The sequence below is a fragment of the Ipomoea nil genome, unplaced genomic scaffold, assembly GCF_001879475.1.
Source record: "Ipomoea nil cultivar Tokyo-kokei standard unplaced genomic scaffold, Asagao_1.1 scaffold1317, whole genome shotgun sequence".
NCBI lineage: Eukaryota > Viridiplantae > Streptophyta > Magnoliopsida > Solanales > Convolvulaceae > Ipomoea > Ipomoea nil.
The window spans coordinates 1,287,027-1,395,792 of NW_017617745.1; the positions used below are offsets into that span (position 1 = coordinate 1,287,027).

Sequence of the window (108,766 nt, forward strand, 5' to 3'; positions counted from 1 at the left end):
TCTACAGACTTTTTCCTCTATCTAAACCAGACAATTTTATTTTTATCAATTTCTATCAAATTTTACGGTATGTTTCAAACTTTTCATAATACTATAATTTATAATTATTTTTTATTATTATATTTTATGCAATAGCAAATTTGCTTGCTGCTGTGAACAGCAAGCTTGCCAAGCTTGTTATTCCAAGCAACAAACATGCTGCGAACAGCAGCAACTTGCTTCTGTTTGTTGTGAAGCTTCAATAAAGGTAGAAGAAGAAGGAATAAAGGGAAATGAAGGAAATTCTCATTAAACCATCAAAGAAGCATTCACCCGTTTATATGTATAGCAGAAGAGAAAAGCTCAGAAGAAAAGAGTGGGAAAAGCAGTTATAACAACAATATCAACTTCTAACTGCCAAGGGCCTAGGATGGTGACAAGTGTCAAGCCAAGATCTTTTCTGTTGATCTCCTGAAAGCCCCCCTCAAGCTGGATTGAAAAAGTTTAGCAAGCCAAGCTTGGAAACATAACTCTGAAAAGAAGCTGGACAATGAGTCTTTGTGAATGGATCAGCCAACTGATTTTCAGAGGAGATATGAAATAGTTTGATGAGCCCTTTGTGTAGCTTTTCTCTCACAAGATGGCAATCAAGTTCTATGTGCTTAGTCCTCTCATGAAATACAGGATTTTATGCAATTGCAATAGCAGATTTGCTATCACAATATATGGCCACCTCCTCATTATTCTGTATTCCAAATTCTGCCAGTAGAAACCTCAACCATTGAATCTCACATGTTGTAGTTGCTAGTTCCCTATATTCTGCTTCTAATGAGGACTTGGAGACTGTGGGCTGTTTCTTAGACTTCTAAGAGATCAAAGCACTCCCAAGGAAAATGCAGAAGCCAGTCACAGATTTTTTAGTGTCAACACATGCTCCCCAGTCTGAGTCAGAAAAGGCTTTTAGGTGTAGGTTAGAAGAAGATGGGAAGAACAATCCTTGACCAGGAGCTGCCTTTAAATATCTCAGCACTCTGTATGCAGCTTGCAGATGTAGACTTGTAGGTTTGTCAAGGAATTGAGAAAGTTGTTGTGTTGCAAAGCTAATGCCAGGCCTGGTGACAGTTAGATAGAGTAACTTGCCAATGATCCTCCTGTAGTGACTGTTATCCTCTAGAAGCTCACCTTCATCTTTGCTCAACTTGTGTGAAGGTTCTGTAGGACTATAAACAGGCTTTGCATTTGTAAAACTTGTATCTTCAAGGAGCTCAATGGTATATTTTCTTTGGCACACTGCAACGCCTTTACTATGCCTTGCCACTTCTAGGCCAAGGAAATATTTCAAAGGACCTAGATCCTTTATTTGAAAGTTTGTGCTGAGTTGTTGTTTGACTTCCTGTATAACCTTCAAATCTGCACTTGCAATCACAATATCATCAACATAGACTAATAGAGCCACAAAGGACTCATCTTTACCTCTAGTAAACAGGGAGTTGTCAGGGACTGCCTGCTTAAATCCCATACTTTGTAAGGCAAGTGTAAGTTTGGTGTTCCACTGTCTACTGGTCTGTTTTAGGACATACAAGGACATGATTAGCTTGCACACTTGGTTATCACTGTCTTTAGAATATCCAAGAGGCATTTGCATGTAGACCTCCTCCTCTAAATCCCCATTTAAGAAGGCATTATTCACATCCATTTGATGAAGCTCCCAGTTCTTTGCTGTTGCCACTGCTAACAAAGTTCTAATGGTAGTCATTTTGGCAACTGGGCTGAATGTGTCTAAGTAATCAATGCCAAGAGTCTGATTGTATCCCTTTGCCACAAGCCTAGCCTTGTATCTTTCAACACTGCCATCAGCTTTATATTTCACCTTATACACACTTTTGCACCCAATGGCCTTTTTAAAGGGAGGTAAATCCACCAGCTGCCAAGTGTTGCTTTTCTGCAATGCATCAATCTCATCTTGCATAGCCTTTCTCCAGCATTCATGTTTTACTGCTTCATAGTAGTTTCTAGGTTCAGATTGGTGGGATATATTTATCACAAATGACTGAAAAGATGGTGTCAAGCCACTGTAACCTACCACCTTGCTCATTGTATGAGGGGAAGTTTTTAGCTTGGTACTTTGACAGACATAATCCTGCAAGTAATTTGGTGTCTGCCTGTTCTTGGTGGATCTCCTAGTGTCTTGTTGTTGAGGATTATGGGTATTATTAGATGGCAGTTCAGGAGGCAACACAATATGTTCATCACAACTGCCTGCTGGACTTTGCAACTCATTTCATAATTGTTCTGGATGAGATTGTTTGTGATCACTTTCCCTAGCTGGTGACTGTTGAGGAGTGAGATCATGATGAGGCCAAGCTTGTTCACTTTCTCTACTAGCTTGACCTTGAGTCTGAGGCACCTCATGGTCTTCAAGAGATGCAGGAATCATGGTAGGAAGTATGATTTCAGATCCTACTTCTGGAGTTATAGAGTGTTGAAAGGTGAATACCAGCTCATGGAAGACAACATCCCTAGATATGAATAACTCTTTGGAGACAAAGTCATATACCTTGTATCCTTTTGTTCCACCTGCATAGCCAAGGAAAATGCATTTCTTAGCTCTGGATCCCATCTTTGTCATTGGCCCAACATTAGTGGCATATGCTAAGCATCCAAAGACCCTCAAGTGTTGATAGGATGGGGTTCTTTTAATCAGAACCTGGTATGGAACTTGGTTATTGATGAAAGCAGATGGAAGTCTATTGATTATATAAGCTGCATGTAGGACACATTCTCCCCAAAACTTATCTGGCAAGTTGGCCTGAAATTTTAGGGCTCTAGCAGTAGATAGCAAGTGACCATGTTTCCTCTCCACTCTACTATTTTGTTGAGGTGTGTAAGTGCAGTTGGTCTGATGTATGATCCCCTTCTGCTTGAAGAATTCCACCATCTTAAATTCCAATCCATTATCTGATATGATACACTTTATGTTTGCCCCAAACTGATTCTCAATAAGATTGCAGAACTCAATGATCAGTCCTCTAACTTCTGCCTTGGACTTCATCAGATATATCCACACAGCTCTACTGTGATCATCCAAAATTGTGAGAAAGTAATGATGGCCATGAGTAGTGGGCACTTTATAAGGGCCCCATATGTCCATATGTAGTAAATCAAAACAAGTAGTTGACAAAGAACTACTAGACTGAAAAGGAAGCCTTTTCTGTTTTGCAAAATGGCAACTATCACATATCATATCCTTGTTAAACTGAATCATTGGTTCTATTTCTCTCAAAGATTGTAACTTTGAATGTGAGGCATGCTCAAATCTGGCATGCCATAGAATACATCTATTTGCCACTGAAATAGAACTACATACAGAATGTGCAGAAATGGGAAAAACTAAGTAATATAGTCCATTTCTCAGCTCAGCTCTTCCAATCATCTTGCCATGGGGAGCACCCTGTATAATGCATTGATCAAAGTACATCTTCACATTGTGGTTAGAGTGTTTAATGAAAGAGCTCACAGAAATCAAGATGTAATAGAACTCATGGATATAGAGGACATTGTGCAGGACCAAATCATTAGATAGGTAAACTGATCTTGTAAAATCAATGGCAGCCTGTTGCCCATTAGGCATGCTAACAAACATATTTTGTGCCCTTTTTTGATTGTTTAGCAGCTCTAAATCACACACAATATGGTGTGTAGCACCACTATCAAAAATCCAATCTTTTCTACCATGTTTAACAGAACTTACTGAAGGAGGCATACCTTCATTATGAAATCCCACTGCCACAGTGTTAGCAAGGGCCTGTGAGGGCTGCTTGAAATCCAGAGGTGAGTTGAGACTCTCTCCAACTGATTTCTTGGCCTGTATGAACTCCATGAACGTTTTTACATCATCTTGAGTGAATCCCATATTCCCATCAGAATTCTAATGTTGTGTTGCTGGTTCACAGATTGGTTTCTTGGCCTTAGTTTCCATCCGGGAGGATATCCATGTTGTTTATAAAATTTGTCCTGAGTATGACCTGTGTACCCACAATATGTACACACAGGTTTCTTGTTGAATCCTGATGCTTTCTTGAACCCTTGCTGGGGATGATTAGTGTCTGTTCTGGCCAATAGGGCACTGGCAGCAGTACTACTCTCCCCTGCCTGGTACAACTGACTCCCAAAACCATTGTAGGCCATGTGGAACTGTCTCTCTTGTTGAGCAATCATAGAATAGGCTTCGTTAACATCTGGAAATGGCCTCATCAACATGATCTGATTCCTAGCACCTGTAAACTTCTCATGCAATCCAATGAGAAAGATAGACAGTCTATCCTTCTCTGCTTGTCCATTTAACTCATCAATTTTCTTTCCACATTCACCTTTGTGTTACAAATACAACTCATTTGAGGCCTAAGAATGCTTAGCTCATCCCACTAAAGCTTTTGTCTAGTAAAATACTCATTCAAAGAGTTGTCCCCCTGTTTGGTTTGGTATATTTCACACTTGATTTCAACAATCCAAAACAGGTCTTGCTGACTAAATCTCCTTTTCAAGTCATTCCAAATGCCATAGGCAGTGTCAATCCACAACACGCTACGAGCAATGGTGGGGGAAAGTGTACGCACAATCCAAGTAGACACAATATTATTGCATCTTTCCCAGGCTAGGAATCTGTCTAGGTTATCTACACTACGCTTCATAATGCTTCCATTGATGAATGGAACCTTATTTTTACATGAGAGGGCCATTGTCATTGCCCTAGCCCACGAGTGATAGTTCGGACCCTCGAGAGAGGTAGAAACCAGTTCTAAAGCCGGGTTTTCATTGATATGAAGGAAATAGGGATTGGATTGTGACTGAGGATCAAAGGTTACCTCATTTCCATTCAATCCGCTTGCCGGAGTAGCAGCAGGAGGTGTTGAATTCATCGTATTGGTGTTGACGGTTGGACTCCCTGCTGTGTTATCCATCGCTGGTGTTCGATTGCTCAGAGAAGGCCAAGTTGTTGTCGCCATTGTAGGGTGGATGGAAGCTCCTAATGAATCCGCTCTGATACCATGTTGCGAAGCTTCAATAAAGGTGGAAGAAGAAGGAATAAAGGGAAAGGAAGGAAATTCTCATTAAACCATCAAGGAAGCATTCATCCGTTTATATGTACAGCAGAAGAGAAAAGCTCAGAAGAAAAGAGTGGAAAAAGCAGTTATAACAGCAATATCAACTTCTAACTGCCAAGGGCCTAGGATGGTGACAAGTGTCAAGCCAAGATCTTTTCTGTTGATCTCCTGAAACTGTTCGCAGCAGATTTTAACTCTACTTAAATCTGCTGCGAACAGTAGCATCTTACTGTTGTTCGCAGCAGAAATCTTCTATAATTTTTTTATAACAAGTAGAATAAATTACTTAAATTTTTTTTTTATATAATTAACATAATTTTATGTTATTATATGTTCATTAATTATTAATATATGTATTTGTGTTAAGTTGAATTTTTTGAGAGATTCTTATTTATGTATAGTATACTCTATTTTTTTGACAATCAATATTTATTTTTTTATTTTTTTATTTTTTTGCAATACATTATTTTATTTATGCTTTATAAAAATATATTATTATAAGAAAATTATAAATAATGTATTAATAAAAGTTATTGAATGTTTTGTAAGGGTGTATTCAATTTAGAGTTTTAATGACTTTTGTAGACTTGTTAATATGAAAAAGTTTTTAAAAGTCTATAAATGTTTGTCCTATGGATTTTTAAAGACTCTTACAAAGTTAATAAAAATTTAAAAGATTCTAGGAAAATCTACAAAAGTCATTTAAAATTCATCACTTTAAAAGTCTTTGAAACTCTTTAAAAGTCTTGATTGAATATACCCTTCTTCTTCCAAAAGGCTAAACCCTAACCCTAAGGGCCCCCCCACACCCCGGCCCGACAGAGCATTTGGGAGGATGTAAATCATGGTGACTCAACTGAACATGAACCACAGAGCCTAGACCGGTGTTCACTGCGCACAAGGAACCCCCCTCACTTTGAGAGATTGAATACACCCCCTTAGTTAGCCATCTAACGATATCAGGTGGTTTGTTTTAGTTTCTTTCACAATCATAGGCTAGTCGTCATTGTTTTGCCATATTTTCAGTTCCCAAGCAAATTTTTTTTTTTTTTTTTTTTGAAACACACATAATAAAACTTCACAAATTTAAATTGTTCATATCAATTTGTTTTAAGAATCCTCTCACGAATTAAAACAACAGTTAATTATCAAAATCATCCCTCCTTGATTATAGTAAAATTCTCAATGTGGTCCTTGGCTATTTTTTAGCCTAATTAAGTCAACTTTAAAAATCTTAATCAATTTGGTACTCCGTTTGTTTAGCAGTTAGACGTCTGTTTAATTCGAGGATATTGCTGGAATTTCACGATGCTTCGTTCCCGAGCTGATCGAGACCAAATTAGTAATTTCGCTATAGTTAAGAAACCATTTTGACAATTAACTCTTCGATTTAATAAGAGAGGAAATGGTGCTTGTCATGTAAAATTCCAGCAACACCCTCGAATTAAATAGATTTATGAAGTTGACCAAACGGAGAATCAAATTGGCTAAAAGTTTCAAAGTTGAAGATTTTAATGACCAAATTGATAATTTTGCTATAGTTAAGGGACCATTTCGATAATGGTCTCAAAGGCCTACTCTTTCTTTTTAACCAATATTCATAAACAGAAATTTAAAAAGTTGTGTTAAAAAAGTTGGAAGTAGCAAAAGGCAATTACAGGAAGACAATTGCTATAGCGCTGTATTTTATTTTATTTTATTGAACTTCTAATGTTTATTTACGGCATTTGTTTTTTTTTTTTTCACCACACAAGGTAGACACTAAAGACTTTTAATTTGAATTAAAATTAATCAAATTAAACTAAAATTAATTAGAATTTTTTTTCTAAAACTATTACGATTTTTCACTTTTACTTTTCAAGTTCAAATCAACTAATTATGATTCATGATTATTAAAATGTGCCACATTTAAGCTTAACTTGTGTCACATTTAATGATAAGTTGTCACCAAAACTATTAATTTTGGTCATTAATAAAAGTAGGGACCAATTTTTGAAGTCATCATATGTTGTCAATATATTTTCCGTTACTATATTGTAATAGTGACGACTTTTGAAAAGTTGTCACAAGTACTCAAGACTTTTGTGACAACAAATATGAGGTCACAATAAATTTACATTTTATGACCAAATATGTTATTGTAAAAAAAAATGATCTAGTAACAACTAAAATCGTTGCAATTTTATTGTAACAACACTTTCGTTACAATCATTGTAATTATTTGTGAGAATTGTTGTTGACTCAAAAATGGTTATTGATGACTTAAAAAGTGGTAACAGATAATTACTTTGTTGAGACAACAATCATGCTAACAAATGTTGTATTATGGGAAAATGGCACTTTTTCCCCCTGTGTTATATACTTATAGCACTTTTTCCCCCTATATTATTTAAGTGGCAATTTTCCCCCCTGATATATTAAATGGACATATTTACCCTTAAAATAAATATTTCATTTATTTTACTTCTCCAACAAATTATAACCACAATTTGAAAAAATAAAATACATTAATTGTTGAATTTAGAATACTTTAAAAATAAAAAAATAAAATTTTAAAATAATGTTTGAACCAACAGTTCAAATTGGATCCGAAATTGTGAAACAATGATTCAAAATAAAAATCAAATCGCGATTATATATACTTATATGTGAGAGTCAATATAAATGCGAAAAAAACATACACTATTTGCAAATATTATAATTCTAATTTTAAGCTATTGCTAGTAGTTGTTCCGATTTGAACCTCTGGTTCACGGTTCAGAATCTATTTTTTTCCACTTCACAATTTTAATAAACGGAAACCCAAATATTGGGTTATGTTATGAATCATAACCGAATTTTTTTTTTATTTGATTGCTATAGTGTTCGGTTCAGTTCGAACCGAACCGTGGCCATCCCTACGTATAAACAATAATTTGTTGAACAAGAGAAATAAATAAAATATGTATTTTAAGGGTAAAAATGTCTATTTAATATTATCAGGGGGAAAAACCGCCACTTTTATAATAATTGAGGGGGCAAATGTGGATGCATGAATAACTCAGGGGGAAAAAGTGCTATAAGCATATAACATAGGGGGAAAAAGTGTCATTTTCCCTTGTATTTATTTGTGACAAAAGAAGTTAACCCTGAAAATTTTTAGTGTTAAATAAAGTCGTAACAACAATTCAATTTCTTGTAGCTATCATCTTTGTCACTAATATCTTTAAAAATAGTGACAACATATTTGTCACTAAAATACTAAAAATATTTCACGTCTGTTGGAAGCTTCTATTTTTGCTTGAAGAAGAATCTTCTCTTCGATATTTAATTTGAAGTTATTTCTTTAAGACCTAAACCACGTGCATAACTTGACTTTCTTTTTAATTTAATGGCAAATCAAAATGTTCAACAATTGGTAGAGGTAAATTAAAATTGAAATCTTTTCATTATTCTTCTCTCCCTCTTCTTGAAGTTTATTATGCAAATAAGATATAGATATTTATAATTGAGTAAATTAATTAATTTAAGAAATGCCACAACATTTATATGAACATAAAGAATATACCAAGTTCCATTAGACTTTTTCCTTGATGTCTTCAAACTTCAACAACATTTGATCATTCATTAGAATCTCTATGTTTCTGTAAAATATAAAAAATAAAGAATACAAAAGAAATAACTTATTAAAATTTTTGTTGATAAAGTAACTTGTAATTCAATTTTGAGTTACTTTACCATTTAATTTATGTAGAAAAAAAAAAAAAAAGTTGTACACACCTAATACTATTCATTGGAAAATACGGAGTAACTTATAAAGATAAAGTGAGAAAATGATTTTAAAAAGGTACTTTGCTTCGAAGTGGATAACCTAGTGGCTAAATAGTCTATTGTTATACTGTGGACCATGATCATGGTTCAAAAACAACTTCATTTTTTTTTTATATAAAAAAAGGGGTTCTGTTACACTTTAATGGATTTTGTATTTTTTTGTGTGTTCATAATAAAATGAAATTACCATGTGTCTAAAATGAAACTGTCTCACATATTGTGTTTATATTATCAAATGAAACTGTAATTGAATTGAAATGATATTTTTGTTGAGTTGAAATGAAACTGCAATATGTATAAAATAAAATTGAACAATATGTTTCACATATTGAGTGTATATTGTCAAATAGAACTGTAATTGAATAGAAATGATATTGTAGTTGTGTTGTAATGAAATTACATTATATATAAAATGAAACTGAACAATTTCACATATTTGAGTGTATATTATCCAATAAAACTGTAGTTATATTGAAATGATATTGTAGTTGTGTTGTAATGAAACTATAGTGTATATAAAATAAAACTGAATAACAGTTTCACATATTTGAGTGTATATTGTCCAATGAAAATGTAGTTATATCGAAATGATATTGTAGTTGTGTTGTAATGAAACTACAGTTTATACAAAATGAAACTGAATAACAATTTCACATATTTGGGTGTATATTGTCGAATGAATTAGAATTATAATTTAATGGTGTTGTAATAAGAATACAGTGTGTATAAAATGAAATTCAATAACATATTTCACTGCAATAAGACTATTGTATGTATAATGTCGAATGAAACTGTAGTTGGAACAAAATGAAATTAAAGTTGTACTGAAATGAAACTACAATGTATATAAAATAAAAGTGATTATGTTATACATACAAGCACCGCTACTTACGCGGAACGGCACATAAACTAGTGTCGTTTCTTTTCATTAAAAGAAACGGTATCGCTTTGGACCATGGTCCGCAGTATAATTTACCCTAAATAGTTATTAAGGTTTATTCTGTACACACTTTTGTATAGTGAAGGTAGGTTTCTCCTCTCAAAATTTATAAATTACAAGAAAGGGGGGGAGGGTGGGGGGCGGGAGCGGGTTATGTATCATACATTATTGGGTAAAACACTTACGTGTTTCCAAATTCTCATATAGTTTCGTGAGGGTTTAAGTGGGCAATTTATATCGTGCACCAGGCTGCACATTGCATTGTGTGCCTTGATGCAAAACGACGTTGTTTTAGATTATTATTATTTTTTTAAATTTCGCTATCCTATGTTGGCGGTTAATTTTCTTTAAAAAAAAATTATGTTCAAAAATGTACATAATTTTATACTAGAATACACATATATGTATACATGAATGTACATAATTGTATAACAAAATACACATATTTTTTTTAAAAGATAATACATATAATCTAACATAATACATAATATACATAAACTTTTAAAATAATACACATCAACTCTTAACATAATAAACATAAATTTTCTGTTTCGGATGTACATAATTGTATAAAAAAAGATATACATGATTGTATAAAAAATGTAAATAATTGTATAAACAAATACACATAATTGTATAAACAAATACACATAATCACTTTCAAAAAAAAAAATAAAAAAAAAATACACATAATCACCTTAACTCCCTACATAACTTACCAAAACGACGTCATTTTAAGAAGTGCGGGGCGCATAATGCTATGTGCGCCGTGGTGCAGGGTATAACGATTGGTTTAAGTGTGCATTTATTGGCAATCAAGTCGAGGCTTTTACTGCTTCTGAAGCTATCCAATATGATTTGATGAAGAGAAAATGAGGCAATATTAATGAGGTTAGCTGGTTAGAGGTGGGACTGTGGGATCGGAGTAGCTTTCAATTTGGATACAGATCAGATATATGGAGTGGATAATGAATGCTTTGCTCCTGTTGCATCCATTACGGACAATAATGACCGGCCGACCCCATTTACCAGATTTATATAAAATTATTATGAGAACTACTGTATAATTGTATTAAGTGAGATAATTTCAAAGATACAAATTATATGCATGTATACAAAGAGAGAATCACAGGGAGACTAGGATTGAGAGTCCTAATCTAATTAATTCAAATATATAGAGTTCTAATACTCCCCTCAAGCACAGGGTACACGAAAAGAAAATCCAAGACCAAGCAAAGCCTTAGTAAAAATATCAGCAAGTAATGGCGGGGCGAGCTCAACAACTGGCGACTGGTCGAAGAGTTGAAATAAAATTGCACTTGAATATCTACATTAGCAACTCTGTCTCTAACAAAGTAATAATCAATCTCTACATATTTAATACGGGCATGAAATATTGGATTTGCACACATGTATGTAGCACCAAGATTATCACACCACAACTTGAGAATAGAAATATGAACATTAATCTCACGCAGCAGTGATAAAATCCAGATTACTTCAGCACAGACATCTGCTAGAGCTTTATACTCAACCTCAATAGAAGATCTAGCAATAGTTCTTTGTTTCTTACACACCCAAGATACAAGGTTGGATCCAAGATACACTGCATAACCACTAGTTGACTTACGGTCCCCATGACAGCCAACCCAATCAGAATCAGAAAACGCATGCAACTCTCTAGACACTGACTTCCTTATACGCAAACCATAAGTGATAGTTCCCTCAACATACCTCAGTACACGTTTCATTTGTTCCCAATGTGAGACTGTAGGAGCATGCATATGTTGACAGAGCTGATTGATTACAAAAGATAGATCTGGACGTGTGACTGTGAGATACTGTAAAGCTCCAGCTAAACTCCTATACTGTGTAGCATCATCATATTAATCTGCATTGAAAGAAGTGGATTTCGAAACAGATATAGGAATGGCTAAAGGTTTACAGTCTGTCATACCAGCACGTTTCAAAATATATATCTGTCATGTATCTTTGTTGAGAAAGTAAATTTCCATCATCACACTTAATAGTTTCAATTCCAAGAAAAAAAAAAAAAAAAAAAAAAAAAAAAAAAAAAAGAGGATCACCAACATCCCTAATCTTGAATGCAGTGGATAGTTTTGTCAGTAGTTCATTCACTAGATTGTGGTCACTTCCCATCACAAGTATATAATCAACATAGACTAAACCAAGCTCTAGGAGCATGTTTTAATCGATATAAAGAACGTTTCAGAAGACAGACATGATCAGGAAACTGACTATCAATATAACCAGGAGGCTATCTCATATAAATAGTTTCAAATAATTTCTCATTCAAAAAGGCATTATGAACATCAAGTTGTCTAATAATCCAACCAGAAGATATAGCTAAAGATAGAAGTAACCTGATAGTAATGGGTTTTACCACTGGCTGAATGTGTCAAACAAATCATGTCCAGGTACTTGATTGAATCGTTTAGCTACTAACCTTGCTTTGTGCCTTTCAATCGAACCATCTGCTTTCCTTTTCGTGCGAAAGGCCCACTTACACCCAATGACATTCATATTTGATTGAGACGGAACAAGGACCACGTCTCATTCTGAAGAAAAGCATTGAACTCTGGATCCATTGCTTAACACCATTCAGGATATTTAACTGCCTGTGTATAACATGTGGGTTCAGTGGGGCAAACCTGAGCAGTTAGAACCGTAGGTGGAGCCTGAGGCTGACTCCGAGTGGCCATAGCATGGGAATGAGTGGTAGGCCTCGTAGATCGCCCATGTGGCTGGCCTCGGGGCCGAGTAGTGGTTGCCGCCGGTGGAGTTGGTTCGGACTAATCTACCTGGACCGGCTGGTCTGTCTAGACCAGCTCGGGCTGGTCAGTCTGAATTGGTACGGTGGCCATGGCTTGAAGCGGGTGAAGGATGGATTTAGCCCACGGCTGGTTCTGTGGAGCTAACGGTACCTGCAAAATATTTTTAGTTGCAAAAGGAAAGAGCCCCTCATCAAACCATACATGCATGCATACATATATCTTGTTAGTCTGTAAATCCATGCACCTATACCCCGAAAAGGCTCAAGATAACCTAGGAAAACACAAGGAGAGGATCTGTAAGACATTTTGTGACGGTTGTTTGGTCATAAGTATGGATAACACAGACAACTGAAGACACGAAGAAAATAATATGACGGAGAGGATTTATGCAGCATAAATGAGGATTGGAGTTATTTAACACAGTAGATGGAATTTTGTTAATTAAATAAACAGCAGTCTCGAATGCAAAATCTCAAAACTTAGACGTAATAGAAGCACGACTCAAGAGAGTTAAACCTGTTTCAACAATATGTCTATGCTTACTTTCAACATGACCATTTTGCTCATGAGTGTATGCACAAAATTGTCTGTGAATGATGCCTAATTGAACAAAAGAAGAATGTACGGAGTAACTTTTTATATATTCAGCTCCTAGATCAGATTCATGGATTTAATCTTTCGATTAAAGGATCGTTCAACCATAGTACGAAACTTATCAAAGATAACATAAAGATCGGACTTTAATTTCGTGAAAAAATACCAAGTGTATCGAGAATAGTCATCCACGAAAACAACAAAGTAACGATAACCATCATTAGACAACATAGGAGTTGGTCCCCAAATATCTGTATAGACTAAATCAAGAATGTTCAAACTAGAAGACTTAACACGTGGCAAGGGAAAACGTGCACATTTTCCTAATTGACACGCATTACATAGACTCGAATTACAACGAATAGTTTATTATTATATATATGTTATAGCTCCTTTGTAAGATGGTGATGATGAAAGTAATAATAAAAATTCTAACTCTTCTCCCTATTACCTTGTCTCTACTTTCTATCTCTACTATCAACTGTTTGCAATTCACCGGTTAGGAGCTAACAGGTCAACGGGCACAACAAACCAATTACAACATGAAACATTCATTCGATAATATTAATTATACGGATTTGATTCTTGATTTCTAATTAATTTTTATCAATAATGTACTTGCCTATCCAATATTTACTTCGCTTTCTAGGCTTCTAGCACATTAAGCCATATAATCAAGTTAATACCTTATTTAGTCATAATTTTTTTAATTTCGTCGTAAACGATTTTTGTGTTTAATTAGGTCATTAACTCCGATGATTTTACCTAATTGAGTCCTCTATAACTGTAATTTGGTATTCTCTAATTATACCCAATTTAGTGTTTAACCCAATTTAGTGTTTGACTATAGTAATTTTATACAAATTAATTCTCAACAATAGTGATTAATACATAATTTTGTTCTCAACTATAATGAGTTTTCTCGATTTGTCCATTGATTTTAACAACCAAGGAATGAATTCGGTAAAGAAATCAAAATCAATGATCCAATTAAGCACAAAACTACGTTTTGAACTAAATTGAGAAAAACTACTATAATCGAGAACTAGATTGAGTATTAACTCTCATCTAATCAGCGATGGAAATGAGGACAGTAAGGTAGTTTCCAAGCATTCACACCCACTCTTCTTCAATGAATGATCATCTCTCAATCCCTTTCTTATCTTTGCTACTAACCCTAAGGATTAGTCCAATCTCTTGCATTTCAACATTACAAACAATTCGACACTTTTGGATAATCCCACAACTTTCCATGCATTTATACATTTCTATGCTATTTGAAATGTGAAAGGTGGAATAGGTGTTATATGTTATTTATGTGGATGGAGACCATTTGCCTAACTCTTGTCTCATATGAATTTATTATTGTGTGTGTGGTCGAAACAAGGACCATTTTCCTCTCCTTAAAAGTTGAATTCACAACCTCAAGAACCCCTTACACTCCAATCCCACAGAGCATTTGAGAGAATCAAAATCACGGTGACTCAATGATTCATACATGGACCATTTTATTCAGTTTAGCGTTGCTTTTATGCATTATATGTGTCGGTTTTTGGTGTCTTGTTTGTATCTAAAATGGGGATCTATGTCCTTGGCTCCTTGCTTTCACAAAAAAGGTAATGCTACATTACTTGTCTTTGTTGTCATGCCCTGTTGTTAGTAAATGTATATGTACTTTAGGGTAGTACGTAACGTTGTATTTTAAAGTACGAATTTAAACTAAATTTATAAAAATGTAAAAAGTTAATGTGTATATCGTGTATGTTCAATCATATGGGCACCACTTTAAGAAAAGCTTTGAGTGTTATTTGTTGACTTTGATAACTGATTATTCTATCTTCCTTTATGAACACTAGTAATTCATTTGCGTAATGGACAAAATATATTATATATTTATAAATATTAAAAAATAACGTTCTTAAAAATAAAACATCAAAATTAAAATTTAAACTCTATACAAGCATTGAAGGAAAACAATGATTATATATATATATATATATATATATATATATATATATATATATATATGTGTGTGTGTGTGTGTGTGTGTGTGTGTGTGTGTGTGTGTGTGTGTGTGTATAGAATTAGGTCCTGGTGCGGTTAGAGTGCTCATGTGCGGTTGTGCGGTTTAATCTGGGCCATTCATCTCGCTTAAATCAACGTCCAGGATTACAAAAATTTAAAAAAAAAAATGCGGTGGTAATTTTGTAATTTTTAAATCTAGGTCAAAATTAATGTGAGCGGTTCTATGATTAATGTGCGTGAGTTTTGTATATAAGATGCGTGGGTCTTGTGTATAAGGTGCGTGAGTTTTGTGCTTAATGTGCGTGGGGTTGTGCTTAATGTGAGTAGTTGGTAAAACTTAAAGTGTGGGCTTTTCTGTTTAAGGTGCGTGAGATTTGTTCTTAATGTGAGTGGAGTTTGTGCTTAATATGCGTAGGATTTGTGCTTAATGTGTGTGAGATTAGTGAATAATGTCAGTAATTGTTGAAACTTAAAGTCTGTGAGTTAATACTTAAGTGCGTGGGTTAATTTTGTGCTTAATGTGCGTGAGATTGTGCTTAATGTGCGTGGGTTTTGTACTTAATGTGCGTGGGTTTTGTACTTAATGTGCGTGGGTTTGTGTTTAATGTCAGTAGTTGTTGAAACTTAAGGTCTGTAAGTTAATACTTAAATGCGTGGGTTTTGTGCTTAATGTGCGTGAGATTGTGCTTAATGTGTGTGGGTTTTGTACTTAATGTGCGTGGGTTTGTGCTTAAGATCTAACACTTAAAGGTGCGTGGCTTTCTTCCAGACACGCGGCTTTTTTTTTTTTTTTAATTTTCATTGATTTGAGCCGTTGATCTAGATTTGATCAACGACTCAAATCTAACCGCACAACTGCACGGGAAGCTATACCCGCACATGAACGCTTCCCTATATATATATATATATATATATATATATATATATATATATATATATATATATATATATATATATATATATATATATATATATATATATATATATATATATATATTGATGTTTGGTTATATATGATCCTACAATGGGAATAAAGGTTTTAAAAATACAAACAAAAAAATAAGGCAATTATTCCTAATATAATGACATCCAAAGCACCAATATGAACAAAAAAATCAAAAGAAAAATCCAAAAATACTAATCCAAACTTAAAAATCATATTACAAATAAGATGGAATGATACCTTTTTTTAATTAGGGAATGGGGTGTTTAATTGAAGGGGTAATCAAATTACATATTCACATCATCATCATAATAATAATAATAATAATAATAATAATAATAATAATAATAATCATAATAACAATAACAATAACAACAATAACAATAACAATAACAATAACAATAACAATAACAATAACTCTTCTGAGAAGTCTCTCTCGCTTCCCTTCGCGAGTCTTTCTTCTTCTCATTTTTTAGAGTGGTTTTCTTCTTCTCTTTGCCTTTCCATGGATGCTGAAGGTGCTTCAAAGTAAATGGCGACCCTTACCCTTGCGAATCTGGACGATGAGGATGTGGTTCAACAGGTTGGGAATATCTCTTTGAGTTTGGTGGATGGGAAAGAGGAGTTTTATGCGGTTGGTCAGCTTGTCACTGATAAACCCACGAAGTTCATGTTCTTCACGGATACTATGGCTTTAGTATGACAACCGGCGTTGGGTATGAATATCAAAGAGCTCCAGTCTAGGCGATACTTGTTTCGTTTCTATCACGTGAAGAACATCTCTCGTATCATTGAGGATGGTCCTTGGGCTTACGAGTAAAGCCTTCTGGTCCTTAAACAAATATCATTGGATGAAGACCCGGATTTCGTCTCTCTGGATACTACTAAGTTTTGGATTCAGGCACATGGGCTACCTGCTGGTTTTCGTTCGGAGGCAGTGTTGAATGCGATCGGGGGCTTTATTGGCCGTGTCACCAAAATGAACGATCGTAACTTTGACGGTGCTATGTGTGTTTTTTTCCGGATACATATTGAGATCGACGTCTCAAAGCCGTTAAAGAAGGGGATGAAATTGAAAAGGTATAATGGTGAATGGACTCGTGTGGAATTCCGATACGAACGCTTACATACATTTTGTTTTATCTGTCGTGTGATTGGGCATGGTGAAAAATTATGTCACAAAGTGGTGCAAGGATGGAATAGAAAATGGAGAACACGTTTGGCCCTGAGCTACGAGCAGGTGGTCGTAGGAACACTCCTACGGCTAGACAGAGATGGATCACGCCAGAAACCTCAGCAAAATGGTGTCAATGGGTTGCTCCGGGGATGATAACTGACAGGGATATGAAAGGAAAGGATCTCCAGAATATTGCTACTGATCCTCTTGACATTCGGGTTCACGAGACTTTCTTGGAGACATTGCATGGTAAGATTCCAAGTAATAAGAAAATGATTGAGTCTACCGGTTTCATGGTGTGACAACCCAAAATTTTAATTTTATAAATTCGGTTTTAAGAAATTCCAAAATGGTCATTTTCACTCTATAAAAATTTTTGCGATAAAATCGGTGTTTGAATAAATTATTTTGAGCCACTTTTAAATAAATTCAACACCGGGACTTATTTTAAATCTAAAATCCTACATTTTTTGGAAAATTGTGTACCAAGATTTTGATCCAAAAGTCAATCTGAGTGAAACCGGGAGAAATTTGAGGAACCTAAAATAAGTGGTTGTCTAGAAAGTATTTTTTGGAAAAATGTATTTTGACCCCCAAAACTATTTTAAACTATGATTCTAGACCATGGTCCATGAAGTTTGGTGAACCACTAGACTCCATCTCTTTGCCTGATATTTTTGGAAGCTAAGCCAAATGACCACTTTGCCCTCCACCAATCATTGTTGATTCTCCTAGGGTTTAGTGCCACTATAAAATGAAACGTTCTCAGCCTTTGCCTCTTGATTCCCAACCTTGTCTTCCCCATCTCAAAGCTCTGCAAGAGAAACCAAAGAAATCACAGTAAGTTTAAACATCTCCATCATTCATCCATTCCTCTTCTAGCTTCCTTGAATTCTAGCTTCCATCTTTGAGTGTTTAGCTCTTAAGGCTTGTTGTATGGTTTGTTTGAGGAATATAGGTGGTGAAGAGGGGTTGTAGCTAACTTGGGAAGAATGAGGAATCCCAACAAGGAGAGGAAACAACAAAGGTATAACCCATGGACTCCCACCTCTTTTTATAGACTCTATGAAGTCAAAATAGATGTTGAAATGAGTAGAAATGCTAGATTATTGATGTGGTTGAGTTATTAAGTGATCTATTGTTGATCTATGATGTGTTGTTGAGGATTTGGATGTGTTGGATTGCTTGAATTTGCATTACAGATGAAGAAGGATCTCACTAGTGCATAGACAGTGTGCACCAGATGAGTCACGGAGCTAGCCAACGGTCCTAGGCAAGGACTGATAGGAATATTTTTGTAATAAAGTTTTGATGAGCCAAATGTACTTTAGATCCCCTTAGAATTTAGGTCTTTAGTACAAGCATCATAATCCAGAATATCGAGTCAAAGGAAAATCTACCACATGAAGAACAAAATTAATTTGAAAAATTAATTTTGGTCCCACAAGTATTCATCCGGGAAAGAAGCATTAAGGAATGGCGTTGCAACAAATGACCGGATGAGCCTAACGACGAAATGGTAGAAGTCCTTACTCATAATGATCACACCCGAGATTGATTCCCCCCCCCCCGCCCCCCCCCCCCCCAATGACTTATTTTTTACAAGTCAAGAATTCGGACAAGCACGATGTCTACGAGCAAGATGTGCCCAAGGAGCACAATGTTATCTCAGAAAAGCACGATGTATCAAGTCTAACAAGCAAGAAGTGACGAAGTCAAACAAGCACAATGTATCCTTCAAGGAGCAAAATGTGACAAAGAAGCAAGAGCACAATGTTCGTACAAGCACAATGTTATCTCAGAAAAGCACGATGTGCCTTAAGGAGCACAATGTAGCCTAATCAGAAAAGCAAATCAGAAAAGCACGATGTATCAAGTCAAACAAGCAAGAAGTGCCGAAGTCAAACAAGCACAATGTATCCTTCAAGGAGCAAAATGTGACAAAGAAGCAAGATGATCAGAAAATAGATAAATTCGAAAGAATCTATGTTGGTTCATCTCACATGTCACAAGAATCCAAATTGCCTGAAGATATGATCAGAATGGTGAAAATTTATGAAGGCATGGATAAAAGATCTTATCCTAGAAATAAATTCTATCAGAAGGACTTATTGCAAAGAGACGTTGGAACTTCAAAATAGACAAGAAAAATAATATTTTAGAAACAACTTGAAAATCAAGTTGAAATAAAATATTATCTTGTCAGGCAAGTTGACAATCAAATCAAATCAAATTGAAGACCTACCATTGTCAACAATATCAGGCAATAAAATTCAAAATTCAAATATCAAATTATCCTACTCAAACGGATATATTTGATTTCCTATAAAAGACCATGAAGACTTGAAGACAAAGAAGACACGGATGAACAAGTGCGAATTCTAGAAATACAAGTGCTCAAATATTCATTAAAATATCTAGAAGAGAGACTTAATCTGAATAGTCTCAAAATTAGTTGGAGAGAGATACAATTACCTTTGTATTTGTAATTGTAAAAAGAGTATAGTTGTGTGCAAAATACTCTAGTGAGTGTAGCTGTGTGCAAAACACTCGTAGTTGCTAAGTGTAGCTGTGTGCAAGACACTTAGTTGGCGTTGAGTATAGCTGTGTGCGAAATACTCGTAGTTGAGTGTAGCTGTGTGCGAAACAAGCAAGACATCCGGAAGAAGTGCTTGTGTAGCGCTTATTCACTATTGTAACTGTGTGTGGAAAATAGTGAATTACTCCTAGAAGTGAATGGAGTAAAGTGGACTAGGAAGATTACGCCACTTCCGAACCACTATAAATTGCCTCTCTCATTTACATACTGCACTTACATAATTCGCTTTATTTATTTATCATCCGACTAACCCGTTTACTATTCACAGTCTATCTTAATCTTTCGGGTTTAATGTGTTTTCACGTATGCATGTAACTCAAACTTTCTATGCTTGACATTTGAATTATTCTAAGCAAGTTTGACGTATTGCATATGCCATTCATTATACGGTTGACGTGACACGAAATCTTATTTATAATCTTGAATATTATTTTTAAATATTGAGTGAACCATCTCCTTTAAATATTTAAGATATTCATGTCATCCTTACACATCATCTGAGCTTATCTTACATGTGCATGTGATTCAATTTATTGATTGGGCATAACTCTTTACACATATTTATTCCGCTATGCAGTTCAAGTTAAACTCTTCTCTATTTACTTGTTACTTAGAGTTGAAGCTACCAAAGAGTTATTTAATTGTGAAAAAGTTTAGAAAGTCTATTCAACCCCCCCCCCCCCCCTCTAGACTTTCTACCACCCTATCGAGACCAACAAGGACCATTGACCAACCCCGTGTAGGCACGGCCCTAGGGCACGGCTCATGGTATGAGCCGTGACCCTAGGCTGCTGCTTGGCGGAAGCCAAGTGGCGGGGCTTCTCAAGCCCCACCGCAAGCTTCGCTAGGCTATAGCATTGTAGTGGCCGGGCCCTTGTGGCTCAGTTACGTGTCGTTTCGGACCGAGACTCACGGGCCCTTGAGGCTCGGCCACTCGGGATCGTTACGACGCACGAATAGAATTTGATTTCATTGAATTTGGAGTAGAAATGAGTAATTTACAATAGAATTTGTGATGTTTCATGCTATAGAAGTGGTCTGGGAAAATTTGCAGAGAATGAAAATGTGAAGTATTTGGTCTTGGCTATTTGTTTGAGAAGCATGACAATTATTTGATGTTAGATTAAGAAGTATGATCATTATTTGCCAAAGTTTGCTTGATTAGCATGCCTAAGTATTCATTGTGAGTATTTGAAAATTTTGCCAAGAATATTAGATGTTTGGTTGTACAGAGCATGAATCTTATTGCACAGTAAAGTGAAGTATTAAAGCATGTTGTCCATTTTGAGTTTAAGAGCATGATCAATAATTGCTAAGTGTATGCTAAGTATTAAAGTGATGAGCATGAAGTAGCATAATATTGCTTGACTTATAATAAAAAGGAATTTGAAATATTTCTTATAGTAAAGAGCATGTTAGCATATCATAGACCAAAGTGCATAAGTGGCTCTAAGTAAGCCTAAGTATTCTTTCAAAAACATATATTTATTTTGGAAAAACATTATCTACTTGCATTGAGAAGTTGCATGATATTTGATTTCCAATTTGTGAGAAAAGAGAAGTTGTTGAGAAGTTATGTGTAACACCCCAGATTTTTGAAGCTTTTAAAACTTATATAATAAAGGTAATACTATTATTAATACCAAAATAGAGCATTACTCAACATAAGAGTTTGGAGTGTTATGCCACATCTGCGCTGAAGAACTCAGATGCACAGGCTAAACTAACTAAATATCCTCAAAGCAATGTCAATACATCATCATGGCACGCAGGCCAAAGGAAAACTAACAATCTAAGCCTTGGTCCTCTAGCGCGCTCTGGAGCTACTCATCTGTTCCTGAAAACCAAATATATATGTTCAGCGAATAATGCTGGTAACCCACTCCAACGCGTTAAAATATAGTATATATATATATATATATATATATATATATATATATATATATATATATATATATATATATATATATATATATATGTAGGAAAACAATTTTGAAGCAGGAAGATATATACTTAGGAGACTCTAGCTTTAAAATCAGGAATAGACTCGACAAGTAGGGACAAGCACATTCAACAGTTACAATCAAGCATGTAAAGATACTAGCATATATCCTAAGGTCACAAGTTTATTTCACATTATCCATAATCGTCATTCAATCATTATCTTATCACATAAGCACACTTTGGTGGCGCCACAGGACCAATCGCATGCCCATACATGAGGGTCAGCGCATATAGCGCTAACACGGCCCGCAGCACCCTGCCTCGTACCACAACACGAAGGGGTTGACTGCAGCCAACCGATGAACCGCAGCTTATCATAACGTTTGACCGCAGCCAAACGGTGGACCGCAGCCCAAAAGTGTATTTCTGATCGCAACCAGATTATGAACCGCAGCTCATGTAAAACGTTTGATCGCAACCAAACGGTGGACCGCCGCCCAAAAGTATATTTTTGATCGCAACCAGATTATGAACCACACCTCATGTATAGCCAATTTGATCGCAACCAAATTGGGGTATCATGCACACATAACACATAGCAAGCACATGCAACCCACATTAACACATTGGGAAAGGGGAGAAAACGTATAATGAAACCTATGCATGTTCAACATACTAGGAATAATCCTAAGGGGTTCATACATCTTTCACCTAGGCCAATGGGGTACCAATTCAACTAGCATGCAATATATAAGACCCTTTTTATCCTAAGAACGGCACCCGAAACATCAAACTAGACTTAGGCACGATAAACGGAGTCCGTTGGGACACCACGAGGGTCGGGGAAACCACCATCCCAAATTGAGAAATTCCAGCGGATGGAGGACCACCCGTCGGCGGCGACATGCCGGGCAGCGGGTGCCCGGCGGGCAGTCGCCTGCCCGCTGGCTGCCTGCTGCCGGCAACGCCCTTAGGGGCAGCGGGTAGGTGGCGGGTTCCCCTACCCCCCCCCCACTGACTCTTTTTCAATATAATGGTCTCGGGATCTTTCGTGGAACCCGAAACCATGTTTAGACACTTTTAAACATAAACGACGACACCACGTAGTCAAATAATGGATCAAAACCAAGATTCATATTGAACATATCCTAGAATGACTTCTAAACGTAATTAACACCCGAACATGCTAATTCCCACCCAAATATACCAAGAATATCACAATACGAATTACACGATTCAATCTAGGGCTCTAATCATATTTAAATTACAAGATCATACCTTATCTTTAAAATCAAGAACATCAAGATTTATCAAGAATCAACACACAATTATCAAGATCATCTTATAATCATCAAGATTATCAAGATCAACACATAAGATCTTCTCATCAACATCAAGATCATATCATAATCATCATAAAAGATTTATCATGACACGAGCATAGAATAGGGAGCCAAAGAAGAAGATTATAGCAAGGAATATAGGTTTTGTTAAGACATGGGTTACCTCTTAGCCTTAATTAGATTCCTTGGCTATTAAGGTTCTTTCTCTAAGATCTCCTCTTCTTGATTCCTCCTACGTTGGTGATAGGGCAATTCTTGGGAATTCTTGTGCGGTGATATCTATTGTGGTGTGACTTCTAGGTGCCTCCTATGTCCCTATTTATAAATCTAAGAGTCGTAATTAGGGTCTGAATGGTATGGGTTTGCTAATTCTATTTCTTATAGGACTAAGGGATTGGTTTAGGGATAAGGGTCCATGGTCTATGGTGGACCCTTCCTAATTAATTAATAAACTTTAATTCTCTTTTTAGGGTAAGTAATTAAATAATTAGTTTGGGTTAGAGGCCGTAACACGGGGTGTTACACCCCCCCCCCCCTTACAAGAGGCTTCGTCCCCGAAGCCGGTGCGTGGATCCATTCTTTCACCCCTGGACGTCACGTATTTTGGCCTCCTGATTAGGAATTGCGGCTCCACGTGTCGCTTTTGTTGGGGGTAGAGTGGAACCTTGGTGAGTGGTGTTTGTAAAGTTTGGGTCTACCTTGGTTTTCTGCTCCCGAGCTAGATGCCCCGCGTGTGCCCAACATGGCCTCGATTGTTGCCACCCTCTGGTCTAATGCGCGTCGCGTGGATTAGGGATGAGAACCCTTCATCCATGATTTGGTTTTGCCAAGTAAGTTGCGCGAGGATGCGCTCATTGACGGACTCTTCATTTTGGCATTCTGGATTTCCTCTCTTACGCGGGTGCAGGTGGGTTAGGTTCGCGATCCTCCTCTTGTTCCTCATGTTCCTCTTGTCTTCCACATTCTTGCATTGCCCGCCTTAGCTTCTTGTTGGAGATATCCAGTTGATCAACCAACTCTCTTTGTTCTCCCGCGGATTTTAGGCAAACCTCCTCGAGGGTGATGTATTGTCCCTCTCCGATATAGTAGATGTCATTGCGGCGAAGGTTCTGGGCATTGAAAACCATCCTGCTTATGGGTTTGATCTCTGTGTGGCTTAGGTCCACCCTTTTTTTCTCCATGATCCAACTTAGGATCATCCCGTAAGGTAGACTGAGCCGGTTGCTAGTCTTGCAAAACTACATGTGTTTTAGCATAAGGGCTGGTAGATTGAACTTGACTTTGTGTTTTAGAAAGTAGGCAAAGGTGCACTCTAGACTCCCCACATCTTTACTCTTGTTGTTCGTGGGCAACAAGCTATCAGTGACAATCATGACTATTGAACTGTTAGAGTCTATAGGGCTGTTAGACTATCTCCAAGTTAGTTTCCACCTTTCGTGTTATTGTCTCTGTATAAATAGTTGCTCAGCTCTTTGAGAATAAACGTACAAAACCTTTTTATATAAATCATCTGGTATCAGCCAAATCCTACGATCCCATAGCCAGTGAACAAAACCCACCCGTTCCAACCGCGGACTCTGCCTCCGCCGGCGGCTCTGCTGCCATCGCAGCCATCCCGGAACCTCGCCAAACGAATAATCTCCACCAAGCTCACCATTTCGTCTCCATAAAGCTTTCCTTAGTCAATTACCTCTTCTGGAAAGCTCAACTCGTCCCTTTTCTCTAAGGCCAAAGCCTTTTTGGCTATGTCGATGGAACCAGTGTATGCCCGCCGGAATACGTCACCACCGCGACAAAAGCAGCCGTTCGGACGGTGAACCCTCTTCACGTCGTTTGGGTGCAACAAGATCAATCAATCCTTAGCATGCTTATTTCATCAATGGCGGATGACGTTCTATACTTGGCGATTGGTCATCTCACGTCTCGTTCTCTGTGGATGGCCATCGAAACGGCATTAGGTTCCACCTCCCGTGCGCGCTCCCTCAGCTTACTTACACAGCTGCAGAGCTTGCGCCAAGGAGACGCATCGCCGGCGGTGTATCTCGGCAAAGCCCAAGTCTTGGTCGAGCAGCTTGCACAGGCAGGGCGCCTTATCGGACTAGACGAACAAAATCTCCACGTCTTTCGTGGTCTTCATCCAAAATATCGGAGCTTGGTTGCATCCCTCACGACAAAGAGTTCTCCTCTGACGATCCCGGAAGTTGCAGACTTATTGAATACACACCAGTATTTGTTCCCAGAAGAGTCTTCCATGGCGTTGCCTCCGTCGCTGGCGGCTATGATGGCTCACCAGCTACCACCTTCGACGTACAACCGAGGTCGTGGTCGTGGTAATAGAGGTAACCGGGGAAGAGGCCATCGTGGCGGTCGTGGCGGCGTCAGGTGTCAACTCTACGACATAGCCGGCCATACGACGCTAACTTGCTACCGCCGATTTGCTGATCCATCCGGCACGCAGGTTCATTCCACTCAGACCAATGTTCGTGCCGCACCGCCGCCGCAAGCCCATATGGCCTCCCAACATCCGCAGGAAGACTTCAATTCTGCTCCTTTTTCCAACACTTGGTTCCCCGACACTGGAGCTAGTGCTCATGCAACACCGGATGCAGCTGTCTTAAACCATGTCGAGCCTTACACGGGTGATGAGACTTTCCGCGTAGGGGATGGTACAGGTCTAGCGATTCAAAACACAGGTTCCTTTTCTCTCCCTTCTATGTCACGGTCACTATTTCTACATAATGTTCTGCACGGACATAAATTGCGTGCTTCACTTCTTTCTGTTCAACAATTTACTCGTGAAAATGGTGTTTATTTTGAATTTCACCCGAGTTATTTTGTTGTGAAGGACCGTACCACCCAGCAGGTTCTTCTTAGTGGTCCTAGCCAAGGAGGTATGTACTCACTCTGTGCCTCCCCGGTTGCGTTCGTCTCAGCTAAAACATCCCCACAAACCTAGCACAACCGCCTCGGGCATCCGCATAATCAAGTGTTGCGTCAGGTCCTGTCAAATTGTCCAGTTTCAGGTTCTTTTCATTCTGTTAATAACCTCTGTACTGCGTGCCAGATGGGAAAATCTGCACGATTTCCCCTACCCCGCGTTACAAGTTCTAGTAAGTCTGTATTGGATTTAGTTTTTACAGACATCTGGGGGCCTTCTCCGGTTCCCTCAGTAGATGGTCATAGGTACTTTGTCTTGTTCATTGATGATTACTCGCATTATGTCTGGTATTACCTAATGAAACTAAAAACAGATATATATATATATATATATATATATATATATATATATATATATATATATATATATATATATATATATGCAATATTCAATGTATTCCGTGCTTCTATTGAAAAATACTTTTCCAAGTCAATAAAATCTATTCAATCGGACATGGGGGGTGAATACCGTAAGTTGCACTCGGTTTTCACCGCCGCAGGCATTTCCCATAGATTATCATCACCGCACACTCACGAACAAAACGTGCGCGTGGAACGAAAACATCGCCACGTGGTTGAAATCGGACTAGCCCTACTGGCTCAAAGTCATGTTCCGAAAAAGTATTGGGTCTATGCATTCGAGTCAGCAGTTTATCTAATTAATCGTTTACCATCCACAGTCACACAAAGAGTCAGTTCGTATTATCTCTTATACAACAAGTCTCCTAATTATTCCTATTTAAGAGTCTTTGGGTGTGAATGTTTTCCATGCTTACGTCTTTATAACAGACACAAAATGGACTATAGGTCCACTCCGTGTGTGTTTTTGGGATATCCGGATTCTCTACTTGGATACAGGTGTTTGGACAGAAGTACAGGCCGAGTTTACATGGCGAGGCACGTGCGCTTCAATGAAAATACCTTCCCTTTTGCCACAGTACGAGAAGAAAATGTGTGTGCCACTGGTGATGTCACAACCGCCATGCCCTGGGTGTCTGCACACTTACACCAGACTCCACCGCCAGCACAGCCGGCCCCGTCGGCCTTGACTAATGCCCAGCCACCACCCACGGTAGTGCAACCAACCGCCAACATCAACCCAACCTCGTCGTCCACGGCCCCAGCCACGACATCCTATCATTCGTCGACGTCCTCAACCACCACCACCCGGCGTCGGCGTACGGTGCGTCCCACAGACCGTACGCACCTGATGCAAATGCGGCAAACCACTAATGCCCGACGAAGGTTGGCAGCTTTGGTGGCCTCTGTTGATGGCGTGGAACCGACGTGCCATTCGCAGGCTGTGAAAAGTTCACATTGGCGTGCTGCAATGGACTCAGAATTCAACGCTCTTTTACAGAACAAAACTTGACGTTTAGTTCCACCCCGAAGTGATATGAACATAATCGGTTGTAAATGGGTGTTTCGCGTCAAGCGAAAGTCCAACGGGTCTATTGAGCAATACAAGGCTCGCTTAGTCGCCAAAGGGTTCAATCAAATTCCCGGCGAAGATTACCGCGAGACATATAGTCTCGTGGTCAAACCGACCACGATCAGACTTCTACTAGCTTTTGCAGTGTCAAATAAATGGGTTATGCGTCAGTTGGACATTCATAACTCCTTTCTAAATGGACATATAACCGAAGATATATACATGCGTCAACCACCAGGGTACTCAAATCCCGCGGTGACTGATTATGTCTGTAAATTGCAACGCTCGTTATATGGGCTCAAACAAGCCCCACGGGCATGGTTCAAGCGGCTACACGATTATCTGTTGCAAATTGGGTTATATGCCTCTAAAACCGATGTATCCCTGTTTATTTTCAAGTCTGGGTCAGCACGAGCATACGTCCTTGTCTACGTGGATGATATACTCCTGCTTGGCAATGATTCTAACATAATTGACAGGTTTATGAAACAACTCTCTTCTGCGTTCAAGTTTCGGGATCTTGGAGTCCCCAGTTTTTTCCTTGGCGTCGAAGCAACGTATCATGCGGACACTGTTATGTTGTCCCAACAGCGCTACATAAGTGAGCTACTACGAAAAGCTGGCATGGAATCTTGTAAACCTCTCTCAACGCCAATGTCACCTGCAACTACTTTTTCAGATAACGCCACTCCCCTGGATGACCCGACACCGTACGCCAATGTCACCAACTCGGGGTACGTATCCCCTTTGATCGTGAGATAGGTATCCAAGAGCCCTTAGAAATTAAGCATATCGACCAACTCCGGAGAGAATTGGTCGGGTTCGAGAGCTTTACCTCCAATTACCGTGTAGTCAGCGTTGTTCCACTCTAGGGTTCGGATACCAACGGGCTTTTTCGGCATTGTGCGGTTTTCCAATGTGGCGTCTTTCCCGGTGCTGTTTTTCCGGCGGGACTCCGGCGAAGCTCCGGCGAGGATTTTCCAGCGACGAGGCGGCGACCTGCTTGGTTTCGGACGGCGAGGATGCGGCTAACCTGGGCGGTGTAGGCGACTGCGTCGTCGGTGGGGATCTTGGCCGGTGTGAGCTACAGTGTTGCGTGGCAGTGGGTGGTTGACGGGCGACCTCCGGGCGGTGGTGGCAACGGGTCCGTCGCAGGCAGCTTCCGAGCGGTGGCGGCAGGTTGTGCGGGTGGTCGCCGATGGTGTTGCCGGGCGGTGGCTGTTGGCGGGACGGTTGGGGTGTGTTTGGGTGGTGCCAGCGGCGTGTTCTGGAGGTGAGGAGAGAGAGAGAGTTTGTGTGTTTGGGGGAAGAAGAAGGGTTTTTGATTTGGGGGTTTTGTGGGTTTTAGGGTTTTGGAGGGGTTTAAGAAGGGAGTGTTCCCTTGAGGTTTCAAGAGACACTCATAGCTTAGGAACTTAGTCTTATAAGTGGGAGGACTAGGGTTCAATATTGATTAATAACATTAGCACTCCTTGTTGAGCATCCCTTGAAACCTTCCTTTCTCTTCTTTTGACCCAAGTGGCAAGAGGTCTGACTAGTTTTCCTTGTTGAACTTTTGTCTTTATTGGGTGTTGCTTTTGGTACTCATGGCTCTTGGGGGATGTTTTAGTCCCTCCTTTTTATGCTAATTTATTTGACTTCATCTTTTATTTATAATAATTTCCAAGTAACTAAACTCAACAAGTGGTTTCACTACGAGGTTGGTTTACAGGGGTTTACTGATTATCCTAAGCAGAATTCTTCTTCCTGGTTTTCTTCCGATTGATTTGCGGGGTCCTCTTCTTCTGGGGCCGTGTTTTCTTCGTTGAGGTTGCCCTTGTTTTCAAGATCGACCTGTGTGCGGCTCATGACGAATACTTTTCCAGGAGCACCGTAATTCCATTGACTGCTTGTGCCCTCGTGTTAGCCCATGATGGTAGGGCGCGAGTTCGGGGGTTGAGTGCATTGGAAGGACCTGTGTCCTTCTCCCCCGCAGTTGAAGCATCACCAGGGGTTTCCCATGTAGTCCTTGCCACTATGGTCTTTGTTGCATCTTCGGCAAAGGGAGGGTCTCGCATTAGTTTTGTTGTTTCTCAGGGGTGGCCCTTGGCCAGTTGGGTTGCTTGGCATTGCGTTAGTGTCGTTTCTTGTTCTTTTCACGAGTGGTGTCCCACCTCCCGTGTTCCTCTTACGAATCTGTTCCTGGACCCCACATTGTAGTAGCTGAATTCGATAGAGGTTGGCGGCACTAGATTAAGCCTCGTTGAGGGTCTGGGGTCCGCTCACGATTAGTGCCTTTTGGGCATCGAAGTTGAGGCCCGACACAAACTTTTCTATCTTGGTCGTCTCTGTAGGGACCAACTCGGGTGCGAAATGGGCCAGTTCGAGGAACCGTTTGTGGTACTCCATGACGGTGGCCATCCCTTGTTTCAAGTGGAGGAATTCTTTGTACAAGGATGCTCTCACGTGCGCAGGATAGAATCGTTCTCGTATTCATGTCTTTAGGTTTTCCCAGTTGAATCCCGGTTCCTGTCTGTAAGTGGGTCCTTCGTGGATCCACCAAAGGTCCGCCTCGTGTCCGAAGTAGAACGAGGCTATCTCTACACGGCGTTCTTCTGGGCACTCTACCAACCCGAGGATTTTGTCGAAGGTTCGAATCCATTCTTCAAGGATTGCGGGGTCCTCTTCCCCTGAGAAGATGGGCGGCCGATGATTTGAGACTTGTTGGGTGATTTCTGAGTTTGCGTTTGGCGGTGGTGGTGGTCGGTTGTTGTTACGGAGAGCTACGTCGCTTAGTGTCTCGGCGACCTGAGTCAGTTGTTGTAGAGTCTGAGCCAGAGGATCGTGAGTGGTGGGTTCGGGGGTCCTTGATTGTCTTCTGTTTGGTGCCATGCTAATGGTTTACAGGGCCGATATTATTTTTAAGTTGCATCCTTACCTTGATGCTATAAGTGTAGGGGGGAGTTCTTTAAATTAAGTGCAGAATAGAGTGAGGGGAAGGTTAGGTAGGCTCACAATCTCACCGCGCGTCCCAAGATTCCTGAATCCTATGTTCCTAAATACTTAGAGTCCAAGCCTAATGTCCTAAAGTCCGGTCTTAAGAGTCTTATCCTAGGGTCAAACTTAGGCTCTGATACGAACTGTAACACCCCAGATTTTTGAAGCTTTTAAAACATATATAATAAAGGTAATACTATTATTAATACCAAAATAGAGCATTACTAAACATAAGAGTTTGAAGTGTTATGCCACATCTGAGCTGGAGAACTCAGATGCACAGGCTAAACTAACTAAATATCCTCAAAGCAATGTCAATACATCATCATGGCACGCAGGCCGAAAGGAAAACTAACTATCTAAGCCTTGGTCCTCTAGCGCGCTCCGGAGCTACTCATCTGTTCCTGAAAGCCAAATATATATGTTCAGCGAATAATGCTGGTAACCCACTCCAACGCGTTAAAATACAGTATAGGTATATATATATATATATATATATATATACTTGCGTTCAAATGAGGACAAGTATATTATAGAGGATTGTGAGGACAGATGTAGTGTGTGCCATTAGCATGTATGTTGTGTGCATGACCGAATGTAGTCGTGTGCCACAGTTTGTATGTCGCGTGTATACATTTGTTAATTAATAGAGCCAGGGTTCGAAACCTGATGCTTACATGTATTCTTGTGTGCCATTATGTATTAAATTGTGAGCCTGATAGTAATTTGTTGTGTGCCCATTATTTGTCCTCACAGTCCTCTATATATTGTTGTCCTCAATTGAACTCAACCCTATATATATATATATATATATATATATATATATATATATATATATATATATATATATATATATATATATATATGAAAACCATTTTGAAGTAGAAAGATATATACTTAGGAGACTCTAGTTTTAAAACCAGGAATAGACTCGACAAGTAGGGACAAGCACATTCAACAGTTATAATCAATCATGTAAAGATACTAGCATATATCCTAAGGTCACAAGTTTATTTCACATTATCCATATCGTCATTCAATCATTATCTTATCACAAAAACACAATTTAGTGGCGCCACAGGACCAATCGCATGCCCATACATGAGGGCCACCCTGCCTCGTACCGCAGCATGAAGGGGTTGACCGCAGCCAACCGATGAACCGCAGCTCATCATAACGTTTGACCACAGCCAAACGGTGGACCGCAGCCCAAAAGTGTATTTCTGATCGCAACCAGATTATGAACCACAGCTCATGTAAAACGTTTGATCGCAACCAAACGGTGGACCGCAGCCCAAAAGTATATTTTTTATCGCAACCAGATTATGAACCGCAGCTCATGTATAGCCAATTTGATCGCAACCAAATTGGGGTATCATGCACACATAACACATAGCAAGCACATGCAACCCACATTAACACATTGGGAAAGGGGAGAAAACGTATAATGAAACCTATGCGTGCTCATCCACATACTAGGAATAATCCTAAGGGGTTCATACTTCTTTCACCTAGGCCAATGGGGTACCAATTCAACTAGCATGCAATATACAAGACCCTTTTTATCCTAAGAACGACACCCGAAACATCAAACTAGACTTAGGCACGATAAACGGAGTCCGTTGGGACACCACGAGGGTCGGGGAAACATCAAACGGGGAAACCACCATCCCAAATTGGGAAATTCCAACGGGTGGCCGGCGGGTGGAGGACCACCCGTCGGCGGCGACATGCCGGGCAGTGGGTGCCCGCCGGGCAGTCGCCTGCCCGCCGGCTGCCCGCTGCCGGCAACGCCCTTAGGGGCAGCGGGTAGGTGGCGGGTTATATTTAGCATGAGATTGCTTGTTAAGTTATATGATGATATGATATGGTTGTTAAGATATAGGGTGTGTTTGGTTGGTGGGTTTTGCTTATAGGAATGGGTATGAAAGTGATTATTGTTGTTTAGTTGATAGGTTTTTAGAACACTACTATGGATTTTGAATACCCCATCAATTGAAAAACCCATACCCAAATAAAATAAGGGTTTCATTCCCATATTCATTCTCAAGCACTACTATTAGTAACCATTTTCATTCCACCCTACTACCAAACATGTTAAATACTTTCACCAAAACCCATTACCATTACCAAGTATTTGATACCCATTCCGATTCCGATTCCTATGTGCGAACCAAACACACCCATATTTTAGCATGAGATTGCTTGTTAAAGATTACTCATATTATTAACCATCAGTTTGAGCATGATTAGTGTATAATGTCATGATAAGTTATGCATGTGAAAGCATGAGATCGTTGATAAACTAAATAATTGAGAAAGTATGCTTATTTGATAATTAGGTTGCAAACATATAGAAATCATGTTGAGCATGTTTAATTGTTGTTTAAGTGATCGAGAATACTTGATCTAAGTGTGTGAAACAAATATTTTCCAAAAGTATATACGGTAGTATTTACAGGGTTGAGTGGCGTTATACTTAGCTTCGTGCTAACAAGTTGCTTTCTACTTGTTTGTTTGTTGACCCCATTCAGGTGGACCCAGTTCATGAGAGCGTTCGAGTTAGACTAGATTAGCTTAGTGTGCTAGTTGTAGTCTAAACTCTTACTTCAGTTATGTTATTTTGAGACTTTGGTTGTAGACTTACCTAGTTGTTTTGATGGTGCTGGACACCGGGGTTTCATTCCCCAAGTTTGTTTTAAGTAGTAAACTTGTTGATGCTTAGATTCCTTCTATGCCTGTGCAATCACCGCGTTTGGTGATTGTGGCGGTGACACATCTTAATGATGTTTAGTAGACTTATTATGATTGTTAGTATTCCTTTTTAAGGTTAAATATTTGTTATTAAGGTTTGAGAAAAGTGGGGTGTTATAGCAAAAGAGTAAATTGGCTTGCTTCTATAAAGATCAGGCAAAGTTTGTAGAAAGCTCATGGTTCACCTTGCATCATGGACCAAAGTCTAAAAAGTGATTTTGAATAACTTGGGGTCAAAAATAGATTTCTAAAAATAATTTTCAGTTAAAACACTTGGTTCAGGTTTCACATGCTCCTTTCCGATTTCACTCAGATTGACTTTTTGAGTCAAAACTTAGTACATAAATGTATCTGAAACTTAGGAATTTTCGAAATAGAATATTCTCGGTGTTGAAATCATTTAAAAACTCGGTTTAAAATATTCAATTCAAACACCGTTTTTTAAATAAAATTTTTGAAAAAGTAAAAATAGCTATTTTAAAATTTATAAAATAAAATTTAGGAAAATTATTTTTGAATTGTCACATCCTATCACCTCAAGCTGGAATATCGAAACAGTTCGACAAAGGTTTATTCCCAAGGATGCAGATTTAATCCTTTCTCTCCCGATAGGATATCGAGGCTACAGATATGTGGTGTCGGAGAGGAGACATTCGATGTATATATTCTGTCCGATAGGGCTATCGCTTGCTAAATGAAAACAACCAACACAGTGGCGCCAACTTCTCAGCCTGGAAAGAATTGTGGCGGCTGAAAATTCCTCCAAAATTCACCAACTTAGTTGGTTTTTTATAATTCCATCTTGTATTGAACATTTAATCGAATGATTTAATAAAGTTGTTTACCTTTCAAAAAAATGAGACAAAATAAAATAATACAATACATATATAATAGGTGTAACATTTATAATATATCACAAAATTTATGGAACAAAATACAGGCAACATTTGCTGATTGAGTGATCTATCACAAAACCATTAAGCCTTGTGTCTACCACAAACTCTGTCTTCACCATCAACTTCATTGCAGACCTAGGAATGAACATAGACTATATGTATATATCTATATATACATTACAAAAGACCGACCAGAAAACTAACCAAAAGAGTCTGTAGATGACCAAAATTCTCCGACCACATTTCAGTCTGATGATGTTTAGAGAAACTTCTTGTTCTTCGGGCTAGAACTGCTTTGCCATGGTGAACAGCACCAAATCCCGATATCTCTATCTTTCTTCACGTAAAAGTGGTTGAGATGCAGAACCTGCACACATGAAGATTTTCGAGATGATGGGATTGACCAATGAATACACTCAATTACATAACAAACGATGAATGCCTTCAATTACAATAAGTAACTATGACCTTAAATAGGGCGGGACAAAACTACCCACCAATAATAGAACAAGAACACCAAACATTGAGCCGCTTTTGATGTGGTTTGAGCCCTTGGCCTAAAGTAAGGGTGCCTCCCCACTCTTAAAGAGGCCAAGAATCCATTGACAATATATACTATGCAGATTAGAATGTTAGGAAATATTGATTGTGTACATAACACAATTTCTGTGTGGTCTTCCCCCAAAGTAGGATAACAGCCCAATTTTTATCTACTAAAATTCAGCAAACAATGTAAAGGCATTGTCTGAAATGCAATTGTTATACCATGGACCAGGGTTCATATTATATTGTGAACCCTGATACAAAAATTTTGTACTTTCAGTTAACACATTATGATGTACCTACCGTTAACAGTTTCTATACACAGGGACGGAGCCAGAAATTCAGTTGAGGGGGGGCGAAGCAGTAGGGACGGATTCAGAAAATTTTTCCAGTAAAAGCGAAACATTAAAACAAAAGAGATAATTTTTAAAAAAAAAAAATTACCTAAGAAATATAGTTGTAAATATTGTTGGATATGGGCGAAAAATAGAACACATCGAAACTTTATAAAAATATTCATAACGAAATATGAAACATAATTAATTTGATAAAATAATTTGAATAGAAAACACATTATAAATTACACATCTCACTATTAATATAAAAGAATGATATGTGTGTGTGTGTGTGAAAACGTAACTGTTTTGAAGCCTAGGGGGAAGGAGTAATATTAAAAAAACCTAGGGGGAAGGAGTAATATTAAAAAAGCTATTAAAAACGTGACTGTCTTGAAGCCTAAGGGGGAGGAGTCAAAAAAACTATAAAACTATGTTGATGCCGAAGGATTCGAACCCTTAACCTTTATTATTACCAAACATGTGTTCTACCAACTAATCTAACTCATTCCTTGTTGATATTTAATAATTTTTTTTATACTAATACTAAAACATGTACTATATATACATATATACATACAAATATTATATATGGGGTGGGGTGGGGTGGGGGGGCAGCTGGCCCCCCTGCCCCCTTTGGCTCCGTCTCTGTTTATACATGTAAACAAATAACTTGATAATTGCTGAAACATAATATGATAGCTACAGGTACAGAAACTATCAAGGTACAGAATGTGTAACTATAGATACAGAATCTAACTTGAAAATTGCTTACATATAATACGATAGTTACAGGTACAGAAATGATCAACTGTAGGTAGAGAATGTGTCAACTATAAATACAGAATCTGAAGGTTTTTTTTTAACCAGGGTCTACAATGCAAGGTAGACCCTGGTCCATGGTATAATTTGCCATCTGAAATGCTATGAAATGCTATCTACGACAGTTAGGATCACAGCACATGCCAGCCTTAGCTGCATAATTTTTACTCTTGAATTAAGCACTTACCACTATGCCAAAAGTTATAGCTCGTAGCAAAGACGTAACTTTATTTCCTTATATACCGCTACATTTTCGAGAGGCAAGGTGCTGGACTTGGCCCTTCACCAGCCTCCGCCCAACAAGTCAACAACAGTTTCCATATTTCAGGAGATGGATGGTGTATCATGTTTCACTATTGCCAATCTTAAATTTAATTTTAAAAAAAAAAAAGGTGTTCTTTTGATGAAATTGGAAGCACTCTAATGGGAACTGAATTCAAGTAGAAAAGAATCCTAATCTCACAAAAGTTCTCATACAGGCATCTAAATGGACCTATATCTCAGTTTGCTCTATTGTTCATAGTTTATAAAAACGCAAAAAATGAAAATTGCAAAACCGAGCAGAAAGATAATCACAAGTGAACAGCACAATACCTCCAGAATTGTGTTCCACGTTAGGCCGGTGTTTGGAATTGTTCCCTCGGAGTTCGGTAACAACCAAATTGGATAACAAAAGCACAGCACACAGAGCCCCGATTGAAAGCATTATAAAAACGGCATCCCATCCTTTTGTGGAGAGGAAACCCGTCAAAAGCGGACCAAGTGCTGCACCAAGCGATCCAGTTCCGTCAATGATTGCAGTCACCGTAGCTAGTGCTCGGGAATCTCCCCTCAGAGATTTGTGAGTACCGAGATCTGCGGAGACCGCAGTAGTAATAAGCGCGTACGGTCCGTTCACACACAATCCCGACAAAAACATGAGGCAAATGTTAAAGGTCTCGGATACACCTCCAAATTTGCGATATAAAAACATCACGGGGATTGCTGCAGACATAAAGCTGGCCGCTGTAGTAGCACGAGCATCAAACCAATCGGACAATAAGCCAGCTAGAATTCCTCCCGCTATTCCCCCAACATCAAAAAGAGTAGAAAGATTCCCAGCAGACTTCACGGACACATATTCTCCCCCGATAGCTGCGAAGAGATTCATCAGGAGAACTGGGTAAGAGGAGTAAGAAAAAAGACTATCCAAATGATCAAACCAGACTGCAAACCGAATTGTATTTTTGATCACTATTGCATTTAAAACATCTATAAATGCAAACCAAATTGTATCACTTCAGATGCATATTAAAAACAATTTAGAAAAATAGCTCAACCTTATCTAAAACTCCATGGATCCACACCATTATAACCTGAACAATCTTTCACAATTAATCGAATTCACCATATACCCAAAAAAATATATATAATTTCAACTTTAACTTTCACGAGTATTGCCAAAAGGCTCAGGATTGAGGTAGTTAGTATATTTGTGATTTTCCTTCAGCAATACAACTATATAAGCTCCATGTAGCATATACACACAATCTGTAGATTCTTGTACTTCAAAGTTATAAGAGCAACTCTGAGGTGGAAAGCATTAAAGATTTCACTGATGCTAAATTTTGCGGGAACATATAAAGCAAAATCTTATAAGCAATTAAAGTAAGAAAGAAATCTGCAAACGCTCTTCATAAATGCTTGGATAGTTGGACTGCACATTTATGTTTATATATTCTATGCTCAACACGCCCTCACCTGTGCGTGTGCGAGCCAATTACTTAGGACGGGCTTCAAGCAACACATGTGTGATACGCCTCAACTAAAAGGCTAAACTGATAATTGAAATGCACATTTATATTTATATATCATATGCTCAACATGATCCCTCACATGTCCGAGCCAATTACTTTGGACGGGTTCCAACATATTTATATATCATATGCTCAACATGATCCCTCACATGTCCGAGCCAATTACTTTGGACGGGTTCCAGCAACACATGTGTGCTCTGCTTCAACTAAATGTCTAAATTGATACTTGGAATGCCCATTTATATATATTACATGCTCAACATGCCCCTCACAAGTGCGAGCCAATTACTTTAGACGGGCTCCAAGCAACACATGTGTCCTCAATAAAAGCCTAAAATGATAGTTGGAATGCACATTTATGCTATATATTACATGCTCAACATACCCCCTCATGTGTGCGAGCCAATTACTTTGGACGGGCTTAAGCAACACATGTGTGATACGCATTAACTAAAAGGCAAGGCTAAACTGATAGTTGAAATGCACATTTATGTTTATATATATATGCTCAACATGATCCCTCACATGTCCGAGCCAATTACTTTGGACGGGCTCCAGCAACACATGTGTGCTCTACTTCAACTAAAAGCCTAAACTGATAGTTAGAATGCATATATATTTATGTTTATAAGCCAATTACTTTGGACGGGCTCCAAGCAACACATGTGTGTTCCGCCTAAACTGATAATTAGAATGCACATTTATGTTTTTATATATTATATATATGCCCAACATGTAAAAGGAAGGGAATGTGCATTATACAAAAGAATGAATAGGGGGATACCAGTTTGGCTGAGATAAAATGGCAACCAGTACAAAAATGTGTATGCCACCAACTTGGAGAAGAAAAGGCACAAGGCAAATGGGATTACTCCTGGTATTAGACAAGCCCCACGGAAGTTAATACCTTTCCTAGTTACAGAACTATGGCTAACCAAACAGGCACCTTCATTTTCCACCACACTGGACTGAGTTTCTTCATCACTATGCTCTGCCAAACCACCATTTCCACAAGCAAATCCAACATCCTCGGGATAAGCGGGCAAGAACAAGAACACAATTAGCCCTGCCACAAATATAAAAGCACCAGGGAGAATAAAGGACCAACCCCATCCATAATCTAGAACAGCAGCCGCAAGAAGGGATCCACTGATATTCCCAACAGAGGTATGGGCATTCCAAACACCCATGATCAATCCCCTTTTGCTCTTGTCAAACCAATTCCCAATCACAGCCACAACTGAAGGCCATCCTGTGGCCTGAAACAGCCCAGCAACCATTTGCATAGCCAAATAAAACCAGAATTCATGGATATTCCAGAAATATCCCATCCCGGAAAGGGCAACAAAAATACCACTCCCAATCATCCCAGTGGTGAGGAATAGCCGGAGGTCCAAGGAATCACCTAAATGCCCTGCCACGTACATTCCTATTGAATAACACGCAAGAAAAGCAACATCGATTTCCCCCAATTTCTTCGTCCCATCCTTCCCATTAAAGGGCTCCCACCCTTTCCCATTTGATCTGCCTGAATCCAATTCTCTCTTCACGAAAACATCACCAACTGGCCAAAAGTTGGAACTCAAGGTGGCATTATCGATAGACGAATTTGGATCCAAAACACTCTTGACTATGCTACTTGGCTTCCTGGAAGCATGGTAAGATGTATATGCTATAAATGTTACAAACAAAACCACGTATCTATATGTCTTAAAGCTCCAATCTTTACCTCTGATGGTTCTTATCAGAGAAATCCCAGGTGGGTTTCCCCTCGTAATCCCCTCAGCCTCCCGAGACATCTTGAAACGAAACTCAAACGAAACCAAACGAATCTGGCATCCTTGAAATTGAAAAACTCAAGCGCGTTTGCCGCGATGCCCAAGATTGAAGTGCTGACACTGCATTGAATCGAAGGGATTTTTCTTCTGGTTTCGCGAGAGAGTAAGAAAAGAGAAGGCGGTGGGCGAGAGAGAGAGAGAGAGAGAGAGAGCATGGACGTTCGAAACGAACGATTGGAATTTGGAAATGGAGAGAGAGACAGAGAAGGAAGTGTTGCGACTACCGAGGATGGCGGGAGAGAGTGAATACGTAATTACGTAAGGGACGAGGAAGACACGTGGAACTCTCGAGTCTCTCAGCGACATCGCCACGCAAAGCTTGGCCCAACTGTAAAGGACCAAGAATGGCAGAATATTGGGCAGGAAATGAACTTTTTTCTTTCGACCAAACGTGAATCAACCCAAAAAGTTGTGGCATTATAATTAGGCAATTTATATTCTATACCACGACGCGCGTTGCACTGTACGCCCAGGTACAAAACTACGTCGTTTTATTTTTATTTTTATTTTTTTGAAATTTCTCGCCCCAGTGAATGGCAATGATTTTTTCTTTAAAAAAAACCCGCTGTTCAAAAATGTACATAATGTTATACTAGAATACACATAATTGTATACATGAATGTACATAATTATATAACAAAATATACATACTCTTTTTAAAAGATAATACACATAATCTAACATAATACATAATAAACATAAACTTTTAACATAATACATATCAACTCTTAACATAATACACACAAATTTTCTGATTCGGATGTACATAATTGTATAAAAAGAATGTACATAATTGTATAAACAATGTACATAACTATATGAATAAATACACATAATTGTATGAACAAATACACATAATTATGTAAACAAATACACATAATTTCAGCAACTTCCTACCGCACCTCCCAAAACGACCCCAAAACGACGTCGTTTTGGGAGGCACGCGGCGCACAGTGCTATATGCGCCGTGGTGTAGGGTATAACGATTGTTATAATTAAAGACTAATTTTTGACTCGCATTTTGCGAATGGTGTAATATGTTTATTTTTAATTATAAAATTGATCATTTTTTTATTAAAATCCTTGACCACTAATTAACTTTGATATGTGATTAATATCAGACCATGCTTTTTATAGGAAGACACAATTTTCATTTGAACCCACTATATATATATATATGTATGTATATGTATGTATAGGGGTGCACTCTCATACGAACGGTTGTCCAGGAGAGAACTGAAAATCATCCAGTGCGCGTTGTGTGTATGTCATTTGGTTCATATAATTGTGTTATATGTGCAAGTAGTTGGTGCACCTTTGCAAGTAAAAAGTGCAGGTAAAATCACTTACAAATGCACCTACTTTCACCTACAATTACATGTAATTTTGCCTTTGTTAACATTCATTGATCTGAGTCGTTCTGTTTGGCATCGTTTTTGTTCTTGCGGAGGAGTTCAGCAGGTAGTTAGTATCCATGAAAACCACCCGCAAACATTCATGCACCTAGGTGCACCTAGGTATAACTATATGTACACATAAATCTGGACACATGAGGCGCGCACTGGATGGTTCTCAATTCTCTCCTATACGGACAGTTCGCACCTGAACGCGATCATATATATATATATATATATATATATATATATATATATATATATATATATATATATATATATATGATCAAATACAAATGCTTCTACAGGTAATAAAAAAAATACGCACAAATACTAACCATAGATGTATTCCAAAATCAACAGCCAAGATTCAATATTATTTAAAAAAACGTGCGTGTGGCATATTTGTAATTTTGAGTAAGTATGTCAGATTGTCTTTTATATTCGAGTGCACATTTTTCCTTCTTCAAGTGCATGTTTTTCTTTCTCTGTAGTGGCAACACTTCCTTCTCTGTACAAACATTTGGCCTTCAAGTGCACATTTTTTGTAGCCTTCAAGTGCATGTTTTCCTTTCTAAAAGTGTACAAATAATTTTCTTCTAATTTTTCCTTTTAGTATTTGTTTTCATTGCCTTCTAGTGATCCTCCATATGCTTTCAAGTGCTCAATTTCATGCCTACAAGTGCATATGTGTCTTACTATTGTGTTAAAAAAATAAAATAATACTTAGGATTCCATTGAACCATTTTTTTTACTTATAGTGCTTGTCTTTAGCCTTCAAGTGCACGTATTGTAGTCTTCAAGTGCACGTTTTTATTTCTAAGAGTGCACAATTAATTTTCTTCAAATTTTTCCTTTTAGTGTCCTTTTGTTTTTTTTTTAATCTCCCTTGCCTTCTAATGATCCTCTTTATGCCTTCAAGTATTCAGTTTAAATGTTTAATGCTTACAAATGTATGTGTCTTACTATTGTGTAAAAATAAAAAAAGAAATACTTAACATTCAAGTGAACTTTTTTTTTTCCTTCGGTGCAGATTTTTTACCTTTAAGTGCACATTTTTATGCCTTCAAGTGCATGTTTCTTAGTCTTCAAGTGCACAATTTTGTGCAGTATTTGTTATATCTTGTGCATTCTTTTCAATGACATATAACTAAATTTCTAATGAAATTTGTGATATTTACAAACAATTTGTATGGGTAATTGATTTAATAACACTTAAGTTGAATAACCTCCATTTTTTGCACCATAAATTGCACATCTATTTGTCTTCGAGTGTAAAATTTGTGTCTTCAAGTGCACATTTTTATACCTTCAAGTGCATGGTTTTGACTTTTGAGCTTTCAAGTGCACATCCCGTATATATAGGGAAGGGTGCGGGGATGGCTTCCTGAACGGTTGTGCAGTTGACGCACCTTAAGAACACAAACAAAGAACCTTAATTAAAAATACAAACCACGCGCACCTAAAGCTTTAGGCCGACACACCTTAAGTACACAACTCATGCACATTAAGTACACAAACCACGCACCTTAAGAACACAAACCACGTACCTACGGTTTTAAAATGACACACCTTAAGTTTAACAACTCACGCACCTTAAGCATACAAATCATGCACCTTAAACAGAAAAACAACACACCTTAAGAAGAAAAAACCATGCACCTTAAGCTTCAGATTGCACTATTAGACATGCATAAATGCACCACACAATGTTCGAAATGCACAAATGAACCACAAAAAAAAAAATATAATAAAAATAAAAAATGCATCTCCGAACACTTTTTGGTACATATATGCATACCTAATGGTGAGTGACCGCATGGGAAGCTCTGTCTGCACGAGAACCTTATATATATATATATATATATATATATATATATATATATATATATATATATATATATATATATATATATATATATATATATATATATATATATATATATATATATATATATATATATATATATATATATATATATGTTGGAGATAATGAACGACAATCAATTTAATATCCCAAAAATAATATTTATATATACACACACTAGTATATAAAATATTATTGGATATTTATCCGAAATATATATATACACACAAATATATATAAAACGGATCCAAAGGTTATATATACATGTATATCTACGAAAAAGATATACCAATATATATCAACCAAAATTGAAACTAATAATCCTCAGATTATGAGTCCAATCCAAATAATATATCAAAAGAGAGAGAACGGATTTTTGCTTAAAAGCATAATCCAAACAAGAAAGAAGGAGAAGGAAGAAAGAAATGTACGAGTTAGGCGAGTGTCTTTCTTTCCTTAAAACCTTATTTGCCACCTCCCAAAAATGATAGGAGCGTTGTGGCCTAGGTCTCCCAGGATAAAACGTACAACGGTTCGACGTTTGAGCACCCAAACGAACGAACCCGGTGAACAAGAGCACGGGCAAAAGCACAGCTTCAAGAATGGAGTAGAAGCAGAAGTATTTTGAGGCTTGGAAAAATTATTTTTCTTGTGTGTTACTCTTACTTTTTTCCCTTAGAAAAATTCTGCTGCACTCTACCCCTTCTTATATAGAGAGTGAGGAGTGAATAACCTTTATTATGGCATTTAGGGACATCCCTACAACTTCTTGTAACATCCACCATTAACATGGGTGTTAATTCAAAAAATTAAAAAAAATGTCATTAATCCCATAACAGCTGGAATTAAATCCCAACAGTCACAAATTAAAAGCTGTAGGAAAACTGTGCTGGCCAGCACAGTTTCGGCTTTCGGCCAAATGGCCGAAAGCTTTGCAATTGCAAAGTTTGGGCCATTTCCATTTGGCCGAAACTTTGCAATTGCAAAGTTTGGGCCATCCATTTGGCCCAAACATAGTTTCGGCCACTTGGCCATTTACAAGTTTCGGCCAAGTGGTCAAAACTTGCACACTAACCCCAACAAAATCATCACAAAGTTTCGTATTTTTCAGTGGCTGTGTCGAAAAATGAATACCGAAGTTTTGGGATTTGATTTGCACCCCCCTGCTACGCGTAAGAGCGAACCTCTATGCTATATAATTCAATAATTTTAAAAAGAGCTCTTGTATAAATAGTGGGGCAAATCCTCTTCCCAAACCAATGCGGGACAAAAGCTTACTTTTTCCCTTCATTTTCCAACTCACATGGGTCTACTTTGAGAATCAATATCTCATTCACCCATTATCCGTTTTGAGCGTACAATATATCAATCTCTTCGTCTCACTACGAAGAACCCGAATCCACTTTGACTCGACCCAAATCAGAAGTGGACCCCACTGATAATTGTACCACAAAATAGCCACTTAATATGCCATTTTATGCCATTTTAAGCTATTTTTTCCAACAATCCCCCACATGAATGAAAAATTGATTTTCAGGGTTTTTTTTTTTTTTTTTTAATCGGAAACAAACTGTGTTCAACGGTCGATCCCTGCATAGGATAGGTTGGGATCACTATACCCTTTGAACCTTCCCTTGTAAAGATATGTTTACTCTACTGGCTGTACGGTAGAACGCGATGTCTTTGAACCGACTGCCGTTTGTGTAGACGATGACATATCTCACACAGGAACCTCCCAAACATGCTCTGTTCTCATGAGTGTGCCCATTTTGGTCGTGGGTCACCGTCCTGGTTTGCAAGAGTTTGTGAAGAATTGTGCCCATCAATTCTCCTTTGAAGCGACCCTCACTTCTCTCTCACATAGGTGATTCTTTTCCGAGTATCCCGCATACTCACACGTGTCAACCGACATTCGAATCATTAAAGCACCAACGTCCTAGCCTTGTGCGGGAGTCACTGTTTTTAACGAGGAGTGGTAGGAAGTCCGAGACCCCCATAGTGACACGCTCCATTCCATAATTTAGTTGTCCCATTGAACCTAGGTGCTAGCTAGGTTGGGTATCCACTATAGAACTTTTAGTCCACGGGCTTTAGACCCAAACCTCGTTCCAACTTCTCCACAACCATTTGCTTACCCTCGGGTTAGCGAGTTAGCGGCCGCTGCGTTATCTTTTGACATCACGTAGTCAATAGAGATAACCCCTGTTGTGAGAAATTGTTTAATGGTATTACGTCTTCGACTTATAAGTCTAGACTTACCATTCCACATCTAACTCTGTACTTAACCAATTTTGGCTTGACTATCGCAATGCACACAAATTGGAGGTACGAGTTCACCTCTAGGAACATTCCCGAAAAATTGGCATAGCAATTCGGCCTACTCGCTCGCGACACGAGTGTAAGGCTCTCAGCTTTGATCCCGTCGGATCTTAGTTATCACAAATTCATTTCGAGAATTTCCGTCCAACCAACTGCACTGGCCTACGTAAAGACGTAGCCTTTAATGGACTTAGCGTCCTTTGATATCCGTGCTATACTTTCTAAGTACAGTTAGATATCCCACGTAGTGCCGTCTAGAGTTACGAGCATACCTTAAGTATCTCACAACTCTCACTATTGCCTTCTAGTGCGCATCACTAGGGTTACTCGGATGTCTACCAAGTTCGTTAACCGCTAAGGCAATATCCAGCCTAGTACAACCCATTAGATACAATTAAACTACCAATAATCTGAATGTATTCTCCACGAGAATTACAATCTCCATGATTATTGGCTAGTTGTACGTTAGAATCTAACGGTGTCCAAGCCACTTGATTATCATCCTTGAAAGGATTCAATCAACTCGCTGAGATTGGCCTAACACGAGACCATACGGTCTTCTCACGATTTTTATCTCGAAGATTAAATCTGCCAAACTCACACCTCTCATGTCAAATCTCGAATTTAACATGTTCCTGGTAGAATTGATCATTTGATCGTTACTGCCCACGTTGAGTTTATCGTGTATAAACAAACAGTGATGTCACCGTCTATCGTACGCAATACGTAGACCCACTAGTCACTTTTATTTATACTTAACTCGTTGGTCATCATTGCATGATCAAAACCTCACATGCTAAACACTAAGGCAATTGTTCCGAATCATACCATGACCTTACCAATTACACACTTTCTTTTCACATCGTAGAACCACAAACCCTCAGGTCGTTCCATGTATACTAAACACATCCATTTTGATGAACTTCCAAGTCTCGCTAAACGGCTTTGGCAAGTATCATTCTAATGGATTCAATTCTCATCGCAAGAGAATATATATCGAAGTAACTGTGGCACTCGCGTTGCATGTAATATACAATTACATGCCTGGCCATTTTACTTCAATGCAACCAACCGGTTTTGTCTTCCAACTAGTGATCCACTTAGGATCCCGAGGTTTTACAACCTGGAGGAAGAACAACCAGTTCCAAGTATGATTCTTTAAGATAGAATTTACTTCACTCTCGATAGCCTCTCTCGGGTTGGTCCATCTGTAGAAGTCACCACTTCTACATAAGTTCGAGGCTCGTTTTCTAACAACCATTTCAGAAAATCGAATTTCTTTTCTAGTAAATGAGTTAGATTGTGCGCATCACACTCTAACATGTACGTCAGAAAATCTGGACCAAATGATTTTTCAATCCTAGCTCTCTTGCTACGTCTAGCTTTGAGCTCGGGTTCTCTTTCATACCCTTCAATCATAGCTACGCCGAAAGTTCCTTTCAACGTGCTAGGTCCTTTATTGATCCTTCACAAAAATACATCTTTCAAGAACGATGAATTTCTTGAATCAATCTTTCGTGTTCTTATGTACATCCAAACTCTTGGACTCGTGTACTAAGAACCAATACACACCTTTGGCAAGACACCCCTACATTTCAGGCATTAGTAGGAAACTTCCTACGTACCCACAATTCGTAAGAATTTCATGTGGGTAACCTTATTTAAAAGGTATTTACTTGTCCAAAGTGTTGTCTCACCCCTCATACTTTGAGGTAGGCCCGAACTTATCAACGTCTTGATGTTTTATGTTCGTCAACAACATTTGATTGAGGTGAATACCGTACCGTACGCTCGAGTACGACACTAACGCTTGCGCTGAAATCACCAATAGGTGTTTTTTTTTTCACCACATCGATTGTTCGTAACCGCATTAATCCACGATTAATTTGGTTTTTCTCTTTTTATTCTTTAAAGAATAAACATGTGTTACATGCTAACACATCTCGTAGGTGCTAACAGATTAGCCCTCACGAATCCATTCGGTTTTGACCAAAATGCCACAAACTCGAATCAGTGCTTCCGAAATTGAAGCACGAATCAGTGCTTAGTAGTGAAGCACGAAACATGCTATACCAAGCCCGAATCATTGCTTCTAAACTAACGCATTGATTCCAAAGCAATCTTTATTGCTTTAAATTATAAACTCACAACAACCTTTTGTTGCTTAATTTATAATTACAGTGCTACCTAGCACTAGGATTATTAGTTAATTACACAATTAACCAAACTTCCTTTCGTGCTAATCACATAACACTTTTACAACGCTAAATTTAATTAGCCACATACTATACGAAAGGTTTAAGCTAAGTAGATTAGCATTAGGACCAATCATAGTCTAGCACCTTTATTGCTATTACTAAAGCACCAAATGCTTAAGTTTTCAACACCTAAAGGTGCAGCCACCAAGTGGCCGAAAGTGCCTAATTAAGCACTCTACCTAGTGCTTGATAGCACTGTTACAGTGTTTTAATTTGCACTTCCAAGTGCCAAATTAAATTGCACTTTCCATTAGTGCTACAAAAGCACTATTCACCAAAACACAATTTGTCTCAAATTAAATATACTAGTATAATTTGGAATTTTTGATCAAGTTAATTATAACACAATTAACGAGAACAAATCAACCAAATTTTCCAACTAGTTGAATCAAACTCATATAATCGTTCTTAGAATATTATTTAAAATATTCAACACTTGAGCTGTGACGCTCTCGATTATATAGTTATTCCAATTTTTGACAAATTGATCCTTGAAATCCGTATCGTTCTACATGAACCTGAACCGAAGTTCGTTACGGGATTTCAACATGTAACACGCTTGTTACATTTCATTTTGGCCGTTAAGCCATTTTAGCATTTTCCACATAACGCCCCGTGATGCACTACGCACCCATATTGAATCATTTCATACATTTGACATTATTCTAGTTAATAATTCGTATGTACCAAGATTCAACTCAATGGAACAATTATATTTTTATTGAAATAAAAATATTCCAAGGATACTAGAGCATTTATTCAAAATAAATAAATAGGAAAATACATTGGAAACACATTTCCTTATTCCTATCTCGTAGTGATCCTTCAAACCCGTGTGCCTTGTTCCATTCTCAACCGTCCACTCCACAGAGGGTGGTCCGTAGCGCACATCGGGGGTACCTATGGTTGTGACCTCACTCGTCCAACCATCCACATGTTTTAAACATAGCGAAGTTGTCCTCAACCTTCTCACCAGGATGACGGTTCACTTCATAGTGGCATTTTTCCTTCTTTCTCGTAATCTTCTTGAAAGCTAAGCTTCCGCTTAAGTTTCCTTTGATTACGGTTGAAGTCATTGGTCACACTACAATAGTCCTCAGACCATGTAGTGATGACAGCATCATAGGATCCTTCGTGGCTTTTAGCCGATCCACTAGGCAACACAATAGGTACCAATTGTGTGCCACGAGCCACAGGTCTACCGGTTCGTGAACCAACGTTCTCTGGAGCACCGTCGTGTGCTTTTGCAACTCCCATGGAAATATTATTTCCAACGTTGCTGCCATCAACTGGCATCTCGAAATGTGCAACATCGTTGCCGTTCCTACCATTAGAATGTGAACCTCCGGCAACATTCACGGATCCAACACTTTTGGAATCCATCGACTTGTTCATTATCAAAGAAAATAAGGTTTTAAGATTGTTGGAGATAATGAACGACAATCGATTTAATATCCCAAAAATAATATTTATATATACACACACTAGTATATAAAATATTATTGGATATTTATCTGAAATATATATATATACACACAAATATATATAAAACGGATCCAAAGGTTATATATACATGTATATCTACGAAAAAGATATACCAATATATATCAACCAAAATTGAAACTAATAATCCTCGGATTCTGAGTCCAATCCAAATAATATATCAAAAGAGAGAGAACGGATTTTTGCTTAAAAGCATAATCCAAACAAGAGGAGAAGGAAGAAAGAAATGTACGAGTTAGGCGAGTGCCTTTCTTTCCTTAAAACCTTATTTGCCACCTCCCAAAAGTGCTAGGAGCGTTGTGGCCTAGGTCTCCCAGGATAAAACGTACAACGGTTCGACGTTTGAGCACCCAAACGAACGAACCCGGCAAACAAGAGCACGGGCAAAAGCACAGCTTCAAGAATGGAGTAGAAGCAGAAGTATTTTGAGGCTTGGAAAATTTATTTTTCTTGTGTGTTACTCTTACTTTTTTCCCTTAGAAAAATTCTGCTGCACTCTACCCCTTCTTATATAGGGAGTGAGGAGTGAATAGCCTTTATTATGGCATTTAGGGGCATCCCTACAACTTCTTGTAACATCCACCATTAACATGGGTATTAATTCAAAAAATTTAAAAAAAATGCCATTAATTCCATAACAGCTGGAATTAAATCGCAACAGTCACAAATTAAAAGCTGTAGGAAAACTGTGCTGGCCAGTACAGTTTCGGCCAAAGCCGAAACTGGCTTTTGGCCGAAACTTTGCAAATTACAAAGTTTCGACCAAATGGCCGAAAGCTTTGCAATTGCAAAGTTTGGGCCATTTCCATTTGGCCGAAACTTTGCAATTTCAAAGTTTGGGCCATCCATTTGGCCCAAACAAAGTTTCGGCCACTTGGCCATTTACAAGTTTCGGCCAAGTGGTCGAAACTTGGCAAATTATGCTCTGGACCCGTGTCCACATTGAATTGTGGACACGGGCCCAAAACGACGTCGTTTTTTTAAAAAAACGCGTCATTTAGTTTTAAAAAAAAAATTCGCGCGTGTTTTGCCGTTAACGGCGTTATTTTTTTTTTTTGATTATGAATGTACAGTTATGCCGTTATGAATGTACAGTTATGCCGTTATGAATGTACAGTTATGCAATTATGAAATTATGAACACAGAGCTCTAACATTATGAACTTACAATTATGAACATATATAGTGATAAAATTATGACCATGGAGCATTAAAATTGTGAATATAGAGCTTCGAAGATTATGAATGTACAGTTATAGAGTTATGAATCTACAGTTATGGAGTTATGAATCTACAGTTATGAGATTATGAATCTACAGTTATGGAATTATGAATGTACAGTTATTGATCGAATTATAAACAAAGAGCTCTAACATTATGAACTTACAATTATAAACATATAGTGATAAAATTATGAACATAGAGCTCTAAAATTGTGAACATAGAGCTTCGAAAATTATGAATGTACAATTATGGAGTTATGAATGTACAGTTATGAAGTTATGAATGTACAGTTATAGAGTTATGAATGTACAGTTATAGAGTTATGAACGTACAGTTATGGAGTTATGAATGTATAGTTATTAACATATAGTAATAAAATTATGAACATATACTTCTATAACAAAGTGATCTGAAATTTAAAAAAAAAAAAAGAAAAAAAAAAAAAAAAAAAAAAAAAAAGAAAAGAGATAACAGTGCCTAACGGCACTGTTACCCGTGTCCAGCAAGCATGCTGGACACGGGTCCAAGGCATAACGATTGTCGAAACTTGCACACTGACCCCCACGAAATCATCACAAAGTTTCGTATTTTTCAGTGGCTATGTCGAAAAATGAATACCGAAGTTTTGGGATTTGATTTGCACCCCCCTGCGCGTAAGAGCGAACCTCTATGCTATACAATTCAATAAGCTTAAAAAGAGCTCTTGTATAAATAGTGGGGCAAATCCTCTTCCCAAACCAATGCGGGACAAAAGCTCACTTTTTCCCTTCATTTTCCAACTCACATGGGTCTACTTTGAGAATCAATATCTCATTCACCCATTATCTGTTTTGAGCGTACAATATATCAATCTCTTCGTCTCACTACGAAGAACCCGAATCCACTTTGACCCGACCCAAATCAGAAGTGGACCCCGCTGATAATTGTACCACAAAATAGCCACTTAATATGTCATTTTATGCCATTTTAAGCTATTTTTTTCAACAATATATACACCATTGTTCAGGTGAGTCTACCCATTCCCATATATATATACACACACACACACACACACACACACCATTGTTCAGGTGAGTCTACCCATTCCCATAAATCCGTGTGTACAGCCCACATCCATTGATCTTGACTTGACTAATGGATATGATTTGACAACATTATTTTTGAATTTCCTTTTTAGTTGTATTTGCAATGTTAGTACCGTAATTCATCTGTCCATCTAATATTTGTAATATATTTGTTAATGTTATTTTGCATGATTTTAGGGAGATTTTATGAGTTCACCGTAAAGTTGTTGGAGGTTTGAATCGCTGACGTTACACAAAAGTGTCGGTCTCCGTGGAAATGGAGTCCCCAGTGTGTGGTACCGTATATGCATGTACACAGTTGAATATACTACAGAGCACAATTGGTTTCACAACATATTTTCACCCACTGCTATTAACAGCCAAATTGCATATGCACAGATGGGTAAGACACATTGCTAAATGGTAGCAACATTAAGAAAGAGGTATGTGTGTGATTGAGCAAGTGTCACACATTTTGAATAAGATTGTAGTAAGGGTTAGTTTAAAACAACAATCAAGAAAGCAAAATGAACTAGACAAATGAAATGAAATAGGATTGAATTGCTAGTCTTTCTCATGATGCAATTAGGATCATTGGTCTTAGGTAGAATAATGCAAATGCTAGAACCTATGGAGATTGCGTGTGTCATTTCATTCTTCAATTACTAGGACTTGTCTTCTAGAAACTAGAATTCCCCTTTGGGCTCTTAGAGTCTATATGACATTTCCTCAAACACCTTGCCTACACTACCTTATTAGCTTAGTCCTCTCGGATCTTTAAGCTAGGAAATGTCATGGATAGAAGCTTCAGGTGATATAGCAATCTCTTGTCTAGATCATTTGCTTAGCACAACCCTAGGAGGTGGCCTAGCTCCATAGGATGCATACAAACCAATCCAAGACAACAAGATTCATAAGCATAGCAATATTAATAAACCTAATTTAGAATTGAGACTCACATGGCATCATGATCAAGACACACAATTCAAATCCTAGAAAACCTAGCTCATAGCCATAGCATTCAACATTGCAGACATAGATCTAACAAAGCAATTGAAAATAAAAGAGTAATAGAAAATATCAAAGTGAATTACAAATGCTGAAGCTCTACAATAATCCTTGATTGGAAGAGTGTCAATCTCCTTCTTCAAAGATTCTTCACAAAGAGAGAGGCTAAAGAGAGAATGTAAAACTCTATGAATGGAATTGTATCGAATGTCTAACTTCCGATCTCTAATTGTCTTCCCTTAATCTAATCTATTCTAGCCTATTAAATAGTTTCCCCCCAATTTGTGTCTTCAAAAATCCGCCTAGGCAAAAACTTCAACGCGCGTCCAATGCACCGGCCAACGTGCGTTGGCTGGTCACTTATCATTCCAACGCACGTTGGCCAGTTCGTGAGACTTTCTGTTTCTCTTCCACGCACGTCCAACGTGCATTGGACCTTCTTGCCTTGGTTCCAGTCCGTTCCTTTTCCTTGCGATGCTCCAGTATGTGCCACCATGCCTCTTTTAGGCTAAAACCTTCCTAATCTCACAAAAGCACAAAGTGTGGTGATATTTTATAGCACAATGCATATTATAGCTTAAATGGTCAAGAATTGTACACAAAGGATCACAATTAGACTCGAAATACACACTTAGAAGACCTTAAAACTAAGTGCCTTTGACACTTATCAAATACTAAACTTAATATTATGAAAAATTGGATTATAAATAACTTCAATCAAACCTCGTTATACCCTTCATTTATGTCCATTTTTCTGTTATGTTTTTTTTTTTAATACATTATGCTATAAGAGTTGTACTATACAATATTTTGGACAAACATATATACCCCTACCGTTATAACTTTCGTTATCTTTTCCACTATTGTCACCATGCACATGCATCTGTTGGAGATAATGAACCAAAATCGATTTAATATCGTAAAATAATATTTATATATACACACACAAGTATATAAAATATTATTTGATATTTATCCGAAATATATATATACACACAAATATATATATATATATATATATATATATATATATATATATATATATATATATATATATATAACGGATCAAACAGTTATGTATATATATGTATATCTACGAAAAAGAATACCAATATATATCAACCAAAAGGAATTTATAATACACAGATTATAATTCCAACCAAACTATAACATAAAAGGATGATTTTTGCTTAGAAGCATAATCCAAAACCGAAAGAAGGAAATATTAAATTTATAAAAATGTTTTACATTATTATTATTATTATTATTATTATTATTATTATTATTATTATTTACAATAATATAAATATCTAAAATCTAAATAAATTTAATATTTTAATATAAAGTACTAATATTGGGCACCTATTTTTTGCGCATTGTGCATAGAAAATACAAGGAACATATAGAACAAGTCTTCATGAGAAATTAAGAACCAATCTCAATCTTACATCTGGAAAAATTGAATGGACTAGATTTGATTTTTTTTTAATATAGTGGCATTTTCGTAATTATCACCAATTTTACTATGCAAATTTGAACACTAAAATTTACAATTTTCAGAATTTTTTAGGGTTGAATATTTAATATTAACATTTTGCACATTTACTATTAACATTTTACAAATTTAGTATTAAAAGATTGCACAAAGTACGAAAGTACATTGCACTTAGGGTTCCGATTTTAGAGTTTATGACTTCGTTTTTTGTTTTATTTGGTTTAGTAGTTCACTCTTTATTACTTAACATCTACCATTTACGGTTTAGATTTAAATTTTACCTTTTTCATTGGTTTTATAAAATTTACCAGATTTGCATATTTAGTTGTTAAAGATTGCATATTTAAGTGTTCAAGTTTGCATAGTGAAGTTGATAATAATTACGAAAATGTCACCGCATTTTTGTTTTTAAAATATAATCAAAACAATCAAATTTTTACAGATATAAGACTGAGATTTGTTCTTAGTTTTCTTTTGAGGGTGTGCTTTCATGGGATCCAAAAGATATATATATATATATATATATATATATATATATATATATATATATATATATATATATATATATATGCGGTCATCATTTGTCATGCGAGATCGTGTGGCCTAATCTGCATCGTCTGATCATTTGCATTCAAAGGCGTGGGACAATCTCAATGCACCATGTATCACTTGAAAATGCATCACACAACACTCAAATATGCACCACATAACACTCAAAAATGCACAACACGCTAGCACGTAATACACCTCGTTGAAAGGTCTATTGAACCCGTCCACGGGTTTGACACCCTAGTTGAGTGGTGTAATACAAATCAATGCGTCATTAATCACTCAAAATGCACCACATAGCACTCAAAATGAACCATACGGCACTAAAATATGCACCACACAGCACTCAAATATGCACCACACACTAGCAGCCGGATAATGGGTCTATTGAACCCGTTGAGTGGTGTAATACAAATCAATGCACAATTAATCACTTAAAAATACACCACAGAGTACTTAAAAATGCACCACACACTAGCACGTAATGCACCATCGAAATATACATAGTACAAAAAATTACGAAATTGCCACCGCATAATTTCTCTTCTTCATTGATTTCCAGCCATTTGATCTCAGTTCATCCTACGGTTCTAATATATCCGCATGACCGTACGGGAGACTAAGACCGCACCTGAACTCTACTACTATATATATGTGTGTGTGTGTGTGTGTGTGTATATATATATATATATATATATATATATATAATGTCATTTAAACATGTTTATTGATGGATAACAAAAAATGGTCATGCGACAATAATGTTAAGATCAACATTGATGTTTTGTAAAATAAAAAGACTAAAAATGAAATAACACATATAAATCTATGACCAAAAAAGAAAAAGAACTTAATACATAGAACTGGATACACCAAAATGTCCTTGTATTTAATGTCATATAAATAATTTTTTTAACGAATGAAAAAATGATAATACCACAATAATATTATGATCAAACATGAACGTTGTGAAAAAAAAAAAAAAAAAACACTGTAAGTCAACTCACACATATAAATTTAGGATAAAAATAGAATTATCTCTTTTATACAAATTTAATTGACGGCAAATTTTAAAGAGAAAATAACATTTTTATTTCGGGTAAAACCAAAACCCAATATATTCAAGTATACATCCAATAGATAAGGTTTTCCTCTCGTTCGTCTTCACCCTTCACCGGAACTGCAGCACTGCAGCAGAAGAAACTCTTCCATTCAATCCATGACTTCATCCTCCTTCATATCTTAACATTCCAAAATCATCTTCTCTACCTGTCTTTCACTCGTCACCTGCAAATGGGTTCCAATGTTCTCCCTCAGGTCGCCTCCACTGCAACAATCTATTCATCTGTTTTCACTCACCAAGAAGTATTTATAATTATTGCCTCTTTGATTAATTTCAGGCGTTGTTTATGCTTCCAAGGAACCCTACTCAATGGGCTCCCAAGAAGTTAGCGTCTTCTGCCTTTCTTCGAGCTGGGCAGTTCAATTCACCTGCAATTCGCCTGTCCAGGAATTCATCCAGTTCTTTCCGCACTGCCAATTTGAAGCGTTTTGTTGTCAGAGCTGAAGCGGAGGAGGGAGTGGCCGAGGAAACTGCTCCCGAACCGGAAGCCGGAGTTGAAACCGAGTCGGAGGCTGAAGCGGAAGTTGCAACTGAGGAAAAGCCTCCTAGGAAGCCTCGGATTAAGCTCGGAGATATAATGGGGGTATTTATATTCTATATATTTCTGTGTTTCTTTACCCTAATTGAATTGTGTTGATTGAGTTTCTGTTTGATTGCTGAGAAAGCCTAGGAGAAGAAGATAAGAAATATCTGTACTTAAAAAAAAAAAAATCCATTTAAAACATGAAAATGTGAAATTTAATGTCATTGCCACAATATTTAAGTCTAAATTTGATAAAAAGCATGCTATTCCATTCACAAGTGAATATCGGGCTATGATAAGTTCACATTGGATGAAGGATAACTGATGGGATATTCTTGAATTTGTTGATAAACATTTTGGTATTCTTGAATTTGTTGATAAACATTTTTCTGCTGCCTGACTTGGTATTGATTTCCACTTGAGTATTTGGTCATGAGAACCGATGTAATGGAGAGCAAAGATGTAAATATACTGATCAGGTCAAATGAGACTGAACTAGCTAATGTTGAGCATATAACCATTAATGTGCAATCTAACTACTATCAGCTTAGGCTTTTAGTTGAGATGGAGCACATGCTTCAATTGCTAACTCATAAATCGGTGGAGAATACAGTAATTTGATGAGAGATTCCTACTTTGTCTGCATAGATACTGAACAAGAGAGCGATTGAAGCATCTGATGAGAAAAGGCCTACACCAGATCTTAGGACCGGCGATGTTGTAGAGATCAAGCTGGTAGTTTTATGTTTCTTCTTTAAGTAACATTTGTTATTTGTGTTTGTGAGTATAAATGCTTAGGAGAGGTTTGCTATTGATTTGTAGGAAGTCCCGGAAAATAGGAGGAGATTGTCTGTGTATAAAGGTATAATTATCTCGAAGCAGAATGCTGGTATTCACACCACTATTCGGATTCGGAGGATTATTGCTGGCATTGGAGTTGAAATCGTGTTCCCTGTGTAAGTGAATTCATCATTTATTTTCACTCCTTTGTGGTGTACTTACAATCTTTTGTTTGATATACTGATGCCGAAAAACTATGGTTTTTTCTCAAGAAAAATTGCACTAATAAAGTTAAATCTAATTGAGAAGTTGACAAGAATATGATGGTATCCACCAATATATGCAGATACCAATAATACCATTATACCAAGTTCTCTATGTGGACACCTTAGGAAGATACTCCCTCTGTCCCATTTTACCAGTCCTGTTTACTATTCATTAGTCAAAATGACTCTTTCTTCTTTACTTATTTTCTTTAGTATTTTTTAATAATTTTTAAATTTGATTTTTGTGTTTAATAGTACGTTTAATGTAGTTTCTAAATATATAAATTTTATGTACTAATGCTAAATTTAACATTATGAAAAATTGAATTAAAATGGGACAGGGGGAGTATATGCTCCTGTTGATGGTATTCATAGATTACTGCATCACATTTTCTTGTTGAAAGTACTAAAAGCATATATTTTTGTTGGGGCTAATTACAGATTAAGGAAACTATTGCAAAGGGTTATTATTTTAACACATCTTACTTCAACTTTCATGGTATTCAAATTTACCATAGGAAAAGAGCTATGAAAATTACAGTAAATTGACAACCACGTTAATGATCTGCATCCTGTACTGATTCAACTTTCTTGTTTTGTTTCTTGTTAACAGATATTCACCAAATGTCAAAGAGATCAGAGTAGTGAGCCACCGGAAAGTGAGGAGGGCAAAATTGTACTATTTGCGGGATAAACTTCCCAGGCTTTCTACTTTCAAATGAAGTCTTCAGTTCATTCATGCTGTTTTGGAATTCAGTGTGTGCTCTTTTAACACTCTTCTCATTTTCCCATTTGCATGTGTCTCTAAATCTGTAAATTTTTGTACTCTGTTGTTAGGTGGTAATAACATGATCATTGATTCTTGATTACCAACTTCATGTGCTGGTTTGCTACATGGCTTTGCTATGAGTATTTTAAGTTATCTAGAGTTCATGACTTACAACTTTTCAAATTCGAATTTTATATTTAATAAAACTTCTAATGTAATTTTTAAGTATTTTTATTATTATTTTTCTACTTTACCCTCTATTATATCATTTACTTTTCTTATAGACCCGCATCCGTTAATGTAAACTTTAGTAACAGAATATTCCGTTAATTATTTAATATTCTTAACTTATTCATTGATTTCCATAAGGAAGGTCTTAGGTTCGAATCACATCTCAATTATTGTTGACATAATTATTGAACATATTACATATATTATTAATATGTTAGCGTGTATTAAAAAAATACAATATAAAGTTTAACATGAACTTTGGTTCATTAATTAGTCAGATTATGTACATAGCATTCAAAGTTGAGCATAAAAAATTACAAAGAAGAAACCTTGAAAATAATTTTCTTGCATCTTTTTAAAAACAAATCTATGTTAAGTTTATTTGTTTGTTTGTTTGTTTTTTTTTTTTTTCTCGTTTAATTAATCCTCTATTGATTATTTAGAACAAGACTCAATATTGTTAATTATGCTTTTGCATTATTGAAAATGATTTAGGTCATTATGATATTAATATTTGTTGTATATATTTCTATAATGGTACAATTATACACTACTCTACAAATATTGTACTATTATTTTTTTTATCGAGCAAAATTGTTCTTACATCATTAAAGTTTCACACACACACACACAGACTAAGGATCCTATGAAAACAGTACCATAGGAGATAAATAAGAACTAATTCCAGTCTTACATTTTTTAAAATTTAACAGATTTGATTAGATTTAAAAAAAAAAAATAGTGACATTTTCGTAATTATCATTAACTTCACTATGCAGACTTGGCCCACACACAACTATGTTGACCATGGTCCAAAAACATATAAAGTATATATTATTCTAACTCATAAAATACATTACTTTACCCTATAAATTTTATTATTCTAACTCACAAAACACATTACTTTACCCCTTAAATTTCATTATTCTAACACATAAAATACATTATTCTAACTCATAAAATGCATTATCTAACTCTAGAATGTTCATTATTACTAACACACACACGGAATAATTTTTTTTTTTAACATCAAAATTACATTGTTTTGGACCGTGGTCCATATAATAATTTGCCCTATGAAAATAACTTGGTTTTGAGGGATATTGGGCCTTATGCAAGTGTATAACGGGCCCATCCAAATATTGTTTGCTATATGGGCTACCCAATTTGATTCTAACCGGGCAACCTGCTAAAGCAGTCCAATACACATTAGTTTCGGGCAAATGAATTGGCGGGAACTCCGCACGTGCCAAAATCTCAAACCCTACAAAACACAATTTTCCCGCTCCTCTCGACCCCACTCTCTAGAATCCTTCCTGCAAATTTTCGCGACCTTTTTCTCATTTTTCAATCGCTTCTCTTCATGCACATGCGTTTCTACAGTTTCAGATCTAGGCAGTAATGGAGGCTCCGCAGGCCTGCTCAGAATTCACCCGCCCGCTCGCCGGCGCCGGCGCAACTCTCACCGATTTACAGAAGGCATGGCACGTTTTCGCCCTGCTGATGTCAATTCGACGGCCGGCCCTGCCGCCAGAGCTCGCATCTCGGTGTACGCTTTTCCATACGACGCCGGATTTCATCGAATTCCTTTGCACGCTCCCTTATTCTCCACTCCATTTGACTCGAGAATGCCTCGTCACATTCTCTCCGGTTGTGTACATTACATTCGCTAAATTTGTTGCGTGTGTGAACGAAATTGCCGCTGTTTTTCCTGGATTAAAGTTCGAAGGGCTCACGTCTGGGAGAGCGGTTGACGGTGGTGAGTTGCGGACGTATTACAGGAAGAAGAAAAGGACGAGATGGACAGTGGAGGGATTGCCTGTGTTAAAAAAGAGAAGAACTTTAGATAGTTTGTATGGTGAGAAGAGTAGACATTATTATTTGTACTCCGTAATTTTCTAATTTTCTTTGGTTTGGTTTGAAATTCTGCTTTACAAGTTTAATTAAAATTTTAAATTGGTAATTTGCAGCCGATAAAGGAAATCATGTGGGGATGGAATTGCCTGGAGAGACGCAGGATGTATATGCTAAGGTAATTTGGTATGAATATTACAAAATAGTTATATATCTCACCTGAGTGTTTACAAAATAAGTTATGTTTTAGCTCGTGAACTAGAAAATTAGAATAGGTATAGCCAGATAGTATGTGTGAATTTTCCTTACCAGGATAATACCCAAGGCTAACTAGAAGTAGGGCTGAGATTTGGCAAGTGGTTCAGTATATCAGAATTTCTCCAAAGCCGCAGACTAATACTTAATCACTGGTTGGTTTAATATTTTGACAATGGTTTCGGTAAGGTGGGTCTTTATTCCCAATAAGTTTAGATGAGAGTTTAGCCAGGTTTGCTGTGGATGATTCAATGTGGGACCAACTTACAATTTGTTGAGATTTGTGCTTGAAAATGCTGCATATTGTTCACTTTGCTTCTTAGAAAAATAAAAATAGAAATATATCCTTGATTACATAAAAGAGAAAATTGGTCTACCAAGCACAGTGCTTGGAAAAAGGGTGAGGGAAATGAAAGTGCCTAGAAAGAACTGATCTAATGAAAGTGGTGATGGGAGTAAAGAGTGAGAGGGTGGTGGCATTAGGAGAATGAGGGTTGGTCTACTGAAAGTAATATACCATTTAATTAAAATGCATATATACCATACCCAACAGGTGGTTGCTGGGTTTGCTCACTTGCTCTTGCCTCTTATTATCTAGTTACAGCTGATTGGTATTTTTGTTTCTTTTAAAACTTTCTTCCATGTTCCAACGCACAAAATGATAATATTTATGCTTCTGGGATACAATACTTTCACAGGAATGGTTTCAGGATGACAATTATATGAGTATGAACATAGATACTTGGGAACCATTGTGCTTGGCCTCTGACAATGGACTGGGGAAAATATTTACTACCTGCAGTATTGATGTCTGCAATGAGGCTTTTAGACATGGATCTGATAGCATACAATGTAATGATGAACCAATGTTAGATAAAATAGGAAGCAAAACTGAAGCAGGTTCTGTACATTCAATTGTGTCTAAAGCTGAGTTCCTGTATGATGAGACTTTTTTGAACTTCCCTGAACCAGTAGAGAAAATGAACACATATTCCACCCCTCAATTAAAGCCACTTCAGCTGACTGGTCTAGTGGAAAATCACGTAGCAAGTACAGAAAAGGAGGTGTATGATATTACTACAATTAAGTTGTCTCTCGATGGGAAGCAACTTGCAACATGTGCTCCTAGTTCAAAATACGTTCTTAAGGATGCCTTGATTACTGCACAGCCAACTGTCTACAAGACACTTGACAATGGTGTGCCGGTCAGTTCTCTTCTAGAGAAGGAGACGATTAATAGAAATGTGAAGCCAATCTCTGCAAAGAAGAAGCTAAATTATAATCATGAAGTCTACAAGCCACTTGATAATGGTGTGCCGGTCAGTCCTTGTCCAGAGAAGGAGCCAATTAATAGAGATGTGAAGCCAATCTCTGCAAAGAAGCTAAATTATAATCATGAAATGTTTTTGGATACTAAAACAAGGAATGGAAATTTTAAAGAAAAAAGACAAGACTTAAATCCCCACTCTGCAAAAGTAAGCTGCAAATATTGCATTTTCCTTTTTATGATATCTAATAAAGTCTTCCTATAATGTGCGGTGAGCTAAAGCTGGTATGTAATTTTCTTCTTTAAAATATTTTTGGTAGGAACAAATAGAGCAAAAAGAGCTGCCCAACTTTGAGTCTTTTGCCGTTGAGGAAGAAGAGGGTTCAGGTATGATACCTTTGACTGAGTTTCATCCAGTGTTGCTGTTTTTCAAGGTTATCAAATGGTTTCTTCAAAAAATGTGTTGCAGGTGGTTATGGAACAGTGTATAGGGCAAGGAGGAAAAGTGATGGGAGAAAATTTGCAATCAAATGTAAGAAAGTGTATTATGCTTTATATTTTTATGTTCAGTCTTTAAAAATAAGTTTGTACTTTGCAAATATAGTGTTCTTTGTGATTGTTTCTGGTTTATCAGTCCGCTTAATTTAACTGTTAAAGGAATTGATTTTTCATTCTTATCTTCAATTTGGATGTGAACTTATCTTCAATTTGGATGTGAAAGGAATGTAGTTTAGAAACATATGCTCATGTTAAAGAGATGTAATTTGGAAACATATGCTCCAAATTTGTACACATGTATGTGTCTTGGTGAAAGGAAAAGAAAAAAGAAAGGAATATATTGAACTGTTTATTGAAGGAACACTTATAGGAATACAATGTCATGCCAGCAAAAGCTGAGATACAAATGTTCATGTGTAATTGTACCCATCGATATTGCCTTGTTAAGGGACTGTGGAATGCTGTGCTTGAACAAATGTTCCCGCATATAAGCTTATAATATTCATGATTCTGCAGGTCCTCATTCTAATGCCAACAGACAACATGTCCTTAATGAGGTCAAGATGCTGGAACGATTTGGGTAAAAATGTGGATTCAATATGACGATCATTAAATATTTGTTTCTCTAATTCTATTTTCTAATAATAAATTTATCTTAATCAGTGAATTATACTTTGTTCTAGGGGAAAGAATTTTGTGATTAAATATGAAGGATCGCTCAAGAATGGAAGTTCTGATTGCCTAGTTTTAGAGCATGTGGAGCATGACAGACCTGATGTAATATTTTCATGTCTTCTTTTCTTAAGTGCCCCAAACTAATTGACATTTTAAATATTAGTCTTCTCAAACTCAACTTTAAATTAACCACTAGGTTTTGAAGAAAGAAATAGATGTTTTCCAGATCCAGTGGTATGGCTACTGTATGTTCAAGGCCCTTGCTTCTATTCATAAGCAGGTGAGATTCAACTAGCTGATGACATATTGGAACATTAAGTGAAAGGTACTTTTAGAGTGCATTTAACCTATCATTCTTTGCTTCCAGGGTATTGTTCATAGGGATGTCAAACCGGGAAACTTCCTTTATTCTCGTAAACTAAATAAAGGTTACCTCATTGATTTTAACCTAGCCTTGGTGAGTAGTATTCCAAGTTTATAGAACACTTCATTCCAATTTCCTTTTGTTTTTTTTTTCCTATTGAATATGGTGTAAACTGATATATTGTCATTCTTTAAACAGGATATGAACCAAAAATATGGAATTGCAGGTAATTCTCATGCATTCTTGATAAAGTATTGTCTTATCTTCTATATTTTAGACAAGATCTGTTAGTGATCTTAAAAGGAGGATTTGGCAGCTGTTCAAAAGCCAGATAATAATAGCATCTTTTTTGTTGAGGTTATCCTGTTACATATTTAACTTCACTGATCAATCTGCTCGTAATCTACAGATAAGACAAAATTGGAACAGGCTACAGGCTTTGATGAAACCCCTCTTAGCCTTAATAAATCTCTTCCTCCAATTAAAAGTAGAAGATTTCCAAACATGAAGCTTTTAGAAACCGTCAATCAGGAAGCAGCAGCGAAAGGCATCAAGAGGACTCTACAGCCTAAGAATACAAAAGTGAAGGGTGGCTTAGAAAAGGTTCACCCTGATATTGGGAGTAGGAATATAATAAAAAGCCAAGGTGCTGATGGCTCGGGGTTAACTTCTACAAAGGAACCAACAAGCACCAGAACCCCATCAGCAGAAAGGTTGAGACAGCCTCTCCCATGCCATGGTAGAAAGGAGCTGATCAGCCTGGCGCAGGAAGCACTGCAAGGTGCAAACCATAGGGAAGTGAAAGGTCCCACTTCTAAGAGAAAGAGGATTGCAGCACCTCCTGGAAAAGAAGACAGGCAATTTGTTTATGTAACTCCCATGCCACTGCATTCCTCTGGAATTGGCATTCGTGGTGCTGGGTTACTCAAGAGTAAAGGTAATTCTAATTTGCATGTGTATGATCTGAAATGATAGACCTCAAATCTGCATTAGGATTAATTATATATTATACTTGCTGCTACTTCTAGGTGATGGAAAGCAAAAGCGGGAAGGTTCATGTGTTGGGACGAAGGGTTTCAGGGCTCCAGAGGTTAGTAATTTAACCTTCCACTGTGGTTACACACACACACACACACACACACACACACACACACACACACATATATATATATATATATATTTATTTATTTATTTATTTATATATTTCCTGTAATTACTGTAAATTCAATTTCAAGTGGTGTTTCCACGAGTAAATCGGCATTCTTGGACTAGTGCAGTTAAAGCTGTATTGGTTAACTGTTATCTGAAACAACTACTCATTTGACCATCTTCGGAGTCCATGTTTGTCTCTTCGGATTATAAGCCTTACATTTGTCCCTTGTTCAGGTATTATTCAGGTCTCTACATCAAGGTGCCAAGCTTGATGTTTGGTCAGCTGGTGTCAGCTTACTGTATCTTATGATAGGGCGAACCCCCTTTGCTGGAGACCCTGATCAGTGAGAAAACATTCTGTGTCCACACAATTTTCTGGAACTGTATTCATTGATCTGAAAACTGAACAAAATTTTGCTTTTTTGCATCATTCACACAGGAACATAAAAGAGGTTGCCAAGTTGAAGGGCAGTGAGGACTTATGGGAAGTGGCCAAACTGCACAACCGCGAGTCATCATTCCCAGCGGTATCAATCACTCACTCACCTTTCTCTCAAACATTATTCTCTATTGTTCTTGCTCTGACGAAATGCCATTGTGAATCAGGAGCTCTTTGATGTAAAATCCTTGCCTTCGGTTAAACTACGAGAGTGGTGTACCAGGAACACACGGCGACCAGATTTGCTTGATGCCATTCCTGCATCGCTTTTTGATCTGGTGGACAAGTGTTTGACAGTAAACCCGAGATTGAGGATCAGTGCAGAGGAAGCCCTCCGGCATGAGTTCTTTGCTCCATGTCACGAGTCTCTCAGAAAACACAGGCTGTCAAGACAAGGAGCCAGTAACGGCTCAGGGAGTATCCTTCCTTTAACAGGACAAGCCCAGGCAAGTGGAGTAGGTCTATGAACATCTCAAGCTTTCTACATATTCTTTTTTGTACTGTAAAATAGCTTACTAGGTACAAGATCTTGGTAGATAAGGATGTAAAAGTAGCTGCGTTAATATCTGTGACTAATCTAACTTTTTCTTTATTGTGTCATACATGTGATTGGAATACCATGTTAACATTCTTTTCAACATTTAACTAAACCATGGGAAACCATGAGAGTAGAGATGATGGAAACATGTCTTGAAGTAAACATAATTGCCTAATTGGTGAAAGAAAGCTCTTATTTATACAGGGAATCTCTAACTGGAACTGTGAACCCAGCGGAGGAGAATGATGAGGCACCAACAGATAACGAGGATGAGACAGGTGGGATTCCTTGAGCATGGAAAACTGGGTGTCCATTAACGTTAGAGGAAAAGAAAGTGAAAGCTAAAATCATCTGTGACTAGAGCTCCACATTTGCCATTATTTGTTGGTGGATGAATGAGCTCTCTTTTAAATGCTGACAATGATGTTAGCTGAAAGCTTGAATGGGTTAAAAGGAAAATTAGGGAGGTTTTTGATGCTTTCGCAAAGGCCATGCACCCTGAAGGTGGTGGAAGTTGCGGGTTTGAATGGATGGAAAGTTCCCCATGCAAGTGTTGCTTTGGATGTTGATGGGACCCCAATCGGTGCTCTAGGGAATGGAAGCGTGCGATTTAGGAAAATGGCAGCCAGGCTTCACTGGCATAATCCAAGCGAACAATGCTCTTGAAGCGGAGTGCTGAGCCATTATAAAAGGTGTGAGGTGGGCGTAGAGCAGAGGATATAGATTGATTGAGGTCCAGAGTGACTCTAGCGAGGCAGTGGAGCTATTTACTGGACAAAGAAAACATTCAAGATTGATCACTTCTATGGATAACACTAAAAATTGGATATGCACGGTAGGGGGCATCTCAATGCTACACATCTTTCGTGACCAAAATCATGTGGCCAATATGCTTTTCAACTTAGCTTTCTAAGGAGAAATGAATGGAATGAGCTTGCTAGCCTCCCAATTAAGGGTTATGAGGACGTTTAATGAGGATTGCCTTGGTGCTATCAGGATCAGACGAGTTAGATCACAAAAAACTGCTGGAGTCCCCATCCTATTGAACAATAAAACTAAACTATGGAATGCTTATAAGATTTTTGACTTCTATCAAAGTGTTTTGTTTTATAATTCAAAGGCTGTTTTTATCGTTGGGTTTCTACCTTTCCTATACGAGAAGTATGAGACAATCACTTGTATTTAAAACAACGTAATTCCAAAGCTTCTAGCTTCATCTCGTTGTCATTCTCCTGTGACCAAAAAAGAAAAGTTGACAAGTACGATCAAAGATAAAAATAAATAAAGTAAATTATTAAAATGATCCCTTGATTATATTGATTTGACTGATTTGGTCCTCACGTTTAAAAATTATTTAATTTAGTCCTTTGATTATCATTTCGATTATCATTTCTTTAGCCAATTTTGTCTTCCGACGCATGGTCACATCACTATTGAACCATTAGACTATCATTTTTAACTAATTTGGTCCTCATATTTGATAATATGAAGACCAAATTGGTTAAACAAATGATAATCAAAGGACTAAATCAGTCAAATTGATATAGTCAATGGATCATTTTTGTAATTCACACAGATGTAAAGTATGAGTAAATGACCATATTAACCTTATGTTCACCGGAGATTTGACGGGTTGAGTACTAAAAAACCAAATTGGTTAAAAAAATAAAGTCAAAGGACTTAATTATAGAGTTTTGGAACGGACGCAATCATTATTGTGTGCTGTGTGGACCATACTATCAAATAATGTACTTTTAATATAGAGTTAATACTCAAAATTGTCTTTGATTATAGTGCTTTTTCTCAATTTTGTCCTAAACGACTTTGGTATCATAAAGTAGTTTAAGTACAGGGATAATATAGTCATTTCATATTTAGGTCTTCTCTCAGCTTAAGGTCAATTTCCATGTCTTAAGTACAGCTCCGGTCAACAGAAGTGTATTGGGTGATTTTCCATGTCTTAAGTATAGCTCTGGTCAACAGAAGTGTATTGGGTGATTTTCAAAGCCGTGTTCTGAAGCACAATCTCAACTGTTGCGTTGAACTTCACTTTCTTCACTTTCGTGGATTTCGTGGTGGTTAACAAAGCCGGATTGAGGCTGTTGTTCGCGTTTGTGTAGTCGAATATCACCGGCGGCTGGTCGGGGAAGTCGGTGGTGTAGATTCCGTTCACGTTGCCGAAGAACGCCTCCAGCATTGACATCTTGGTCGGGAATTGGAAGGAAGCGTTGTTCATGCTGGCCACCAACCGCTGCCCATTTATTCTGTTGCTGCAGGTGGCGTTCTTGCCTTAGAAAGATCTCTCGCGGCGGTGCAGCGGTGGGCATGCGGTTCTAGAAACGACGATTAAAGCCAACATTATATAGTTAAATGCGTGTCAATCTATGTATGATCTGTGTAGTTCCCTCAAAATGAGCTTTCAAGTTCCTGATCATTCAATTGCGCTGCAAGAATCTAAAGATCGCGAAATGCTCAATAGAGAAGAGTGCTTGGAATCATAAGAAACTTGTCTTAATTTAGATGCTATGTGGCTTTTGGGATTGACCCAGACGTAACTCTTTGATGAAGATGAAACCTTTTCGTTTGGGTGCTAATAATTTGAAGGGCTTTATGAGGTCTGGGCCTACTTTTCCACGGAAACTTGGGTGAGTTGCAGACGAAGGGGCTTGTAGATTTTGAAGGAGAGATAGGAGGGTTTGGATTTAAGAGTGAATTGGAGAATGTGGCGAGGATTCAGCGACTTGCAAAGCAGCAGGGGGTTCTTGGGAGAGAGGCGCCGGAGCAGAGTTGAGGTTGTATGCCAATTCCCACTCAACTAGTGGAGTAAAGGAAGAAGACCAAGAGAAGACCTAAATATGAAATGATTATATTATCCTTGTACTTAACACACTTTTGACGGATTAACAAACGAAGGACAATATTGAGCAATAACACAAAAGTCTGTGACTATTTTATGACACCAAAGTCGTTTATGACAAAATTGAGAAAAACCACTATAGTCGAGGACAATTTTGGGTATTAACTCTTTTAATATATTAAAAATATACATTGTATTCATGGAAAGTACATTATTTGAGTATTGAAAGTACATTATTTTGTATAATGTACATTCAGTACACGAATAGTGTACTTTTAATATATTAAAAATGTACTTTTATTATGGTTCACACAATAATTTGCCCGTGTTATATAAGTGAAAAGTTTTGATTCTTTTTACATAAGAACTCAAACTTGAAACATGAAAAAAATAAAAATCCGGGCCTGTTAAACAGCCCATAATCAGGCCCTCAACTGACCCACTTCAGTATTTTGAAGAAAACTAATTCAAAAAAGAAGAAGAAGAAAACTATGTAGACACAGAAAATTTGAAATCGACAAATGGATCAATAAAATTATTATCGGGCCTAGTTTTGAGATTAATTATTGGACCAATTTAATTAATTGGGCCATAATAATTAAGTTAATTTAATTAACCCAATTAAATTTGATTTTGGATTTTTGAATTAATTAATTAATTGATCCAAGCCCAATTCATATTTGAATTTAATAATAATTATAATTGAATTTAAATATAATTTTATTATATTTGAATTTGATAATTATAATTTAATTTGAATTAGATGATAGAATCTTGAATCTAGACTTGATGTTTCTTGTTCTTGAAATATCAATCTTATCCCTAGGATCCAGAATACTGGCATGAAATATCAAGAAGTTCATATTTTCTAGATCTCCCCAATATTATTGAAAATTTTGTTTTATTTGGGACTCCATTGTCTAAAAATAAAAACAGACAGAAAACACAAACACAGAAATCAGAAACATATTCTTACAGAAACACATACACAAAAATTAGAAACATGTTCTTACAGTTTACCTTTTCAGAGCTTGTATCAAATCCAACCTGCAACCCAAATCAGAAATCTCAGAAAAGAATGTATTTGAAGTGACATAGAGAGAATCAGATATTGTCACAGTCATCTCATAAAAGCCTTTTAGAAACAGGACTAAGCTTTTCATAGAAAGCCAATCCAAAAAATTTGGAACAGAATAAGATAAATCAACAGACAATGGGGAATCATTTTCCTCATAAGCTTCAAAGACCCTCTGGTATTGGAGGGCACTAGGGCAGTGTTCAGCATGATGTATGTGCTGTTCCATCGTGTTGGAACATCAAGCTGTAATGCAGATTTGGCTTCCACCCCATTAAGGTCAACAAGCTCTCTAAACTTCTTGAGTTTTACAAGGGAATTCCTCACCATCTCACAACATCCCTAAATTTCTTAACAGAAGGATCTACAAATCTCAACCCATCCTGGACCACTAAGTTCAACACATTGGATATGCACCTCATGTGCATGTATTGAACCCTAACAGAAGATCCACCACAAGACAAAAGCTTGTTCTTGAAAAACCCCAATGCTGTGTCATTTGAAGAGGCATTATCAACAGTAATAGTGAAGACATTTTTTTTTTATCCCCACTCAAGAAGACAAGTCTCAAGGGCTTTGGCTATGTACTCCTCCCTATGAGAAGAAACTGGGGACAAAGGAAATGATTTTTTTTATTAAGTTTCCACTGATCATCAATGAAAGGTGCAGTAATGCACATATAATTTATCCTTTGGACAAAGGTCCATGTATCAATGGTCACGCTAACCATTTGGGTGCTTACCCTAAACAACTTTTTGAGTCTCAATCTCTTATCTAGGTAAATCTGGTAAATATCTTTAGAAATGGTCCACCTAGAAGGGATTTGAAACCTAGGACAAGCAACTAAAATGAATTTCCTAAACCATTTTCCCACAACAATCCTAAAGGGAAGCTCATCTACAATGATCATCTCACACAATGCTCTTCTAATAGCCTCTTGGTTGAAAACCCAAGTCCCCAAAACCCCCTCAGAAGCTTATGTTCCAGAGGTAGAAACAACATTGAATGTGAGAAGGGACTGCCATGTATCTTTAGAATGAGGATTTTTGAGGCAGCCCAACATATGGTTTCTCAAGGAGGAAGTGACATGCTTTTTACTCTCACATGCAAAAAGTTTTACACAGTAAAGGCATTTGCCCTTAATTAATTTGTCATCAGCATCAAGGATCTTTTCAAAATGACCCCATACTTTGGATCTAGACTCCAGCTCTTTCCTCTTCTTCATAGGAACAACAGGAGGAGAAGACATAGGCTGCTGAGGATTTGTCTCAGTACCTCAAGCTTCTACTCCATGTTCCTCTTCAGTTGTGGATGAAGGGTGTCTAGATGAATGATGCTTTCCATCTATAAAGATGGGCATCAGTAAACAAATGTCCAATAAAGTAGACAGATTTGAAATTACACTCATTACAGATTTATAGATTAAAGCTTTAAGCTTCCACAATAAAATATTAAAATCCATACAGAATTCATAAACACACAAACATTGATACATATTCAAGCAGATTGCATATTAGACATCCACCATAAATTCCACAATCAAATTCAAATCATCATCTAAATGGAATTGCCCAAACTTTAGGGGCTTAGGGCTCAGGGCTCATATACTCAAGTAATAAACAGAGTCAACACAAATACACAATACAGTTCAGGCTCATAATTCATAAAATCCATAATCACTTTAATAAATAATAATAGCTTCCACCAGTATGTACATTGTACAGTATGTAACATAATTATATAAATACTCTATGTACAAAATTAAGGGTCCTATTACCATAAAATTGAAACCATATATAAGGAATTTGATTGACAAATTCATCATCTATATGGAAAGCCCCAATATGGAATTTGAGTCAGTGACTTAGGTAGTAATTAGGACTCACAGACTGACAGACTCACCATTTCATATTTTCACAAAAATCACAGAATAATGACAATAATCACATTATACAGATTATAGAACCCCCACAAGGCCACAAACTATCAAAGTATCAATTGTGACACCGCGTAAATCCAAACACTAATCGATGATTAATTAAAGAATTAATCCAAGTTTCCTTGCTAAACCATTTCTAAAAATCCTGAAATTTAATAGTCGAGGGACTAGATTTTGACTAGTCACTTAAGTCAAAGGTTGTGTACCTTGTGCTTATTGAGTTGTGCCCTTGTTCCCTTGTCTTTCCAACTTTAGTAAGGGTAGAAATGTCTTTTCACCTAATATTTGTGATTCAAGCTAACCTAGTAAGACTCTCTCATTGCATTCACCCTTCAAACAAAAACTCAAAAACTCTAGCCTCTCTCTAAAATGATTTAGCTTCTTCTTCAAGCAAGAAATTGAGCATCCAAGCTTTGCAAGATTTTCTACCAAGATTCCTACTTTCTCCTTCTTGAGCATAGGAAAGGGTACTCTCTCATTGCATTCACCCTTCAAACAAAAACTCAAAAACTCTAGCCTCTCTCTAAAATGATTTAGCTTCTTCTTCAAGCAAGAAATTGAGCATCCAAGCTTTGCAAGATTTTCTACCAAGATTCCTACTTTCTCCTTCTTGAGCATAGGAAAGGGTAAGATCCTTAACTTTTTGTTGTTTTTAACCTTCATTTAGGTGTCTTTTTCTAAAGTTAGGATCTTTTTTTTTTTTTTTTTTTTTTTTTTTTTTTTTTTTTTTTTTTTTTTTGTGTGTGTTTTGGTTTGTGTAAGAAGTTGGTGTGGAAGAGGAGCTCTAGGAAAGGCTTTTAAGGGTGAAAAGAGGAAGTTGTTAGGCTACAAAGGTAACCCATGCTTTACAAAACCTATTTTCTTACTTATATGATGATTCTTGGCTTCTACTTGTGATTCTTGTGTTGATTTGTGAGATTTGATGCATTATCTTGTGGTGATGCATGTTTAGAGCTTGTTCTTAGGGTTCTTGAAAGCCATTGCTTGGCTATTTCTTGGGTTCAAGTCAAATTGTTGTTGTGTGTGAGATTTTGGGTGTTTTGGACTTGAACTTGGCCTTGTTGTTGAAAATCCCCGAAGGGATTATTGTGTACAGGAGGGTCTACCCGCAGGCGGAACGGCGGGCAGGGCCCTACCCGCGGGGAACGTGGTCTCGTAGGTGTATGTACCCGCGGGCGGAACCACGGGTGGAGGCCCACCCGTGGCCCCACCCGCGGGGTACACTGTGGTTGTTGGCCGGGGATTTGTTCCCCGTGATTATTTCTTCTCAGTATTGATGTTTTGACCTCCCGATGTTGATTTATTGGACTATTTGTGAGTCTTCTTGATGTTTCGTATGTCTAAAACGGTGTGTTAGGAATCCATGTAGGATTTGGTGTCTTGAATCGTGCTAAGGGTCCAACTTTGGGATTCGTTGGGCTAATGTGAGTCTTGAACGTTCTTTGGAACTAATTTTGGTTTACCCGTTTGACGAGCATGCTAGTTTGATGTTGATATGCTAGTATGTGTGGTTTGTTCCATCATATTGAGATTGCCAACTTGTGTTGACAATCATTTGGTATTGGGTTCTAACCCTTTGATTGTTGAGTATGGTCTCATGTCTTTATTGTGATCTCTTGATTGATTCCTATGATGTAATCGTATGTAAATCGTTGTACCCTTTATTGATACTTGATTAAGACTATTGTTGAGTCTTAGTGTTCTTGGTAATGATGATGACCTTGTGTGACTATGATTGAGATTGGTGGTTTGTTACTTGAGCTTTGCTCACGAGATTGGCGGTTTTGTGATTATGATATTCAATGGTACCCTCATGTACTGAGAGATCGACGGTGAATAGGAGTGTCGGCGGGGGGGGGGGGGGGGGGGGGGGGGGGGGGGGGCGATGGTCCCCGGAGGCAAAAGGTTGGACTCAGAAGTACAGGGTGACACTAGGAGGTAATGGTTGGAACCGAAATAAGGTCGGGGGTAGCCTTAAGGTTGGAACAGGGCATAAGGTTGGAACTATGAAACTTGTGACATGTAGTTGTCACCGTGACATGTAGTTGTCACCGTATGAATGTGATTTCCTTGCTTATGAGCATGTTTTGATGTATTCTACCTTGTGAACGGTAGGATGCATCCTGAGTTGTGTTGTCTTTCATGTTTGTGGTTTTGTTGTTATTGTGAGGATGATGATCCTCATTTTTATTGAGAGTGATTGATGAGTCTTTGATGTTGATTTCCTTCCTTGGTTTTGAAATGATATATACTGTATTCCGTTTCAAATGGTTTTGATTATATCTATCTATACTATGCTATTTAAGGCGTATTGATGGGTTACCAGCATTATTCGCTGACCGGGTGTTATCCCTTGACTTTTTACAGGTTTTGAGTAGATGCTGAGCGCGCTAGATGTGGACCTTAGATAAAATAGATCTCATGCTAGACGTTTATCCTTTGTTGGCCTGTGCGCCTTAGTATTGTGATTGTTTTGGTAGATTGTTGTTGACTAGCCTGTGCACCCATGGTTTATGGGTGTGGCATAACACTTACCGATTTTATATAGCTTCTGCTTTCTTTGTGTTTTGATGATTAGATGCTTACCTTTGAGATTTAAGTTTTGAAAATATGGTAAAAATCGGGGGTGTTACATCAATCATCAATAACACAAGAACCCTAGAAAAATAGCATTAAAATTTATAAACATATTTAAGATTACTTGTTTTTCTCCAATAGTTTCCCGGAGAACTTGGCCTTCAACTTCAAGAAATCAACACAGGGGCTTCCACCAGACCACCTCGGCAAACGACACCATCGTCAAAGGATTCGCTTGCTTGAGGCTTCCACCATAGCTCCATCGTCCACTGGCGTCTATTACGAACAACGAACGGTCTCCAAAGTCAAGAGTAGGGGCTATGCAAAACGGGCGACGACAAAACCCTCAACAGAGAAAGTGAATGTCAAAGACTCGAAGCCTACAGAGTAGACTAGCAGAGAGAACTAGAGAAGACAAGAGACTAAGAGAGTAAGAGAGTCTCAGAGATGGAGAAATGGAGATCGGAGAAGAAGGTTAGAAGGGAGTGGTTTAGAGAGAAGTCAAAGAACTAATGCTGCGAGGAAGGAGTCGCGACTGCGTAGAAGGGTGGAATGAAGAAACCCTAGCCATACGTACATATATATAGTATTCCTAAACGACGCTGTATCATATATATACATATACAATATATATATAATATCGGGTTTTTGGACGGGTTCGGGTGGGAATTTACTATCCCTACCCGATTACCTATTAACCAGATTTAAGCAAAAAAATCGGATTCGAATATCCTCCCCACCTCTCTTTTCGGTTCTCGGGTCGATCGGATATGATGGGTTGGGCGGGTTCTGCACAGTCCTACTTGTAACCTTGTGGTTACAAGTGTAGATCTCTGGCCATTTAGGATGGGGTTATCCCCCCAGCTAGATGCTTCATTTATATGGAGAAAGCGTGAAGTAAACAAGGAATATATTCATATGAAAGATGGCCTTGACTTATTAAAGGAGACATGAAATTGGATGCTAACCTGCAAGAACTCCTTTGGAAAAGGAGTTGGAGAGAGAGAGGGGGAGAGGGAGAGGGAGAGAGAGAGAACAGCTAAAGATGAGGAATTGAGATTGTAGGCCCAAAGGGAATTTTGTGGTTGGTTCTACGAGGGTAGATAGGTGAGTAAAGTGTAAGATCTACTAGTTCAATCATCAATGTGTATTGTTTTCTGAGCATGCTAAAAAGTTGAGCTAATTTTCTACTTGACTCAGCTTGTTTATTTGGGAATGTGATGTAAGATATCGATTTTTCTCAACTGAATGTAACTTTAAGGAGCTTGAACTTTAATGAAGCGATCAAACTATATTTTAATTCAATCTAAGTGGAACCCTCAGTTTTCTCCTGTAGTAGGGTGTTAGGCAGAGCTAGGTGAAATAAAATGGATGAACTGTTCTATTAAGAACTTAGTTAATTAGCACAATAGCACATTGTATTTTTGGTTTTACTCGCTTTCATTGGTCAGCTTTTTCTTCCTGTTACTGGTCAAGTCATGAGCCTTGGTGTCTGAGCAAATTGGTTATTATGTACAGGAGAGTGCAATCAATGAATATTTCAGGCCAATTGAAAATGAAGCAGAAGTTGTAATGCAGATACAGCTTGAAAGAGAGGCAACTACAATGACAGAGGTGACGAAAGAAATGCACAGACAGACTTTGTTCGAATAAGTTGAGGCAGAGAAAAAAATGGCCATGCAAAACCTGGAGAAGAACAAGCAGTCTCAAGAGAGCGCACCCAGTAAGCACATAATCCACGTAGAGAACACTTTATACGTGGCAATAAATAAACAAGTTATATCCACTAACCTCCAGCCATAGCTTAGAACCTTGATCGCCTGGATTCGTGGTCTGACGAACGGGAGTTCCTCAGGCTGCTGTGAAATCACCGTAGACTGATTGTGTTTCTCTCACTTCTCTCACTGACTCTAGATGGTGTATGATACGTCAACTGAGCAGTGAGAGGACTTGGGAGTCTAAGTACCTACATCCCATCAATGTAGGCAACTAATTACCTAATACTGACTAAGTTCTAATACTTATTCAGCCTATTGATTTGCTTATTATTATTATTATTATTATTATTATTATTATTATTATTATTATTATTATTATTATTATTATTATTATTTTATTATTATTATTATTGTTATTATTGTTATTATTGTTATTATTGTTATTATTGTTATTATTATTATTATTATTATTATTATTATTATTATTATTATTATTATTATTATTATTATTACTATTTTATTATTATTACTATTATTACTATTATTACTATTATTATTATTATTATTATTATTATTATTATTATTATTATTATTATTATTATTATTATTATTATTATTATTATTATAACCTTAATAATAACAATACTAACATAAGGAAAACGTTACATTCTCCCACTTGGTGCAAATACGAAACCCGAAGAACAAGATCACACCAACCATAATGATATGCGCTCCTTAGCACGAGTAATACCCATTATGATCAAATGCAAATTGCCTTCGAGTACTTTGGTAATTAAACTTAATGAAACAAACCATATGTTCATTTCAAGTCCACTGAAGTATATTTTCTTATTGAGATAAAACTGAATTGTGTACTTTGGTAATTCGACTCCCACATTTGTCGTTCTTAGCTAGGAAGACTGCAGCTAAGTTGTCACAGTAAACTTTCAATGGCTTAGATATAGAATCCACAATTCTAAGCCCGGAGATGAAATTCTTGAGCCACACACCTTGCGAAGTGGCATCGAAACAGGACACGAACTCAGCTTCCATGGTAGAAGTAGTTATTAAGGATTGTTTAACACTTCTCCATGAAATAGCCCCACCAGCCAATATGAAGACGTACCCGGAAGTTGATCTCCGAGAATCAACGGAGCCAGCGAAGTCCGCATCAGAATAACCAACAACATCCAGGATGTCCGTCTGCCTAAAACCCAACTTGAAGTCTTTGGTACCTTTGAGATACCTCAGAACTCTCTTCACAGCTCCCCAGTGGTCCATGCCTGGATTATGCAAGTACCGCCCTAACATACCGACGGCAAAGGCAATGTCGGGCCTTGTACAAACTTGAATATAGCCAAGACATCCAACCGCTTCAGCATATGGAATATCCTTCATACGCTCCTTCTCCAAGTCGTTCTTAGGACATTGGTCCAAACTAAACTTATCCCCTTTTGCAATGGGAGCAACATTCGGTGAACAATTTTGCATCCGAAATCTTTCCAAAACTTTGTTAATATAGGTTTCCTGCGATAGACCCAGTATGCCCCGGGACCTATCCCTATGAATCTTTATGCCAATGACATAAGATGCTTCACCCAAATCTTTCATATCAAAATTTTTGGAAAGGAACTGTTTCACGTTGCGAAGCATCCCCACCTCATTAGTGGCGAGTAGGATATCATCCACATATAAAACAAGGTAACAGATTTTACTCCCACTAACTTTCTGGTATATACAAGGATTAAGGGACTTTCAACAAAACCAAATGATGAAATGACCCCGTCAAACTTAATATACCACTGACGAGAGGCTTGTTTTAAACCGTATATTGACTTCCTAAGCCTACACACCAAATCCTCATCACCTCTAGAAGAGAAACCTTCAGGTTGTTTCATATAAACTTCCTCTTCTAGATCACCATTTATGAACGCGGTTTTCACATCCATTTGTTGCAACTCAAGATTAAAGTGTGCAACTAAAGCCAGAATCATTCGAAGAGAATCTTTCTTTGATACAGGAGAAAAGGTCTCCTTGTAATCAATTCCTTCTTTTTGAGTAAATCCCTTAGCAATGAGTCTGGCCTTGTACCTCTCAATGTTGCCTAATGAGTCTCTTTTGGTTTTAAATACCCATTTACATCCAATCGGCTTGGCCCCATTAGGTAACTCAACAAGGTTCCGAACTCCATTACTCTTCATGGAATTCATTTCATCTTTCATGGCTTCTAACCACAAATCGGATTGTGCACAATTCGTAGCTTGTTAAAACGTTACGGGATCATTTTCGGCTCCAATTTCAGATTCTTGTAGATACGATACATAATAGCTAGGAACTGCTGAACGCCTCACCCGAGTAGACCGTCTTAATGTTGGAACACCAGTACCTTGAGAAGGTTGTGGCGCAACTACCTCTTCAGGAACTGGATGTAGTTCTTGAATTGGTTCAGTTTCAGTCTATGTGGATTCAGGATCTTGATGAAAATCCTGAATTGGTTCAACCATTGGCTCGAAGTCTAGTTCAGGAGGTTGCTGTAAGTCCTGAACTTGTTCTTCCAATGGTTGAGGTTCAACAGCTTGTGGAATCTCAACAATGGGTTGCACAACCGCATGTAGGACTGAAGGCGCGTTGCGTAAAAGTACAACTCCGTTAGATGACGTAGAAGCGCAAGAGTCAACATGATCAAATAAAGGAACTAAGTCCTTAAATCGATCTCTCCCACTGATTAAGTCATCTTCAAGAAACTTAGCATTTCTCGGTTCCACTATCCTAGTAGTATGTTTTGGACAATAAAACCTATAACCCTTAGAAGACTGTGCATATCCAATAAAGAAAGCACTTATAGTCCTCGGTCAAGTTTCTTTTCATGTGGGTTATAAATCCTCGCCTCAGACGGACAACCCCAAACACGCATATGATGCAAACTCGGTTTCCAACCTTTGAAAAGCTCAAAAGGTGTCTTGGGGACAACCTTGGTCGGAACCCGATTCAATATATACGTTTCCGTCTTGAGAGCGTCGGCCCACAATGATTTTGGAAGTGTGGAGTTTCTCAGCATACTCCGCACCATGTCCAAAAGAGTCCGATTCCTTCTTTCAGCAACACCATTTTGATCCGGGGAACCCGGCATGGTGTATTGGGCAACAATCCCATGCTCTTGAAGGAATTTAGCAAACGGACCCAAAGCTTGTCCATTTTCTGTGTATCTACCGTAATATTCACCACCTCTGTCTGACCTAACTATTTGTATTTTCTTCTTGCATTGGTTTTCAACTTCAGCCTTAAATGTTTTAAAGACATCCAATGCTTCATACTTATGATGAAGTAAATACACATAGGTAAATCTAGAGAAGTCATCTATAAAGGTAATGAAATATTTCTGACCTTGCATATCCATATCTGGACAGTATATGTCAGTATGAATTATCTCTAACAATGTTGAACTTCTGTTGGCACCTTTCTTTGACTTGTTAGTCTACTAGCCTTTAATGCAGTCTACACAAGTCTCAAAGTCAGTATAGTCTAGAGTAGAAAGTACTCCATCCTTTACCAACCTTTTAATGTGCTCAAGGGAGATGTGTCCCAATCTCCGATGCCACAACATTGAAGATTTATCGTTAATACTACACCATTTGGTGCCAGTTTGAACATGTAAGAAATCATAACTTGCATCGTTTTGTAAGTGAAGACGATAAAGACCATCAGACAGTGTATCATTTCCAATACAAGTAGAATTATTAAATAATTTAAAATACTTGTCTGAAAAATTAAAACTGAATCCCAACGGTATAAGTCTTGAAATGGAACCCAAATTTCGTGAAAAAGTTGGTACATAAAATTCCTCTCTAATTCCAAAACAAAGCCACTATCTAAAATCAGCCTGCAAGTCCCTACAACTTCAACCGGCGAGCCCATCTTATTTTCGGAGAAGATGTTTCCCTCATTTGACATCGGTTGTCTCAGATTTTGCATATCCTGTAAAGAATTTGCAATGTGGATTGTTGAACCAGAATCAATCCACCAAGTGTTAGCATTAACGTCTGACATATTGGATTCAAAACAGACAAAGGAAGAGATCATAACTTTCTCAGACATCCACTTCTTAAACTTTGCACAGTCCTTCTTCATATGCCCCTTCTTCTTACAGAAGAATCATTTCTGTGCCTTCTTAATGTCAGTCTGAGGGGATACTTTTGCTTTCCCTTTAGCTGAAGTGGGACGCTTTCCAGATCTCCCTTTAGGCTTGGCTGTTGCAAGCATGACACTCTCCCCCCTTTGTTCCTGAAGTAGTCTCCCTTCTTCTTGCACACACTTATTGATTAGGTCATTAACAGACCATTTCTTGTCATGTATGTTATAAGCAATTTTGAAGGTGCTATACTCAGAAGGGAGAGTATTCAGTGCAAAGTGCACCACAAATGAGTCTGGAAGTTTAATCTCCAACTTGTCAAGTTGAGCTGCAATATCACTGAGTTGCATGATGTGACTGCGCACACCATCGGCAGGAGAAAAACGAAGGGAGGTGAACTTCATTATTAAGGTGATTGCTAGGGATTTGTCTGAAGTTTCAAACTTCTTGTCAATGGCCTCAATACACTCTTGAACTTTGTCAATGGCCTCAATACACTCTTTAACTTTTGTAAGTTTATCAACCGTGCGACGAATATCACTCGGAAGCCGAGACTTAATGAAAAAGATGCATAGGCGATTGGATCGTTCCCATTTAGCCCAAAGTTCTTTGGCTTCTTGAGTGCTCGTCGCGGTGATTGCCGGGGGCTCTGTATGGTTGATAGCATAGTCCATTTCGAGCCAGCCAAAATAGATGAGGAGGTCATCTTTCCATTCTCTATGATTATTAGGAGTAAGCATTGTAACATTAATGTGCGAGCCAGTTAGGGTAGTTGCTGAAAGAAAATTATGAGTTTGTTAGTTTTGATTTTTGAGGCACAAAAGAACTGAAGTGCATATTTTACCAATGTAAACTTATGCAAAAGATAAATTCAAATGCCATAAAAATTGTCTGTGGGCTAAATATTTACACATAATGAATTTACCAAAACTGAATGGTGAAAAACGGAATGGGTACGGTTTGGGTTTTTCCACCCTTAATGACAAAACTACTAAAACTATATGCCGATACATAATCCCTGTGGGCAAATTATGATCATAGTCTGGCATTTCATCCTAATCAATCCTACAAATACAACAAAATTGCCTGTGGGCTAAATTTTGTCATATCATATAGAATTAATTACAAGGATATTGCCAACTCTTTATGTGAGTTAATCTAAATACAATTTAAGCAATTAAAGATGTTGTGGCTACTCTTTAATTACAAAATTGTAATCACTTGGCAAAGGGTAATTTAAAGCCTAGCAAACACATTAAACCAAAACGTGATAGACAATCTTTAGGTATACTCCCACGAAAGTTGGTCGAGACGAAGCTCGGTTAAATACCAACTCCTTAGACAGAGTAGCGTCGCAAGGGGACTAGTAGCAACAAGGCTTTTAAGCCAGGGCCATAGAACTAGTATTTCTCCCCAGGAAACTTCCCTAAGTCATGTGTTCTCATATTTGAAGTAAAATTGTTTGAAAGATCTATAAGATGGTTATACACCTATGGATAAGGCTTTAAATTTGGGTAAACTAGAGCTTTGATCTACTTTATGTGCTTTATAGCTTTAGAAAGACACGAGTGGAGCAATAACCGAATGAGTAAAATAATATGCTTAATCTATCCTTAAAAGGCACTAAATTCACCTAAAAGGCACTATAACATGCATAATAGGCATATAATTCAGACATAAAAGGGCACTAAATTCATACTTAAAAGAACATGCTTTTCTAACATATGCATAATTATAACAATCAAATAATTAGTGCAATAAAATAGTAAAAAAAAAAAAGAAGAAGAGACATGCTCAGATTATGCATATTATAACTCATGCTCCACAATTAAATTGTAACACTTAATACAATTTAAACTGAAATTCAATATTAAATTAAAATTCAAACAAATGAAACTTAATAATTTATTCAAAAGAATTATAATTTAATATCAACTTTAGGCAAAAAAAATCAATTGGATAAAACCCATAAGAAGAAGCCAAATATGATGAATTAAAAAAAATTTTAGGAAGCCCAATGAACTTAAGAATAAACAGGCCCAGAACTAATTTTTTTTTAATAAAGCCCAGGTCTGGCTGAATTGGGCCAGACCCGGCCCATACTTTAATACATCATCTTCTTCATATGCTACCAAACCTAGAGCAGCGGGAACAAAGAGCAGACGGCGAAGCGAACGGCGAACCAGCAGTGAAGGTGAATCAGACGCGCAGCAGCGAAGGTCGCCGGTCGTTTGAAGGGCAGTAGCAGCGTCTCGTCGGGAAATCCCGACTCCGCCACCACCGCCTGACCACTCGCGAACCACCGCCGCTACCGTGCGCCTGCCTCCGCCGTTGCGAAACGTCCGGCCATCGCCGGTCTCTTGAAGGAGGAGACAGCAGCGGCGTCATCACCGGGAAAACCCGGCTCCGCCACCACCGCCGGCCTTTTCGCGAACAGTCAGTCGAAAACCACCCGTCATCACCGGAAAAAAGGCCACCATTGTTGACGTGAATGAAGGGAGAACTACCGGTGAAATTTTTATTTTATTTTTTTGAATCCGGCGTTGTTTGTTCTCCGTCAACAACGGAGGTCCGCCGGCGAACCAAATCCGGCGAACCCTGTGGCCAGCCGGCATATCCGGCCACCGGCAAATGGAACGGCGACCGGAGGTCCGGTGAACGAACGGTGAAGACAGTGCGTAAAAAAAAACCAATTGCAAATTTTATTTTTTATTTTTTATTTTTTGATTCTTAATGCGGAAAATTTACACAAATATTTTCCAGCAGCCCAATAGATATGATTACAAATTACATACAAATCCTAAATTATACAAGAATGTATATCATATGTAAAACAAACTGTAGATTATGCAATCAATCAAAAGGCTAGGCAGAGATTAAAAAATGGTTCTGATACCAAATGTAAGAACATAATCCACGTAGAGAACACTTTATACGTGGCAATAAATAAACAAGTTAGATCCACTAACCTCCAGCCATAACATAGAACCTTGATCGCCTAGACTCGTGGTCTGACGAACGGGAGTTCCTCGGGCTGCTGTGAAATCACCGTAGACTGATTGTGTTTCACTCACTTCTCTTACTGACTTTAGATGGTGTATGATACGTCAACTAAGCAGTGAGAGGACTTGGGAGTCTAAATACCTACATCCCATCAATGTAGGCAACTAATTACCTAATGATACGTCAACTGAGCAGTGAGAGAACTTGGGAGTCTATATACCTACATCCCATCAATGTAGGCAACTAATTACCTAATGCTGACTAAGTTCTAATACTTATTCAGCCTATTGATTTGCACCACATATTTACTTAATAATAATATTATTATTATTATAACCTTAATAATAACAATAATAACATAAGGAAAACGTTACACACCCGTGACCACTTCTCAACGATTTTGTCCTTAATATTATTAATGGTGTGTTTGGTAAACCAGAAAATGATTTCTGGAAATCATTTTCCGGGTTTTCAATGTTTGGCAAGAAGGAAAACTTAGAGTCAATGGAAAACCATGTCTTGGTCAATGGAAAATGCATCCTATTTTCAGGAAAATGACTTTTTTTTTTTTTTTTTTTTTTTTTTTTTTGAGGAAGTCTTTTTTCCAAGTTTTCTGCCATCTCCTCAGGCCTCTTCTCTCTCACCTTCTTCCAAGTTCTCTGAAATGGTTGCAAGGCCGGAAACTAGTCGGCCAAATTGGTTCTGAAGCTAGTCTGGCCGACTAGTTTTCGAAGCGAAAACCAGTCGGCCAGATTGATTTTTGCTATGGAAATCAGATTTGCTGTGATTTCCTAGACAATGTTATTGTGGGAAAAAGGTTATTGTGTTGTGATATATATATATATATATATATATATATATATATATATATATATATTTATTTATTTGCACAATATATAAATTTGCAATGAGTTTAAATTTTAATTAAACAAAATAATTAAAATGTTTAATAATACAATTTTGTTCATTTTCTTAAAAATGAATCAAACACACCAAAACAGAAAAAATATTTTTTAAATCATTTTCTAAAAATCATTTTCATGGTTCCCAACACATCTTAAGTCATTTGATGCAGACAGTAAAAGTGAGCATTCAAGCAGCTCTTCTATAAACCATTATGTAGTGTTACATTTGGTATGATTTTTGTAAGAAAAATAGAAAACTTCCTCATGTCCCTTCAATAAGCATTTTTGGTTGTTCTGAACCTTTCATCTTCTATGAAATACTGTTAAACATTCCCTTCCACATTCCAATATAGTAGCCAAGGATTTGTTTAGTCATCAAACTTGAGTAATTTGCGAATATCTTGATTTCTTTACACACCGTTACCCACTTTATATAGTGTGTCGATGTAAATGTTGAGTGGATTCAGTAACCCTATTTGAAAATCCTATCCTATTCGGTAATGATAATAATAAGGTTGCGTTTGGTTCCAACATTAAAATCGGAATGGTAATGAGAATTAATTATTTGGTAATAGTAATGAATTTGAGTAGGAGTCGTCTCTTTGTTTGGTAATAAATATGAATTGAAATTAAAATAAATAAATAATTAATTAAAATAAATAAGTATATAACAGTATATAATTCAATTAGCTTGGTTGGCGTGAGTGGTCGTGCACTCTCATCCCTTAAGAGAGATCGCACTTTGACCCTTAATACAGTTAGGGCTTGCTCAAGACACCTCATGGCCTAACAAAAAAAAAAAATTATATACACACATATATATGCAATCATTATTTTATGGACCATAATAAAAAGTAAAATATTTGAGTACTGAAAATACATTATTTTATAAAATAATGTACTTTTAGTATGGTATATTAAAAATGTATATTGTATTAAGAGAAACTACATTATTTGAGTACTGAAAATATATTATTTTATATAATGTACATTCAATACACAAATATGTATTTTTTTGTATATTAAAAAAATATTTTTTAATGGTCCAAAAAAATTTGCCTACATATATGTGTATATACATTAAAATTTCATATTTAATGCATGGATAATTTATTTTTTTTTTAATTTTTTTCTTATTTTTATTCCATTATTCAAAAGTAAGGGAATAAAAGGATAATGAGTTTTATAATTATTAAAAGATTTAAATTTAATAATAGAATAATAAAACTAGATAAATGAACATGATAATAAGTATCAAAATTTATAATAGGGTACAAAATTTCCAACCAAACACTACCTAATAATAATAGAACTACGATAAGATGAGATAAAAAAGACTGTATGGGACGGTGGTAGTGGGGTTGAATCAATGTACTTTTTTCCGATCGAAAATCAAGAAATTTTCTTGGTATCATTTATGATGGAGATTTTGGAACTAGATGTCAACAGAATCTTCGTTTCACTTTGACAAGGCAACAACATTTTATAAAAGCAAGAAATATTCTCTTGGAGCTCTCACGATGACAAGGCAACAACATTTTATAAAAGCAAGAAATATTCTCTTGGAGCTCTCACGGATTTATCTTAGTGATAGTGTTTAGAAGAAGAGATCAAAGTTCAAAACTCGACAGTAATAATATGGGGATTATGTCAAAGTGGACACATCTCTTGTGCACACTAACATTTGACTATGTCTACTGAGTTACCGTAATTTATATATTTTCACATGTTCTATCAAGACAGGACGTGTGAAGTTCTTGGGGTTGGGGATTCAATCTTTGGATAGAAGAAGAAACATATATAGACCCAGAATGTTCACCACTACTAAGTGTTGGATATCTCGCTGATATAACCCAATAATAATTCTAAAATATAAAGATTATTATTTTCTGTAGAAAAAGGGAAGGAAAGATGAAGAGATTGACTTGTGTTTGGTATTGGACTTTTAGCAAGAGTCAAGCGATCACTCTTTCCTTAAAACCTTATTTGTTACCTCCCACAAGTGCTAGGAGCGTTGTAGCCTAGGCTTCCCAAGATAAAACTTGCTACTATTCAATGTTTGAGCACCCAAACAAAGAATCCGGCGAACTAGAGCAACGTTTTGAACATAATTTGGCTAAGAAAGAGTAGAAGTAGAGAGTATTTTGAGGCTGGAAAATAAGATTTCTGTGTAGTAAAAATCTGCTGCCTCTATCCTCTCTAATATAGGGGGGAAGGAATGAATAGCCTTTACTTTGGCAATTAAGGGCACCCATTAACATGAGGTTTAATTCAAAATTTAAAATTGAAATTAATTAAAAATTAACTCAGTAACAGCTTGGCATAACTTAGCCCAATTTCCGGACGACATTCGTGCACGTGCACACGAGATTAGGCTTGGGCCAAGCCTTTTTGATCTCATTTTGAGATTTGATTTGCACCCCCCTGCGCGCGAAAGAAAGCCTTTATGCTATACATACATTCAATAAGCTTCTAAAAGACTCTTCCCAAACCAATGTGTGACAAAAGCTCACTTTTTCCCTTCATTTTTCCAACTCAATGGGTCTACTTTGAGAATCAATATCTCATTCACCCATTATCCGTTTTGAGCGTACAATATATCAATCTCTTCGTCTCACTACAAAGAACCCGAATCCACTTTGACCTGACTCATTTCGGAAGTGGACCCCACTGATAATTGTACCACAAAATAGCCACTTGACATGTCATTTTATGCCATTTTAAACTATTTTTTTCAACACTAAGAAACAAGATCTTCATTGTTTGATTTTTACCATGATCCTCGCAAAATCTATGTGCGAATAAAAGAAAGAAAGAAATAGCATCATTTCCCTTTTTCAATTAAAGTATCAAGGTGTACCTCCTCCCGGATGCGTTAATCTTGTGTACCTCCTGGATGCGTTAATCTTGTGTATAATGATCAGCTGGGGGTTGTGTGTGATCCTCTCACTCTTGAGATGGTGTAGGCTAGTTTGTTTTTTGTCGCCCAGCCTCCCCCCCCCCCCCCCCCCTCCTCCTCTTTGTATCGCCAAAAAAAAAAAACTATCAAGGTGTATTTAATTAAGAATTGGGTAAGTCTCCTGTGAGATTATCTTACGATCTTTATTCGTGAGGTGGGTCGGGTCAATATAAACATGTATTGTAATACTTATGTTGGAAAAATGTAATACTAATCAGGAATAAATTGTATCTAACTTAGGATTCTTTGAGGTGAAAAGAACAGATACTACCTTGTAAAGAATTATAAGTGATAGGGAATATTTCCTGGTTTTAAACTTCCCTATGCGTCCATGCTCCCGTTTTGTAGTCGGGTCGGGGTCAAACGGCTCAGGTCAAAGTCTGTGGGTCAAGTGCCTATATAAAGGACATTAGCCCTTCATTGTGGGGTCTCTTCCTCTCTATTCCACTAAACTCTCTCTCTCTAGACTTAGAATTCCTCTCAACTCTCTCTACAAAATGCTAGAACTACATTGGATAAAGGACTCCTTTGAATTAATATTTTGAGATTTACTCTTTACTCTACCTACACACTGTATACACTTCACATACATCAAGAAGCAATATACATTATCAATAAGTATTTCCAAAAAAAGTCTCTAACTTATAAAATGAACGAATAAATGCTTGTCATCTCATGTAAAATGCACAAAAAGGGTCACGTGAGTACACACAACCGCAAACAGCCTATATGTCAACAACACTAGTCCACACACTCATAATAGTATACGTTCTTCTGAAGCATACCAAAGTGCACATGATAGAGCATAAAAGTGAACACACCACACCACCTTCGACGTAATGACATAGGAGAACAAATCAAAATCAATCATTGAAATACATATTAACAAAAAAAAAAACCTCCAAAATAAATAAATAAATAAATACACACACACACACACCATTAATCCATAAAGAAAGATTGTCCAATACAAGCATAATAAATGGAGGGAGGGAATCTCAAATGTTTCCATATGTAGATGGACTTTCTATATAGACAAAGGACTAATTTGCCCCGAAATGTTAATCTTTTCCTTTTTTGAATGTTAATTACATGAGATTAATGATGATCAATGATCTTTTGTTTTATATGGCTTAGATCTGTTCTCATGCTTCCTTGTGGGATATATTTGTAGTAGGTGCTAGTCGGGCGCCAAACCAACGCCTAGGGCGCATAGGCGGGCCCCAAATTTAAAAAAAAAAAACATTGGTAGCGTGGTAGTTTTGCGGGGAAATTTTTACTTGCAACCAATTAAAAATTACAAATATTCATAACATCATAGCAATATTAAAAAAAAAAAAACAAATATGAAATATGAAATAGTGAAATACCACAAATTTACAATCATTCAAACAACGTAACAATACAAATTTTTGAATGTAAATCAATAAATGATAGAATATACAAATATAGAATAATGAATTAATGATTAATGAATCACATAATCAATGGATTACTGCCTTACTGCCTCGTATGTACCTCTCGTAGATGGCACAAACCGGCAGACAACGTGTTAGGAACATTTGTAATTTAGATTTGGATGATATCAAAAGTTAGGAATTTTTGTCCCTTATTTATTTTGTCTTTTAGACTTAGGATTATTTATGCTCAAATTTGAATAAATAGTAACTCGAGAAGTCACATTTCGGATAGACAAAACAATTAGAATGATAACTCAAAAAGTTACGTTTCGGTTAATCTCAACAAAGTTCGAATGGTAACTTGAATGATTTATCTTTCGAATAGCTTAAAGATGAAGACCTCAAAGAGTTGAAGATTCGAAGAATAGAAGACTGCAAGACCGAAAGGTTGCAAAGGCCGAATGGTGGAAGGGGCTACCTTTAGAAGTAAAAGGTGGAACGAATGGTAAGAAAAACCATTGGTATCCAAGAGGTAGTAGAGTGTTAATGTTCGAAACGTTAATTCTTATAGTGACAGTTAACCGTTCGAAAAGAACTGCTCGAGACATTCTTTGAGCCAACAATTCGAAACCTTAAAAACACTAGTGAATGTGACCAAGGCAAAGAGAGTTCTAGGTTCACATCCCAAAGAAGATTTTCCTTAAAAAGCCTAGACATTTTGCGTAGAGCAAAAATATATGTTCAACGCAAAATAAGTCTCTAACGGCTAGAAAATCTAACATGTCTACCTAACCTCTGAATTACCTGCTAGTCTTTACACGCTGGTTAATAGACATTTGAAATAAATTTCCCTCTAATGGACACATTTCTAAAACGCCTATACATACCCTCTTTCAAGACTGAAGAAGGTGATGGTCAATTAAGAGAAAATATTCAACTGCTCTAAAGCTTCCAAGTTCTATTTCCGTGAAGATCAAGTTCAACATCAAGAACCAAGTCTTCTAGTTGGAGAATCAAAGAAATATTTCTTTGAAAACTTGTATCAATACTTGGTAGAAGTAGAAAGAGGCGGGGTAAACTCTTCTGAAGTTGAAAAACCTAAGAAACTCAAGGCTGACTTTGTGTTCAAGGCTTGACTGTTCTTTTTGTACTAAAGGGATTAGTGCAAACATCCTTTGGAGTTTAAAGGAGAAGAGTGGTGTAGGTTAAGTTGGCCGAACCACTATAAAGCTCTCTCTCTCTCTTCTTTTACTTTACTGCATTCATTTCTAAACTCAAAACTGCTAACATTTCAAAAGAGCAAAACATTACGTGCAAAATCATCTAAAGCGGTTAAAAACAATTTTTTGTTCTGCATAATCAACAAAAGGTTAATTGTAAAGAAGTAACGCATTGGATCTGCTTAACATAATAGTTAAAATTTTCAAAACTTATTCAAGTCTACTCACCCTCCTCTAGACTTAAACCCCTTACCCACTAGGACCAACACGACGCTTCGACGGAATTGACGTAGACCGACGGACGAATTGAAGGACAGAGCTTCGCGGCTAACTGGCTAAGACGCACGGAGTAGAAACACATGTAGAAGTGAAGACACGTACAGACGAATGAGGCTAGGGCGCACAGTCTCACAGGATGATGATGTCTCACTAGAACATTAGCTTTTATATATATATATATATATATATATATATATATATATATATATATATATATATATATATATATATATATATATATATATATATATATATATATATATATATATACACGCGGTGAGGTTCCTATGAGAACCAACCACCCCATGATTCCATGAGAACCAATCTCATTCATTAAAAAAATAGATCTATGGATGAGATTAACTAGAGGATTAAAAGCGCGTGTGGATATTCGGCATTATGATGTGTGCATATTAAACATGTGTTGTGTGCAACATAGGGACATGCTTAATATATACAAATCATAATGCCTAATATGCACATGTTCGTTTTTAATCTACCCAATTAATCTCATTCATACATCTATTGATTTAATTGATGTGATTGGTTATCATGACTCATGAGGAGGTTGGATATATATATATATATATATATATATATATATATATATATATATATATATATATATATATATATATATATATATATATATATATATAATTTATCTTTAATGTATAATTTATGGGTTATTACATTTAATCAAATTTTTTTTTGAGTGGCGAGGGAAACATGTAGTTACTACCTGGGCAAATTATGCCCTGGACCCGTGTCCACAATGCATTGTGGACACGAGTCCAAAACGACGTCGTTTTCAGGGAAAACGCGTCATTCAAGTTAAATTTTTTTATTTATTTATTTTGTCTCGCCGTTAACGGCGTTAACGACTACGTCGTTTGTGCCATTATGAATGTACAGTTATGAGATTATGAATGTACAGTTATGGAATTATGAATGTACATTTATGGAATTATGAATGTACAATTATGGAATTATGAATGTAAGTTATAAAATTATGAACACAGAGCTCTGACATTATGAACTTACAATTATGAACATATAGTGATAAAATTATGAACATAGAGCTCTAAAATTGTGAACATGGAGCTTCGAAAATTATGAAGTTACAGTTATTGAATTATGAATGTACAGTTACGGAATTATGAATGTACAGTTATGGAAGTATGAATGTACAGTTATTGAATTATGAACATAGAACTCTGACATTATGAACTTACAATTATGAACATATAGTAATAAAATTATGAATATATACTCCTATAATGAAGCGGTCTGAAATTAAAAAAAAAAAAAAAGTAGAAGATAACAGTGCCACTAACAGCACTGTTACTCGTGTCCAGCATGCATGTTGGACACGGGTCCATAGCTGAGAGTAGATATGTCAAATGCATAGGCTAGCCTGAAGTCCAGTCCAAACCCGGTTCGTTTGGGTTGGGTCATCCCAATATGTTTACTATAATGGGTAAGTAGGGATACACTATTTTATACTACGGATAACACTGAAATTTAATTGTTTGCTCATAAACTGGGTCAGACCATACATTTTTAAAAAGATTTAATATACATATATACTCAAATGGAGTAATGGCCCATGGGATTAACATCCTTAGAAATTAGAAAATTCGTTTTATGCTTATTAAATTCTTAGGTATTTACTATTTAGCTAGTTAACTTTTTAACTAGGTATAGCATACTAATTACTCCGTAGTAATTATCACTTTAAAATATTTTAAAGTGTTAAGATTTTATTTGTTTCAAATTGAAAAACTTCTCTTACTATCCAGTAGTTAGTAGTTGGAATTTGTAAACTTATTCTTATTAATGTTATTATATTATTGATTATTGATTTCTTAATTTTATTGTAATAGATATTAAGTTAAATAGTTGAAAAATGTAAGTTTATAAAACAAAATTAAATACAAAACTTAAATTAAATGAGTTGATACATAATTTTAATTTTTAAATTTTTAGGGTTATGGATTGAAAGGACTGTAGTTTAATTTTTATTTTCAAATCATGCCAACTCTCGTCCAGAAATAAACGGGCCAATGGAACGTTTGACACTTTTACTTGAGGGTATTCACCGACTCAAACAAAGAAGGTCAATATGGTCGTTTCGATTAGAAATCAGAGTTGTAATTTTGTGATTATCAAATCAATAGTCTAACCTACTTGATTAGGGTTGCCATCACACATCATCAAGTTTATTCTATGTGGTTACAATTTTCCTTTGTGACAAAAAGAAAGAAAAAAAAAAAAGAAAAAAAGAAAAGGAAATGGTGTCATTTTCTTGTGCGAGACAATCGCCCTTCAAGTCTTCAACTATATGCTTTGACAAAAATGGCCGGGTTGAGAATTATGCCTTTGTTACTAAGCAAGCGTACGTACGCATATTCATTTGATATGGTTTTTTTGTGCGCGTATATCTTATGGAGCAAGAGTTAAATAGATTATTATCAAAATTATAATGTACTAGTTATAAATATGCTAATAAAAAATGGCCAATGAATACAAATAACGGTGAATTTTTTTAAACAAAATAAATGTAAAATTATATGATTTTATAAAGTACAATTATGCGAAAAAAACATTATAAATGATATATAATATAAAAAATTAATACATTATGTATAAATAAAAAATAATTTGTAAGTAAAAAAAAAAGTAAGAACAATGTAGCCATTATTATACTAACAACGCTAACAACTTAAGAAGGGAAAATAAATAAATAAATAAATAAATAAAGAAGAAGAAAGGAAAAATTAAAAAGAATTTGTGAATTTAAAAGTGACAAAACACAATATATATACAAGTTAACAACGCACTAAATTATGCCAATACATTTTTTATTACTATTAAATCCAGGGCGATCGGTCCTAATCATTTGCTCTCCGCAGTTGGTTTTGTCTAGAGGAGTCCAGTGGGGACTCGCCTCCTGGTATGTATCACATTGTAGGGCATTGAGGAGGCGCTCAACGACCTCCAACACAGTAGGACGGGGTCCGACCAATCAGGTCCAAGGGACGCCAGTGACCATCTATATGGTTGAACGGGCCTCCTCTTCCTCCCGAGGGTTTTCCAAATCATCTCCTTGTGGGGGTACAGACCGTCCGAATAGTGCGCGAGAGGCGGGCCGGCTGAAGGTTTCCCACCGATCTTGGATCGACCGGTCAGTTTGAGTATGCCATCGTGTAGTCACCATAATCTAGGATTTTGGAATTTGCATCTCAGGTTTGAGGAAGGAACGTAACTTTTCGTTTCGATCCCCACAAATGGCGCCAATGTTAGTTTTATGACTTTTAGATAGTTAACAGCAGGCCAACACGACCGTTAAAATAACGAGTATATGGAAAAAATATAGAGAAAATATGTGGAGAGAATAAATATGTTATATTGATCGGAATTGTTTGTCTCTTCCCCATGCGTGGAGAGTCTATTGATACATATTTTGGGCTACAAGCCCTACAAGGAATAGAAATCATAGACTGACTCATTCGGAGTCCTAATCATATTGAAATTGGGCTATGTACAAGATATGCTCAATCCTTGGTACATTACCAATAATAGGTCTAATCCTATCAAAACTCTTTTAATGTCTCGTACTGGCTGGGCCTCTGTCTTCGACTTCTTTGATCCAGTTGTTTCCTTGGACCGATGTATTTAATCAGTTTGGTACACCATCTATAAACATTCATTAAACCAAAAGTTCCTCATCAAGGCAATATGCACTTTGCAATATGAGTACATGCATGAATAAGGTTATTCTGCCTCCTAAGTCATAAGTTCAGCTCTTGACATAATACTAAAATTCTTTATATTAATTTGGTGTTCATGAATTGATCAATCCCACCAAGAGCTAAAAAAATTAAAAAAAAAAAATTCCTTAGTCATGACATACAAAATCCAATCAGATAATGCCATTGTACATAAGGAGGTGAATATTAGAAGAGAAAACTCTAGTATATAGTGTTACTCATGGACAGACATATGCATACATATATCTGCATGTATGTTATCACTTTTTTTTTAAACATAAAATTACAAAACAATGATAAATTAAATTACTATAAGAAGCATTCAAAAAAAAATTACTATAAGAAACTAGTGCATGCTGAGCCAATGTTTTGTGTGTATTATAAATTACACACAAAAATAAAAATAAAATAAATCAAACAACTTGTAATAGTACAAAGGGACTGACTTAGGTTTGGTTAGGATTAGGACAATTAGAATGGTTATAAAACATTGGATTAGGTACGTGGGTGACAATTTCTGGTGTGGGCATGCAGCCACCCAATTAATGTATAGTTTTTTTTTTTTTTTTTTTTTTTTTTCTAATTTCAAGATTAGGCTAGTTAATCACCGCTCTCAATATTCCATTGCTTCATTGCATCTTGTGTCATCATTAATCATTAATTATAAGCAGGAAAAGTTGGTAATTTCTTGGCTGTTATTTTTAATTTGGGGTAGATAACTCGTGCATTACTACTATCTATCTAATTAAGGACCGAAAAGTTAATTAAAAAACTAAAGAAAAGAAAAGAAAAAATTTGTTACATGTCACGGGCCAACTTTGAAAAAAGTAGTTGAGAGAATATTAGGTTCGATTATGGTAAAGAAAATTTTAAGGTTCATGACCACACACCCCTTTTTCTCCATCTTTATTTTAGACTAATTTTTTAGAGTTAACTTTTTATTTGGTTCTCGATTGTGGTAATATTTTTAAAATTAATTCTCAATTAATAATTTAACAATACTATAAATGAGAAGTCTACCCACCAAAACTAATTATGTTTGCGTGTTGGGTAAGATTTCAAAGGGCGGCAAAACATTCCTTCATAAGTTTTATAAGGTAATTGCTCCTATTGAGAAACAAACTTGTAATCTTGTGATTACCGAATCAACAGTATAAGTTTATAACCAACTTTGTAGGGTTGCCCCATGCATAAGGTGATATTTGAAAATGAGATTTCTTTTCGAACAAATTATGATTTCAATGTCAATTTAATTGCATTAGCATTCAATATTTATTTAAGTGTTTACTATTTATTATGGAGTTTTTTTTTTGTTTGTTTGTTTGTTTTTTTTTTTTTTTTTTTTTGAAAGCGTGATTTATAATGCAAAGTAAAAATGTCTCATCTTTTGATTCATTTGATCTAGATCTGCGAGTTATCAATCAAGTTAAAGTTGCTTCTTTTGACTAAGATGTTACTTATTTATGGGGTAAATTTTTATATCTTTTGCTTATCTGGTTTGAATATTTGTTTTATTCAATAATTTGAAGTGCGTGAAAGAAATGCCATTAATAAATGAGATTTTAATATGTATAGTGCAAAATAAGATAAAGTGGAGCGGGCGTGGCGCAGTGTTTTTCGGTGACACGTCATCAATAGTTCAACAAATATACATCATTAATGTTAGAAAAATACATCACAAAAAATACACACAAATTAGGTACGCATTACCAAAAACACATCATTAGATGTGATTAAAAACACTATACAGTGTTTGGAAATACACCATTGGGGGTGGTGAGTAATATGATGTATTTTTTTTGGATTTGTTGTGTATTTTTTGGTGTTTTTTGCATTTCATTGTGTTGTGTTTCCCTTACACTGTTGGTGCATGTTGTTAACACTATTGGTGTATTATGAAATTCTGCCGCACCGCCGCACGGGAAGTGCCCGCCGCATTTGAACTTTTTCATATATATATATATATATATATATATATATATATATATATATATATATATATATATATATATATATATATATATATATATATATATATATATATAAAGGTTCCAGTGCGGTTGAATGCTTCCCGTGCGTTTGTGCGGTTGATTAATGTGCGTGAGTTTTATACTTAATGTGTGTGAGTCTTGTGCTTAATGTGCCTGAGATTTGTACTTAATGTGCGTGAGTGTGTAATGTTAATGTGCGTGAGTTTTGTACTTAAGGTGTGTGAGTCTTGTGCCTAAGGTGCGTGAGTTTTGTGCTTAATGTGCGATTGTGCGTGAGTGTGTAGTGTTTAATTGATTCAAAGCTATGCGTGCAGTAAAATTGATTTCTTGTAACTATTTTTAAGGTACATTAAGAATGTATGCCAGCCATCCACGTGCCTAGATCAACGAATCAAATGTAACTTTAAAAAAAAAACGACGCGGTGCCATTTTCGTAAATAACTCAAACTTTGGTGCATGTAAATGTGTTATATGTGCAAGTACTTGGTGCACCTTTGCAAGTAAAAAGTGCAGGTAAAACCACTTACAAGTGCACATACTTTCACCTACAAGTGCATGTAATTTTGCCTTGTTTTTATTGATCTGAATTCGTTTTGTTTGGCATCGCTTTTGTTCTTGCGAGAAGTTCAGCGGGTAGTTAGTACCCGTGAAAACCACCCGCAAACATTCATGCACCTAGGTGCAACTACTTATAATTATAGGTGCACCTAGTTATAACGTCAGGTGCACTTAGTATTGATGCTTAGTGTAAATTTTAATTGCACCTATAATACATTTTACATGCAATTGTAATACATTTTACTTACACTTAGGTGCACTCAATGTTGCAAAAAACGCTAGGCGCCCCCTAAGTGCCAAGGGGGCACCTAGCGCCTAGGGCGCCGATTTTTTTATTTATTTTTTATTTTTTTTAATTAAAAAATTTTTTTAAAATTAAAAATTTTCAAAATTTAGTACTAAAATATAAGGTTTCCATAGTTATTTCTTAGAAACTATTTACAAAAGTGGTTGTAAAATTGTTCAAAAGATTGTTGAAACCATCTAAATACATAAAAAACCAAAATTAAGAGCTAAAGAAGCATTTTTTTTGAGAAATTAGTGGACCAAACCGCCTTCGGCATTTTGATGATGCCATTTAGGAACTGAGGATGTGACATTGGGATGACCATATTGATGATGCCACTTAGGAACTGAGGATGTGACATTGGCTTGACACTTCTGAGCAGGGGTACTTTAGACATCATTCACGACCGGACCTCGCACTAGAGGGTTACCCGAAGCCCGATCCTTAACCAAAAATTAAGAGTAAAAAAATTCAACTGACACCGAGTTAGTTTGACATAGTTTGGATATAGACACCAAGTTCTTTTGTAAACTAGGAACGCATAAGACATTCGAGAGAAGAAGGGGACGACTTGCAGAGGGAAGAGAGACAGAACCTGTATGTGAGATACTCAAGGACTTACCATCGCCCAGAAATTACCTCGGGCTGCTGTGAAATCACCGTAGACTGATTGTGTTTCTCTCACTTCTCTCAGTGCCTCTAGATGGTGTATGATACATCAACTGAGCAGTGAGAGGACTTGGGAGTCTAAATACCTACATCCCATTAATGTAGGCAACTAATTACCTAATGCTGACTAAGTTCTAATACTTATTCAGTCTATTGATTTGCACCACATATTTACTTATTATTATTATTATTATTATTATTATTATTATTATTATTATTATTATTATTATTATTATTATTATTATTATTATTATTATTATTATAACCTTAATAATAATAATATTAATAATAATAACAATAATAATAATAATAATAATAATAATAATAATAATAATAATAATAATAATAATAACATAAGGAAAACGTTACATTCTCCCACTTGATGCAAATACGGAACCCAAAGAACAAGATCACACAAACCATAATGATATGTCCTCCTTAGCGCGAGTAATACCCATAATGATCAAATGCAAATTGCCTTCGATTACTTAGGTAATTAAACTTAATGAAACAAACCATATGTGCATTTCAAGTCCAATGAAGTATATTTTCTTATTGAGATAAAACTGAATTGTGTACACACTCAAAGAAAATATCTGAAGTATCTGAAGAAAACTGAAGTGCAAAAGAATTTCATTATCTAAACTGAATGGATGTACAAATTTACAAAGTGAACGAAAGTCCCATTTTCTGAATCAGTTCCTTGAATTTAAATGGAGGCATGCCTTTAGTCAAGGGATCTGCTAGCATCAACTCAGTATTAATGTGTTCAATGAATACAACTTTATTCTTGACACGCTCCCTAATGGGTAAGAACTTGATGTCGATGTGTTTACTTCGACTCCCACATTTTTCGTTCTTAGCTAGGAAGACTGCAGCTAAGTTGTCCCAGTAGACTTTCAATGGCTTAGATATCGAATTCACAATTCTAAGCCCGGAGATGAAATTCTTGAGCCACACACCTTGCGAAGTGGCCTCGAAACAGGACACGAACTCGACTTCCATGGTAGAAGTAGTTATTAAGGATTGTTTAACACTTCTCCATGAAATAGTCCCACCAGCCATTATGAAGACGTACTCGGAAATTGATCTCCGAGAATCAATGCAGCCAGCGAAGCCCGCATCAGAATAACCAACAACATCCAGGATGTCCGTCTGCCTAAAACCCAACTTGAAGTCTTTGGTACCTTTGAGATACCTTAAAACTCTCTTCACAGCTCCCCAGTGGTCCTCGCCTGGATTATGCAAGTACCGCCCTAACATACCGACGACAACGGCAATGTCGGGCCTTGTACAAACTTGAATATAGCCAAGGCATCCAACCGCTTCAGCATATGGAATATCCTTCATACGCTCCTTCTCCAAGTTGTTCTTAGGACATTGGTCCAAACTAAACTTATCCCCTTTTGCAATGGGAGCAACATTCGGTGAACAGTTTTGCATCCGAAATCTTTCCAAAACTTTGTTAATATATGTTTCCTGCGATAGACCCAGTATGTCCCGGGACCTATCCCTATGAATCTTTATGCCAATGACATAAGATGCTTCACCCATATCTTTTATATCAAAATTTTTGGAAAGGAACTGTTTCACGTCACGAAGCATCCCCACCTCATTAGTGGCGAGTAGGATATCATCCACATATAAAACAAGGTAATAGATTTTACTCCCACTAACTTTTTGGTATATACAAGGATCTAAGGGACTTTCAACAAAACCAAATGAAGAAATGACCCCGTCAAACTTAATATACCACTGACGGGAGGCTTGTTTTAAATCGTATATGGACTTCCTAAGCCTACACACCAAATCCTCACCACCTCTAGAACAGAAACCTTCAGGTTGTTTCATATAAACTTCCTCTTCTAGATCATAATTTAGGAACGCGGTTTTCACATCCACTTGTTGCAACTCAAGGTTAAAATGTGCAACTAAAGCCAGAATGATTCGAAGAGAATCTTTCTTTGATACAGGAGAAAAGGTCTCCTTGTAATCAATTCCTTCTTTTTAAGTAAATCCCTTAGCAACAAGTTTGGCCTTGTACCTCTCAATGTTACCTAATGAGTCTCTTTTGGTTTTAAATACCCATTTACAGCCAATCGGCTTGGCCCCATTAGGTAACTCAACAAGGTTCCAAACTCCATTACTATTCATGGAATTCATTTCATCTTTCATGGCCTCTAACCACAAATCAGACTGTGCACAATTTGTAGCTTGTGAAAACGTTACGAGATCATTTTCGGCTCCAATGTCAGATTCTTGTAGATACGATACATAATAGCTAGGAACTGTTGAACGCCTCACCCGAGTAGACTGTCTTAATGTTGGAACACCAGTACCTTGAGAAGGTTGTGGCGCAACTACCGCTTCAGGAACTGGATGTAGTTCTTGAATTAGTTCAATTTCGGTCTGTGTGGGTTCAAGATCTTGCTGAAAATCCTGAATTGGTTCAACCATTGGCTCGAAGTCTAGTTCAGGAGGTTGTTGTAAGTTCTGAACTTGTTCTTCCAATGGTTGAGTTTCAATAGCTTGTGGAATCTCAACAACGGGTTGCACAACCACAAGGGACTGAAGGCCCGTTGCGTAAAAGTACAACTCCGTTAGATGACGTAGAAGCGCAAGAGTCAACATGATTAAATAAAGGAACTAAGTCCTTAAATCGATCTCTCCCACTGATCAAGTCATCTTCAAGAAACTTAGCATTTCTTGATTCCACTATCCTAGTAGTATGTTTTGGACAATAAAACCTATACCCCTTAGAAGATTGTGCATATCTAATAAAGAAAGTACTAATAGTCCTCGGGTCAATTTTCTTTTTATGTGGGTTATAAATCCTCACCTCAGACGGACATCCCCAAACACGCATATGATGCAAACTCGGTTTCCAACCTTTGAAAAGCTCAAAAGGTTTCTTGGGGACAGCCTTGGTCGGAACCCAGTTTAATATATACGTTGTCGTCTTGAGAGCGTCGGCCCACAATGATTTTGGAAGTGTGGAGTTGCTCAGCATACTCCGCACCATATCCAAAAGAGCCAGATTCCTTCTTTCAGCAACACCATTTTGATTTGGGGAACCCGGAACGGTGTATTGGGCAACAATCCCATGCTCTCGAATTTAGCAAACGGAGCCAAAGCTTGTCCACTTTCTGTGTATCTACTATACTATTCACCACCTCTATCTGACGTAACTACTTGTATTTTCTTCTTGCATTGGTTTTAAACTTCAGCCTTAAACGTTTTAAAGGCATCCAATGCTTCATACTTATGATGAAGTAAATAAACATAGGTAAATCTAGAGAAGTCATCTATAAAGGTAATGAAATATTTCTGACCCTGCATATCCATATCTGGACAGCATATGTCAGTATGAATTATCTCTAACAATGTTGAACTTCTGTTGGCACCTTTCTTTGACTTGTTAGTCTACTTGCCTTTAATGCAGTCTACACAAGTCTCAAATTCAGTATAGTCTAATGTAGAAAGTACTACATCCTTTACCAACCTTTTAATGCGCTCAAGGGAGATGTGTCCCAATCTCAGATGCCACAACATTGAAGATTTATCGTTAATACTACACCGTTTGGTGCCAGTTTGAACATGTAAGGAATCATAACTTGCATCATTTTGTAAGTGAAGACGATAAAGACCATCAGACAGTGTACCATTTCCAATACAAGTAGAATTATTACATAATCTTTAAAATACTTGTCTGAAAAATTAAAACTGAATTCCAACGGTACAAGTCTTGAAATGGAAACCAAATTTCGTGAAAAAGTTGGTACATAAAAAGTCCTCTCTAACTCCAAAACGAAACTGCTATCTAAGATCAACCTGCAAATCCCTAACACTTCAACCAGCGAGCCCATCTTATTTCCGGAGAAGATGTTTCGCTCATTTGACATCGGTTGTCCGAGATTTTGCATATCCTGTAAAGAATTTGCAATGTGGATTGTTGAACCAGAATCAATCCACCAAGTGTTAGCATTAACGTCTGACATATTGGATTCAAAATAGACAAAGGAAGAGATCATACCTTTATCAGACATCAACTTCTTAAACTTTGCACAGTCCTTCTTCATATGCCCCTTCCTCTTATAGAAGAAGCATTTTTGTGCCTTCTTAATGTTAGTCTGAGGGGATACTTTTGCTTTCCCTTTAGCTGAAGTGGGACGCTTTCCAGATCTCCCTTTAGGCTTGGCTGTTGCAAGCATGGCACTCTCCCCTCTTTTCTTCCTGAAGTAGTCTCCCTTCTTCTTGCACACACTTATTGATTAGGTCATTAACCGACTATTTATTGTCATGTGTGTTATAAGCAATTTTGAAGGTGCTATACTCAGAAGGGAATTCAGTGCAAAGTGCACCACAAATGAGTCTGGAAGTTTAATCTCCAACTTGTCAAGTTGAGTTGCAATATCACTGAGTTGCATGATGTGACTGCGCACACCATCGGCAGGAGAAAAACGAAGGGAGGTGAACTTCATTATTAAGGTGCTTGATAGGGATTTGTCTGAAGTTTCAAACTTCTTGTCAATGGCCTCAATATACTCTTGAACTTTTGTAATTTTATCAACCGTGCAACGAATATCACTCGGAAGCCGAGACTTAATGAACAAGATGCATAGGCGATTCGATCATTCCCATTTAGCCCAAAGTTCTTTGGCTTCTTGAGTGCTTTCCACGGTGATATCCGGGGGCTCTGTATGGTTGATAGCATAGTCCATTTCGAGCCAGCCAAAATAGATGAGGAGGGCATCTTTCCATTCTCTATGATTATTAGGAGTAAGCATTGGACCATTAATGTGCGCGACAGTTGGGGTAGTTGCTCAAAGAAAATTATGAGTTGGTTAGTTTTGATTTTCGAGGCACAAAAAGAACTGAAGTGCATATTTTACCAATGTAAACTTATGCAAAAGATAAATTCGAATGCCATAAAAATTGCATGTGGGCTAAATTTTTACACATAATGAATTTACCAAAACCGAATGGTGAAAAACGAAATGGGTACAGTTTGGGTTTTTCCACCCTTAATGATAAAACTACCAAAACTATATGCCAATACATAATCCCTGCGGGCAGATTATGATCATAGTCTAGCATTTCATCCTAATCAATCCTACAAATACAACAAAATTGCCTGTGGGCTAAATTTTGTCATATCATATAGAATTAATTACAAGGATATTGCCAACTCTTTATGTGAGTTAATCTAAAAACAATTTAAGCAATTAAAGATGTTTTGGATACTCTTTAATTACAAAATTGTAATCACTTGGCAAAGGGTAATTTAAAGCCTAGTAAACAAATTAAACCAAAACATGATAGACAATCTTTAGGTATACTCCCAGGAAAGTTGGTCGAGACAAAGCTCAGTTAAATATATACCAACTCCTTAAACTAAGTAGCGTCGCAAGGGGACTAGTAGCAACAAGGCTTTTAAGCCAGGGCCATAGAATTAGTATTCCTCCCCAGGAAACTTCTCTAAGTCATGTGTTCTCATATTTGAAGTAAAATTATTTGAAAGATCTATAAGATGGATATACACCTATGGATAAGGCTTTAAATTTGGGTAAACTAGAACTTTGGTACTTTATGTGCTGTATAACTTTAGAAAGGCACGAGTGAAGCAATAACGGAATGAGTAAAATAATATGCTTAATCTATCCTTAAAAGGCACTAAATTCACCTAAAAGGCACTATAACATGCGTAATAGGCATATAATTCAGACCTAAAAAGGTTCTAAATTCATACTTAAAAGAACATGCTTTTCTAACATATGCATAATTATAACAATCAAATAATTAGTGCAATAAAACAGTAAAAAAAAATGCTCAGATTATGCATATTATAACTCATGCTCCACAATTAAATTATAACACTTAATACAATTTAAACTGAAATTTAATATTAAATTAAAATTCAAACAAATTGAAACATAATAATTTGTTCAGAATTTGAATAATAACTTAATATCAACTTTAGGCAAAAAAAAAAAAATCAATTGGATAAAACCCAAAAGAAGAAACCAAATATTATGAAATAAAAAAAAAATTCAGGAAGCCCAATGAACTTAAGAATAAACAGGCCCAGAACTGATTTTTTTTTTTTAAATAAAGCCCAGGTCTGGCCGAATTGGGTCAGACCCGGCCCATAACTTAATACATCATCTTCTTCATTTGCTACCAAACCTAGCAACAGCGGGAACTTAGAGCAGACAGAGAAGCGAACGGCGAACCAGCAGTGAAGGTCGCCGGTCGTCTAAAGGGCAGTAGCAGCGTCTCGCCGGGAAATCCCGACTCCGCCACCACCGCCTGACCACTTGCGAACCATCGCCGCTTCCGTGCACCGTCCTCGTCGTTGCGAAACGTCCGGCCATCACCGGTAGCCTGAAGGAGGAGATAGCAGCCGGCTGGTCCATATATACTTCCTCGAACAGGGTACCATTCAGAAAGGCATTGTTCACGTCCAACTGTCGGAGCGGCCACCCCTGCGAAAAAGAGATAGTGAGAATAACGCGAATGGTCACAGGTTTTACCACCGGACTAAACGTCTCGAAGTAGTCACGAACCGGCTACTGCAAAAACCCCTTGGCCACCAATCGGGCCTTGAACATGTCTACAGAACCGTTCGACTTGCGTTTCACCCAGAAGACCCATTTGCAACCGACCACATCCCGATTAGGTTGCGGCACTAAATCCCATGTTTCATTTTTTACCAACGCATTGAATTCATCAGTCATGGAAGCCTTCCATTGCTCATCCTTCAACGCCTGTGACACTGTTCGTGGCTCAACTGATGAGGCGATAGGATGGGCAATAGTCAGATTCACAAACTTATCATTGAAGTATTTGGGATTCTTTCGTCGCTGACGTTGAGGCCGGGACACCACTAGTGGTCCTGTTGCAACAGTCAAGGAAGCTGACGTCGACACGGCTGCTGATTCCGAGGTTTCCGCTGCAGGTTCCATGGTGGCCGCCGGTGGTTCCGAAACGGTAGCTGCAGGCTCTGAGGTGGCAGTCGTAGGCTCCGTAGTCGCTGTTTCTGATGTGGCAGCTGCAGGTGTACCTGAAAGAGGAGGCACGGTGGAAGACGTAGAGTCTCCAGGTGAGTGACACTGATTAGTTACGGGAGCACATGAGCTGGTCGTGGACGAAGTATCTTTTGTAACAGAGGGAGACACTACAGGCAACGGAGAAACAACAGTGGGTGGTCCTGAAATAGTAGACAAAACCTGCAGTGCTGGCAGATGTGTATTGTGTGTGGAAACTTCCTGCAACACTTGACTTAGCATATAGAACGGAAACTTATCAGGTACAAACGAAACATGGCGCGAAACATATATACGGCCAGTTTCCGGGTCAAGGCATTTGTAGGCCGACTGACTTAGAGAGTAACCCAGGACGACACATGAGACAGACTTGGGGTTTAGTTTACTCAGAAAATATGGATTTAGCTATGGAAAGAATAGATATTCGAAGGGTTGGATTTTGTTATAATTCGGCTCTTTAATTTGTGGAACAGTTTTTTATATGGTGAGGAGTTTTGTAGGATAGGATTTGGCATATGGTTGATTAAATATACCTCTATTTGAAAGGCGTATGACCAATACGAGGATAGCATGGCTGCAAAGTGTAAGAGTGCCATACCACTTTCTACAATATGTCTGTGGCGCCTCTCTGCATAATCATTGGGTTCTGGGGTGTGGGGAGGCGAGGTAAAGTGTGAGATGCCCAAACTATTGAATGTTGGAATTAACATAGTGTATTCCCCGCCATTATCTGACAAAACAGAGATTATTCTGTACCCAAAATAGTTTTCTACCAGAACTTTAAATTGAACAAATATTCCATGAACGTCAGACTTAAGTTTCAAGGGAAATAATCAGACATACTTTGTGTAGTGATCTATAAAATTAATGTAATACTTGAAACCATCTACAGAAACTGTTGACGAACACCAAACATCAGCGTATATAAGTTCCAATGGTTTGGTACTAGACATGGAGTTAAATGAAAATGGCAATTTATGGCTTTTATTTATATGACAGGAAGTACACGAAAATGTTTCAAGCACACGCTGATCAAAAAGAACGTTATTACTTCTGAGAATTGACGACAGGACCCTGTGGTTGGGATGACCATATTGATGATGCCACTTAGGAACTGAGGATGTGACATTGGCTTGACACTTCTGAACATGGATACTGTAGACATCTTTCACGACCGGACCTCGCACTAGAGGGTTGCCCGAAGCCCGATCCTTAACCAAAAAATAAGAGTAAAAAATTCAACCGACACCAAGTTAGTTTGACATAGTTTGGAAATAGACACCAAGTTCTTTTGTAAACTAGGAACGCATAAGACATTCGAGAAAAGAAGGGGACGACTTGCAGAGGGAAGAGAGACAAAACCTGTATGTGAGATACTCAAGGACTTACCACCACCCAGAACAATTTCGTCCGGACCTGTGTTGTCAGAAAATGATTGTAAAGACATAGTATCTATAACAGTATGGTGCGAAGCACCAGAGTCCATCAGCCATGATTTGGATGTCGTAGGACTAGTAGCAGTAGTGTGCACCGTAGGTGACTGATAGCCATTGTTCTGAGGGTCAACAACTATCACATTATTTTCTTTCAAAAACTTAGCAAGTTTGCGGCAGTATTTGGCGTCATGGCCGGGGTAGTCACAGTAGTTGCAGTGCCGAGACGGACGGTTGCCGGTGTACCGTGTTTGATTGTGCCTGCCATTAGACATATTCGCTCCACCTCTACCGCGACGATTATTGGAATGAAAACTAGAGTCAGGTGTATCGTTGAATCGTCGTTGCGTTGCATTGGCCATGGGCATGTGAACCTGAGAGGAGGCGTCATTCTCCTTTAGTAGCCACTCGTAGTCTGTGAGCACATCATGTAGTTCACCGAATGAAATAGCCTCATTCCGCACACGGAACGCTGCCACAACTGAATTGTATTCATCACCAAGTTGGGTGAAGATATGCACAACCAGGTCCTCATCATCCACCGTACTTTGAGCAAGAGCGAGATCGTCCGCAATGGTGCCCATCTCCCGCATGTTGGAGTCAATGGACCTGTTGCCTTTGGGGTTCTTGGCTAACTTCACTTTGGGTGAGACGATGCGTCCCCGGGAAGAAGCCTCACACGTAGTGGATAACCGAGTCCATGCTTCCCGCGCAGATGAAGCCGATGAAATGACTAGTTGGAGTGTGTCCGTCAAGCTGCTTAAGATTGCACTTAGGATAATCTGGTCCTGTCTATACCACGCCGTATATGCTGGGTTGGGCGTCGTTCGTGTTTGATCGGAGTATTTGGCTGGGGCAGATGTCGTGTCATTCACGTAGCCTACAAGGTCCAGGCCTGTGAGTGTAAACTCCACTTGTTTTTTTTTTCAAATGGGAAAGTTAGAGTTTGTAAGCTTGATGGGCAGGTGTGATGGGGCAAAGATTTGAATGATAGTTGGTGGAGTTGCAGCAGCCATAGCGAAGCAAGTAGAGGGAGGAAAGGGAAAAAAAAAACTCGCTAGAGTATAGGCTCTGATACCTTGTGAGATTGACAACTGAACTGATTTATTTACCATCTAACAACAGGAATAAATAGGGAACAAAGCATAGAAACAGGGAACTAGTTACAGAATAACCTGAAGACTAGGCAAAGGAGAATAACAAAATAACAACCACTAACTAAGTCTTAACACACACACACACACACACACACACACACACACACACACACACACACACACACACACACACACACACACACATATATATATATATATATATATATATATATATATATATATATATATATATATATATATATCATAAGTTAGGCATATATAGTATATAGTATATAGTAATGTATACACTATACCAATAGTGTATTGGAAAATGACTTCCCCAAAAAAAAAAAAAGGAAGTCATTTTCCTCCAAAACATACCTATTTTTCTTTGACTAAGACATCATTTTCCATTGACCTCATTTTCCCCTCCTTGCCAAACACTAAAAACTCGGAATACATTTTCCGGAAGTCTGGGTTTCCAAACGCACCCTAAATGAAATTTAACACAATAAAATACATAGCATAAGTCATTTACTTGCTAAATCATGAAGATATTGCAACTTAGTTTATTTGAAACCTTTCATAATGAGTACTTATGTATGTGTATGAATAACGTCTAAAATAAATGTGTAATATAAAAGTAAATTGAGAGAATGTTTATAATGGTTCAATTAGAGGTATAATCCGTCTAATTCACTATTATCCTTAGTACCAATGAGATATTTCATTATGTATTTGTTATAAAATGTAAGTGATATAACTTTTCATGGAACTTGATCACTAAAACGCTCCGTTACTCAACTCTTTTCCTTAGCACTCCACAGCAAAATCCTTCTTCAAAGTTCCTTTGTATGTTCTTCACTACTTGGTCTTTCAATTCACTCCAAGGATCAACCATCAAATGCCATTGAGTTACTTTGACCACCAACATTATCACCAATGAGGCAATGGTTTTTGTCTAAGATTAAACATAGTTGAACACTTAGTTGAATCTAGATTAGTTCAACAAAATTTAGAATTTATGAGTATTGCTTGAAAGTACTTAAGATCGATCTTTCTCTTACAATTTTGAAGATTTCATTACTAGCAAAAGTCATGTAATATGCTTTGGAGGAGTTCCTTTTATACTTGATGAAACTTGTTGCTTTTTATTCTGGATTTAAAAGATTCAAATATATATATTAGCACTCTTTTATGGATAGATAGCTAGTGCCAAAAGTTATCTCAATATTTTACATCGCCAATGTTTGCTAGGTTGGTTTTACACCATATCATTTTTGTGCAAGTACAAGTTTATTTTCTAGAAAAACTTAATTAACAGCCTTTTGACATTTTATCTTGTTTTCAGAATCATGTATGTGCATCATTTTTTAGAACTGTGCCAAACAAATCTTTTTCTACAGATACAAAGTTTGTTGATTGATTGATTTTAGCATACATTTCGTCTTCAACTTGTACATATATATATATATATATATATATATCTTCTAATACTAGAAGAATAAACTTCTGTCTTGTTTTTGCTGTGGTTCGACCTTAGTTTGATGGTCTTGTCTCTATGGTTTGTACTTTCTGTACTGACCTTTATCAGTTAGGTACTTAAGATGGCTTGACTGTTGGAGAATATTCGCAACGTCAACGCATGGGCAGGAAACCTTTTAAGAAGCACGGACACAACGGGTGTATGGTAGAAGGGGAATTTGTGTTGTGTTATAATAACACTACCTTAAAAGCGTTATTTATAGCAACAGTCAACTACTCGAATCATGGAGCGTATTATAATAATTTTTTGGCGACATGATGGTGTAGCAACAACAGAGATTAGCAGTGGAAGGCAGCAGCTTCGTACAGAACAATACTGGTGAAGCACACTGCTTCGGCTTATGTGTAACCTTTAAGCAAGGGAGTACAACAGAAATAATTATTGGGTTCATATCGGAGCTTTGACCACACTCCGATGAGGTTTGTCTCCTCATATTCTAATATGACACATGCATATTTATATGACAATAGACTATCATATGCAAATGATTATTTTGAGCATTAGTAGTCATATATTATTGGGCATTGGCCATATTCTCTTAAAACTGTCATAATGGCATAATTTAGAAGATGGTTTGCCTATATCTTTGCATCCAATTGATTATTATTTTTTGAGAGCATGTGAAACGTGAAATATATATTGTGACAAGCATTTTAGAAATCACCATTTCATATTTTGTATGGTGAGTGCTTTGAATATTATAGAGAAAATTAACAGTGGTGTACACAAAGTTAAGTGAATTGTTATTATTCACATGTATGAGCTTTATGATTTTGTTGTGTTAGAAGTGTTGATTTTGTAGTGAGATAGACTTTGATAGGGTGGAGGTCTATATTAAGATAGACATAACAGACTTGAATACTAAGGGTATTCATAAGAAGTCAAAGAGTTTGACTTTCGTAGAATCTGCTACTTAGAGTTGGTGTGTGCATTAGAGTTCAAAATTTATCTAACCAGTGAGTTCAAGATTCATGTCACTCTCGGGAAGAAATTACTCCGTGTCACTAGGTGTCAGTTCAAATTCTCAAACACTAACATTAAGATCAACTCGTTTGTATTGCTCAGGCCTTATCCTTACTAAGCTTTCTACTTTGAATATATGGAGATCGTCATTGCTTGTAAACATCGTAGACAAGTTTTCTTGCCAACCCTCAAGAATTTGTGGGGGATTGTTGGAAAATTCATGAGTTGGTCCAAAGCTACGCAACATTCTTTGTCCAATTATTTTTAATTTTGTGTGGTTGCTAGTTTTTCACTCAAATGAGTGAATCTCATTCGTTAAGAATGAGTGGTCCAACACTATTTTGGA

General features: G+C 37.1%; 3 protein-coding genes and 1 long non-coding RNA gene across 4 annotated transcripts; 3 read left to right on the plus strand and 1 right to left on the minus strand.

Annotated features, from left to right (window-relative positions):
- Positions 1-34,210: 34,210 nt before the first annotated feature.
- LOC109185181 (putative glycerol-3-phosphate transporter 4) lies at positions 34,211-39,959 on the minus strand. The gene is made up of 3 exons (XM_019335164.1): positions 38,530-39,959; positions 36,544-37,083; positions 34,211-34,616 (listed from the first exon to the last, which is right to left on the minus strand). The coding sequence occupies exons 1-3, from the start codon at positions 39,542-39,544 to the stop codon at positions 34,579-34,581; spliced, it is 1,593 nt and encodes a 530-aa protein (XP_019190709.1). The 5' UTR covers positions 39,545-39,959; the 3' UTR covers positions 34,211-34,578.
- A 15,419-nt stretch (positions 39,960-55,378) lies between these two features.
- Positions 55,379-57,881, plus strand: LOC109185139 (50S ribosomal protein L19-2, chloroplastic-like). Its single transcript, XM_019335114.1, has 5 exons — positions 55,379-55,580; positions 55,664-55,969; positions 56,558-56,644; positions 56,732-56,865; positions 57,569-57,881. Exons 1-5 carry the CDS (start codon positions 55,557-55,559, stop codon positions 57,675-57,677), a joined length of 660 nt encoding a protein of 219 aa, XP_019190659.1. The 5' UTR covers positions 55,379-55,556; the 3' UTR covers positions 57,678-57,881.
- A 1,362-nt stretch (positions 57,882-59,243) lies between these two features.
- Positions 59,244-65,076, plus strand: LOC109185165. Its single transcript, XM_019335144.1, has 15 exons — positions 59,244-59,813; positions 59,926-59,987; positions 60,763-61,539; positions 61,652-61,718; positions 61,801-61,863; positions 62,346-62,409; positions 62,513-62,606; positions 62,701-62,784; positions 62,872-62,961; positions 63,067-63,094; positions 63,278-63,805; positions 63,897-63,958; positions 64,255-64,364; positions 64,460-64,547; positions 64,627-65,076. Exons 1-15 carry the CDS (start codon positions 59,357-59,359, stop codon positions 64,924-64,926), a joined length of 2,874 nt encoding a protein of 957 aa, XP_019190689.1. The 5' UTR covers positions 59,244-59,356; the 3' UTR covers positions 64,927-65,076.
- Positions 65,077-66,347: 1,271 nt separating this feature from the next.
- On the plus strand, positions 66,348-80,960 carry LOC109185184. Its single transcript, XR_002054949.1, has 3 exons — positions 66,348-66,359; positions 71,090-71,099; positions 80,851-80,960. It is a non-coding gene; the product is annotated as an uncharacterized LOC109185184 (long non-coding RNA).
- Positions 80,961-108,766: the final 27,806 nt, after the last annotated feature.

Excerpts from the sequence above, each read along its gene's own strand:
- LOC109185165 (XM_019335144.1), top strand. The coding sequence starts at position 59,357 with ATGGAGGCTCCGCAGGCCTGCTCAGAATTCACCCGCCCGCTCGCCGGC. Across the intron at positions 61,864-62,345 it reads GAGAAAATTTGCAATCAAAT|GTCCTCATTCTAATGCCAAC; the intron begins GTAAGAAAGTGT and ends ATGATTCTGCAG. Across the intron at positions 62,785-62,871 it reads TTGCTTCTATTCATAAGCAG|GGTATTGTTCATAGGGATGT; the intron begins GTGAGATTCAAC and ends CTTTGCTTCCAG.
- LOC109185181 (XM_019335164.1), bottom strand. The coding sequence starts at position 39,544 with ATGTCTCGGGAGGCTGAGGGGATTACGAGGGGAAACCCACCTGGGATT. Across the intron at positions 37,084-38,529 it reads ATTTTATCTCAGCCAAACTG|CTATCGGGGGAGAATATGTG; the intron begins GTATCCCCCTAT and ends ATCTCTTCGCAG. Across the intron at positions 34,617-36,543 it reads CGTGGAACACAATTCTGGAG|GTTCTGCATCTCAACCACTT; the intron begins GTATTGTGCTGT and ends TCATGTGTGCAG.
- LOC109185139 (XM_019335114.1), top strand. The coding sequence starts at position 55,557 with ATGGGTTCCAATGTTCTCCCTCAG. Across the intron at positions 55,581-55,663 it reads GTTCCAATGTTCTCCCTCAG|GCGTTGTTTATGCTTCCAAG; the intron begins GTCGCCTCCACT and ends GATTAATTTCAG. Across the intron at positions 56,866-57,568 it reads GTTGAAATCGTGTTCCCTGT|ATATTCACCAAATGTCAAAG; the intron begins GTAAGTGAATTC and ends TCTTGTTAACAG.